Source organism: Sceloporus occidentalis, unplaced genomic scaffold, assembly GCF_023333645.1.
Source record: "Sceloporus occidentalis isolate IW3139 unplaced genomic scaffold, rSceOcc1.0.p SCAF_1, whole genome shotgun sequence".
Classification (NCBI taxonomy): Eukaryota; Metazoa; Chordata; class Lepidosauria; order Squamata; family Phrynosomatidae; genus Sceloporus; species Sceloporus occidentalis.
Genome location: NW_028316981.1, coordinates 73,386,423 through 73,517,514, shown reverse-complemented (window position 1 = coordinate 73,517,514; position 131,092 = coordinate 73,386,423). Strand labels below are relative to the sequence as shown.

At 40.7% G+C, this 131,092-nt stretch overlaps 1 protein-coding gene across 3 annotated transcripts; it reads left to right on the top strand.

Annotated features, from left to right (window-relative positions):
• The first annotated feature begins 19,530 nt into the window (after positions 1–19,530).
• On the top strand, positions 19,531–129,330 carry MAPKAPK3 (MAPK activated protein kinase 3). Of its 3 annotated transcripts, none has more exons than XM_089525223.1 (11): positions 19,531–19,590; positions 23,309–23,692; positions 99,644–99,783; positions 112,069–112,133; positions 113,780–113,859; positions 114,274–114,400; positions 115,402–115,471; positions 115,753–115,877; positions 118,306–118,391; positions 125,639–125,719; positions 127,000–129,330. In XM_089525223.1, exons 2-11 carry the CDS (start codon positions 23,468–23,470, stop codon positions 127,156–127,158), a joined length of 1,158 nt encoding a protein of 385 aa, XP_089381349.1. In that variant the 5' UTR covers positions 19,531–19,590; positions 23,309–23,467; the 3' UTR covers positions 127,159–129,330. The 3 variants fall into 3 exon arrangements, with proteins under 3 accessions (XP_089381349.1, XP_089381330.1, XP_089381340.1); XM_089525204.1 differs by having other exon boundaries at positions 115,396–115,471; XM_089525214.1 differs by having other exon boundaries at positions 19,549–19,590; positions 23,313–23,692; positions 115,396–115,471.
• Positions 129,331–131,092: the final 1,762 nt, after the last annotated feature.

The window sequence follows — 131,092 nt, the reverse complement described above, 5'->3', positions numbered from 1 at the left end:
AGCCAAGGGATAGTATGGGCAAAATTTGTTTGGGAAGCCCAATGCTACCATTGGCTGTGTGGGGTGCTGGACCTCATCCCTGAAAGAGCTGCATCATTTCCCACCAATGAAGCTTATCCAAGAACAGTAACATATGTCAGTGTTCAGCACCAAAAGGACCCTTGGAGAGGTCTGAAACCATACACAGTTCTGGAGCTAGACAGACACTATGATCAAGTCCAGTTTATATAGCACCTAAAAAGTCTTCCTTGAATATGGCTGATTGATGACATCAAAGTGCCCAGTAAACAATCCAACAGTGTACAAGAGACAAATGTCATTAGAAGGAATTCTATTGCAAACATTCTGAGAACGCTCAGAATAGTATTACTGGAAAGTTTAAAAAGAGACCTAAAAATAACTTCTCTGAAACAGTCTATTTGGGCTTTCAGCAAGACAATGCTACCACCTGCTGGTTAAAGTATCTCTGTGTGAAAACAAAGGGTGCCTATGTACTGAGAACCAAAAAGCAGCATGTGCTACAAAGTGCAGGTGGATTTGCTAAGCAATTTGTATTTACAATGCTCATGTGTACAAACCCTTTAGTGTATAATTCTGTTTCAACTGAGGTCACTCAAATACTTCCTACTGTTTTTTAGTGAATCAATGGTGGAGTCACTGAGCATATTGCAAACATAAGCTAAGACCAGGGTCTGCAATTGCACTGTTGTGATACAGATGGCCAGTGAGGCAGGAAGTCTAGCCAGGAACCTGAGATACCGTATTTTCTGGCGTATAAGATGACTGGGCATATAAGACGACCCCCAACTTTTCCAGTTAAAATATAGAGTTTGGGATATACTCACTGCATAAGACTACCCCTCTTCCAACGCACACCAAATAAAAAATTTTTAAAATCAGATTTGATTTCAATATGGTAATTTTAATTCAAATGACATGCAGGTACTTAGCAGGAAACCTTGTTGTATACAAAGCCTGCTTGGATTGGTCAGCTCTCCCTGCTTGCCCAGCCCTCCCTGTCTCCAAGACTATCAGAGCGGTAGCTGCTTTCATACGATGATCGCATACGGTGAGGATGTGGCCGCGGCCGTTTTTGAGCTCCCCCCACCATATGCGGAGGCCACAGATTCTTCAGTCTGGCTCAGAAGTTTCAGCACCTGCCCTATAAGATGACACTCGGCATATAAGACGACTCCCGACTTTTGAGAAGATTTTCCTAGGTTAAAAAGTAGTCTTATACGCCAGAAAATACAGTAATCCCAAAAGTGGAGTTCTATCCACACTGCATAAATAATCCAGTTTGACATCACTTTAACTGCCATGGCTCAATGCTATGAAATTTTGGGAATCATAGTTTTGTGAGACAATTAGTCTTCTGTCTCAGAGGGCTCTAGTGCCACAAAAAATTACAAATCCCAGAATTCCATAGCATTGAGCCATGGCAGTTAAAGTGGTGTAAAACTGGATTATTTATGTAGTGCAGATGCAGGATCCTTAAACTATAGCCTTGGCTATACAACTATTTCAGAAAGTCTCAACACTCTTGGACTGGTGGGAGGAAAGAGACAAAGGTTATGGTTTTTTGTGGGTTTCTGGATGGATGCCGGCCATGAAAGCCTTCGACTTCACACAGACAAAGTTTAGTTTATACAATAAAATCCAAAATCCACAAAAGGGTGAGACCTTTATTGACCAACTGAAATAGAAAAAAAAATGCATCATGCAAACTTTTGAAGCTCCACTGGCTTCTTCATCAAACAAAAGATGTTAAGAAAACATACAGGAGGAGAAAGGTGACAATGGCAGAGTCATGGGGCTACATTTCACATCAGATGTTGCTTCTGTTGTAGTTCAGTTGTTCTGGAGGAATCTCTATGCAGGCAAAGGCCACTCCCCTTCTTGGCCATGTTGGTACCAGAGACAAAGGCATTAAAAGATAGATAACAAAGGCCCTTTCCAGACGGTGTTAATGAATAAAGTTATAGCAAATGTTCAAAATCAAATAGGAAAACGGTTTCATAGATAAAACTTACTAATTCAAAAATGATATTGTTATTCTGCCCAGCATGTTCCCTACCAGTAGGGAATCGTTAACCCTGTTAAGGCAACAAAAAACTGATTTGCTTCTATTTTCACTCTATTTGAACATTTTCAATAATAAAATTCATCTCAAGGCAGTTTATAATAAAAATATAGATCACAATAATATTAAAAACAAATACATTACAGCAGTGTACCCCAACTGCTGTACCCTTCACCCTTCAGACATATTAGAATATAATCCCCTTCAGCCCAAGAGAGTTGGCTGGGGATTGTGGGAGTTGTAATTCAACACACCTGGAGGGCAACAGTTTTGGAAAAAATCTACTTCAGAATAATCTATAAAAATATATGCTAAAAGGACCATGAAACAGCTAAAAAGAAATGACATGAGCTTCTCACAGAACAGTGTAGATTTTACATGAGTATTATCTTGGCCATATGAACCCACTGGGTGACATTTGGCAAGACATAATCTCTCAGCCTCAGAAAATGGCAACAGCAAAGCCCCTCTGAAGAAAGTTGCGAAGAAAACCCTATGACAAGTTTGCCTTAGGGTTGCCATAAGTCAGAAATGACTTGAAGACATGCAACAACAACAATGGCAGGAATTGGTAATGTCCTAAATGACTTCATATAGCAAAAGAGAATCTCAGAAAATTAGAAGATACAATAGTATTGATCTAGAAATGTGGGGAAAATGCAACCCCTCCCACTAAAGATTATATAAGACCAATTTCTCTCCTGAATATAGTTTATGACATCATGGCCACTGTGCTGAATAATATATTAAGTATGATGATATGGTTAGCCAGCATAGGAGTTTATTGCATTGTAAAAAAACGCGACTTACTTCCTCCAAATTGAAGTCTCTTCTGGGATGCAGCTGGGTTCTATCACACACATTTTTGCCACCTATGCCGCCTCCCAGGTGCATCCTGTCTAAAACCTGGCCAGAATCTGTACTCAGATGGCCCTCAGATGGCTGACAAAGCCAAGAGCTTCATGACTTTGCAAATTGGCCAGCTGAGGGTGGATTCTAGCCATATGGGATGCAGCTGGGAGGTGGCATTGGCAGCAAAGTGCATGTGATAGAACTTGGCTGCATCCTGGAAGAGACTTGGAATAGATAAATCACTCTTTTTACAATGTGATAAACTCCACAGTACAGTGGTTTAAATGTTGGACTAAGACTCCAAGAGACCAGAGTTCAAATCCCCCCTCTGCAATGGAAACCTACAGGGTGACCTTAGGCAGGTCACATTATCTCAGCCTCAGATAAAAACAATGCCAAACTCCTTCTGAACAAACACTGTTATTAGTTTTCCTTGGGGTCATCATAAATCAGAAACAGCTTGAAGACACACAACACCAATGGTTATATGATATATATTTTATACAATCAGGTTGTTTCTGTAAAAGGAAGTTAGCAGGCAATAGCCTGTGTTAGTCCTGACTAGAGCAGGTGTCTCAAATCAATGAGATTTACTTACATGTTGACTCAGGCCAAAAAACAGACGGCCCTAAAGGAGTGGCGTCACACCGTCCCTTTGTGAGCCGGATTGGGGCTGTGGCAACTGCACGCCACAGCCCCGATCTGTCCTTTTCCCGGCACAAAAAAGGAGTGACAAAATGTTTCTCCTTTTTGTGGTGGAAAAAGGCATTCCTTTTACCACCACAGCAGCTCTTCTCTACTCCTGCAGCTTGCGACATGTAATTCCTGCGCTGAAGAAGTATACCCACGCTGCCTGCTGTCTGGTTGGGTGGGCAGTGTGACACCAGTTGGGGGCAGAGTTGAGGAGGGTGATGGGCGGTCACCACGCCCCCACCTCACCCTGAAGCTGGCTCTTTATGTCAGTCTGTTCAGCTCCTTTGTCTCTCAAAACTGTCTCTCTAGTTCGAAGTATCCAACCTCTGTTTAAAAATCCAAAGAGATCATAGTCATTCCCATCTAAGGATCATACTATTTCCACCCCTTTAACCAGCTTATTTCTATTGGTTAGGCTTGAAACCAAAATAGCTGATCCCCTTGTTGCTTCCTCCATCTTTCATACAATGAAATAGTTTGCAAGACTAGTGAGAAATTTGTTTGACCTTGCACCCTTGGCAGTGTGACTTCCAACAAATATCAAGGTTGTTGAAGTATCCTATTACATGTTGAGTCTTCCTTATCCGAAATACTTGGGATCATAAGTGTTTTCAGAGTTTTTCAGATTTTGGAATATTTGCATATATATAATGAGATATTTTGGAGATGGGACCCAAGTCTAAACATGAAATTCATTCATGTTTCATATACACCTTATACACATAGCCTGAAAGTAATTTTATACACATTAAATTTGTATGTGCAGCAAAGTTTGTGTATCTTGAACTGTCAGAAAGTAAAGGTGTCACTGTCTCAACCACCCACGTGGACAATTTTGGATTTTGGAATAGTTTGGATTTCAGAACCCCAGGTAAGGGAGACACAGTATATACTAGTCTCTCGCTTTGAATATTTGATCATTCATTTTAGGAAGGCATGATCAAAATTTTACTATGCCTGAGGAATCTGCCCATGCATATTATACTTTGAACAAATCATAATCTTGAGAACAGTCATGGCATCAGAACAGAAGTTCTCCATGTTATAGACTCAACATGCAATGTAAAAAATTGGGAAGGAAAGGTCTGCCTGTGTTATTGTGTTACTGTAGCAATGGAAAGAGGGGAGGCTGCTGCACCATGCAAATTAAGCATCTCCCTTACAGCTGTCTCTTGTGGTGGAAATAAAACCTGTGGGTTTTTGCAAAACTAAGAAATCACAAACTATATATATTCATTTTCATCCACAATACCATGTTAAAGCTGTGTAGCGAGAATGTTATATTTCAGAAATTTAAACACACAGGATTCGTTTCTTGTGGGTACATCTTGAAAGGAAGTTTGGTGGTGGGGGTGCTGGCTGCTGTTGCTTTTGTAATTTTAAGTACACAGTTACCCAACTTTAATTACTTTGTTTACTTTCAATTGGCAGTTATGAATCCACTTATAAGGCTGATGCTCAAATTAGTTTCCTTTAGCAGGGAACTACCAGCCAATTAATATTTTTCCGTAGGTAACCCTGAAGGTTAATTAAAATGATTCACGAAACATCTGTTGCCATCTTGAACCATTTAAAAGGACTAAAATAGCTATTGCAATGAAGAAAAACTACTTTCTGACTAAAGACTTTGGGAACACACTGATGAATGGCTAAGACATATGTGTTCTTCCATTGGGATTCCTTGTCAGCTCTTACTAAAACAAATACATTTTTGCAGTCTATATACAGCTATGTAATAGAATTATGAATCCAGAGGTTCTGGCAGAATCTCTTCAGGAACCAGTATTGTGGATATGGTGGGTTGTAATGTACTACGAATAGTCATCCTGAGTTATTTTTTGCTGTGTTGCCTCAGATTCCTACATCTGTGTTCAAATATTCCCAAGCACTTCTGTGTTGATCTTCTCCTTCTGTTCCACCTTTCTACTCCCTTCCTTTATATTCTGTTCATGCTATCAGTGACACAAGGTGGAGTATTGATGACAAATAGCCCATGCAATGGAAGATTGATGTTTTTCAGCTCCACAATTCTGCAGCTACACTGGAAAAACCAGCATGGAATATTGTGTCACTAGGGAAATGCAGCTCTGTTTTACATCCATTTTCAATGTCAGGAGAGATATAAATCACTCCATAATGTAATTAAGTCCTTCCACACTGAGAGATTATAGTGAGATTGTGTGTATGTGTGTGTCTATTTGAAACACAATAATCTCTTTGAAGTTCTATAACTTACTTGAACTTTGGTCCTGATTTCAAAGAAGTGGAAGAGATAAGTTGAAAACAATATGATATTCAAAGCAAAGCCTTTCCAATATTCTGGTTGACCAATGCTATGCATTTCACCAACTGCAATGCCTGGCTATTTCTTTGATCCTTTTCAAGTGTGTCATCAGTGTTCAAATTAGTCCTTATAAAGCTGTGCCAAAGCACACAGCTTTCCTTAAACAGACAGACACCAACAGACTTAATTCTCCACCGAGATAGCTTATTAATTATATGACCTTATCACATAATATGGCATAGACTTGCAACCAGGGCCTCATTCCCACTACCATTTAAACCGGATTGTGATTCAACATGATCCAGTTTAAATGAGCATGGTTTCCACTCAATCTGAATCTCTGAAGCAAAGCTGAAGTGATTCAGAAGGGGGGGGGGGCATGGTTTTAACCCATTTAACCTACATCAAAAAGACACTGGGTTTTTGCAGTTCTTTTGGATGGAATCAATTTCTTTTAAAATAAATTGATTTAAAAAAAATAAAAAAATAAATTGATTTAAAATAAATTGATTCATTCCAAAGTGAATTATGCAGATTCAAATCTGCTGCCAGTGATGGGGGGCAGCTGCAATGGCCTCGGCCTTTTCCCATCACTGGCCTTTGCCTCTCCATCCCTGCCTGTCCACAGCCGTCCCTTGCCCCCTTACCTTCTGTGGCCAGCACCGCATGAGGAATGACAGGCACCAGGCAGGTGAGTAAGAATGGCCCCGGCCTTCTCTCTTCACCAGGCTCTGCCTCTCCATCCCTGGGCAAGAAGGTAAGAAGGTCCGGCATGCTCTCCATGCCACCGTGGAGCCTTCCTGCCCTGTTTCCAGCCTACTCATTCCCGCCTTCCCCTTCGTGCAGCTTCCATTTGCCTTGGCTCCTGGCGGCACGGAGAGTGTGCCAGGCCTTCCTGCCCAGTGCCTGCTCGTTCCGTCACAAAAGGCCTTCCTGCCCAATGCTGGGCATGGTGGAATGAGCAGGCACCGGGCAGGAAGGCCTGGCACACTCTCTGCACCGCCGGGGAGCCAAGACAAACCAGGAAGCTGTGCAAGGAGGAAGGTGGGAACGGGCAGATCGGAAACGGGGCAGGAAGGCTCCCCCGTGGCACAGATAGCATACCAGGCCTTCTTACCTTCCTGCCCAGGGATGGAGAGGCAGAGGCCAGTAAGGGGAGAAGGCCAGGGCCATTCTTACCCACCTGCCCAGTGTCTGTTGTTCCTCCTGGGGCACTGGCCACTGATCTGAATTGATGAATCAGCGCAGAGTGGTGTGAACGAGGTTGCAAATTGAACTGATTCACCAATTTGGATCAGAACCCAGTTTATAAGGTAAGTGGGAATGGCCCCCAGGACTTGCAAGATTATGTCAGAAAAAAGTCACCATTGTGGTTATAAGGGAACTGATTTGAAGTTTGGAAATTGTAAAAAAAAAACAACCCAAAAAAACCAAACACCAAGGCCTTTAGCAAAATAATTTGTAAATTAATAATTAATATCTGGACATAAATTAAAGAAGAAAGGAAATTTTGCCTCCTGGGGACTTCTACTTCCCCAAAACTTTTTTTTAAAAGGCAAACATCAATAAATATAATTTAAATGAGCAAAAAGATCCTGTGGCATTCACAGTCCTCTGGGCTCATCAGCATATCCTACTTCTGAGTCTCGCAGGAATCCTCAACTATTTGAACCACCACAAGCACAAACAAAATGATAGAGTACATTTTTTTAAAAAAAAAACATACATTTTTAAAGCTCTGAGATATGGATCCGAGGCCACAGAGCTATATGAAGAATGCAAACAAATACAGCCTAAGTAACTGGGACAAGCGTATTGTTCCCAGGTGGCAGCAGTTAATTGCTACTCAAAGGAATTTCTGACCTTGCACTTTTGTTCTTGCAAGAACTAGCTTGGCAGAGAAGTGGTAAAACTTTAACTGGCTCTGAGGAAATAGTGACTGCATAAAGGGGGAAAAAACTGTATATATTTTAAATTATTTGGCCATGAAGAAAATTGCCATGTTTTTGAGTCCAAATTAACATGGTTTTCTATGACAGTGCAAGGGGTGACTTTACAGATGATGGCCTAAAGCCAAAGTTGTACTCCAACAGGGTTTTCTTCCCTTTGCAGATGACACACACAAAAAAGTTAAATTAAATTTAAAAATTGGAGGGGGGAGGGAAGGGGAGCTAGTGTCCCAAAGGACAATATCACAACACAAAGTGATCATGAAAGCTTGGAGAGCTGGGCCAAAATAATTTCAACATAGAGAAATGCAAGGTACTACATTTAGGCAGGAAAAATTAAATGCACAAATACAGGATGGGTGACATCTGGTTTTAAAGCAGTACATGTCAAAAGGATCTAGGCAACATAGTAGATCACCAACAAAATATATATGTGATGCAATTCTAGACTGCAACAACAGGGGCGTAATGCTTAGATCATGAGCTGTATTAGTGGCACTCTATTCTTTTTTGGTCAGATTTCACCTAGAATGTTGTATCCAGTTCTGGGCACCACTGTTCAAGAAAGATATCAACAAGCTGGAATGTGTTCAGAGTAGGGTGACCAAAATGATCAAAGCTCTAGAAACCAACCCTTATGAGTATGCAAAGGGATCCTGTAGCACATTTAAGACTAACTGAAACAGAAACACATTAGTTTTTTTAAACTTGCACTTACCTCCTCAGATGCATGGGGTAGAGTGTAAAGTCCATCAACAGACCTATATAGCAGTTTATGTGTGGGAATGTTCATAGGAATGCAAAACCTTGTGGTTGTAGAGATGACGTGAGAAGTTCAGTTTTAACAATAGTCGTTGAGGGACAAGGCAGGAGGAAGGGTGTTGCCTATAGCCAAGGTTAGTAAATGATCATATGAATGAGCATTTGGATATAGTGTGGGACCCCCACAAAAAAGATGTGAACTGGCCAAGAAATGCCCCCATGAGGCTGGGGGGCTAGATAGTGTTTGAATATGTATAATGTGCCTGGAAACCCTTGTCTCACCACCTGTTGATGTAGTAAAGTTTGTGCATGTATTCCAATTCTGCTGTTTCTCTTTCTAGTCTTCCTTTGTAGGTCCCCCCCCCCCCCCAAGGACTGCTTTTTCTGAGGCCCAAGATGGAATGCTCAGGAAAACTGAAGTATTTTGAGACCAGTTTTTGTGTATTACCATTCCTAATGTCTGATTTATGTCAATTTATCATCTGGCACAGGCACCACCTTGTTTGTCCAATGTAGAATGCTGAAGGTCATTGCTGCAATAGCATGGCATAAATCACACTGGAAGATGAGCAACGGAAAGTCTGCCTCTGTTTTACAGTAGAAAGAGCTGTCTGACAGTGGAATAGATTACCTTGGTGGGGGACAGAATTGGACAGACATCTTTCAGGAGTGGTTTGGCTATGTATTCTTGTATGGCAGGAGGCTGGACTACATGTTTTTTGCTCTGTTCCCCCCTAAAACTTTCTCCAGAGGGTTCCTCGCCCTTCAGAACATTTACAAGTTTTGCTTTGTTTTTTGGTTTTGTTTTGTGGGAAGGTACACAGGAAGCTACAGTGCAATGAGAACACCTCTCCCAAATAAGTTATTCTGTTATTCACCAGCAAAAATTTAAAATTAGGTATTCTTCTTATGTGCCTTCATATCAACTTTGACTTATGGTGTCTCATAAGATTTTCTTAGCAAGAATTATTCAGAGGAGGTTCACCATCGCCTTCCTTTCAGGCACAGAGATTGCGACGTGTCTAAGGTCTCCATGGCTTAGATATTTTCAGACTTCTAGTCGAACACACAAACATTCACACCATGCAGCTCTCTCAGCATTGGATGCTGTTCTATTTATCTTAGGCGGGATACAGACTACCCAAAATGGGCGGTCTCCCGTCGCCCTGGTTTGCTCCGCGAGGGAGCCGCAGCGGACAAATCGCGCGGCTCCATCACAGAGCAAAAAGAACCCGTAAAAAGCATGTTCTTCTTGTGGTGCCTTTGTTGCACCTTAAGGCGCCAATGGCACATTTGCGGCATCACAAAGGCGCCGCGACGTGCAAACGCTACACATCCGTCATGTCAAAATGGTGGCACCCATATGTACAGGGTGCCATCATTTTAACACCCTCGTCACGTGCGAGGGGCAAGTTGCATCTGGAAGCGCTGCCCCTCGCACGTAACAACGGCACCCCATAGGGCCCGTCTGTACAGCGCCTTAATTGTCCCTAGGATTCAGAGTGACTTACACTTCTGCACACACCGTTAAGAACTGCTTGACAATTTTATGTAGCGACTGTGTCTTAACAGATAAACTCTGATGTCTTTTAGTGCACACCATTACGAGGGGGTATTGTAGTTTTAATTAATTATCACCTTTTTAAAAATTGGACAGAAAGTTTGTTTTGATTCATAGTTGTAACTTTTCTCTACATAGTCACCAGACAGATTTACACATTTTTCCCAACGCTTCTTGACCCTCTGAATACTGTTATTGTAGAAGTCTGCAGATTGTGCCTTAAACCATTCTTTCACTTCATGAATGATGTCATTTGTGTTGTCAAATTGGTGATACCACAATGGATTTTTCATTTCTGGGAACAAGAATCATAGAATAATAGAATCATAGTTGGAAGAGACCATAAGGGCCATCCAGTCCAATCCCCCTGCCATGCAGGAAATCCCAATCAAAGCATACCCGACAGATGGCCATCCAGCCTCTGCTTAAAGACCTCCAAAGAAGGGGACTCCTTTGTTCCACTATCGAACAGCCCTTACTGTCAGGAAGTTCCTCCTAATGTTGAGGGGGAATCTCTTTTCCTGCAGCTTGCATCCATTGCTCCGGGTCCTGTTCTCTAGAGCTACAGAAAACAAGCTTGATCCCTCCTCAATATGACATCCTTTCAAATATTTAAACAGGGCTATCATATCGCCTCTTAACCTTCTTTTTTCCAGGCTAAACATTCCCAGCTCCCTAAGTTGTTCCTCATAGGACATGGTTTCCAGACCCTTCACCATTTTAGTCACCCTCCTTTGGACACGTTCCAGTTTCTCAATGTCCTTTTTGAATTGTGGTGCCCAGAATTGTACACCATATTCCAGGTGGGGCCTGACCAAAGCAGAATATAGTGGCACTATTACTTCTCTTGATCTAGACACTATACTTTTATTGATGCAGCCTAAAATTGCATTGGCCTTTTTAGCTGCTATATCACACTGTTGACTCATGTTCAACTTGTGGTCTACTTGGACTCCTAGATCCTTTTCACATGTAGTCTCGTTCAGCCAGGTGTCACTCATTGTATATCTGTGCATTTCATTTTTCTGCCCTCAGTGCAGTACTTTACATTTCTCTGGTCTGTTACAGACTGCCAACATAAAGCTGCTTCGGGTCTCTTTGGAGGTATGCTGTTTAAATGATGCATGCATCCTAAGAATCCGGAAGCTGCACCAAAGCTGCACTCCAGTGCTTAGGAATGGAGTGTGGCTTTGGCGTGACCTCTGGACTCTTAGGACCCATGCATCATTTAAATAGCATACCTCCAAAGCGACCCGAAGCAGCTTTATTTTGGCAGTCTGTAACAGGCCTCTGTGTTTAATTTCATTTTGTTAGTTTTGGCCCAGCTTTCTAGTCTATTCAGGTCAGAAAAACTCCCTTGATATGAGGTCAGGAGAATAAGGTGGATGCTGCCACATGACCTTGCTTTGTTAACTGCAACTTGAGATGAGTGAGCTGGTGTCTCTGGAGAGCATACTGTGGCCTTTCTTTTTCAGAGCATCTCACAACTTGTCCAAAAGATTGCTGCAGTATGTGCCAGTGATGGTTTGTCCCTTTGCAAGGTAATCTATGAGAAGGACTCCACGACAGTCCCAAAAAACTGAGAACATGACCTTCCCTGCTGACATTTGCACCTTTGCCTTTTGGGGGGAGGGGAATCAGCATGCTTCCACTCCATGCTCATGGTTTTGATCTCTGGATCATACTAATAGATCCAAGATTCATCCATGGTTCCCAGACAACCAAAAAAATCCTCTTCATCCTATTCCAAAAGCGTCAATATCTGACTTGAAAGGTCATGCCATGTGCGTTTCTGGAAAGGGGTTAGCAAACATCGAACCCAGTGTGCAGACACTTTAGGCATGTGCAGTTCATCATGAATAATTTTCCACACACTACCAAAACTGAGACCAGTTTCATTTATGATCATTTGGATGGTTGCTCATCTGTTTTCCAGGATTAAACACTCCACTTTCTTCACTGTGGCTACATTGTCCATCAATGATGGTCTTCCAGGTCTTGGCTTGTCAATGAGGGATGTGTGACCAGTTTGAAAATTCCTTTTCCACCTCACAATAGTGTCATAAGATGGACAATTGTTTCCATAAACTACCTTTATCTCATCATGAATTTTCCGGACACTATTACCCTTCAAATGCAGGTATTTTATCACGCTGTGAGCACCAATCTTCTCCATTATACACCTTAGTCACCTCTGGGACAACCTGTAACAAAAATAAAGGACACAATGAGCTGATTTTCTCAACATCATGCACTTAGGGATCAATGATGACACTGACAAAATGTTATCAACATACCATAATAACGTCCGGGTGATAATTATTACTTTACGATACCTCCTCATAGGTATGATAGGACAGGGTGGGTTTCTAAAGCCAGCATGGCAAGAATGGAGGCAGATGTTGAAGGAATCGGGGATTCTATTGTGACAGCAGTTGAAAACAATGCCCTCCCCCCCACTACCACCAATTCTGATGCACAGACCAAAAAAATCAGCCCAATTTGCAAGTTAGAATTTATCCTGGCAAAGGAAAGAAAATTAATCACCCATTGGGTGACCTTGGGTAACTCACACTCTCTAGGTCTCAGAGGAAGGCAAGGACAAACTCTATCTGAACAAGCTTTGCCAAGAAAAGCTCATGATAAGTTCACCTTAGGTTCATATTAAATTGAAAACAACTTGAAGGCACTCAACTACAAAAAACAGCCATAGTTAAGAACAGGCCAAAATGGTATTTGCAACTGTGATTTATTCATTTAACATTTCTACATGTGCATACAATAGTAAGCAAGGAACAATAGTAAGCAAGGAAATAGGAACAGTGTTAGAAGTCAGATCTTTAACCTAGCAGAGATAAGATAAATATTCAATCGATGGAAAAATTGCTGTTACAACCTACTGTGTTCCATTATGCACTATGCTTCTTGATTGGATTAATTGTTCTGTTGTCCCATTGTGATCCTACTGTCAATATGTTCTAGTGGAATTCTCACTGGCTTGAGTTGCAGATATAGACATTTTCTCTTTAATTGCTGTGCCAGCTGAAATGGCACACATTATAATGCTAGTTAACACCCCAGCCTCATGAGGGCTCTCTTGGCCAGTTCATCACTTCTCCTTTCTGGTTCCCAGCCAGAATCACAATACATTGCAATAAAATAACCCCCAACACCATTCATATGGCTATTTACTCACCTTGGCTTTAGGCAACATCCTTCCCCCTGCCTTCGCAATTTGTCACCTCATCATACTCCCAAGTTTTGCATTTCTATTGCTACTCACACACACACTTACAAAAAGTCTGTTCCTAAGCACTTCACTCCATGTGTCTGAAGTAGAAAACTTATGCTACCAATTTCATTATTTCTCTTAGTTAGGTCCAAACAGCACTGCAGATATAATTGCCTGATACCAATTTAATTGCCTCGGGTCAATGCTAGGGAATTTTGGGAAGTGTAGTTTTGTGAGCTGTTTAGCCTTTTCTGTCAGAGAGCTCTCTGCCACAATAAACTACAATCCCCAGGATTTCCTAGCACTGACCCAAGGCAGTTAAAGTGGTCTCTACTGGATTTTTTCTGCAGTGTATTTTTGGACCACAGTCTCAAATGTGATACAAGATCCCTTTGCACTTTGATGTTGGTATAGTTCACTTCTGCTGATTGGTCTCAAAGATCAGATGTCCTTGTGCCTACAGGCAACAAGTACCAGGAGAGGCAGGCTACCGTGGGGAGGAAGCAGTTACAGGTGAGTCAAGCGAGTTCAGCTAATGCACAGATAGTCATATACAGTTACTAAGGCTGAGGAAATGTACAATAGTGAGAAGTCAGCAGTCATGATAACTGAAGACATGAGGGAAAGACGAAGGAGATGTATACTGTAAACCAGTCTAGATGTCAAGAATCCAAATAAATCCACCAGCAGGAAGTGCCCAAATATCAAGAAAATGAACGGTTGAGAACAAAAACTGCAAGCAGCTGCTGTGGGATTTATAGCCATCTGCCCTTGAGATGAGTGCTTGACTGCTCAGCATTTCTTATTTAAGATGTATTGGCTCCATTACCCCTTTTCCATGTCCAGATGACTTTCCACTAAGGATGGAGATGTCTTCTCAGTGTCCCTCAACTTCAGCTGTGGAGGGGCCTCTCTGCAGAAACCAAAGGCCTTTCTGTATCTGACTTCTCTGCATTCAGGGTGACCAGATGTATAACTGAAGAGGAGGACAAGGCACCACAAAAACTAGGACATTCAAGAAAAATATAGGACATTACAAATTAAAACACAAAGGAACACCTTTTGCTACATCAATATGCAATATGGCTATTCTTTGTCACATGGGCAAATCTGCCATTTGACACAGATTTCAGTGATTATCTGCACAGCAGCTGTTGTTTTGTATACGCACATTGTTTTCCTGCAGTAAAGACAACTTTTTTACTTTGAAAATGATATTCACTTAAATCACAATTTTTATGTCAAATTTTAAACTAGAGCATATTGGTCAAGGTATTTATTGATCCAAGTAATAATAACACATGATCATAAATTGTTTGAGAAAGCTTCTGTACCATAAATCAGATTTAACAGAGGATCTCACCAGATGCAGTTTCTCCCTTTACTACAGCATTATGTCAGGGAACATTGCTCCCTGCCCCCCTACTATGCCTCTTTATGCAAAGCTCACCAAAACAAGAATACTCACAAGACCAGGACACAATAACCTTTGCTTCCTCATTGAAGATTAATTATTTATATACTTATTTATTTTTTACAGCATTAACAGGAAAAATTTTGGTTAAACCCAGGCTAGTGACTCTTGTATTGTAAGGAAAGAGGATTCATTATTATTTTTTAAACTATCTGTCATAACCTATATGATTCCTGATGTGCAGCATGCAAAATCCTACTTGATCCCCAAGGCATTTAATTGAATTCTCAATAGGGTTTTATACTGCTCTCATTATTATAGTGTCTTAGTGCCTCCCACTAGTGCATTAAGCAGCATTAACATCTGTCATATGTAGTTTGCTCATCTTGTGGAATTGTGAGTGGTGGGCAAGTGCCTCCATCCTACACCTACAAATATTTATGTCCTGGAGCTTGCATGTGGTATGTTTGCCTAGTTTATTTTGTGTAGAACTAAGAACATGTCTTGATTAATAAGGGTTAAGGTCTGTTACTATTACTATGGTGAAAGGTCTCTTTCAACTCTATGATCCTATATGTTTGTATGATTCTGATTGAGCCAAGATGATCTGGCTTTTTATGCATTTGGTGACAGCCTGCTGGTGTAGGCAACAGCAGCCCTAGACAAATCAAGAGGACTGTGTGTGCCTTCAAGCTGCCTCTTGATATGGCAACCCAATGAATGTTATGGGGTTTTCTTAGGCAGGGATACTGATGCGGTTTTGCCACTCCCTTTTTACCTACAGGGAAGCATTTACAGACGAGATAGGAAGACCAAGGATTCCAGGAGCCAAATTTGGCCTTTCTAGCATCCAAATCTGACCCTCTTGACTTCCCAAACAACCATGCCCTTCCCAAACCATCATTTGATGGTTTCTCTGATTTTATTTAATTTCCTTCCATTTGAGTTATTGACAGTTAAGAGCATTAACCAAAAATAGGCTGGTATTTAAGGCCCCATGCTTCTGCCTTTGACATTCTGTCCTCAGCCCAACTTATCTAAAATTGAAATATGCCCTCAAGGTAAAAGTGGTCTCCACCTCTGAGTTATGGAAATCTCCTCTCATGGAGTATTGATGTTTTGTAAACAGTGGCTTTTAAGATCAATTACTGGCCCAATCAATTGCTTAACACAGCACAGTTAATTATTTCAAATCTGCCTACCCTTTATCTATTCAAGGAGCACTCCTATCGCTTGGACTGTAGTCACTCCTGGGTGTGTGTGAGTTTTTTGCCTGAATGGCCATGCCAATAAACACTCATTATCATGACCACATGAACAGGGATTAAAATGCTCTTGGCCTTAACATGACTTGATGCCCCAGAACCCGCATTCGTTGCTGCTGCAATCCAACATTTTGGAACGTAAAATGTGACTCTGAACACTGCAAGATATGTTTTCTTTTTAAATTGTCTTTTAAAAACATCACACCTTACTAAATGTTCATTTAAACCACATGAAACAATGTACGAGTTGATACATTTAGGCCGTTTATATTATGTTGTGATTTAAAGGTTTAATTTAAGTTGTTTATGTTGCAACTATATATGGGAAACACTATTCATGAGTAGCATTAGTATAAAAAACATTATTAAGAATTTTGTATGGTGTGGTATGGGAGGAGGTCAATGGGGGGAAGGGGTGTTACTGGTGGATGTGGGGTGAGTGAGCTGCACCTGCAACAGGTGACAACCTAAAGTGACTAGTGGAGTCTCCTTCTTTGGAGGTCTTTAAACAGAGGCTGGATGGCCATCTGTTGGGTATGCTTTGATTGTGAGTTCCTGCATGGCAGGGAGCTGGACTGGATGGCCCTTGTGGTCTCTTCCAACTCTATGATTCTTAGGTGACCCCAGTGCTCCCCAAAGATCTATCTGCCTTTGGGCAGAAATGGACTATGGTATTCATCTGCATCTCTTTAAAATGCTGAAGAGATGGTGCGAGAGGCGCAAGGCTCAGTGGGAGGAGAAAGGAGAGGCTCTGGCCCAGTTTTCTTTCAAAAATTAAATTTAAATTTTTAAATTACATTTTTATTCAGTTTTCTTTAGAAACATGACATCTTACCAAATTTTCATTTTAACCGCATGAAACAACGTGTGTGTAGATACGTTTAGGCTGTGTATATGATATTGTAATTTAAAGGTATCATTTTAGTTGTTTCTGTCACAACTGTTGCCATCATTACTTGCTAATTAGCTTACTTGCTGTTCACCGCTATGATCTTTGGAATAGCGGTATATAAATAAAACAAATTATTATTATTATTATTATTATTATTATTATTATCATATTCAATGACAGATAGGAATTACATTTTAGAGTAACATCAGTAAAATAACCAAGGATGCTGTATGGTGAAGTATGAGAGGAGGTCAATGGGGAGAGTGAAACCATGAGTTACTGCACCTTGGGGTGACCCCAATCCTAGTGATGCATTGCTGCCCCCACCAGTGTGTCACCATTTTGCTCTCACCCCTTAGACTTTGCTTCTTCTTGGCCTGGGCCTCTTTCCCACCAGTAGGTGCTGCCCTGACACCATCTCACAAGGGCACCCCACAGACAAGTGTGAACAGTTGCAACAAGAAGAAGAATGGGTTACCTTCAGGGGACCTGAGACCATGCAAGACAAATGGGGGACATAACCTAATAATACACCTATCCCTCCACATTCACTGGGGTTAGGGTCACAGGATCCCCGTGAATGTGCAAAAACCACAAATAACAAAAACACTGTGTTTTTACCTGAGAGAACACCTCTATAGGAATCTCCAGGTCCTGCAGTGCAACTCTGTGACCAACATCTGCCAGACATTGCGCTGGAGGAGCTACAAATGCCTAGTATGTCTCCATACAGACAGGCCAAAATAAAGCTGCTTCAGGTCACTTGGAGGTATGCTGTTTAAATGATACATGTGTACTAAGAGTCTGGAAGCTGTGCCAAAGCTGCACTCCAGTCCTTAAAACTGGATTGTGGCTTTGGTGCGACTTCTGGACTCTTAGTACACATGCATCATTTAAACAGCATACCTCCAAAGTCACCCGAAGCAGCTTTATTTTGGCCTGTCTGTATGGGGCCTTCAGGTCCTTTAGTGTGGGTTTTGGTTAAAGTTGACCATAGAGTTTCACTGGAGGACCTAGATATGTCTAGAGAGAACACAGTTATAAAATCTGTGAATAATCAAAGCTGCAAAAGTCAAAGCTGCAAATGTGGAGGCAGGAGTGTATTACTATTACTATTATTATTATTAGGTCATGTCCCCCATTTGTCCTTGGTTTTTGTGCTGATGTTACTCATAAAATGTAGTTCCTGTCTGTCATTGAATGTGATGGCAACAGTTGTGTCAGAAACAACTAAAATGATACCTTTAAATTACAAGATTATATGCACAGACTAAATGTATCTACAAATATATTATTATTATTATTATTATTATTATTATTATTTCCCACCTTTCCCCCAAAACTGGAACTCAGAGCAGTTTACAAGATTAAAAACAGTACAATTAAAAACACAGAAAAGTAGATAAACAAAAGAAGCAGCTCAAAACCCTCATTGAAGTATCCATGAATGGTGCTTAAGTCAGCTCAAAATGGAGGATGTGATGGAAATCCTCCTGGACAGGGGGGTTGAAATGGAGGACATGTGCTGGAAAAGGCACATTACCAAACAAAAGTGTAAATCCATGCTCCTGGGCAGAAGGTGGAAATGGAGGATGTGTCGAAATGCACCTCTGTGGAAAGAAAGAGAAAGAAAGAAAGAAAGAAAGAAAGAAAGAAAGAAAGAGGTAGAGCATGATCAGAGTGACCAGAGGTCCTCCCTTTCCCGGACATGTCCTTCATTTCAGCCTTCTGTCCAGGAGTTGTTCCAAAATGTCCTCCATTTGGAGCATGATCAGAGTGACCAGAGGTCCTCCTTTCCCAGGACGTGTCCTCCATTCCCACCCTCTGTCCAGTTGTTCCCACATATCCTCCATTTGGAGCAGGACCATGGTGACCAGAGGTCCTCCTTTTCCACGTCGTGCCCTCCATTCTCGCCTTCTGTCCAGGAGTTGTTCCCAAATATCCTCCATTTGGAGTATGACCAGGGTGGCCACAGGTCCTCCTTTTCCCTGGACATGTCCTCCACCCTATTTTCTGTCCAGGAGGAATCCCAGAGTGTCCTCCCTTTGGGGAATGGCTAAAGAAGCGTCAGTTGACATTTCTGTGAGAGTTTGGAGCTTTTATTTAGTGAGGCCCTCTTCTCTTCTGGAAGAAGGCCCTCCTCCTCCTCCATTTTGTGGCGCCTTGTCCTCCTTTGCAGGGAAGTCCCCTTGCTGGCTGCAAGGAGCCTTTCATTTGACTGGAGCCCTGGAGACGCTGAATAGGACTAGAATCCCATGCTCCTTAGTCCTGCTCCCCATGGAGGCCTGGAGAGGAGGCCGAAAGGGAGCCCCTCTTCCTCCCTCTCTTCCCAGTTGGAGGCCAGGGCTTGCTTGCTTCTGGGCCTGGGCTGGGCAGGGCAGCCGGGGCGGGGGAGTCACATGCGCTTGAGCCGCCTGCTGCTGCTGCTGCTGCCCTGCCCTGCCCTGCGTGGCGGAGGTGGAGGGGGGAGGCGGCGGCCCTGAGCAGGGAGGGAGGGAAGCAGCCGCCTCAGCCCAGGCAGCAGCAGCAGCGGCAGCGGGAACCCAGGGACCACCTGCCAGGACTCAGCAGCAGCTGCAGCAGGGAAGATGCGCCCAAGGCAGGTAACAGCAGCCACCCCTGGAGCCAGAGAGCGAGAGAGCAAGGAAGGAGCTCCAGCCCCCCTCCCTCCCCTCTCCCCCTCCCGCTCAGGGGGACCAGGACACGTCCTCCATTTCCACCCCCTGCCCGGGAGGAATCCCAAAGTGCCCTCCATTTGGAGCAGGACTCAGAAGCACCCCCTTGAAGCTCACTCTGGCAGATAGAAATCCTGGAAAGAAAGACATAAATAACGCACACACACAGATACATAGATATATGATGAGTGCCTCTTGTAGCACCTTTGAGACTCACTGAAAGAAAGGCATTGGCAGCAGGAGCTTTCCTAGATTCCAGTCTACTTCCTCAGATGCATCTGGATTTTGTACAAATCCGTATGATCCAGTCTACATGCTGATTCTGCAGACTAACACGGCTATACTTTTCAATTCTATTTATATCAGTGTTTTTTTAAAGCTTTTATTTTGGTCATGTCCTGCATTTCTCTTTTCCAGGACACGTCCTCCATTTCTGCCTTCTTTCCCAGGAAGAATTGCACAACGTCCTCCATTCTGAGCAGGACCCAGAAGCAGTAATTTATACTTAGATAAATTGGGTTTTTAACTTTTATTTTGGTCATTTCCTACGTTTGGCTTTTCCAGGACGTGTCCTACATTCTGTCCAGGAGGGGTTCCACAATGTCCTCCATTCGGAACATGACTAAGAAACATGGATTTATATCTCTAGAAGTGTTTTGAGTTTCTATTTGGTTGTGTTCTCTATTTTTCTTGTAGGTCCTCCATTTTGTGGTGCCTTGCCCTCCCTCGTGGTTAGGGCACCAGGTCGTCCTGCTGCCACGCCACACGCAAACCCACAGCCATGGGCCACAGAGCGCAACCAGGGGGCTCTTGGTACAGAGAGGTGGAGAACCAGAGGAGATGCTTCTTTGCTTTGCTGTAGTGCTTCCTCTGCTCAGGATAACCAGATGTCCTCACTACAAAGGAGGACAAGGCACCGAACAATGGAAGACTTACAAGAAAAAGGGAGGGCATGGTCAAAGAAAAGTTCAAACACTCAAAATATAAATCCTTGCTTCTTAGCCATGCTCAGAAGGGAGGACATTTTGGAATCCCTCCTGGACAGGAGGTTGAGATGGAGGACATGTCCTGGAAAAAGGGGACATCTGATCACCTCGCTTGGTTTGGCTCCTGCAGAGTGCTGCCAAGTGGAGACTCCTGAGGGAGCTCCTGGCACTACAGAAGTTCTGCCAGGGGAAGCTTTGTTCACCTGAGACAGAGGCAAACCAGGACCGGGAGTAACTCCTTCCTTCTACAGATTTCTCCAAAGAGATTGGTGGTGGTGGTGGTGTTTGCCTTCAACAAGTCACTTCCAGCTTATGGTGACTCTACAGCAGCCCTATCATAGGGTTTTCTTGGCAAGTTTCTTCGGGTGGGGGGGGGATGCCGTTGCCATCCTCTGAGGCAGAGAGACTGTGACTCGGACAAAGTCCGCTGGTGGTTTTCACACCCAAGCAACAGTTTCAACCCTGGTCTCCAGAATCATAGTCCAGTGCTCAAACCACTACACCACACTTGCAGACCAAAGGGATTAAGGGCCCCCACAATCCTCTAAACTAAGCAATAGTAATTAGGCTTGGGAGAGGTCTCCTCCTCGGAGCAGGAGGATAGTCTTAGAAGTCTGATTTGTTAGTTTTTTTTGGGGGGGGGGTTGTACCATGCACTCCCCATCCCCATTCTCCCAAAATGGAGGCCTTAACCCCATCCCCAAACAAAAGTGACACAGGTAGGGCAGGTATAATTAAAGACAAAGGGTTTTATTTTTAATCCTGTACATTGTAGAGGAAGTAAGCAATTTACCAAACAAGTTAAGACACTTGTTCAACCTGCCTAGATAATTAACTTGTTGTTCTTGCTATTATATTTCTAAATTTCCTTGAAGAATATTCCAGTATGTCGGTAGTAGCTCATCTCCTCCAAGAGAGGCATTCTGGTCATGAAATCACATCTCCTCCAACTTCAGAGCCCTGCCACTACCTGGCAGATGGAAATGTTGGAGGAGAGAAAAATCTGTGCACGTGTTTACAAAACCCACCTCCTGTATCTCTGAAATGTACAGGCCTTGCAATATCTTTTACAAAGAACCACCTGTAGCTACATTAAAATAGAAGATGGGGATCAAACTAGTACTATGGGAATGTTTTCATTACACTCACTGTAAGCAGATCTTCTCTTGCCTCCCTCTGCCCAGTTTTTCAGTGCCTGCTGGGATCTTTGAGTGCTCTGAAGCGGCATCACTGCCACAGTTCTTGTAGCATCACTGTAAACGTGAAACCCTTCCAAGAAAATGTGTTTCATGGGGATTAAATGCAATTGCTAGTCCCAAACAGAGTAAATCCATTGAATCAATGGGATTTGTTTAAATCTTGATTTAGCAAGTTCTCATTGCATTAGTTGGTCTGTGCCAGTTGGGATTGTAAATGGATTTAGGCCTGGCATCTTAAATTGATTCTACCAGTTTTGAAGTGATGCTGCTATTCAGCTGTTCATGGTGATCACTCCTTATCTTTATTGGATCAAGAATTATCAGTAAAGGTACTGAAGTGGTCCCTGCATTGTTGCATATAATAAATAAGTAATGGCAGTAATATATACAGCTCACCTTTCAATACTTGCCACTCAAGGCCCCTATCAGTGGTAACGTATCAGAACAATATAACAAGATGCCAGACACAGTTATTGATTCAGCTCATTCAATTCTCATAAACAGGGCTTGCTGTTTGGAAGCAGTTTGGTGTGGGTTTTTGCTTGTTTCTGATCCTTATGGAGATGATTCACCATTCCTCAGTGCAGGCCCACTCAAGTGTCCTAATCAAGTGGCTGAATTTTGCTGAAATGGGTCTTCGTGCAAATTTGAAAATACTGTAGAGCTAATGCTTTTTTGTTTTGAATACTAGCTCTCTTTTTAAATCAGTGCTAGCTGTTTTGGTTTGCCTCTGTCAACACCCTTCCCCCATTACAATGTTTATCATACCTGACTGATGGCTGGAGTGGCTGAAAATAATTGAAGGGCCACCCTGTTGGAAAGGCATGCTACATGGGGCTGATACATGTTGCAGCCCAAAATACGTGGAGAGCATCATATTGAGGGAGGCTGGTTCATGCTAACCTAGGGTTGGCACTTCTTTTATTGTTTATATGTTCAACAAGCACAAACAACCCAAAGATTTTGCAGTTATAATATTTCTTGTATACACTACAGTGATAGGTGATACTTCACCTGTTGACTCCCTGACTCTTAAAGAGACAGATGCCATCTCAGATGTGGTGGTGGTGATGGAAATCTAACAATCCTGGGTCAACCTGACTGCTACACATGGCATTCCTATGACACTGTTTTGTTATCCACTTTCTTCTTGTTGTTGCTGTGTGCCTTCAAGTCGTTTTTGACTTATGGCAACTCTAAAGTGAACCTATTGGGGGGAGGGGCTGGGCCTGTGTGACTTGCCCAAGTTCACTCTGTGAGTTTCCATGGTCAAGTAGGGAATTGAACCCTGATCTCCAGAGTCATTGTCCAATGCTTAAACCATTACACCACACTGGCTCTCTGTTTCTTAGCATTATGTAAACCACTTGACTAATTGTAGAGAACTGAGGGAGGCAGGGGGAATAGCCCATCAGACTATGTGTATATAGTAATGAGAATTTCCGTTAACTTGTTTTAAAGGCAGTCCTTTGGTGAAATCCTAGGAAATGGATCCATTCTGCTTGAAATCTTTGCTTTGAACTACTTCATGTGGTTACTTTACTGAAGACTGTACACTGGAGTGGGCAGGGACAAAGACTGGCAACTTGCTGTTTGTAAAACTTGGAAGTTCTGCCTGCTATGGAAGACAGGGAGAAACAGCAGGGGGTTCCACCAGAGACTCAGGAAGACAGCACCAGCAGCACGAGACCTTTGCCTGGTGGATCCGTGACTGTCAAGGGGGAGATAAAGAAACATGCAGTTACAGATGACTACAAAATCTCCAAGCAGGTCCTTGGTCTTGGCATTAATGGCAAAGTACTGGAGTGTTTCCATAAGGTGACAGGGAGGAAGTGTGCTTTAAAGGTATGTACATGGGGCTTTGGCCCTCTTTGATTTTTTTAAAGCTAAAGTCACCTGTTGTCTTCCCTACTGAGGCCTACATCTTAAGGAAGAGTTAATGGACCCGAACAGATAGGCCAAAATAAAACTGCTTTGGGTCACTTTGGCATATGCTGTTTAAATGATGCGTGTGTCCTAAGAGGTCAGAAACCATGCCAAAGCCATGCTCTAGTCCTAAGGACTGTAGTGTAGCTTTGACACAGCTTCTGGCCTCTTAAGATGCCTGTGTCATTTAAACAACATACCTCCAAAGTGACCTGAAGCAGCTTTATTTTGGCCTGTCTGGGCCCAATATTAAAAATTATAAAGCCCATTGAGGGCAGCCTTATGATGTTAGGAGCCCTACTTGTTCCAGACTTCCAAGGCTTCTTTAAGCAAGTCCCTGAATTCCTGTTTTAAATTACTAATTGTAAAATTGTTATGCTTCTTGGCGTGGGTTAAAGAATGCCTCCCTCTCCTCCTCCACCCCACAAGTGAGTCAGGTAGTGGTTTGAATACTGATGCGCTAGTGAACCAGGAAAACATTGCCTGAGATGCAGCAGGTTTGAGCTGGTAACTCACAAACTGCATTTCCAAAATTTCTATAGAAGGAATTGACAGCTTTGCGTGAGTCCTCAATTGTTCAGGCCCAAAGACTGCTGCCTGTAATTATCCTTTTCTGTTGAATAGCATTGTTTATTTTGTTTTATTAACACTCAAAAAATTGTTGGCACAGTTTAACAAATTCTGCCTCACTGCATACACAAAATAGTCAAAAGAGTGGTTCTTGATATGTGGATATTTCCCCTGGAGGGATGAATGTATGACATTATAGATTCATGTGATTAGTAGCCCATTTGTGTCCTTTAAAACACTTTGCAGTCAGAAAGTTTAGTTAAGGATTCCACCTCTTCCCTCACTTCTAAAAAAGTTTTTTTCAGTGCATAATGATCAGAATAATTAAGTTTGCATTAATTATTGAGAGAGTAAACATCTTGTCAAAAGGTATACTACTACTGTGTGCAGACATGACAGAACAGGGACATGACCAACAGGCTAGGCCAGATCCTTCCAGGTAGCTTCTAAAGATGGAGAGAAGAAAATCAGAGAGAGGATGGCATATTCTGCATTCTTGTCCAGCTTAATTTTGAATAAAACATGTGGCCCAGTTACCATATGAAAATGAGCAAGAGCTATAATAATAGTGGAATGTACTGATTTCCTTATACAGTGCGCCCTTGCCTTCAGGATCCCGATGCGTAAGGCAAGTTCTACATGTGCTTGAGCTCCATTGAAACTAATGGGGCTCACGCACGTGGCACAGCACACACACCATGAGCGTGCGTGCCATTAACTCTTTGTCACATTACGATGAAAGCCGCCTATGGCTCAGGCGCACTGTATCAGCACAAAAAGGTGAGGAGAAATATCACAGAATTGTATAACCCCCAGCAAAAAAACCCAAAACAAAACCCTTAGTCCCATGAACTAAATTTTGGAAAAGTAGAATAGTTGGATCATAAAAGGAAGCAACTTTTTGCCCTTGCTTCAATCCAACAGGAATTGTTGTATTGGCTGGAAGGGAAGGGAGAGAAAGCAAAATCTTTAGAAGTTAACAGTGCATTCCGAATTTACACAATTGTGCAGGCTGTCATGAGTTAAGAAAATGCAGAAGCCTTTTGTGTTAGCTGAACTAGCCCTCTGCTGTCTGAACTGGCTTTATGCCAACATAATCCCCTTCTGTTGTCTGCTCTCAGAGAGCTGCTGGTAGACCACTCTCCTGGCTGAGGTCATCTGTCAGAAGAGACAGAAAACATGTGGAGAAAGGGCAGAGCAAAAGAGGAGCCTAGTTATGCCAGATTCAAACTTCCTTCAGCCCAGGAACATAGCCACAATGCCAACATAAAGTTAGGCCAGGTGGAAGTAATTTCCAGCAGCCTTAAAGGGTTATCCTCAGCCATTTTAGTGAGTTTAGATTGTGCTCTAAAATGCTGGTGGCATTCAACCATAACATGAAAACAATATTTGTCACCAAGAGAGCAAGTGCATTCTCCTCTAGCAGAAATGCCTAATTTGTGGCAAACCATAGTTTGTTGTTGTGTCAGAATGTGGCAAACAATAGTTTGCTAGGATTTATAGATGCAGGAGGGAGCAAGTGAATTTGAGACTACTTTGTTGTTATAGAATCAAAGCATAATCTGGCATGATATCTGAAATGTCATCTAGGGAGGCTGCATGTGTGTAAATTTTTACACCAGTTTCATACTAATCATTGAATGGTGCTTTTTTTAATTTCAGATATCATTTTGAGCAGTTATGATATGTTTAGTACAGTTGTCCCTTGACATTTGCAGCTTTGACACTCGCGATTTCGATTATTTACGAGGTCAAGACTACTGTGCACACACTCCTCCTCATCATCTGTCCTGGGCTTTTCCCCTGGGGAGGGAAAAAGCCCAGGAGGGAGAAGCTGGGAAGGGTGCATGTGCCAATCCCACCCCATTCCAGAATGGAAAGCTGCCTCTTTCCCCAAGCAGCTTTCTACCTTGGGAAGGGGTTTTGGGAAAATAATCCCCCACCCTTTTCCAGGAAAGGGGAAAGACAGCTCTCTTGCTTTGGGAAAGTGTTTGAGGAAAGCCAATGAGCCCTCCTTCCTGCCATTCCAAAGCTTCAGAGAGCTTCATGGAGCTTCCTGAAGCCTTGGAAGGGAAAGGAGGGAACCACAAGTGCGTGCCTCTCTGCCCTTCCAGTGCCTCAGAGAGCTTGCTAGAGCTGTTTGAGGCTTCAGAAGGGAGATGGGGGCATGCATCTTGCCCCCCCCCACTTTATTCACAAATTTTGACTTTAATGGTGGTCTTGTGACCCTAGCCCCTGTGACTTTCAAAGGTTGATTGTACTTATTTTGGATACAGATTTGTTTTCTCAAACGAAATTAACAAAACATGCTCAATTTCATAGGATAGTTGTTTGAAACCAGTTTAAAACTGGATGAAGGGACTTGAGTAAATATTCTTTCATACTAAAGGTCTTCTCTATGGATTCTGGAAATATCCTTGCTCAATTATATAGCATGCATTTTTGATCGCACAAATAGATAGATAGTTCATGTATTCACATTACAAATATATTAATTACTTAGAAGTATGTCCCTGCAGAGTTCAGGGGAATTTAATGAATTTGTTTAAGGCTGCAATTCTGTATACAGTTTCCTGTGAATAAGTTGCACTGAAAATAAGGCCTACTTCTGAGTAATTGTATTATCTGGTTATGCTACAGGTTGTGTAATCTGGTTCTGGTGTGTGCTATAAAAACAAAGGCCAAAAAAATCAGCCCCTAAATAAATTCTTAATTAGTGTACAGTCAGCCCATCTTATACACAGATTTTTTATACACGGATTCAAGCATTCAGTTTGAAAATGTTAAAAAAAGTATAAATTTCAAATATCAAACCTTGATTTTCCATTTTTTATAAAGGACACCATTTTGCTATGTTATTATATTTATATAGTGAATGAAAACAACAAAATACTTGAATGCTAACCAGGACAGCTACCCCTGGGTATTTCAGAACCATTTCACATATTTCCTTCTGCAGGGCCATGGCAGGTAAGCATGGAAAACATCCACAAATCCAGACCGTGGATTATACCCATTTAATGTAGCATAGTCCCATAACAACCATATCCAAGATGGCTTTTCTGAGATCTCTTCCTCCTACTTTCTCATTATAGTGTCAGCTGAATTCACTGCAAGAGGTCTAAGTCTAGAAAGCTACTTTCCTTAAATATTATCCTTATATTTATTCTTAACTGACTTCTCATTGTTCAGATACTGTGGTAAATTGGTAGTCTAGACATTTGTGGTCTGATACTGTTTGCTTTGCTCTTTTCCTTATCAAAACCAAATTTAGGGCTGCTATCTTATTGAAATTTTCTTGGCAGTAAGCCTTGTTGAATGGGGTTTACTTCAAATCAAACAATATGTGTGTGATTAGTCCAAGGGCAGGCAGTCATAGAGGGATTGGGGATCATTTCTCATCCCCTCTTGGACTGTTGCAAGCTGCTTCAAGCGCTTCTGATGAAACTGGAAGTGACCAAAAAGTCACTCTCTGTTTTTAAAAAAGTTTGCAGGATAAAACAATTTATGAAGGGGTTGTTTTAGTCATGAATTGGACCCTGCACAATTTTTTGTTTTTCAAAAAGAAAATGGCAGTGGTGAGCACCCAAGGAACTCTAGATGGGAATTCTTTGAGGGCTACAGGGATGGCTTTGGTGAGCTGCACATGGCCTGCAGTCTGCACAGTTCCTATATCTGGATTAGGCTCTATAGTAGGTTGACCAGGTGCAAAAGAGTACTGGTCTCCTGTGACTACAATAGTTGCACGAGAAACAGAATTTCAGCTGGTGTAATTCATCATGCAAACTACATCTGCTGAAATATCTTTTCCTCAGCTTTCAAAGGTGCTGAAGTCCTATTCTCTTGCTGCCTGCCCCAATCTTAATACCAGAGTTCTGAGGCAAAAAGGCAGTAAAACCAGTGGGGCTTACATCTGAGTAAACATGCATTAGTTTCCACCGCACGAGTGATAGTTCAGCATATCATTTACATTTGAAGGAATATTTAGATTTATTTTTGGGTTCTTTGCAATTCCTGTCAGACATAACTTTATAATTAGAAGTGACATTACATTTGCAAAATTGGGTAGTTTTAACATTTTGGCTGCAGTCCTACCTAGTAACCATCTTCAACCGGGTACTCTCCAGATGTCTTGGACTACAAGCGCAGCAGGGCCATTGGCAAGCAGTGTACATTTATGAAGGATTAAGTCCCAATGAATTCAGTGTGACATACCTCTGAATAGATGTATGTAGGACTGTGCAGTTAAGAGACTAACTGGTGGCATCTCTACAGAGAGGCTGAAGCCAGGTTCTTACAAATAGTACAAGAAGAGAAGAAGTAAATATGGACTATTTCATTTCAGACTAAAGTTGGGAGCTTACACAATGAGCCACTCTTCCGTATGAAACAAATGCTTCTTGAATGCTGGTTTATCAGGAAGATGGGTTCTGGGTTCTAAGCCAGCATGCAACCCAACTCCTTGTCTGGGTAAATACCAATTTGTCTGAGTAAAGGAGAGTTCATCAAATTAATCTGAGCTGCTGAAGTTATCAACTTTATTTAGAGCTCATGTAAGAGAGTTGTATAGTATTAGAATGACACAGATATATGCATTTGTAATGAACTTAAAATGAATGCTTAGGATATTTTCTCATTTGTTTAATTGTTGTGAATATTTATATCTCGTTGATATTCTCTTTATTCTTTGTCCTACTAAAATTCAGATAAGCAGAACCATGTTGATCATTAAGTTTCTTCTAAGCTTATTGCTTGGCCTGATTGCGCACACATTTATTTGGCCCAAGGTTTCTGGTCTTCATTTTTATGTTGGTTTGTTTTTTGCTATCCAGCATAATTGCTTGCACATTCATTCATTTGCTTTCCTAACTAATTCTTACAGATAACATATTCTAATAAGCCAACTAGAATTTTGGCTTAGCATGAAACTTGTTGGTATTGTTTATGCAAAGCAAAAAGTAGAATAATTTCAAAACATATATTCTACTCAGTGCTCACATTTTCATTTTATTTGTGCACAAATCCAAACAGGCACATGATCTATTAAACCTGCCTTGTCATAGCAAGGCTATTGTATTGCTGATCCATTAAACATATTGCCATTCTACTGACACTGTCAGAGAAGAAATGTGCTACTCTGATGGCACTAATTCCCACTCAGTGGGAGTGGAGTGAGAGGTGATGAAAATCCCACTAAATCCTGTTCAGAGTGCTCTATCTGTATGAATCAGGACTGAAATTGACTGGCTTGGGTCAGGAAATGCTTCTGGTTTAGTAAGTCTTACTTTTAAGTGAGGCTGAATACCCAAGAAAGAATTGTTGTGATTATCATAGCATTGCTGTGAGGGCAGGTAGTCTTTGTTCATATTTTCTTTATATGAGGGTAGTGATCATTTACAGCCAGCATGGTATATGGTTTGATGGTTAGACTATGACTGTCGAGACCAGGGTTTGAACCCTTGTTTGGACATGGAAACATTTGGGTGATCTTGGGCAAATAGCGTTCTCAGCCTCAGGAGAAAGCACTGGCAAACCTCTTCAGAACAAATCTTGCCAAGAAAACCCCATATTAGGTTCACCTTAGAGTCACCATAATGACTTGAAGACACACAAGAAGGGAACTTTTTCCCATCCTCTTTTGAGTTAACTATCAGTAGGCTACGCTAGCCATAACCAATGATAAGAGATTTTGGGTGCTGTAGGCCAAAGTACCTGTAGGTTCAAATGTTTCCCCACCTCTGACTTAGACTCTCTTGAAAACACCACCTATGCAGTTATACAGACAGGTGTTGTTGTTTTTTTCCTTTTCTTTTGTCTTTTGTTTTTAAAAATATTTAGTTGCACTAAAATTTGTTGCAGCTGAGCTGGTTACCTTGCAGGAAAAAATAGTTGCCAATTTTCCCTGGTTACATATATTTATGCATTTTTAATTAGGGGATTTGAGAGCCAGCGTGGTGTAATGAAATGGCTCTGGAGACCAGGGCTTGTCCATGGAATCCTGCTGGCTGACGATGGGCAAAGTCACACACTCTCAGCCACAGAGGGACAAGGGCACTCTGAACAAATTTTGTCAAGAAAACCCATGATAGTTTCACCTTAGGGTTATCACAAGTGAGAAACAACTTGAAGACACAGAACAACAACAAAATTAGAGAATTTACAACTTAGACCTACTCAGAAATAACTCTCATTGAGTTCAGTGAAGTTTAGTGCCATATAACTGGGTACAGCAGAGTGAGGGGAAAGTGTGCTCAGATGTTGTTGGATTGCAGTTCTCAGCATTCCTTACCAGGGAATATGCTGCCTATGACTTTGCTCACCCTTATCACACAAAAGGAAAAATCTTCAAGCGCCTCTTCTTCCTTCTTGGGCATAAAAATCAATTAAATTTAATTAAATAAAACAATAAAATAGGTTACTAATAATTTGCTTTGCTTTTATGACATGTCACCTAAGGAAGCTATTTCACTCTGACCCATGACAGGATTGGCCTCAGTGTGCAGTAGTGCCAATTCAAACATGTTGGTACTTGTGGTGGATGGACTAGTGGCACCACTGTACAGTCAGCTAAGTTGTCATGCATATATTACTCAGGCTGACATCCATATATTACTCAAAGTCCAGCCAAATTATTTGGGCACTGGGGACAGAGTAACACATCTTTTCATCACTACTGGGGAAAGAAGAACTGACAAATAAAAGAACATAAGGATTTGTCACTCTTTTGTTATGACCAAAAGCTTCAGCTGCCTGATCCTAAAGTAGTTAACCCTGGTACTTAACAACTTCTCCATCATCAGTTTACCTTTTAATATTTGTGGGATTGGTTTTAGTTTGTTTGTTTTAAAGTTGAACATCCATCCATTACTTTTTAAAAAATACATTTAAAAAGTGAACATAAGCTAGCAATGAAGGCAAATGAGGAAGGAATTTTTAAAAACACACATCAAACTGCAGATCTATTACTTTTACATTCATAAAATAGGGATGGAAAGGATCCGATTATTCCTAAGGGTATATGAGTATACACAAAACAGGATATTCTCCACTCATGTTCTTTTATGAGTTGCGGTTACCACTGGAGGTTTCTTGTTGAGAATGCTGATTTTTAACAGGCATCCAGCATCACAACTCTCCCCACCAAAACTTTTCTGGAACTTAGTAGATGGCTTCTTTTTGCCAACAAGCTTTCTTTTAGTGTGGGAACAAAACTGAAACAGTCTGGATCTGGACAGATTATTCAATGGAAAGAATTTTTACTGAATTACTTTGATGCAAAGGGGCTTCAATGGACTGAAAGGCATCCACAGAGCCTTATGTCATTCAATCACTGCTGAGCTGAGTTTGGGAGGTTTCCTGTATAAATGGAACTACTAAAAGTTTTCACTGATAATTTTTGTCTTGGAATATAAATTCTAATCCTTCTCAAAGACACTGTGGGAGCTTTAATAGTGGCTTTGGTTAGTTTCCTGAAGTGTTAATTAGTTAGATTTTCTCGGCTTGGCTTAGCAATTATCTATGCACTTCTTACAAGCTCCATCAACTTTGTTTCCATTTGATTGAAAAGCCACACAGACTGTTTCCTTTAGAAAATCTAAACTGGTTACTGGCATATATGCCAAATTATTTGAGTGGCAGTACTCCCAGTGGAAGGAATGCGTGGATTTAAAAGGACAGAGGAGGAAACCTGTTAGTGTCCAAAGCAAGAAGATATCCTCAAATCCATGCTCTCTTTGTAATATACTGTAGTTCACTTGCCTTTGAGGATATGATTAGAGGAGGTTGCTTTCATGATAGTAGTACTTTCATGTACAGTACACAGAAATTTCCAGTCTTCCTGATTTCTTGATTTCTTTCTTGCTTGGGGAATAAAATATGGATCTGTTTTATAGACTGTATATGATACCTTGAATGATCTAAAATTTAACTTTTGATCTTTAATGATTGAGGGAAAGATACATCAAAGTGAGAGGTCCATTAAAGTGAGATGTTTTTCATTTCAGGATGCCTCATTTATTGAGTAATAAAGCATTTTATTGTAACAGGTTACCAGAATTGTTAAATTGGGCCAATAGATCTTTTTCCATTGGGACTAAGAAGCAGAATCTTTAGCCTTCATATTGTCCTCAAATCATCATCAAATATTTGCACTTCAGAAAGCAAACAGAATGATGAAATTGGGTTATCTGCATGATAGACAAATTTTGATTATTTTCTCCCCACCTGTCCTGTTTTAAAAAATAATAATCAGGTAATGATATAGAAACCAAGGGGCCACGTTCAGTCATAACTGAAAGTCAGCCTGTAGTACTCTGTCTTTCTGTTACATCTGAACCCTTCCCCCAGGCGTCCACAATTAGAAGTTGTGGTTTGTTTTAGTTTCTGAAATTTGGCTTGTTTAATCCATGGCTTATTGAATATCTGAAACTGTGGTTTTTCCCTGGCTTTTTTCTCCAGCTGTTCATCCTAAAATAGGATAGGCAAAACAGAAACATATCTAAAACAGAGGAACGAAATTGTGGTTTATTTGGTCATCTGTCAGACATTTTGTGAATTAAGGCATGATTAACACAAACCTTGACTTAGTTTAATATGCAAATTTGGCTGTACTTTATCGTTACAGTCAACCCTCCATATCCACGGATTCCATACCCACAGATTCAACCATCCATGGCTTAAAAAATATTAAAAAATATTTAATGGAACTTGAGCATCCATGGATTTTGGTATCCACAGGGAGTCTTGGAACCAAATCCCAGTGGATACCAAGGGACCACTGTACTCGTCCATTTTGCAGAAATCCATGCTGTGTGTATTAGAGGAAATGCTTTGAAAAATTGTTTTTCTGCATGTTCCTTCCAGTATATTTGATGGTTATATGAGAAAAATGCTTGGGATAAGAATACTTTGAAAATATGTGTTTCTCAGCACCAATAGGTAAAGTCATCACCTTGCTAATTAATATTACAGTAGTTTCTCAGAATATCTGAAATCTAAGTGCAAGTGATCAAAAAAAATTCTTTTCTTTTCAGGAAGATAATTTACTGCAAGCTAATTACTTGTTGCAAAACAAGAAATTTTGTTTTGGCTGGTCTCACACTGATTACCATGGGCTAGTCTGCTGATGAATAACAGCCGAAGCTGGAGTGAAGCATGTCAGTTGCTTAACAGTTTAATCTTCCCACAGCTTTCGTATGGGTGTGAACACAGTGCAATCCAATTTAAATAGTGAAGGGGATGTAGTGTGACAAACCTGGATTGACTAGAAACTTGGACAGGGCACAAAAGACTTCAGTCTACTTAAGGCTACCCTTTATGTTAGAATTTTCTTAAATTGAAACAATATCTTTGTAGGAAATTTGATTTTGCAATGGTATGAGAGGAACAGTGCAAAGCTACCCTTACATTTTGCTAAATAGGCTACTCCTAACAAAATGGTTATTTTCATATAGTGAAAATGAATGTGCGAAGGCAGTCAAATACTCCAGAATATTTCAACTGCCTTTTAAAAACCAGTGTTCCTCTATGTTTCTGTCTTTTGTGATAGTTTCCAACAGAGTAAATCCTCGTCTTTTTAAAGGTTTTTAGGGGAGTTCTATACTTTGCTAATATCCTCAGGCCACATGCAGGTACCATACCCTTTAACATTTCACAGATGAAAACCAGATATATGTGGCCATGCAACATCAAAGTCAAAATGGTAGAAGTAATTAATAAAGAAGAACATACAAGCTAGGAGAAACTGTAGCAGCTTGCTTTTGCCTGAGCCTACTGGGAAGTGTAGGATGCCATCCCCTCCTTGCTTCTCTCCCATGCTGAGCTGAGTGCAAATGACTTTTTCACTTTGAACTCAGTTTGCAACAACTGAAGTAAGCTGAGGACAAAGGGAGAAAAAGGGAGGAGAGAGAAACTGACATTTAAAAAGCAGCTGAAAAAGTGGAATAGTGAAGGATTAATCAGGATTGTCTCTGCCAAACTGCGTATGAGGCATGTTAAAAAATGTTACCTTACCAGGATTAGTGTGTTTATTCAAGACAGCATTTTTATTTCACTTTCTCATCATTGTCGAGCATGTGGTTTTCCTTTGGTACATTTTGTTACATTTTGGGTCTGCTGTGGGGACACCATGTTGGTGTGTACATTTATTTGTATGTGGGGGTTAGTATAGATTACATAGATATTTATAACATAGCTTGCTCAAGAGACCATGTTAGTTGGTTAACTGAGTGGTTTCTTTCATTAAATTTTTAAATACATTGGTGCTGTGGGCTGCCTTTTAAAGAAGGATTACATAAGAGATCTCAAGTAAGTGGATGCTAACTCATCAAATTTGCAAAGTGGAAATGCAGGATTTGGAGGAGGTGGGGAGGAGAGCGCTGTATAACCACAAGGTATCTTGTAAAATAAATTATGCTGCTGCTCCCATTTTATTTTGTTTTTCAACCTGCCAGCAAACTGAAACAAGTTTGCCCTGATTTGTGACTTAACAAAGCTTCAGGAAGATCAAGGGATCTTTCTACGGCGACGAACACATTTTAAAATGAGTTGTATTAACTTTTCTTGGTTATTTCTCTCCCTATTTATTTTATAGTGTGTGTGTATCTGTGGTCCAAAACGCTTTGCAAAAATAAGCCAGTTTGAGACTGCTTTAACTGTCCTGGCTCAGTGTTAAGGAATTCTGGGAACTGTAGTTTTCTGAGACATTTAACCTTCTCTGCCAGAGAGCTCTGGTGCACAGTAAAGTACAATTCCTAAGATTGCCTAGCACTGAGGAGTCCTAGGATTCCCTGGCACTTGTTTCTCCTTGTATTTGACATGGTCTGAACTAAGCTCATCCATTCTTTAAGAACATGAAGATGAAGCTGCATGTGTATCAGAATAAAATTTATTATTCCTCTTTCAAATTTTTAAAATATTCAGCTCACCTGTAGAGGAAGGGGCTCCTAATTTTATCAGGGAAATGGTTTGGCAGCTAGGATGTGTAACTTTTATTAACCGCACTACTTCCTTCATCCCACTCTAAATTCCCACCCCCTCACAATATTTGATCCATGGGAAATAGGGAATAGATGTATCTGCATCATATTTTTACTTTCTCATCATTGAGCAAATAGCATTAGGGGAAAATATTAAAACACTACCAATGCCTGTGCTGTTTCTGCAGTCGCAGATGAAAGTTAGCATGGTGTGGTTGGGGTGCTGCATTTGGAGGAGGGGGATGCAGTTTCAAGTCTGCACCCCAGAGTCATGAAACCCAGCTGCTGATCTTGGACCAGTTGCCTTCTCATCCCAAACTATTTCACAGGTTTCTCATGAAAATAAAGTGTGGAGGAAGAGAACTGTGTATACTGCTTTAAGCTCTCTGGAGGGAAAGCCGGAATAGAAAAGTATCTAATAAACAGCGATGGAGAAAGGCTAAAGAATCTAGTTAGCTGTTAATAGCCTAAAAATATCCAATTGCATTTATATTAGAAGGGGGACATTGTAAGTGTCACATGTATGGGTTTGGATTGCCAGTATCTTGTACAGTCGGCCCTCCATAGTCATGCATTCCTTATCCACAGATTCCACTATCTGTGGCTTGAAAATATTTTAATGGATAGATAGATGATAGATAGATAGATAGATAGATAGATAGATAGATAGATAGATAGATTTCTCCCCCAAAACTCCTAATCTTGCAAATTTACATAAGGGACAGCATTTTACTATGCAGTGGGACTTCCACAGATTTTGGTACCCACGGGGGGGGGGGGGGGCTGTCGAGGAACCAAACCCCATCAGATACCAAGGGCCCACTGTAATTATGCTTCTGAGACATACAGTACATCTTCTCCATTAACTCCATGACAGAACCCACTGCTTCAGAGGCATCACATCTAAAAGACATTGAGCAAAGTGCTTCCTTTCTTCTCTCACCCTCCCCCCCCCCCAATATCTTCTTCTTCCAATCTTGATTCCGGTTTTAAACTGGAAGTTATTTCCCCAGATTTGAATACCAGCAAGATGATCCAGTGAGATGCTGCTTAGGGGAGACACAGCCTGTGTAGGAAAGGCATGACGAGCAAAAAAAAAAAGAAAAAAAAAAGGGGGGGGGACAGGTCCTTTGTCACCCTGGAATCTTTGCTGGTTTTGTGCCCCCAGAGGTAGTATTTAGGGGCAGTTCACTGCTAATGAGATCTAGATATACTTTTTAGTGTCCAGTGGTGTGTGGCAGCAAGATGAACCTCAAATGTCTGGCCTCCACCACTTTTCTTTTGATGCAGTAGTGCATGATTGCTGCCCTTTAGTCTTCCAGGCCCCAGATCTGTGCCCAGCAGTTTAGCCCTAGGAGTGTCCTTGTTCTGATGAAAGGTGGCATCCCTTTATTGCAAATAAGTATGAGCAGAGGAACAGGAGTGAGTTCCACTTCCTCTGTAATATGCATAAGCTACTCTAATTTTCTAATCACTTATAATTGTATGCATTGTAATCAACTTCTGAATAACTATGCCATAACTAATAAAATATTAATTGTGCTAGGAGATGCATTCTTCACTGTAATATTTTATGCTTACACTTAATAATAAAAAAGAAGAATCCGATAGAACATTTGAATAATCTGGTGCTCTGGTGGTGCAGTGGTTAAATGCCTGTACTTCAGCCACTCACTCAAACCATAAGGTTGCAAGTTCAAGACCAGCAAAGATTGTATGTACAGCGCTGTGTAAATTTACAGCGCTTTATAAATAAAGGTTAATAATAATAATAATAATAATAATAATAAGCAAAAGGGCTCAAGCTTGACTCAGGCTTGCATCCTTCCAAGGTCCCTAAAATGACTACCCAGATTGTTGGAGGCAAATTAGCTTACAGTTGTAAACCACTTTGACACTGCTTAGGCGGTATGAAGTGGTATATAAATGAAGTTTGTTTGTTTGTTTAATCCTTGTTATCATTGATATAATGTGGGGAGAAACTTAATTTCTGGATGCACTCAGTTTCTGGTGGTGATATGACCAAACACTCAAAAGCAAAAAATAAATAAATAAAAATAAAATCAAAACAGTTGGTTACATGCAGTAGTATCAGTTTTAAACACTTACTGAGTTCAAATCCCACTCAGCCATGGAAACCCACTGGATGATCTTGAGCATGTCATACTCTCTCAACCTCAGAGGAATGCAAAAACAAAACCCTTCTTAACAAATCTTGCCAAGAAATCCCTGAGATCGGGTCACTGTAAGTAAAAAAAAAACTACTTGAAGACACAGCGACAACAAAATAAGTGAGAGCTAGGTAAAGGATTGGGGGCATAACATCGATCCTTTGGAGGGCTGTACCCCATAATGCTTTCCTACCCCCATTTTAAAATTATTATTATTATTATTATTATTATTATTATTATTTGCCCTATACATGATTCACCGCATCTTCTGGGGATGATTTTGACATGTTTTTGCAATTCTCTCATACAGTGTTAGGCCCTGGAAAGTAACTTTTTTGGTAGCTAGAAGCAACCAGAAATCAGAAGTGGCTTCACAGTGACCTTGGGAGCTTAATGTGGCCGACTAGAAACATCTTGTTCATACCTAACTTAAGGGAACTGTTGGTGATTTGCATCTATACAGTAACCTTAGACCAGGGGTCGGCAACCTCCGGCCCACGGGCCGGATGCGGCCCGCGGGCGCCTTTCTGCCGGCCCCCGCTCCCTCCTGCCGCCGAAATCGCCGCCGATTTCGGCCGCTCCGGCCGCCATTTTGCCTTTCAAAATGGCGGCAAAGTCTCGCGCGACCATAAAGGCCGTGTGAGACTTCGCCGCCATTTTGAAGGGCAAAATGGCGGCGCCCATTGGGAGGCCTGATGCGGCCTCTGGAGCCCTGAAACGGGGCTCCAGGAGCCGCACCGGGCCTCTGGGAGGCCCGATGCGGCAGCCGAAGCCCTGAAATGGGGCTTCAGAAGCCTCACTGGGCCCCTGGGAGGCTCGATGCGGCCTCTGGAGCCCTGAATCGGGGCTCCAGGAGCCGCACCGGGCCTTCAAATGGGCCCCGCCCACCTCCCTCCTGGCCCCGCCCTCCTCCCTCCTATAAATGGAGGGGCGGGGGGGAAGGAGGAGGAGGCAGAGAGAGAGGGAGGGAGGGAGGGGAGGAGGAGAGAGAGAGAGAGTGGGAGGGAGAGAAGAGAGAGGGAGGGAGGGGAGGAGAGAGAGAGAGAGAGAAAGGGTGGGAGGGAGAGGAAAGAGAGGGAGGGAGGGGAGGAGAGAGAGAGAGAAAGGGTGGGTGGGAGGGAGAGGAGAAGAGAGAGAGAAAAGGTGAGAGGGAGAGGAGAGGGAGGGAGGGAGAGGAGAAGAGAGAGAGAGAGAAAAGATGAGAAGGTGGGAGTGATAGGGAGGGAGGAAGGGAGAGAAAGAAAGTGGGTTGAGACAGTGGCATGCATTTTTTGCTGTTTTGTGGCCTTGCCTAGTTGCTTCCATTCTTGCAAATATTGCTCTTATTATTGTTGTTGTTCTCCTTTGGTATTCTCTTTGTAAAATCCCCCCACATGGACTTGCTTGCTCTTTTGTGGGTTGAGACAGTGGCGTGCATTTTTTGCTGTTTTGTGGCCTTGCCTAGTCGCTTCCATTCTTGCAAATATTGCTCTTATTATTGTTGTTGTTCTCCTTTGGTATTCTTTTTGCAAAATCCCTCCACATGGACTTGCTTGCTCTTTTGTGGGTTGAGACAGTGGCATGCATTTTTTGCTGTTTTGTGGCCTTGCCTAGTCGCTTCCATTCTTGCAAATATTGCTCTTATTATTGTTGTTGTTCTCCTTTGGTATTCTTTTTGCAAAATCCCTCCACATGGACTTGCTTGCTCTTTTGTGGGTTGAGACAGTGGCATGCATTTTTTGCTGTTTTGTGGCCTTGCCTAGTTGCTTCCATTCTTGCAAATATTGCTCTTATTATTGTTGTTGTTCTCCTTTGGTATTCTCTTTGTAAAATCCCCCCACATGGACTTGCTTGCCCTTTTGTGGGTTGAGACAGTGTGCATGCGTTTTTCCTGTGTTATGGCATTGCCGGCCCTAGTAGCTTCATGCAAATATTATGCGGCTCCGCCCCTGGAGGGTGGAAACTCCGCCCCTGACATGTGGCTCCGCCCCCGGATAGTGGAAGCTCCGCCCTGGCATGTGGCTCCGCCCCAGAGGGTGGAAGCTCCACCCCCATGTGTGGCTCCACCCCTGGAGGGTGGAGGCTCCGCCCCCGGAGGGTGGAAGCTCCACCCTCCGGCTTCGGCCCCCCAGTTGTCTGAGGGACAGCAACCCGGCCCCCGACTCAAAAAGGTTGCCTACCCCTGCCTTAGACCAAGAGGTACATCACAAATGGCAGTGCAAATAGCAACTTTCAAATTGTTGGAACAATGGGGCTATACAGATAGGTGGCTAAAAGCTGCCCATCTTTGCCCTTGGTCGGTGATGCAGCAACTGCATGCTGCAACACAGACCCACTCTCTAAAAAGAAGCCGCTCTAGGCAGCTGGTGCACCATGATTTCACAGTTTGGGCGCTCGGACGCCTGTGAGTCGTCATGGCACTTCTCGTATGGACGGGCGCATGCCAAGATGGCGCACAGCTGACAAAAGTACAGCTGGGCGTGTGTAACTGCTCAGCCCTATCTAGCCCTACTTTTGGGCTGTTTCATTCTTTGCAAGGCTGTTCAGTTTTCATTGCCTTGAGTGCCATAATAAGAGTTTATTTATCACTTGGGCAGACATAGTATATAAAAGGCTTATCATCTCCAGACTGGCCAAGTTCACACATAAAGATTTTAGTTTTCTGAATTCTGGATTGTGGTATCTCAAGTCATCCAACGAACACCATGGTTTTGTGAGACATTCCCACGCCACAGCTTAAAGCTGTGGCTTTTGTTGGCTTAGGAACTATGGCTGTTGCACAACCTTGTTGTGTACTGCCACAGGCCTTTGTACATATACAAAATATGAAGGGACAGTGTGCTTCACAAAAATATAAAAGTAGAATTTAAGCCATCCATTAAAAGACTGACATCATGGCTTCATATCAGGAAATAAAATTAAGTAAGATTTTAAGATCAAATAAGGTCTTAAATAAGATAAAAACTTCATTCCATTTTTTAACAGCTCTAGCAAACATTGCTACTCTTAATAAGGTTGAAAAGTTGATTGATTGTATATCCTGATTGATTGATTGATTGATTGTATATCCTGTATTTCTACTTATACAGTACAAGAACCAAGGTAGCTTCCAAAGATTTAAAAAACAGTACACTTTTAGAAATTATTAATACAGAAGTTTAAAACAAATATCAGTTTACCAGTAATGAAAAACACTATCGTAGGTTACATCAATGATATTATATATATTATATTATATATATTATATTATATAATATACACCAGTGATATTCAAATTGTTTACACTTTGGACTCCTCTTTATGTTTACATTCAAACATCACCCCTCAACATAGTATATGAATAAAAATATTTTCTTTATTTAGTGTGCATATTTTAATTCCCACAGCCATGTATATTCATAATTTAAAATTTTATAAGGAAATAACTTTGTTCAAATTAGAACAGCTTTATTTAAGTAAATGCAGTATTTAACTCAACACATGTGTAAATTCTACACATAAAAAAGTTTAGGAAGAGGAAGAGAAGGAGGAGGGATCAGGGCCTCCAAGTCTTGTGCCCCCACCCCCTTGAGCAATTTTCATGCCTTCCCAGTGGTCCTGCCCCACCATTTGAGAACCACTGTAATACACAATCAAAACATAATTTAAAAATAAAATAAAACAGATTTAAAAACCATCAGAGCAATAAAATCTCTTTGTCAAATAAATTATAAGCCAAAGGTCTAAGTAAATAGGACTTTGTACGCTGGCAAAAGGCAAGACGAGGGGGAGACAACCAATCTCTCACTGGAGAAAGTTCCATAACCTGGGAGCAGTTACTGAAACGTCTGTCTCCCATGTCCTCACCAAACATTGTTATTTACTGATAATTTTATTGAAGTGCCCTTTGATGTTTTGTCTACCTATTGCAAGAAAATGTATGACAGATATCATACTGACGAACATACCTGGTAACTGGGCAACGAGCTACTCTTGGTGTAATGTCTATCCCATTCGTCAACTGTCTTCTCATCTGAGCTGGCAGAGGTTGTCTTGGAGATGGAGTTGATCTCCCCCAGACATACTGTTTTGGGGGAATTTAATGTGATTGGGACCAGCTCAGAACTTCATGGCTCCCATGGCAACTGTGGGCCAGTCTCAATTACTATCTGACTTATATGTGTAATAGGCCACACTTTTGTTCTATTTTTTGCTGGCCAGAATGAGGTTGATCTGTGGGTTGCAAGGTTTGAAATAACGCTGTCTCAGACAGATCACTACCAAAAGTGTTCAAAAACTAGCACAAGATTCAGTAGTCTGACTGCTGTGAAGTTTACATTATGGAGGCCACAAAACACCAATTTTAATAGAATTATGCTGGCTTCTAGTTTGTTTCTGAATTGGACATGCTGGTTTTGACTTACAAAGTGCTAAACAGTTCAGGACCAGGAAATATCACTTCCTCCTATATGTAAAGGTATAGGTAAAGGTTTTCCTTTGGCACGAATGTCTAGTCGTAACTGACTGTAAGGGGTGGTGCTCATCTCTGTTACTAAGCCAAAGAGCCAGCGTTGTTCGAGGACTACTTCAGTGGTCATGTGGCCAGCATGACTATATGTAACATTGGCGCATTGTAAAATGGCAGCACCCTATACACATGGGCACCGCCATTGGTACGTCACGACCGTGCCGCCTCCAAACGGAGTGGTGCAGATGTGATGTACTGGTGTCATGCGAGGGCGCCTGGGGTGCCCTTTCTGTGGTGCCAGAAGGAACTCTGTTTCAGAGCTCCTTCCAGCTTTGCGTCGTTGGGCGCAGCCTTTAGACGGCTGCGCCAGCGACACAAAGCAGATAGGAGCTGAGCGGCCCCTTTCTGTTTGTCCCTGCCGCCGTCGGGTGTCCTTAGGGTTTGAAGCCCCAAGGACACCCCTTTCCAGGCTGCGGGGAAGTGGCCTTTTGCCGCTTCCCCGCGGCCTGGAAAGCGGCGTATCGGGGCCTCAGAGGCTGCTGCTGTGGCAGCTGAGGCCCCGATACAGCGGGGAAAGGGGCAGGTACAGGCCGCCCCAAAAGGGCGGTCTGTAAACTGCCATTGTTACCTTCCCACCAAAGTGGTACCTATTTATCTACTTGCACCTTTACATGATTTCCATCTGCTAGGTTGGCAGAAGCTGGGACTAGTGATGGGAGCTCACTCCATCATGCAGCACCTGGGCCTCAAACTGCCAACCTACCAATTTTACAATTGTCAGAATTGGTATCTTAACCACTAAGCCATCGCATCCTTCTATGTGAGTCCACCCCAAATTTGAGATTCTCAGCAGAAGTGTTGCTGCATGTCCCATCAACTTGTAAGGTATGGAGATACGCATGACATTTCTGGGCTTTCTTTGTAGCAGAAACTCAGCTTTCAAACTCCCTCCCAATTGAAGTCTGGGTTGCTCCATCTCTTTTTATTTTCTGGCAAACAGCAAAGATTGTGTTGCTTTTACATGGCCTTTGGGTCTTTTTTTTATCAGGATTCAGATTCTCTGGCTGTTTTTACAGTCTACGGGTTTAAATTATTTTTGAGAATTGTTTTTAATCTATTTCTATTCAGGTACAGTGGGCCCTCAGTTAACCCTAGAGTTTGGTTCCAAGACACTCCAAGGATACCAAAATCTGTGGATGCGCAAGTCTCATTATATAGAGTGGTATAGTAAAATGGCACAGTTTATTTGAAGAAGACAGTGCTAGATGATCTCCATAAAGGAAGGCTGATTCTCCCAATTAGAAGTAGATATCACTACTGTCTTACATTCATGCAACATCTGAAAAGGGGAGCAGGTCTATCACATAGTAATATAGTATGCTGGTGATCACATTCTGCATCCATACAAAGAATGGATATGTGGGATGTGATACTTTTAAACATTATGCCTGCTATTTAGAGTAGTTATGATAAATACTGTAATGCTTTATCGTGTTGTTAGTAGGTAGTAATGTTTCTGTCGGGCTTGGTAGCCACTGGCATGGATATATTTAGATGGAGTATGGTAGATGACCTCCTTACTGAGTAGGAAAATTATAGTACCAGCTTTCCTTCCTTCCTTCCTTCCTTCCTTCCTTCCTTCCTTCCTTCCTTCCTGTGAGAACTGGAAGGATTATGGTTGTTGTTTGTCTCCATGGGAGAATGTATATTATCTGTTTGGTGGTATTTACACAAACTTACTAAGTGTTTAAGATCATTCAAAGCTTTCTCAACGAGATTAAGTTATAACTCTCTTGCATTTTAATACATTGTACATGCAGAGTGACTATAGTTCAGCATGTAAATCAGCCCTGCACTTTCTATAATCTGACTTTTTACAATGTGACAGCTCACGCAGAGATGTTAAACAAATTACTCTCAGAGAGAGGTAGCAAGAAGTGGCAAATATATATGTAACATTTGTTTTCAGTAAAATTCAGGTGAATGCTCCCAAACCAATTTGAAAGTGTTAGATTTCAAACATCATTGAACAGCAATGAGCAAGCTAGCCAAATAGCCAAGTTTCCTCTAATGTGTTTGCTTTCAGAGCTTCGTTCTATAATCATGGTGCACCTGAAATGGTCAATTATACAGAATTAAAAACCCTTGTTTTAAAAGGATATGGAGTCCTAGAGTGTAGTTAATAAGGCATGCTTCCTACCTCTATCACTTTCAAGATGTTGTTTCCTTGTTTTTAACCTCTGCATATTCAGAATGACACCAATGTTGTAATTTACACAGCCTTCCCGGAATGGAATAGAAACAAGGCAAATGTATCTCATTAAATAGGGCCTTTCTTATTTATTCTCTGGCTAACACTCTGAATATATCTATATACCAGTAAGTCAAGTTAAGGGTCATCAATTTATCTAGTTGATAGCTTCAAGTTTTCCCCCTCAGGATTATGATTTCTTCTGACAAATCTCAAGATAAAAAAAGAAACTAGGGCTTGAGTCATTTTGGACTCTTTGGATTCACTAGTTCATTCTAAGAGTGGAAATGATCATTACAATATGCTCTTAAAATATGGAGGGGAAAAACAGAATATAATCTTTGGAGGAACTGAGAATGCTCCATCCTGGTATGTTCTGTACTCCTCATTGAATGGTAAAGGCTTGTTTTGGACATTATCATGCATAGTACTTCTGTATGTGTAACGCTTTGCTAAAGAGTGGGGGAACTTTGGAAGTGCAATCTTGAGCGTTTCTCTGGACTATCAGTAGAATTCAGGGATTAATTTTAATGTGAGTAGGGGTGGCATAAAATGATGTCCGTAGCCCTACATCTCAGGGTGGGAGGAGGTTAAAAAGGCATGCAGATATGCAGAACAGACAAGTGGACTGAGATTGCTTAATGGGAAACAAATAGAGAGCAAGATGATGTAGACAACAGCACTCAAAATCATCCTTGGGCATTCCATCTCAGTAATCATATCCAGACTTAAAAGAAAGGTACACTTTTCCCCTCTCTCTTTTTCTGGGCATTTTTAATATTTTGCCTGTTTCACAGTGCAGTCTTATGCATTTATATTTAGACTGTTTTTAACGGGACCTTCCCTGAAATTAGCATATATAGGATTGCAGTTTTAGACTGGAAACTTGTTTGTGAACTCAGCTTGGTCCACTGTTTCCTGGGTTACACAGCAGTGGTGAGAGAAGGTGGGCAAAATCTGACAGCTTCAAGTAGCTTATTTTACCAGTGCCTTACTTCAAGGTTGTGCCAATGGTCTTTTCCCCTCCTGTTGCTACCTCCTGTGCTGGCATAATTATGTCAGTGTAATGTACCAACAGGATTCTAGTCCTAAACTCATTTCTTTATCTTTCTTCATTTTTAAGGTAAATAAAATATCTTTTTGTAATTGTTTGTGGTGTGTCTTTTGAATGGTATCAGAAATACATCTATGCATCCTCCTGAGTAATAAACTTTTTCTAACTTGTGAGTAGGTCTGTATAAACTGGAGTTTTATACTTTTACTTTAGGGGTGCCCATGTAAAACAAGATTTATTTTGGATTCTCAGAATTTGTTTCCAGTGCTCAGTAAACCTGTTCCTCTTATTTGAAAGTAGGCCCATGTGGAATAGACTTTGTCTTGTGTTGCTTCTCACTGTTAATCCAGATTAGATATGGAGTGGCATGGTTTGCAGTGAGAATGCATTCTTCACAAATACACGTAAAGGAGTGCATTTTAGATGGTGTTAAAATTTGCTGCCTATTCATATTGGCTCTCCAAAGAAGTGATTTCATGTCTGTATATAGATCATGGTTGTATTACATGATGCTCAGAAACTGCTGTCCATGGGTCCTTTAGGCCCTATCCAGACGGGCCATTTGTACGTACTCCATACGTACTAGGGTTGCCTAGGGGGGAACTCTTTTAGAGTTCACATGGGTGCCGCCATTTTGACATAACGGATGCCTAGCATCCGCATGTCGCGGTGCCCAGGTGACATCGCGAGTGCGCCAATGGCGCACTGCAGCGTCACTTACACACTGCAAAAAGAAGCCACTTTTGCGGCTTCTTTTTCCACCGCTGGGAAGCCTTGGCATTTGGAGGTTGAGGCTTCCCACCGGCAGAAATGGAGGCGGCGGCAGACCGCCCTTTTTGGGTGGTCTGTATCCCGCCTTAGTATGGTGTTGGGTTCAGAGACAAACTCTTCCTTGTCTCAATCAAGAATGTTATCTGTCTTCCAGCTGCCTTTTCCTTGACCATTTGGTTTATTTCCATTTTTAGCAATTGGAAAATTCTTGTTTGTTGTAGAGTGCACCACTGGAAGAACAGAGTAGCTGTAATAGGTGATGGAGAATATCTAAACATAGATAGAGACATGGATATGTGGCCCCAGCACAGAGCTGAGCATGATAACTCCCAGCCCTGTAGACACCATTCTAGACACTATTCTTTTGTTTAATTAATTATAATATGTTGCTTTCAATGTTCTTAAACCTTGAAAGAGAGAAGGTAAGGTAGCAAGCTAGCTGTTGTTATGATGACCCCTTAGGTCTGCCTCTGATGACCCCACTGTCTGCTGCAGCAGCGTAAGTAGGCATCAGCCATCACTGTGAATCATATCTTCCTTGTTTGCAATAAGGATATTAAATATTGGGGTAATCTGTAATTAAGAGCCAGCCGCTCCTATTGTATCACCCTAGCAGTTCCATGATATATTCCTGTAGGCTTATGCATTGCAGGAACAGAATAAAAGACACAGCAGTCTATTGGAAAACAGTGGGATGATGATTGCTGGCAAGAGGAGAGTTGATTCCAGCACACTAGTTTGCAGTTAGGCCAGCATAATGCAATTTTCCCCACACAGTAAACAGCTAGCAACTCGAACACCTGTGCTTTACAAGCCTTCAGAGAACCTGAGAGATGCAAGAGTTCAGTTTTGTACTGGCACTGTGGGGGTTGTTCTGAATCCATTGGCAACATCACCAGCATCGATTCCGTCACGTGTGATGGTACAGGAGTATTAGGAGCCCTCTTCCCCTTGCGTACTCGATATTTTGTTTATGTGTTTTAGCTGCTCTAAAATTTCACTCCTAATTTTTTGTTCCAGCATCCATTTCTCACAGGGCTTTAGAGATTCCAGTTTCTCACATGTTGCTTTCAGTCAATGTGGCTTTTGTCAAAAGCAGTCTGGTTGCCACAGCAACAGAACTGTTAACACTAAAGATGTCATTGCTTGAATGTAGGGAGAAGAGGGGGATGGTTTCTCTGCCTCAGCTGTGTGTCTGTGCTGCAGAAGCCCCCGTTGCAGCCATGTTACAGTGAAAGGTGTCCATGGTCTCTGATGAATAAAACCCCCAAATATATGTTACAGTCACACTTGGACACTTGGGGAGGACAAACATTAGCACTTGCCTTATATGCTGAATCTTCTGTTCTTTTAAGCTTCTGTTCTCTGGGTGCTGCTGCTTCCTTCTGACCAAATGGAGCCTCTGTGTAAAGCAGTGATTCTCAAAATGGGTAGTACGCCCCCCTGGGGGCAGTGGAAAGATCCAGGAGGGCAGTGAGGGAAGAGGGGGCAGTAGAGGCCCTTCAGTCAAAGGATTGGTGCGCAAGAAATACAAGGGGAACCAGTGGCCTTTAGGACTGTGGTGAAGATGAGGGTTTCATGAAATGTCTTTTTTCAGGGTCCCTCAAAACCACTGTGCACCCCTGCTGGTTGCTTCGTGTCGTATCCCACTCTTAGTCTGCTTGCATGAGCTCATTCACTTAGCCACATCTTTTGCTAGTAGTGGCCGCGAAGGTTGGAAAACTCCTGAGGCTTTGACACAGGGAATCACTTCTGTGGCTCTTAGTGGTGCCATTTTGGGATGGACTGACTCACTGGAGCAAGGAGGTAGAGCATGTGGTGGGGGGGAAGCACTGGCAAAAAGGAGTGTACAGATTTGGAGCTCTGCTTAAGCCTTGTGAGCTTTGCTGGGACTTGATTGGCAGGTTGGAGCTGTGCTGATGCTCCTGCTTTCTTTGGTTGGACAGACACTAGGACACAGAGCAATGGATGCTAACTACAAGAAAAGAAATCCCACCTAAACATTAGGAGGGACTTCCTGACAATAAGAACTGCAACAGTGGAACACACTCCCTTGGAGAGTGGTAGAGTCTCCTTCTTTGGAGCTCTTTAAACAGAGGCTGAGTTGCCATCTGTCTGGAGTCCTTTGGTCAGTGGCATTACTAGGGGGTTGCAAGGAGGTGTGGACTGCACCAGGTGACACCCTAAGGTCGGGTGACACTACTGCTCCTCAAACACCTATCTTTTGGCAGAAAAGGGCTGTGGAATTCAACTGCCTCCATTTAAAATGCTTGAAGATATGGTGGAAGTGGGGTGAAGCTCAGTGGGACAAGAAAGGAGAGGCGCCCAATTTTTTAAAAAATTAAAATTTCAAATTTCAAAATTTTAATTTTTTAAAAAATTAAAAAATTGAAATTAAAAACATTCATTTTAATTTTTCTTTAAAACATCACATTTCAAATAAATCTTAACTATGTATTTGTAAATACATTTAGGTTGTGTGTATAATATTGTAATTTGAAGGTATAATTTTAATTTGCTAGTTGTTTATGTCACAACTATTAGCATTACATTCAGTGATATATGGGAATTATGATTTACAGGTAACATTAGTGCAAAAAGACATTACTAAGGATTTTGTATGGTGTGAAATGGGAGGAGGTCAATGACGAGGTGACACCATGAGTTACTGCACTGGGTGACACCAAGCCTAGTGACACCACTGGCTTTAATTGTTATTCCTGCATGGCAGGGGATTGGACTGGATGGCCCTAGAGATCTCTTCCAGTTCTATGATTCTATGATTCTGTTCTATGATTCTAGGCTGAGAGAAGAGGCAGCAGAAGAAACAATGGCCTGTTACAGCCAGCCAAAATAAAGCTGCTTCGAGTCACAGTGGAGGTATGGTGTTTCAATGATGCATGCGTCCTAAGAGTCCAGAAATCGCACCAAAGCCACGCTCCAGCCCTAAGGACTGGAGCGTGGCTTTGGTGTGGCTTCTGGACTCTTGCATCATTGAAACACCATACCTCCACTGTGACTCGAAGCAGCTTTATTTTGGCTGTCTGTAACAGTTTGTGGAGGGGTGACCTGAAGCTATATAGGGAAGGCACGTCTCTGAGGAAGGAGGGAAAGGAGTATCCAGGGTTGATTCTTGGAAAGAGTCCTTCTTGGAGGAGCTTCTGTAATTAAAATTTCTCCTTTTTCACTCTACATTGGTCTCCAGTCCAGAGCATGTGTCCTTTTTAAACCCTTACACACAGACCAGCTTCTCACCGGGGAGAAGCTTCTCCCTTTGCGCCCGGTCACCTTGAGAGCAACAACTAGGCAGCAGGCTGAGCAGTGACTGAGAAGCCTCTTACCCACATTGGTCTTTGCCGCAAGGCCAGCACATTTGAGAGGCTTCTTGGTCTCTGTTCAGCCAGTTGTTCAGCTGCTACTTGTAAGGTGACAGGGTGCAAAAGGAGCAGCAACCAAGACTGGTTGTTTTGAATTTGCAATAGAACAGTAGACCTAGTATCAAACAATAGGTGTTGGGAGCACTAAGACTGCTGCCTAAGAGGAAAAGGAGCGGTAAGCCAAAAAGGTTTGGGGACCATAGGTGTAAACCATCACAGCTGAAATGTCTGAAACATGCAGCCACTGGTTTGTTTTAAACAGGGTCACAGATGTGCATGGTTATCATTCTTTCCTACATAAGAAGAGTGATTAAGACAATGACCTGTTTGAGAATGTAGGCATTGGTAAGTGGAGAAAACTAAGTACTTCTTCAGAGATGCCTTCAAACTCTATTAATATCAGACTCTCACTATGGCTTTTTTGTGGATTTTTCGGGCTATGTGTCCGTGTTCTAGAAGAGTTTCTTCCTGAGGTTTCGCCAACATCTGTGGCTGGTGTTTTCAGAGAATGCTTGCCTGGAAAGGAGTGGGTATATATATTGTGTGACCTGGGAAGGCAGGAGTGATTTGCATGTGGATTGTTCTGTTGCTAATGGCAGGCCTCAGGCTGGGAGGCTATGCAAAAAAAGGATTAGTGTCTGCTTGATTCATGCTCATTGTCTGCTGGGAAACCCCTGACCCTGGGAGATTTCCCATTTGCATTTGCTGAATCTCCATCTTGGTATTTTTCAGGACTGGTAGCCAAACCTTGTTTACTTTAAGGGTTTCCTCTTTCCTGTTGAATTGTCCCAGTGTTTGTGGATTTCAATGGCTTCCCTGTGCATCCTGACATGGTTGTTGTTGGCATGGTCCAGAATTTCAGTGTTTTCAAAGAGCATTTTATGCCCAGGATAGTTTGTGGCATGTTCAGTAGTAGCATGCCTGAATGGGGGATTTGAACGCTGATCTCCAGCATCGTTTGTTGTTTATTTATTTATTATTTACTGTATTTATACCCCACCCTTCAGCCCTAAAGTCTCTCAGAGAGGCTTACAATTATTATGTTAATTAGATGGTTCCCTGCCTTCAGGCTTACAATCTAAAAAGACACGATACAAAAGGAGAAGGAAATGGTGATGGGGAAGGGGCCCAGGTCCAGCAGTTCTTCTCTCCCTCTGAGGCTTGGACCAAGGCAGACAATAGGATGGACTGGAGGGAGGACTCTTCTTCTTAATCTAGGCTGGGCCTGATGGCATTGGCCCTATCCTTTCACTCCCTCCAGGCCAGAAGATGACAGTTGGCAAGGAGGGAGGGCCTTCTTCCTCAGGCCCAATAGCGTTGGGCCTGTCCTTTCACTCCCTCCCAGACCAGAAGATGACAGTAGTAGTAGTTGTTGTTGCTGCTGCTGTTGCATGCCTTCAAGTCGTTTCCAATTTATGATGGCCCTAAGGCAAACCTTGACAAGATTTAGAGGAGGTTTGCCATTGCCTTCCCCTGAATCTGAGACCATGTGACATGACCAAGGTCACCCAGTGAGTTTCATGGTCGAGCTGGGAACCCTGGTGTCCAGAGTTGTAGCCACAATCACAAAACACTATGCCACTCTGGCTGTTCTTTCTGAATATATTCCTGAAGATATTAGATGATAACACACAGGTCAGAAGACTCATTTAAAGGTTAATATATTGTTGTTCATTATTTGCCTTATGCTATACAAGCCAACAATCATAAAATATCAGAGACTGGAAAATGTTATTTTGGGGACCAAGAGCCATGCTGGAGGGGAATTCTGAGAGATCCAGTCCCCAAAACTAACCTTCCTAAGCTCTACAAAATACAGTTTTTGAAACTATTTTAAGCTGATAAAGTTGCAGTCAGAGTCTATTGCAGATTGATACAATAGAAGAAATTTGTAATATTAAAAACAAAAACAAAAACATTTTAATTATAAACATACTAACTAGACAGATAATTTCACTATAGATAGAGTGCGATGCATTTCTTGGTAAATCTGCATAGAACTGCATTGTGATTTAGGGTGAAATAATCCAAATAATAACAATGTTCTCAGTTTTTAAAACTTTGTTTAAAATTAAAATAAAGAAACTTACTGAAGTATGATAAAGAGGGAAGACATTAGAAAGAAATGAGATTATTGAAAGAAAGAGTAGTTCTAATTTCTTACCCAAATGTTCAATTGGGAAAAAAACAACTGAGAAGATAAAATTTGAAGTATTGGTAACTACTACAGATAACACTTTTTAGTTAAAAAAAAGTATATGTTAAGAGAAAGTCAAATGTAACATGCACACAAAAGTTTTTTCCAAGTTTGAAGGCTGGAACTTAAAAATAATTCTTATAGGGAAAAGTATTTGTCATGCATTCCACTATAGCCACTACTCATTGCCCAATTGTAATTCATATACGAAACTTCATAAATCCAAGTGGTGTCACAATCAGGCAAACAAAAACAATCCTTTTCTAAACTCTCAAAATACCAGACAAATGGTTGCATAAATTCCATAGAGAAACAGTTGAGTCATAAAAGTAAGATGTGAGGCTATAAAACTAATTTATAGAAAACCTGTAGAATTCACTCCCCATGAAAATTGGGAAGATAAGCACAATGAATTTTTACATTGCAAGGATTGTTTCATGCAGAGTACTAAATCTGCACCTCTGGCATTGTATTAAATTATACTTAGTTTGATATTTTAAATCACTAAAATACATGTTTTCATTTTGTTTGAACTTGTCATAATAATGCCAGTATTGAGAGTGAGTTAGTTGAGAGGAATTAGTTTTTGTTTGTTCCTTGCATATCAGAGAAAGAACTGGAGATTTTGTATATATCTCATGTAAAATCAAAAATATCCAGATGTGCATATATTCTAGACTCAAATTCGCTTGTTTAAGTGGGAAACTTGGAGCCTTTCATATAGCACCCTGCTGTCATGTGGCTTCAAATGGTGTTTTGGAAACTCCTACAATGCATACAAATGATTGCAAAGGAATCACTGTAGAATCTTGTGAAACTGCGTAAATATTCATCCCCCTAAAAAGATGTTACAAACAATTAGAAAATATTCTACAAGTACATCAAAAGTGCAAGGGGAAACTAAACTGGTTTAATTTACATTTTCTGTAGCACATTGTCCTTAACTGAATGTAGGTGTGGGAGATTAGTGGAATGAAAAACCCATCAAAGAAGTTCAACAAGGAGAATGCTAGATGCTTCTTTATTCCAGCTAACTATTTCTTCCACATGTAGGTTTTTAAAATCTATGTCACTAACTCAAAGATATTTTCCCTATATTTATTGGATGGCAGATCTGTACTGTCCATTGCTGCATACTTCTGTTTCACTGTAGACCTATCTTCCTATACTTAAGGTAGGTACTGCTCCTGCTTCATCTTTATCCCACCACAAAGATGTTAGGTGGGTTGAAATCCTACAAATCCTATGCTGACTGTAACCTGATAGCAGAGCCCAGTGTGCTTTCCCCTCTTGTTTCTGCTTTCCAGGCTGAGGTTTATGGTTTTAATTTTTCTATGTTGTGCAAATCCTCTAAGCTGCTAGAGTCAACACTAATGGAAATATTTTTAAAAATCCAAAGTGGATAGGGTTGCATAACATAAATTATACATCTGAATAGTAGAAAATGAGCTGGGTCTGAAAATGTGTGGAAGTTAATGGAAAAATATAAAGAATGGGAATATTTAAGGAAATAGGACATAACAGTAGGTTACTCACACTCATGCTCTAGGATTCATCCACTGGTGCAAAGGAACATTCTTCTCCTCTCTTCCATCCTGCAACACCCAACAACGCCTGAAACTCTCCTCTGGGTGGTTTCATTACCTTCCAGAACGGATTCTGAACATTTTGTTAGGTGATAGAACTAGAAATTTCAAAATCCAGGGGACCTTTTTCCTGGTTTTTTTCCCTCAGTAATTAAATAAAAAAGGAAAGATTTTGGAAAATGTTTTATTAGTACTTTTTACACCTTAAGAGCCACTTTGTTGCTTTAGGAACATAAAATATATTATATAAAATTGTGTTTTGCATAAAACTATCATTTGTCATATTAAAAGCACAGGGTATTCAGACAATAATTACAAATTGGATTTCTTTTTTATAATATTTATTTATTTATTTCAAGTGGAACTGTAAGATGCTGAACTTTAAGGAACACATAAAATGTAAGAAACTTTTTTGGTTTTGCCAATTTATGTGGGCTAGACAAAATCAAACAAATAAATGCAAACACTAAACATGGAAGAAATCACGAATAGGAAACAAAGAGAAGGAAACTGAAAAAGTCATTTTGTCTGTTTTATTTCTCCATAATGTCAAGCATACATAAGGCATTCATTCCCATAAAAAGAATGGAGAAAAGAAGATCAAGTCCAGGAACTGCAATCATATGATACTGTACATAGTCTTTACATACAATATCCCTCTTGCATAGTTTTTTAGAAATGAGTTTGGGTCAGTAAACATGCAGACACTTTGTCTTAATTTATTCATTATTCTAAAAGAAAATACTTTATAATACTTTTTTTTAAAAATCTGGGTGGGGGAGACTTAAAGAGCTTTTCCATTTTTTCATTAGGTTTTAACATCTATAGGGAAAACTCCGGGATGCTGGTTAATATTAACAGTCTATATTAATGGACTCAGTTTTTAACTTCATTCAAAGAGGTTTTCAGATTCATTTCACTTTGCTTAATATTTATGCACAGAAAGCTTAAATATATTGGACAAAGCAGTAAGGAATCATGAAAAGAGAAATGGGAAATTGAGATTAAGAAAATAAAAGAAAAACGGGATATGAAGAAGTAAAAAAATATATGATATTTTCTGTATCTCCAAGAATTATTGTTAATTTAAATTGAATGTATACCTTCTCTGTGTCCATTTCTGGGAGGTGGGAAAGGGAGAAAAAACAAAGTACTGTCTCTCATAAATTATAAATAATATAATTTGTACAATGTACTATGTAAATAATGATTGTTTAAAAAAAAACCCTTAATATTTATACACATTAGTAGGGTTTCCTTTACTACTAAGTACAACAGCCTGGAGGAGTGCCTTTTAGGTGTACGTTTAAATCTAGATGTTCATGATGTTTGTTTAACATTTTTATTTATTTGACATACTTATTTATGGTTTTTCTGCCCACTGTGGCTTCCAAAGCCATTTAAAAGAAAGTGGATCATTTTTTAAAAAATTAAATGGCACAAATTTTGTAAAACCAGTTTTAAAAGATCAAAGGTCTTGTGGAACAATATAGTCTTGGGGTGCATCTGCACTGAACAAATAATCCAGTTTGACACCACTTTAACTGCTATGGAATCTTGGGATTTGTAGTTTGTTGTTGTACCAGAGCTCTCTGGCAGGGAAGGCTAAATGTGTCACAAAACTACAAATCCCAAAATTTTGAGCCATGGCAGTTAAAAGTGGTGTCAAGATGGATTATTTAGGTAGTACAGATTCAGCCTTGGCCACAAACTACAAAAACTCACTAGGGATGGAGCCAGTTTCTCTTTGCTTGGAAAGAAGTGCTGCTGCAGAGAAAGCTCTAATTTAATCACCAGTTCAACCTCTCAGGGTAGTTGACATTCAGCTGTGCCTCCATTGAAAATACGAAATTCAGAGCAGGTTCACATGGGAAGAAGCTGTCTTTTAGATAATTCTTGTTCCAAGCTTTTAAAGCAGGTGAAAGCAAGTGGGATAGCAAAAATGTGAATTTAAGAGAACGAGGATTTTAAAAATGTGAAATTACATAAGGGTTAAAAACGGGCACTGGTAGACATGATGTAGAAATACAATGTTTAAGCAGCCTTCAAACAACTGATTCTAAAGATAATATTGTAACAACAGACACATCCTTCACACTACTGGTTATAATAATATCCTTGAAGTATCGTGCACAGCATCCATGTAAGCATCAAAACAGTACAGCATTTTGACCTTGAAGTCTTCCTTCGCTGGTTCTGTTGTGGCTGCAAAATATCCTGCAGCTTTAGGTCGCATGTGTCTCAGTTCACCTTCATCCATTACTTTTCAATGAACCAAGTTTTCATCAGTAATTTCTGATAAATAATATCGGAGCAAAAGTATTAGATATATTACTAAAATATTACGGACATTACTAACAAAACAACCACGACATATGTGACATATATCACACGTACGATCGGAACAAAAGTATTATTCACATATTTTCTTAATCAAAGTGCTGTATGGTAGAGTTCCTCTAACCTTGTACCCTGTTGTTGTCTGAGCTAATTTCCAAACCTTCTGCTTTTTGAAATGATTAATGTGTTATCTGTGGGTGCTGCTTGCTATTTCTTAACGTTAAAACCAGCACCTTAGAATGAGCTCAGAAACAAATTGGAAATCAGTGCTGTTGCTTCAAGACTGGCCACTTAATCTTTTTTAAAAATTTAATGCCACTTAATCTTTAAAAAAGAAACAAACAAAAAAAGCAATGTCTGGTGCAAAGCTATGATAATCACAACACAATCAAATTTAAATTTAAAAACAGTGCAGTAGGAGGAATCCATCTTGAGATGAGCAACACATTCAGATCAACAAAATTAATCTGGGAAAGCCTGGCTGGAAAGAAGCATTTTTACCATGCACCAAAAACTCTGTTGTTGTCACATCTCAATCACTGGTTAGAATATACCAGTGGGTAGGGGCAGCTGTGCTTAATCCTTTTTTTTTAGTGAACCCCCCAAAAATCCAAGAAGCATGTGGAAACTCCAAAACGGCCTCCTTCATGATGGAATGAAGCAAGCAGGAGTGTAAGAGACAAGGTAGTCTCAGATAACAGATGTCTTAAAGTTCTTCAGAGCCTTGTACGCTAAAACTAACAACATAAAGCCTGTTATATGCTTATTCATGCCTACTAGCACAAAGGCAGCCAATGGGTTACTTTCAGTAGAGGTTTTACATATAGAAAATAGAGACCACCATTTTTTTAAAGGAAAGGTCTTTCTAGTTATAGTATATGACTTAATATTTAATTGTTAATGTGTGTGTGTGTTGTGTGTTGTGTGCTTTCAAGTAATTTTTGACTCATGGCGACCCTAAGGTAACTTATCATGGGGTTTTCTTGGCAAGATTTGTTCAGAGGAGGTTTACCATTGCCTCCTCTGGCACGTTACATTAAGGTTAAGAGTATGTGACTTGCCCAAGTGGGTTTCGTGACTGAACGGAAATTGAACCCTGGTCTCCAGAGTTGTTGTCCAACACTCAAACCACTATGCCAGACTGACTCTATATACTTGCTTTTATTTTCAGTCCGCTCTGTAGTTTTATATATGTTGACCGAGACTTGAGAGGAAAGTGACTGTTACTCTCCCTTTATAAATGAAGAATAGAGACTGAATGATAGTGACTCTCCCAAGACCATGCCATGCAAGTGATAAGACTAGTATTTAGAGTTAGTAGTATTAGTGCATAAAGTGTGTTTCCCCCAATGTGGCTCAACTACAACTCCCATCAGCCCAAGCCAGCAAAGTCACTGGTGAGGAATGCTTTGAGGTTCAACACATCTGATGGGCTACATTCCTGATTTGGACAGAAGTGTCCCCAGTTACACAACATTTAGTCCAGTGGTGGACAAAATGCAGCCTATGCGTTGTGTGTGCTCTGTTAGGGTTCCAGAAGAAGAAGAAGAAGAATTCAAATAAAAACTTTATTTTTTTTTTCAATAAAATCCCCCCCCCCCTTATAATGCCCACAAATGTCCTTTATGGGGCATTGTGGACAGCTTCACCATCCTCCAGTTGGAGGATGGCCTTCTAAGCCACCTGGGAGACTTCAGTGCAGCCTCCTAACCCCCAACAGTAGCCCACTCTAATTTAGGTCCTTGATCTTACAGGTTAACAATGATAACATGTGCCCTTGAAGCAAAGATTCTGCTTTGTAAGAGTTGGCTGAATTGGTACACTCCAGTTCTAGCAACTGATCTATAGGCTTGTGCTATGTACTACTGTAATTGGTATGATTTTCTAACCTGTTCTAGTTTTAAAATTCTGAAAACTGAATTTGTTTATCATTTTTTTTCCAGACATATAATCTATCTTCATAGGTACAGATACTTAGATAATGTCATTTTAGGTTTTTAATACTGTTGCAAAGAGCTGTGAGAGCACAGTTCCTTGAGACACTGAAAACACTTCCTTTTCTGAAGTCGGATTTATTTCTATATGTGTTAATCATTTTAGACAGGCACCTTACATTCTGTCAGCACCCTCCAGTTATTTACAGTACACAAATAATTGGCGAAGCACAAAGGGACAAGAACTGTTGGCTGCTTGCACTTCTGAAATTTATTATACCAGGTAGGCTTGTTGAAAGATTAACTGGGTTGGGTTTCAGTGGAGACTTGCTAAATTTGGAAAGTGACAAAATGTCATCCCACAGGACTTCCAAAAACAGTCTGAGGAAAGACAGATAGATAGGAGGGGATTGATGAGAAGGTCAATTCATTTAGAAACTGCTGCAATTATGATGGATTGTTATGTAGTGGAAATTTTCTCCACTCTCTTGATGCTGTATTATCACCCCCACCCCCTTGTTGCTAAGGTGCTTGGTTGCTTTCTGAGTGTGAAAGAAGTGGGAAGACCAAGGACATTATTTTGAAGTGTATGAAAGACCAGAGTGTTTCAGAATTTGACAGATGGATCTGAAGATACAGGGCTCTTTACTGCTAAAAGGCTGGGATTTGTTTTTAAATATTTGAGAAGTATAACTTCTTGTCACACAAGATTTCTTTTTAAAAATTGATTATAAATTGGCCGTATGTATTGGCTTTCTTGAATTCTTCACAACTCATATGTACCCTAATCCTTGCGTGTACATAGCGTGTGTTCTAAGTGAAGGAGGTGGAATTAAGTATTCAAAGTTTGAAGCATTTACAAGCAGAAGAGGTGGGATGGTACAGTTGTTCCCCACTGAACTAAAAAGCGGGAGCAAATCATCCCCACCCACGCAACTGTCTCAAGGTGTTGCTGCTTCTTCTCAGAGCATAGGAGCAAGAAATCGGAAGAAACAATTGGATAGGAAGTGTGCATATGGCAGAAATTGTGCACATACTGCAGCTTAGTTGACATGAACACATGTATGGCTGCTACCTAATTCCTCCTTCCCATCACTTGCCCTCAAAGAGATTTCGGGATTGGACGCTTTCTGAATAGCAACAAAACCTACACTTACTTGATTGTTTTTAACATGTATAGATGTTAAAAAACAGAGTATACAAATTCTACAGATGACTGAAATCAGGTGAGGGAGGAGGAAGGGGCAGAAGCCAGTAGATCAACAGATGTGTTGATTGAAGAGGATATTTTTCATGTTGGAATGATGTTTATATATCACTCTGGACAAATGCAAACTATATACTGACTGCAGATTCCTGCAGCATGGAAAATGCACATTTGGAAAAATACATCTCATAAAGGGGCACCTTGTACCCAGGAAATGTATTATCTTTGGCTTTTTTTGTAGGATTTGATTCACACCTGAAATCAACAGTTCATGGATTTGGCTATACAAGGTTTGCTCTTGTATTACACCATATAAGTTCTTTATGCTAGATCAGTTATCCATGAACTAGTTCTTTGCCTTTGGAGATTATCGCATGAGGATGGGGACAGGACGGGACGGCAACGGGTCACTCTCCTGTCCTTATTCTGTCTGTGACTGTGATCGTGCAAAAGAAATTCACATATATGCTGATTGAGCCAATGTCCCGTCAGTGAAGTGGAGTTGTATTAATGGGTTCTTTCAGTAATACAAAATGAGGGGCAATGAGGGAACTATTCCACTTCACTCATGGGACAGTGTGACATCGATGTTTATCACACTATACTCTTAAAGTGCTACTATTCCACTTTGACTCCTCTAGCTGCCTCCTGTTGCATTGTGGGATTTGCAGTTTTAAGGAGGGGTATTTAGAATTCTCAGGCAGAGAAGTTCTCTGCTTGAGAATTCTAAATACCCCTCCTTAAAACTGCCAATACCAGAATGCAACAGGAGGCAGCTAGAGGAGTCAAAGTGGAATAGTAGCACTTTAAGAGTATAGTGTGATAAACATCATCATATGACCGATCACTGTCATTTGCACTTCCTGAAAAGGATAATGACAGGATCGGTGCAATGTCATGTGAAAGTCCTTCCTGTGATTGCATGGGAAGGACAGGACAAGGACAAGGAAAGGACGAGACAGGGACATCTTTTTTCCCATCTGATAATCTCCATAGGTCCAAAACATACTGCAGGAAATATCCAGTTCGAAACCACTTTTAACTGCCCTGGCTCAGTGTTAGGGAATTTTGGGTACTGTACATTTGTTGCCATACTTTGCTCTGGGGTATAGTGTCCATATCAAGGAAGTAATAGTGCTTTTGAACAGAGGTTGGTTGACCATCTCTCAGGAGTGCTTTAGTTATGTATTCCTGTATAGTAGGAAGTTGAACTAGATGGCTCTTGTGGTCCTTTCCAGCTCTGTAATTTTACTCTAATTTGTTCTTCATTCCTGCAGAATTACTTTGCAGATCTGGCATAATCCATGCTCTCTCAGCAAAAGCCCTGCACAATATGGGTAAAGTAGTGGTGACTGATGGGATATTTTTTAATGGTGACAAATGCAAGATAAACCACATTTTTATATGAAATTGAATCTCAGATAGATTGTGAATGATCTGTGCTGTGTAACGCCTGTCCCTAAGTGTGCATTGAAACATAGAATATAGCATCATTACCTGCAGTTCTAATACTTTTCTAGGTGGTACTTCCTTAATGTAAGTACTATATTTGAGTTTGAAATTTCATATATATACCTATATGCAGGAAAAATCAATCAAATCACTCCCAACAGGTGGCCATCCAGCCTCTGTTAAAAAACCTGCAAGGAAGGAGACTCCACCACACTCTGAGGGAGTGTGTTGGACTATCAAACAGTTCTTATTGTCAGGAAGTTCTTCCTAATGTTGAGATGGAATCCCTTTTCCTTTAGTTTGAATTTGTTGCTCTGGGTCCTGTTCTCTGTGATGCAGAAAACAAACTTGCTCCATCTTCAGTATGACATCCTTTCAAATATTTAAACAGAGCTATCATGTCATCTCTTAACCTTCTCTTCTCCAGGATAAATATACCCAGTTCCCTAAGCCTTTCCTCACAGGGCATGGTTTTCAGACCTTTCACCATTTTAGTCACCCTGCTCTGGATGCTTCAGCTTGTCCTTTTTCAATTGTGGTGTCCAGAATTGGACACAGTATTCCAGGTGGGGCCTGACCAAAGCAGAACAGAGTGGCACTATTACTTCCCTTGATCTAGATTCTATACTTCTATTGATGCAGCCTAGAACTGCTTTGGCTTTTTAGCTGCAACATCAACTGTTGACTCATGTTCAACTTGTAGTCTATTAAGACTCCTAGATCCCTTTTACTTGCACTGTTGTCAAGCCAAGTGTCCCCCATCTATATCTGCGCATTTCATTTTTGCCTAAGTGTAGCACCTTGTATTTCAACCTGCTGGAATTCATTTTGTTAGTTTTGTCCCAGCTTTCTAATCTATTCAAGTCATTTTGGTTTATTAACTACCTCTTCTAATTGGGTATTATCTGCAAATTTGATAAGCATGCCCTCTATTCCGTCATTCAAGTCACTGATAAAGATATTGAATAGCACTGGGCCCAGCAAAGAACCTTATGTTACCCCACTAATTGCTTCTCTCAAGGATGAGGATGAGCCATTGGTGAGCCCCCTTTGGGTTTGGTTGGTCAACCAATTACAAATCTACCTAACTAGTATTGGCTAGCCCACATTTTATTAGCTTGTTTGCGAAAATATCATGGGGGACCTCGATGAGGGCCTTACTGAAAGTGAGATATGCTACATCAATGGCATTCCCTTCATTGACCAAGATGGTAATTTTATCAAAAAGAAAAAATCATTTTTTCTTGCATAACTTGTCAAACCCATGTTGACTATAAAGGATTATGGCATTCCTTTCTAAATGATTACAGATTCTCTGTTTAATGATCTACTCTAGAATCTTTGATGTTAGGCTGACCTGCCAGTAATAATTTGCATTCTCTTTTCTTCCCTTTTTGAAAATGGGGACAGCATTAGTCCTCCTCCAATCTGCTGGGATCTCTCCTGTTTTCTAGGACTTATCCATGTGCTGAATCTACCAAAGTCTTTTGCCTGTTCCCTGAGGACTAGCACTGCTGCTTTTCCTTGTTATCTGTGATAAAGGAGAGAACTTCAGATCGATTCTGTAGCTTCAGGCTTGCAGAACTAATCCTGTTCCCTCAACTTCTCTGTTCTTCAAGTGTCTACCTCCTGTGTATAGGATGCGACCTCCTCCCCAGTAACTTTCCCTTTGGGTTCCCCATCCAGGACAGTCTTCTCTGCTCTGTCCAAGAAATCTCTCGCTCCCTAATTTGCGGAAGTGAAGACACTATCTTCAGATTTCTGGACCTTCTCTTCCAACATGGCCACCAGCTTGCATTTGTTGCAGGTACAGCTGCCCACATCCACTGGCAGGTGACCACAGCAGGTCCCTCACCATCCATATTCAGCAGTCTTAGAGAAGAAACTAAAAACTCTGGTTCTCTCCTTCAGATTTCTCCCACAAAATGTCCACACAAATGCCTGTTAGCAAAGCTTCCGTTCAATCAAAAGCCCCCAACAAGCCATTTTAAAAAAACAGTGAAAATGTGAAGGATGACCCACTCAAGCACAGCTCACTATTCACCTTCTGCTCTCTATGAGGCATTCAGCAGTAACATATGAATATTTTCTGTAATTCCGTTTTTGCTTGAAATCTGTTTGGTGTGAACTTTCTTGTTTTTCTAATGAGTTTCATGGTAATATCACTTAGTTTGTCAATTATTTGTGACCACTGACCTTCACTATTCTTGGAAGTCCTTACCCACAGTATGAATCCTGTTCTCACTGTCAGAAAATAAGCAATATTTGCACGTTTGACCCTCACTTCCACTCTTTGGGTAATTGATACAGAGGATAAGATGTTAACGAATGCAAATACAAGTTTTTAATAGGAAAATCATAAATGAAAATTTGGACATCAGTGGAGGGAGAATTAAGGTGTTAATTCATCTTAAGTTCCTTTGCTGTCAACCCCATTGATGAGAGAAAAAATACTGTGAAATTTACGTATGCCTCTCATTTTCCATGTTCAGTGTTTGTTTCTTTATTGCCATTGCTAATGTTTCATGTGTGTAAAATTTCAAACTTCTGTGCCTGAGACAAATTATTAGCAGAATAATTGAGTGTGCGCAAATAGATTTCTCAAAGGTTAAATTATTATGTTGCCTGTTACTGTTCTCACTGCACTTATGAAGACATATTACTGCTTCCTACAAGCCTTTTAAAAAACCCTCTTTATGTATTAAGAGTGAGAGTAAAAGTGAACTCTAACAGTTTGACAGCCTTGTTATTAAATAACAACTAAATTAGTCTGTACCAGCCTAGATTCAAAAACAGTGTTGATTCTACTTCAGTATTCCACAGTGAAGGTTAGGATCTTGCCTCCTCCTGATGAACTAAATAAGAAAGCTACCTGTTTGAGGAAGGGCCCTAGCTTTTTCAAACTAGCATTAGAGTTTCATGCTTTGTATGCTGGTTTCCATGTAGGGCTGGGAAAGACTCCAGTCTAAAGTCCTAGACTCAGTGTAGACCAGGACTTGGAAGCACCTAATTCAAAAGCAGCTAGTCTAATTTAATTTAATTTCTGTAATTCCTTTCCCTAGTAATCGACCCTACAATTACAGTTGGCCATCCTTATCCATGGATTTTTTTTTATCCACAGCTTGAAAATATTCAAAAAAAAAGTATGAATTCCAAATAGCAAACCTTGATTTTGCAATTTTATATAGGGGGCACCATTTAGCTCTACCATTGTATTTAAAGGGACTTGAGGATCCAGGGAATCAAACCCCAGCGGATAACAAGTGTTACAATTGTAATTTTTCTCCTTTTATTATGTAATGGTAGCTTTTCAGTTATCTTCATAATTAGAGGGATATGGCCACACTAAATGGTGAAAGAAGAGTGTCACTTGGTTTAAGTGCTGGGTTGTGCTGTCCTTTGATCATGCTGCCTCATGCTCTGTTGTGGAGATTGAGGTGATAATGTGAACAGGCACAGAGTATGTTTGGAGGAAAGCTTATTAGAGAAAAAGGAAAAACATGGCTTCTGCTAATTCTGGATTTTAAAAGAGGAAATCGTGTCACCTCTGATACACAGCAGGCTGGATCCTAAACATTAATACAGAACAGACAAGTTGAAAGAATTCTGTACATTTAAGTAGTTGCACAAAACAAGACTGTATTTTTGTAAACAGAAAGGAGAAATTTATTTCTGTTGCAAAGTAATGTCACCAAATGGTTGTGGTTTGTTGTGTCAAATCATTTCCAGCTTATGGCAACCCTCAGGCTCAGACTGTCATGGTGGGACAGAGTTCTACTTTTAATCCCTTCTCTAAGACTGCTTCTGGGGCTGAGAGTATGTGACTCGCCCAAGGTAAATTCCTAGCGAGGAATTGAGCCCTGGTCTCCATAGTCCAGTGCTCAAACCGCTACACCACATAGGCTCTCCCTGTCACCAAGACAGATGTATAATAATTCATCATCCTTATTATTATTATTTATATCTCACCTTTCCCCCAGAGCTGGGACTCAGGACGACTTACAACATTAAAAAACACCATACAGTTAAAAACATACAAAAATAGTATATTAAAATAGCATTAAATTACTGCAATAATTAAAACAAATTCAGTGCTAAAATCAAGTACTTTAAAAAGATTAAAATGCTTAAAATACATTAAAACAATGCAGCAACACCCCATTACATGCCTTAAAAACTTTCTGTTTTAAAAGCCTGTCTAAACAAGTAGGTCTTCACCTGCCGGAAGAAGGATAGCAAGGAAGGGGCTAGCGGTATATAAATTAAACATATTATTATTATTATTATTATTATTATTATTATTATTATTATTATCCTGGCCTCCCTGGGCAGGGAATTCCAGAGTCTAGGGGCAGCCATGGAAAAGGGCATCTTCTGTATCCCCACCAACTGTGTTTGTGATGGTGGTGGGATGGACAGAAGGGCCTCCATATCAATCCTGCACTTCCAGCCACTCCCAACTTTGTCTAGTAAATGTACTATATATGTCATGAGTGTTCCATTAAGATTAAATTGAACTATCTTGAGCATACATTGGTATATTTGCCCGGGGCAATAAATCCCACAGAATTCACTGTGGCTTTCCTCTGAGTCTATTTGCTTAGGACCGTTCAGTAAGCCACTGATGAAATGGGATAACCTTTCTGAAAGTAGTGTTTGTATATTGTAACATTTCGAATTAGTGACCTGAAAAGTAAGCTAGTCCAACCCCTTGCCAGTCCACAGCTAAAAACATCCCTATCAGTTAGTCCTCTAACCTCTGTCTAACTACTTCGGATGAAAGACTCCGCCATATTCTGAGGTACAGTATTCTACTATCGAACAGGATCAGGAGGTTCTTAAGCTGTATTCCTTTCTTGTAATTTGAATCTTTTGGTTTGGATTCTGACCTCTGGAGCAGCAAAAGACAACTTTACTCCAGCTTCCACATGATACTCCTTTGGATAGTTGACAGTGGGTCTAAGGCTGCATCTGCATTGCAGGATTAATGCAGGGTTAATGCAGTTTGACAACACTTTAACTGCAGTGGCTGCAAATTCTGGAATTTGTAGTTTTGCAAGGTATTTACTCTTCTCTGTCAGAGAACTCTGATGCCACGGCAAACTACAAATCCCAGGATTTCATAGGATGGAGCCAGGACAGTTACAGTAGTGTCAAACTGCATTAATTATGTAGTGTGGCAGCAGCCTAAGTCTTCTCTATGCTAAACACACTCAGATCATTCAGCTGCTCTTTGTAAGACTTGATTTCCAGACTTTTTACCATATTGGCTGCCTTCGAAGGTTAGTGTATTTATTAAAAAGTAATAGCACATATTATTCAGTGGCAGCAGTGGATTAACAGTTAGGATTGCCAGAGATAAAACATTAAACAAGTAAATTGGCCTAGTAAACTCTGTAAAACTGTTGAACGTATCTGAAATCTTTAATTAGTGCTAATCTTCCCAAGGATAATTATTCTTAAATTTTAGTTCACATTGTAGTAACCATTCTATTTAATATAAAAAGAAAACATAGAGGGACAAGCATTATATTCTGAGATGGCCTTTTGAAAAGAAATGTGACCCAGGACTAATGGATATTTTGAAAAAGTATCAACCAAGCAAGATAAAGGAAGGGGTAGAGGAAAGAATTGCTACTATAAATCCATATAACTGAAAATATAGTTCTTTAGTTCTACCAGTTCCGAGTAACCTTTAATGAGAAATAATATATGCCTTTTATTCCGTGTTGTGCTTTTGTGCTAAGTAGCTGAGGAGATAGAAGATAAATCACTATTTAAATTCTTAACTCTTGAGAACATATCAGTCCTATTAAGGTGTTACTATCTTGAACACACAGAGGAAGAGCAAGGTCACAATTGCCAAATCCATCTTCATTGTTGCCCTGTGCACTGGAAAGATTGAGGGTGGGTTCTTTCATTTGATAATCATGGAGAAAATCTGAGGTGTATTCATCCAAATTCTTAAGAACTCCAGTTCACTTCACTTCAGTGCAAGTTGTGTGATGCCATGGCACACACAAGACATTGAGGCAGGACTAATGTGGATGGTTCCACTCAACCCTCCATGGGTTCAGGCAGTAATACCAGAACAGGGCTACTAATACACTTATTAGAATATCAGTAGTGGTAGGCCATTATTATTAATTATTATTAATTATTTATTATTAGTAATAAAACACAACACAATGGAGCCATCCCGCCAGAAGTCCATATGTTTTATTGTTTTTGTATAGCTTTTTTTTTTTTTTTTTTTTACTTCACAGATAGAAGAATACTGATTATTGCTTACACAGTTTGGGTTTGCACTCTGTCCACACTTGAGAACTACAATACCTGAAATCATATTCCCAGCTTGGTTTGATTGTAGCTCAGAACATGGAGGTGGAGTGCTTTCAAATTCAAATTGACCATCATTCTTTCAAAATGGTACTCAACTCAAGATTGCATAGTTTTGGTTTGCACAGATTGGAGTTTATGTACAATATTCTAACATTCACATTCACATTTTGGGTGTCCAAAGATGTTTCCGATTGAACAAGCATGCCACGTGGGAAACTGATCATGCCCACCCCCAATAAGGGACAGGAGCATGCAGCGTTTGAAGAAATGTGTTTTTAAACTTTGGTGTTAAGAGGAAAAGACAAGGGAAGAGATTTCTGTTTTCTGCCATGATTTATGATTAAGTCCATTCATGATTTTGTACTTTATTAAATCCCAAAATATGAAAAAATACAGAAATCATGAATGGACTAATCTTTCATCTCTTACTTTATTACTAAAAGTGTAACCCAAGAAGATAAGAGAAAGTTTAAAATCTGATTTAAAACATGAAAGAACTTTACCAACATGAACACATTATTTGAAATAAGTAGATTAATAAGAGCACTAAGTTTTGTAGGGTTCTAAATTGTCCCCTTTTTCTTCTTCGCAAATCTGAATCAAGATGTTTTAGTAGACATGAGATAATGGGAAGCAGATAGAGTCATAGAGTCATGATGACACCATCAAGTGACCAAAGATAATTGAGTTTATCTATCTTATTATTTATGAAAGTCTATAAGCAGACATACAGGAGCATAAACTCAACTTTAAAAATGCAAAGGTTGGAAGAGAACATAGAAACATGCAGCACTCCACGGTCAGGAAGGAAAGCAAACATCAGTTGCAAGTTTTAGATACAGCTGTCATGGTTACATGATATGATACCATGGCTGTATCTGCATCTGTACCAGAGAAATAAGGCAGTTTGACACCACTTTCACTACCATGACTTAATGCTATGGAATCCTGGGATTTGTAGTTTGTTGTGGCTCCAGAGCTCTCTTGACAAAGAAGTCTAAACATCTTACAAAACTACAGACCCCAGAATTCTATAGCATTGGGCCATGGCAGTAAAAGAGGTGTCAAATTGCATTATTTCTCCAGTGCAGATGCAGCCTATGTCATATCCACACTGCATAAAGATAGGTAACATACCTCTTAAGGACATGGCACCTTAGCAGCTGCAGTTTTCTGACATTTGAAATTTGTGAAAATGGAAAGTCTTTAACACAACATGTAAAAACTGAAAATGGATGGGCTTTTTTTTTTCTTTGTTTATTTAATGTAATATGTGGTAAACTTACTAAATAGGTGTATTCTGTTTTGGATTTTTGTACCTGAATTTTAATGAACCTTGCTGTGACATTTAAAATCCTGGATTTGTGATGCTTTTCACTGTGTATCTCATGTTTCTGTTTTCCTTCACTTCTTACTGAAATGCTGCTTGAATCCTGATTGAGAATTGCAGCTGCATAGCTAGGACAAGCTTCCCTTTGTGCATATACGACAGAGGCATGTTTACCAGTTCCATAGTTCATCATGTTCTGGACAACAAAACCAAGTGGCATGACATGCCATCCTATTGCAATGGACATCTGTACATTCAGAATGTTATTAACTACCAACATGTAAGGATAAATGCACTATGTATTCCAAAACAATGTGCTGAAAGATGATGTTCCTTCCCTAAAAAACATCAGCTCCTTAGGTTCCTTAAGCAGCATCAAAGTTCTCCACCTCATTATTGATTAGTTCTTCCTATTCAGTTTTGTCTCATTGGAGCAACAGCTTTTGTTGAATGTTAAGCCTGAGTACAAACTACTTTCAATTTTTATTTAATTATCTTAACTGTAATCAATTGGCACAATCTGAATTTCAGTAGGATGTCAGGGGTTGGCTGACATCTGTCCTTATCGTGTGGAGGATCTCCACACTTATGGAAAAATAACAGAAACTCATCAGTTGAACATCCCAGTCTGCTGGTGTAACTGAAAGCTCTTTTATCTATAGTTTCTAAAACGGGCAGGAGCAGGGGTGGGAGTAATCAGGCTTTTAGTGACAGAAGATGCTTAGAAATAATGCTTGCTGAAAGATTATACTCTATGTTCCCATTTCCTTCTGCGAGAGGCAATAATACATTTATTTGCTGAATCATAGTAGAAGTTCATTAGCCCAGGATACTGTTCCTGGTAATCTCATGTTCAAATTCTGTGACCTGTAGATGAAATGGAGAACAGCCTGGAGCTGTTCCTTTTCATGCAGCCAGAAAGAGCCATAATGTTGGTTGGGAGACCAGGGTTCAAATCTCTGCTTGGCCATGGAAACCCACTGGGTGACCCTGGGCAGTCACTCTCTCTCAGCCTTAGAGGAAGGGCATGGCAAACCTCTTGAACAGATCATGCCAAGAAAACCCTAGGAAAAGGTCACCATAAATGCAAGTCAGCTTGAGGTTACATAACAACAACAACAAAGCTTTTAGGAGCCTAAAGTGTGGGAACCTCTTCAGTCAAAGGAAGTGTTCTGAGATGATTTTACATCAGAAATGGAAATCATAGAGCCCTTCAGACTACAGCTCACAGCCATTGGCTATGCTGGCTGGGGATACTGGGAGTTGTAGTCCAATAACATCTGGATGGCTCCGTGATTCCCACTCCTCTTCCACAAGTTGTGTGTGTGTTGTTTGAACATCTGTTTTTGTTTAAGAAAAACTGTAATTTTATCCTATGCTTCCTTTCTAACATTTTTTCTGCTTTTAGAAAAATATAAGATCTAGATTTCATACTTCTAATAAGATTTCAGTAATCTCAAAACATCTGCTTTGGTGACTACTATCAAGCCAAGTGTTGCTTTCTCCTGTAGTATTGAAGCAAGAATATGCCTCTCTTGTGCATGTGTATCCATAAAAATAAATATTTATTCTGAACAAAAGATACTGAGAAAATTCTGACTATTAAGGAAGCATTTGATTATAATATGTTTGGTTCTTCAGGACAGTGAGCATTCTACCTGCACATATTTGTTCATCCTTTCCTCCCACATGATTTGCCTGCCCTTCTGTACCCTTGTAATCCAATCGGCATGAAAAAGGAAGCAGATTGCTTCACCTCTAATGCTTGGGAAATTGGATCAACCATGACTCTTGGAAGAAGTGGAAATAGTTTTTGTCTTTTCCCTCCTCTGCATAATATAAAAGCTTCAGTGGAGTGAGGGACATACATTTTAGCAAGGTCATAAAGATGGTAGGCATCCATTCTTAAGCAGAATAAGAGAAAAGCTCAGAACACATAGAAAAATTTTGGTGTATGCAGTTGTCCATGGTAGATTCTTCTGCTTAATGGACAGTGGCAAGTGGGACTTCTTGGAAGATGGGAAGATGGAATATTAAACACATTTATAAACTGTAGCAATCTCTAAGATCATCAGTAAAAGTCTTCTAAATATATAATTCATACATGAAGTTTGAAAATGAAGATCATGCACTTAGTGAAACATTCTCAGTGGATGTTTCCTATTTCTGAAGTACTCAGTCTTTTGAACTTTTCCCGTGTTCTAGCTATGAATGTTCCAGAGGTGATGCAGATCTTTTCAATCTGAGACAAGAATGAGTCGGGGTTAAGCAGCAAGGGGGGAAATAACTGTTTTATGTCAGGAAAACTGCACTTCCACATGAAACACCTATTTGCATCTTCATAATGGTGGGTGAGCAATAGAATTCTGTAACTAGAATAGTACAGATTCCTAGTCCCTTCTCTTTCATCCCAGAAGATCCTTATGAGAACATAGGGCCCTAACAGTCAGACCAAAATAAAGCTGCTTCAGGTCACTTTGGAAGTATGCTCTTCAAATGATGCATGTGTCCTAAGGCTGGAAGCCACACTAAAGCCATGCTCCAGTCCTAAGAGAAGGGACTAGGAAGCAGCTTTATTTTGGCCTGTCTGTTTGGGCCCATAGTTTCCAGATAAATTAATTGATCTGAATACTTTTCACACCTAGAACACTAGAACTAACTTTTAAACCTGATTTTTTTAAAAAAAAACACTTTATTTTGTCCTGATCTTAAGAGTTTTTGATCTTAAAAGGGTTTTTCTGTTTTTCACGCTACATGAAAGGTTGCAGGGAGAGTGCTAGCATGTTACAGAATAGCTTCCTCTCAGTACCAAATAATCACCATTAGCGTACTGTTCATTTAGATAGGTCTGAAAGAATATTGCATGGCAGCACTATTCAGAGGTAGCACCAGAGCTGGCCAAAGATACTTTGCTGCCTGACACAGCCTAGAAAATAGCACCTCTCAACTCAAGGTTCATAGTATCTGAATCCAGTTAGGCTATGTTGTATATGGTGAAACATCCTCTGATCCTTGGGAAAACAGGGAAATCCTAATCTTACACACTGCCCTGTAGCAACCAGCTTTCAAATGTGTGCTGAAGCTTCTGTGTTAATCCTCCAGGAAAACCTAAGCAAACCTTCCATATTTGTTTTAACAGTTTTTCTTTTCCAAGGTATTATCACCTGTTGTTTGTACCTGTCTGCCTGCCACATGAAAACACAAATACTCAACCTCTGGAACTACCTGGGTCATGGGGAGGTGGGCAGTTGGCACAAATATTGATGTTTTGTCCTGGAGAAGATTCAGGATTTATAATATAGCAGATAAGTAAAAGTACAGATTTCCCTTGACATGAACATCTAGTTGTAACTGACTATAGGGAGCAGTGCTAATCTCCATTACTAAGTTGAAGAGTCAGCATTGCCTAAAGATAACTCTGTGGTCCTCTGGCCATATGACTGCACAGAACGCTTTTACCTTTCCACCAAAGTGGTACCTATTTATCTACCTGCAGTTTAACATGCCTTCGGACTGTTAGGTTGCAGAAGCTGGGACTAGTGACAGGAGCTCACTCTGTCACATGGCACTTGGGCCTCAAACTGCCAACCTATCATTCTTGTCATCAACAGAATTGGTGTCTTAACCACTAAGCCACTGTGTCCCACCGAATATAGCAGATACCATCTAGTCTGACTCTCTACCATCTAGTATCATCATGCAGCCCTAGGAGCTGCATATGGCCTGCAGAATGCACTTTGCTTGCCCTTTTACTAGATGGTAATATAGCAGACACCATATAGTAAAAGGGCAGGCAAAATGCAGCTTGCAGGCCATATGCAGTTCCTAGGGCTGTTTTTGTATCCCCCAGAAGTAAACAGAAAGTGATTTCTGGTCACTTCCTGTTGTAAAATAAAAGCATTTTGGGGTGATACATTCCTAGAGAGAGTTTGGGGGCACTTGGCAGGGGTGCAGTGGGGATAGCCATCTTAGGTCTCCTGGGGACTAATGCAGTTCCACAGCCTCCCACATTTGCCTATCCTGATCTAGTAGTCAAACCTCTAGAGATATGACTGAGTATATGCTCACTAACTTCCAATATTTACACATACTATACTCACAGAAAAAGGAAGGTAATAAAATTATAGTGAGGAATTTTAATTTTTGAGATCATTGGCACCTGCTTGTGCTCCTTTTTTAAAGTGTGGGCTTTGCTGTCTGCTTCGGAGCTGAGTAGGAATTTTTGGTCTTCATTCATTTGGTTGGGGTTCTCTCCCTATACTATACTGAATGTGGTAGGAATCACTGGTTTATTGTGTGATTGATGGTTCTCTTTATTAGGCTAATTTTATTTGCTCCGTGGTTCAGTGCTAATATTAGCTATGTTAATTTGATCTTATCTGATATATTTCATGATCACTTCTAATGCTAGTTAGATAATTCATTTGGCAGCTGTGTGCAGGGATTTACAAAGTTTAGGGTTAGTGGGTGCATCATGGCCAATTGTCTTACCATGTGACCCTCTGCGAGCTTACATACTGCCATAAAGAAATGGCCCACATATACTTCTAGTTCTGAAAAGTTATAATAGCAGAGTGGAGGTATGTAGCCTGTTTAAAATGTGAATTGTCATTCCCGTGAGCTTTCAAAGGAGACAGTCTGCCTTTGGCAGGCAGAAAAGGGCAGATTTGGTGAGTCTTGAGTCATTGGGGGGTTCCCCCCACAAGAACAGACTTGGGGTCTGCATATGGCCCCAGGGCCACACATTTCCCACCCCTGATCAAGTACTCTTCAGAGTGCTTGGGCTACTGCTTTCACCACTGCTGCCCTTATGGTCATACTGGCTGGGGATAAATCTGGTTTTAGTCCAAAGCATCTGAATGGAAAAGCTTCCAGCAGTTGCAAGTGGTACAATTGCGGCATTCCACACTAGTGTATCTCAAGCATTGGGCTTTGATTTGTGAATCAGATTTGTCCTTTGCCTGCATATGGGATATCCAGTTGGGTTAATATGAATCTGGTTTGCCAGCTAATTTTATTTACATTTTAATTATTTTATATGCTGCCTTCCTCCCAGAGTGGGACCCAAGGTGGCACACAAATCCACCACTATACCGTAAAAGCAATTAAAATAGTCACAAGTAAAACAATATAAAATTATTTAAAAACATACAAACTTTTTTTAAAAAAACAAAACTTATACACACCAGTTCCAGAGGGTGGGAGCAGCCACTAAGAAGGCTCTCTCTTGTGTCTTCACCAAGAGTGCTTGTGATCTTGGTGGGAATGACAAGGAGGAAAAGGGATTCAGAGAGTTTTGGGCCTAAGGTAAGAGAGGCAATGCTTGAATAATACCTTTTAAAAAAACAACCATAATGCTATAGAATCTCACAGACACCATTCAAGATGCAATTAAACCTCTTTGAATTACTGCTTCACAAAGTACCACAGAATTGGTTCGTGTTCTTTTCTTTGTGGTAATGTAGAAAGGCTTATTGCTTTGCAGTCATAAAAAGCAGTACCATTTTTGATAAGGGTTCTAGTTTCTTCACAAATATTATTTTAGACTATAAATGTATAATCTGTATACTATACCTGTGCCAATTTATCATGTGAATATATTAGGGAAAGTCTTCCACTTGATCCTGTCTTTGACATTGACTGGTTGCTAGTAAAGTTTTAATAGTATATTATGCATTTGTGAAGTGTTCATATGTAATTTGTTTCTAACTTGTTACAACACAGATAAAACCAGGGGAGCAGGTTGAACAAGGTTATTCTAAACAAACAGTGGTAGATAGCTGCCTTCTCTCTGACTTGACAGGAAATAGAAAAATTGGTTTGGCATGACTAGTTTTTGAGAAACCCATACTGACTCTTAGTAATCACAGCATTCCTTTCTAAGGGATCATTCAGATGTTGTTTTTATAGCAGAACAGTGCAGATGACTTCACTCACATATTCTGAGTTTGTTACTCATGCTATGGAACCACATCTATGCACATCTCTGGGAGTTCACTTGCTTACATGTGCCAGCACTTGAATAAACATGGAGTTGATGATGCCAATGTATTCGAAACGCATTCAAAGCATGCAGAGTTTATTTCCAAATTACCTTGGGTCTATTCGCATTGGTTATTTACACTGTGGATGATACAAATCTTTTTTTTAAAACTCAGGAAAAAACGGTATTGATTATCCTGGGTTGAGTGGGTTTTTTGACAGCCCCCCCCACCCCCATTTTAATCAGGTGCATTCGGGATGCATGTGAACAACAGAGATTCAATCCAGATTCATCCTGGATTATTTTTGCCATCTGAATGGGGCCTAAGTGTGCACAGACTGACTGTTTAAGTATCTGTTCTAGAACCTTTCCTGGTATTGATATCACTCTAACTGGGCAGTAACAGATTGGGTTCTTATTTCCCACCGTTTGAAGATGGGGACAAAATATTGGCCCTCTTCCAGTTTACCGGGACCTCTACTGTTCTCCAAAAAATTCTCAGATGATGAAAAGTGGCTCTTACATTACATCTGCAAGTTCCTTTAGTACTCCTGAAAGCAGTTCATCTGAATTTGGAGACCTGAATTCATTTAGAGTAGCTAGATATTCTAACAATCCTGAGAAGAATCTATACTCAGGACAAGAGGCAACAGTTAGAACAGAACACGGAGAAAGAGGCGGTTTACAGACCGCTCCTTTAGGGCGGCCTGTGCCCAACCCTTTCCCCGACGGATAGGGGCCTCAGCTGCCACAGCGGCAGCCCTGAGGCCCCGATCCGCTGCTTTTCCAGGCCGTGGAGAAGCGGCAAAAGGCCGCTTCCCCGCGGCCTGGAAAAGGGTGTCCTTGGGGCTTCAAGCCCCAAGGACATCCCAAAAGCGACGGGGAAAGGGAGAAAGAGGCCACTCAGCTCCTTTCTCCTTTGTGTCGCTGGTGCAGCCGTGCAAAGGCTGCTCCAGCAACACAAACCCAGGAAGGAGCTCCAAAATGGAGCTCCTTCCAGTACCGCGGAAAGGGCGCCACAAGCACCCTGCAGTGGCGCAAGGGCATCACATGCGCGCCGTTCCATTTGGAGGTGGCGCACGTGTGACTTAATCATGGTGGCACCTGTGTGTACAGGGCGCCGCCATGATTACGCCCCCATCACGTGCTAGGGGTGAGGCTGGCATGGACGCTGCGTCCTCGGCCAACCCCAAGCATGTGATGGGGGCGCCGTATCCAGCGGTCTGTAAGCCGCCAGAGAATGGTTCCCAGTTTACAAAGGGGTCAGACAAGGATGCATCATGTCACCCTATCTTTTCAACTAATATGCAGAACATATTATACGAAAGAGCAGGCTTGGACACAGAAGAAGGAGGAGTGAAAATAGGAGGCAGGAACATCAACAATCTAAGATATGCAGACAACATCATACTATTAGCAGAAAACATTGGAGACCTAGAACGACTACTCAGAAAGGTCAAGGAAGAAAGTGCAAAGGCAGGCTTACTGTTGAACATAAAGAAATCAAAAGCTATGGTCATAGAAGATCTTCACAAATTCCATCTCAACAATGAGGAAATAGAAATAGTAAAAGAGTTCCTATACCTGGAATCAAACATAGATCAGAAAAGGGACTGCAGTCAAGAAATCAGAAGAAGACTAAGAATGGGGAGGGTAGCTATGAAAGAACTAGAAAAAGTCCTAAAGAGCAAAGATATACAACTAAGCAAGAAAGTCAGAATCGTACAAGCAATTGTATTCCCCATTAGCATGTATGGATACGAGAGCTGGACAATTAAGAAAATGGACAAAAAGAAAAGAAATTCATTTGATTTGTGGTGCTGGAGAAGAGTACTGAGGATACCATGGACAGCAAAAAGAACAAATAGGTGGGTCCTAGAGCAGATCAAGCCTGAAATTTCCCTGGAGACAAAGATGACTACATTGAGGCTGTGGTACTTTGGCCACATCATGAGAAGACACAAGTTGTTAGACAGGACAATAATGTTGGGAAAAACGGAAGGAATTAGGAAGAGCGAAACACCACATGTTAGAGGAATGGACTCAGTTAAAGAGGTCATGGTTCTGAATCTGCAGAAACTGAGAAGAGTAGTAGAGGATAGGGGGTCTTGGAGATGTCTCATCCACAGGGTCACCATGAGTCAAGATCGACTCGAGGGTGGTTAACAACAACAACATATTCCTTTACTCTTTCTTTACCTATTCGGGACTACAGTTCCTTTATTACATCTTTTATTCTATTATGATCAGTTAGAGCATTGTTTTACTTTTGAGAGAAGACTGAGGTAAAGAAGATATTGAACAGTTTGGCCTTCCTTCTGTCCCCTCCTAGCATTTTGCTATCTTTACATAGTGGCCCTACAGTTTTCTGCTGCCGCAAACAAGCCCAATAAAGAAGAAAAGTGGGAGGTGTCTAAAGACAGTGGATGTACTTCTTCTTGCTCTGGACATAGCCCGAAAATCCCTTTTTATTATTTTTAACCTTTCTAGCAAGCGGGGGTTTATTTTGAGCTTTTGTGTTTGTGGCTTTCTCCACATCAGTACTGTTTATTTGTATTCCTGTTTAGTAAATTCCCCCTCTTCGCATGTTTAAATCTCAGTTCATCTGAAATTTTTTTATAAATCCACTGTAGTTTCTTTAGACACCTCTCACTTTTCTTCCTTACTGGGCTTGTTTGCAATTATGCTTCCAATATTTCACCCTTATGAAACTCCCATGTATCATGAACTTCCTTCCCCTTGATCATTTCTGAGGATCTCATCCAGGATTTTCCAGAGCTTGCTACCATCAGCTTTCTTGAAGTCTAGAGTCTATGACTACATTTGGCTTCCCTCTGCATAAAAAACAAACAAAGAAACAAAAAACACTAGAAGACATTGTTACTCCCACCCAAGGATCCCAGTACAGTGCGCCCTTGGCTTATGCAGGGGATCTGTTTTGGACCCTCCCCCGTGTAAGCCAAATACCGTGCATGCTCAACTACCATTCAAGTGGATGGGGCTTATGCATGTGGTGGTGCGGCACTGCACACATGCCATACACATACATTCCATTCATCTGAATGGGATGCGGAGCCCCTTGCGCCCATGCATTCTCATGCGGCTTTGCACATATGCTCAAAGCTGTGTATAGCGCTGTACTTCCACCTTGTTGACCACTTAATCTCTGGTGGTTCAAATCCATTCCAAAATGGTTGATCCCCTTGTTTCCTTGTCCAGCTTCTGGAAATGAAATTGTTTACAAGGCAAAGGAGGAATTGTTGGACCTTGCCCTTTTAGCAGAGTTTGACTTCCAACAAATACTGGGGCGGATGAAGTTTCCCATTGTTACTGTATTTCTCTTTTTTTAATGTTTGGTCATTTGTTCTTGGAAGGCATCATGCAAATCCTCAGTCTAGCTGGGGAGGGGATTGTAGTAGCCCCCACAGTGATGCCACTGTTGTTTCTCTCTCCTATCGTTTTTACCCAAATGTTCTCAGTCTGTTTTCCATTTTCTAATTCGTGGATCTCCTCACAAATGCATTCATATACATTAGTTTTAGTTATGACTGAATGTTAGTTTAGGCTATGTGCTAACACTAATTAAGTCTGAAAAAATTATAAGAAATGTAGTGGGTTGACTACTTAGAAAGTTATGCTTAAATGTTAAGTATAATGCTACCATCCTCATTGTCTTTAGTATATGTAGACTAGCCTTCCCCAACTTGATGCTCTCTTGATGTGCTGGACTACAACTCTCATCAACCCCTAGCCAGTGTATCATATCATTTCATAACGCAATTCTGCATTTCTAGTTGTGTGAATGTGCAAGAAAGCACATTTTGTGAGAGCATTCCTTTCTTTTTAACAAATCTGAGAGGAAGGATGATAGACAAATCCTGCCCACACACCTGGACCAGCAGGCTGGTACATATTTAATATAGGAAAACAGGACTGAGCAGATGACGCAAAAATAAAACAAGCCAAATTACACAAGATGCAGTAGGAGGAATATTTTGCAAAGATAATTTTCTCCTTAATATCTGTTGCATACCAACGTATTTGAGAAAAGGATGGATTCTGGAGCAAGTCCAAAAGGCATGCAAACTATTATTTACATAAATGTATCATAATGCCCTCATTATTCTTTAAAACTTGAGACTTTTTCTTGTTCTAGGCTAGACAAAAGATCAACCTCAGTTGGTTACCGGTGAAGATTGTATTTTGTCCACTGGCCAAAGGAGGGGGAAAGGTGTTTAGAAAATGACAAGATGCTTTAAGTATAGCTAACATACATAGTATGAAAAGTTTTTTCCCCAAAAGTAATTTGTTTCATTTCCTACAATGTTAAACAAATAACTGGTTGCCATTACTTATTAAAACCTCATAAAAGTAACTCATTCAGTTACTCATTGTGTGACTTGTTGCATTGCTCATTCCTTTTTGTTGGTTTTTTAAAAGTCCTCTTTTAAATTGTTAATGTACATGTATCGTGTCCCTCCATTCACCTACACATTTTAAAGAGTCATACAAATATTTCTAAGCTGAAGTACATTGGGCAATTCCTTGTCCCTTTTCATTAATTTTTTTTAATATACTGAGACCCCATTTCTCTTTCACATCAGGTTTCATTGGATATTGCCAGTTTCTTTTGCTTATTTCCTTTTCTTTTCCTCCGTGGCCAGGCAGCGTACTGTGGTGCATTTACACTACGAAATGACCTGGTGTGGAAATCAGGTTATTTCAGGGTTGTTCACACTGGCATCCAGTAGACTCAGTGCAATTTGCATGGGTGTGTGTGGGGGGGGGGGGGGGGGGCTGGCAACAAATCCCATTTAACCCGGTTCTTTTGGAACCGGGGTTTTTACTGCATCTTTTCAAAAGAACTGATCTTTCTTTACCAGCCACAAACAGTAACATGCTGTCAATTCATTTTGGAGAACTGGAAGGGAGGGGTTAATGTGCAGGGGGCGAGCCATGCCCACCCCTTTGCTCTCTCCCTGCCAGTCAAGTGCCATTGTTTTTCCCTCTTGACACTCAGTTGCGGGAGTGAAAAAAGCAGCTCCAGAAGAAATGGATTCAAACTTCCTGCCCGTTGGAAAGTAGTCTCTTTTAATGTGCTTCCTGGCTTTTTTCTCTTCTGCTGATATCCCGTGATCTGCATCGATGGCTGATTCCCAGAGCTCACCAAAGCCTAGGTGGGGGTTCTCCTGGGAACATCATTAGAGAGTGTACTTTAAAAAAAATTGACAGCTTATGCACATCTTTGCTATTGAATGGCTGCAGTATATAGTAATTTAAATACTGGTGTCATCAGAATAATAATAATAATAATAATAATAATAATAGGATTTATTTATATGCTGCCCAATCACTGGGAATCCCAGCAGCTTGCAGCAGAGGGGATAATAGATGGTTCCCTGCCCTCAGGCTTACAATCTAAAAGACACGACACAAAAGGAGAAGGGAATGATGAGGGGGGGGATCAGGTCCAGCATTCTTCTTTCCCTCTGAGGCCTGGACCAAGGCAGATGGCTCTGATGGAGCTGGGCCAACCTATTCTCTCCCTCACAGGCTGAAAGGTGACAGTTAAGGAGGGAGGGCGCTCTTGCTTCAGGCTAGCCCTGATGGAGCTGAGCCAGCGTATTCTCTCCCTCACAGGCCGAAAGATGACAGTTAAGGAGGGAGGGTGCTCTTGCTTCAGGCTAGCCCTGATGGAGCTGGGCCAGCGTATTCTCTCCCTCACAGGCCGAAAGATGACAGTTAAGGAGGGGGGAGCCTTAAAGGTGCACATGATATGACTGACTTTTTTTAGAAAAAACTATCAGTGGGGCGGAGGGAGCTCTAGGGGTCATTGTTTCAAGGCGAACCTATCTCAGGGGTTACTTTGCACGGGTTGTTCAGAGGGGCTTGCCATCGCCATCCTCCAAGGCTGACAGCAGGAGGGGATTTCCTCCAAACACTGTGACAAAGATGCACATCATTTGATTGGCAGTTTTTTCTTTAAAATAAAACAAGAATGATCAAAATGTTGGCTCCATTTTAAGTCAATACAAATGGTAATATGAACATCAACAGGGTTAAATTGCCACAGGCAGCTTTGATCGTGGCAAACATATTGTGAACTTCAATTTGGTATCATGCAATCAATCATGCAATTTGGGTCTATTCAGCTCAAAAATGTAAGTGTGAATGACCCTGTGAGAAACCCAGAAGCAGCACATGAAAGGAGTAGGCTACTCCCACTGTTGTTCTCTGTCAAATGATATTCAGAGGCACAATACTGCCTCAAATCCCAGAAAGGGCGTATGTAGCAATGGAGGGAAGTGGTCACTGATGGCCCTTTGTTGTTGTATTTATTGACATGTGCCTTCAAGTAGCTTCTGGTGACCATAAAGCAAAACTATCACAGGGTTTTCTTGGCAGAGTGTGTTCAGAGGGGGGCGGTGGTTGCTCTCGCTTTTCCCATGGGAGGATGAGAGAGTGTGACTTACTTAAAGTCACCCAGTAGGTTTCCATGGGTGAGCTGAACCCTGGTCTCCCAGTTTCCTAGTCCAATACTCAAGCCAATACATCATGCTGGCTCTTATTCTCTATTAATTTGTATAATCTTTCTTTAAGGCTGTCAAGCTGAGAGCTGTCACCACAACTTGTGACAGCAAATTCCACAGCTTAACTATGCATTGTAGGAAGAATTACTGCCATGTCCCAGGCAATTTGGTCATACTTTCTGCTAGGATGCCTTGTTAAGATTGCTTCCCTTCCATGAGGTGGCTCCAGCATGGATGTTTTTCCTTTCTCTGATCAGTTGGATTGCTCATTGTTCAGCTTCTTTTCTCATTGTTCAGCTTCTTTGCATTGCATCTGCTATTAAGTGTAGATAGGAGAGGCATGGCCCAGCTCTGCATATCTGCTCTTGTTTCCTTTGGCTTAAACAAGCAGCTGAAGGAAGCAAGGTCTTTCATTCCAGGCTCAGACCTGAACAATCAGTGCCATCTAAGAGACCTCTCCTGAATTCTTTGGAACTCACACCGAATTGGAGAAGGCAATCTTTGTGCTGCTGGGCATGTTCTTTGTCAGAGTGCCAGGGCACTTGCTTCTGGCAAGCATGTTTATGGAGGTGCATTCTTTATTTTCATACCACAGTGATAATTAAGATTATAATGCTGGCAACTGATAGGAGAATTGCTTGCTCCATTTTATATGTCACTGCCTTTTGATTTTGTAAATTGCTTCACCCTTATTACTGAGCTAATTCTGCACCTTACTCAAGTAAATGTCTAAATGGTTTGTAATATATTATTGTCGTATCAAAGATCAAAGTGTGAATGAGCAAATAAACATATTAACAGTTTCTGTGGTCAGTATGTAGTACTTGAGTGTCTAGTGGCTGCCTTTGGGTTATAACATTACTTTTTATATTTAAAGGAGATTTATCTTTGTTAGAAGTAATAAGTGGAATGATAGGCCTGCACAATACTGGAGGTGAGCAAGCTTTTTGTTTTCTGGTAAACAAGTTTAGGATGTTAATAGGAGAGCACACATCTTATATTGCTCTGGCCTGCCAGGAAACAGTATGAATTTAATTTTCCTCTTCCAGTGAAATGAAGCCTGCACTTTTTAAAGGCACTGTTGTCATCATGGGAAGCAGAGCTCTCTTCTTAATAGTACTGAATAGGCAGATATAGGGCAAAGGTGGCTGGAATGCTTCATTACTTTGTCCTTTTGATTTCTTTGCAGGTTATGCTGATGGCTTTGGTACAAAGGATGTCCCTAGTAGAGGACTAAAACCCCAGTTCCTTTTCTTTCAACATACTCCAGAAATTCTGAGGTGCAAATATCCCTTCATTAAATACAAATTAGAAACCTGGGAGCAAAGACTCTGTGTCTTTCATCCAGGCCTACTTTATTCATAATTATTTTCCTTTAATCATTCTGGTTTTGGCAAAGACTTGTGTAATGTGAACTTTTTTCCTATCATGTCATTGCTGTGGTTGACTTTCTGCCTGAAGAAGTACTCCCTTAATCTTGAAAGCTTGCATATTAACCAATGGGAGCTTGTCTTTATTAACTTTATGTAGTGTGATTAACTAATGGACTTCTCTTAAAGAATTACTCTGCCTCCTGCTGCCATGGTGTGCATTAGCCTTGCCAATCAGCAGTGTTGTTGAAGTTGGAGTTCTAAGTATGGGATGTCCAATTGAAATCAGTGGAACTTACTTGCAAGTAAACACTATTAGAACCTGTCAGCTGAAGATTCTTTTGGAATATTTTCACTGATTACTCATCCGTGTGGGAGTGTATTCATCAGCATCAGGAGATATTTTAGAAATTGGGAGCATGCATATCTAGCAACTGTGGATTTTTTTGCCAACCGTATTGATGTATTTTCTTAAGGTAAGAGCTCTATCGTAATCTCAGTATTTTTCTGTAACTTCGCAAAAGAGGCATAAGCGAAACAAGATCTTATGTCCAACAGTAAGTGTTCTTCTCTTTTCTTCTTCCACTTGAGAAGGATCCTGCAAACAGAACAACTAAAATATAATGTGTCTGATACTTGAGCTTCCCAGTAGACATCCTATTTTCAAGGTCAAATGATTTATAATGTTTCAAGCAAGCAGATATGCTAAAGAAGATCCCCCTTTTGGGAACTAACTGCAGCACTTAGTGAATCAATCAATGAGCTTTTCTTCCATCCTCAAAGTTTGTGCTGCTAAAGTCACCAGATTTTATTTCACAATCTTTCTGCATCCTATAGAGGAATCAAAGTCTTCTGGAGAAAGAAAAATGCAATGCAGTTGAGTTTATTGATAGAAACACATCAGGATGTGATTGTTGCTGTAAGAGTTGCTCCACCTGCTCAACATAGGCCTGGTGTCATTTGTGTATGTAGTGAACAGATTGTTTTTACCAGTGGAGAGCCAGCATGATGTAGTGAAGTTCAGGGTTCAAATCCCCATTCAGCCACAGAAACCACAGAAACGCACTGGATCACCTTGGGCAAATCACACTCTCTCGGCCTCAGAGAAAGGCAAAAGGAAACCCCCTCTGAACAAACCTTGCCAAGGAAACCCCATGATAGGCTCACCTTAGGGTTGCTGTAAGTCAGAAATGGCTTGAAGACACATGGCAGCAATAGTGCCTAATACTAGCGGTGTCTTCAAAAGGAATTGCACCTTTCAGAGGTAGCTTGGAATTTAAAGGGCAAACAGAAAATGTAGTTTGCATTCTATAGAGGTGTTTTTAAAGCCTTCATTTGTGGTAGCAGGTAGAAGATAAAAGGCATTTTTAAAGACCCACATATGTCTGCTTGTGACAATGGCAGTGTTGAACAGAGACTAGAGATGTGTCTTTTCAGCGATTACTAAATCAAATGTCTGTATATGATGGTGGAGCAGCACCAGCACATTCATGGCTGCATTGGAGTCAATGCCAACTGCTTCTTGTGGCAAGCACATGGTGGTTTCTAGGCAACCACTGATCTTGTTCTTGAAATGTACATGATAGGTGCCTAACACCAACAAAGCATCCCTACTTTCTGTTCCTAGATGAAAGGCCCTCCATATCAGAACTCTGGGAAAGGAAGTTAACCAAGAGAGATGAGTTATCGTTACCAGCAGGCAGCATGTGTGTTTACTTTGCTGGGAATCTGGGGATATTTAGGATGCATTATTAAAACCTATCACTAAGGTGTACTGTAACTGGAGAATTTAAATTAAGATATGCCACCTCTAGGACATAACACTGCAGGGACCTTATGGCACCGAGATTCTAAGGATAAAAGTCACTTAGAATCATAGGCCCAAAATACACAGGCTAAATGAAGTGGTTTCCAGATGCTTTGAGGGCATGGAGATTACATGATGCATACCCCTAAAGCAGCTGGAAGCCCTCTGACAATGCTCTTTGATCCAAAGGACCAGATTAAAAAGGAGCCATTTTAATTTGGCTCCTAGGCAGAGCAGTTTGGGACTGGGCACTCACCACAGTCCAGCCCAAGCATGGACCAATTGTGGGTGGAGTAACCAAAGGCCACTTCTTCCTGCCTGTCTGATTCGCTCCATAGAGTTGTGAAAGATTCCCCAGGGCCATCCAGTCCAGGTGCTGCCATGCAGGAAGACGCAATCAAGCTGGAATGTGCAATCAAACAAGACTGCCTAAGGCTCTCTTGCTGGAGGCAACCATTAACTCTAATGCTTGACAATATGTAGACCTAAGAAGCCCTGGTGGCACAGTGGACAAATGCCGGTACTGCAGTCACAACATTGTGAGTTCGATTCCAGAGGGCTCCAGAGTCTTCCATCCTTTCATAGGTCAGTAAAATGAATACTCAGCTTGTTGGGGGCAATTAGTTTACAGATTGTAAACCACTTAGGGAGTGCTGAGTTCACTATGAGGTGGTATAGAATTGTAAATGCTATTGCTATAGGAGAAATAGATTCTGCAGTTATACCCAAAGCCTATGAAGACAATAGAACTTGCCTCATTTATCGGGCTATGCTGTGACAGCTTTCTTTTGTTTATCACCATGGACCAAAATATGAGATATTTTGAACTTGGACATGAGTACTAAAGCACCATTTCAAAGAGTACAGGTGTGTTTCAAATACTGCTTTTCCCTCATAAAGATATTTTGTGAAAAAGGCTTCAGCTCAGCATAATGCTACTTGTGATCTATCCTACTCATTGTGTCTGACTTTCTAAAGGCCCATAGATTTTTCATGGGGTGTGGAGAAGGATCAGAGGAATTCCATTTTTCTTCAGAGCCTGATCATCCTCATTCACTTCCCTATCCCAGAAGCCAACTCCTGATTTTTAGAGCTGAAGGAAGTTGAAGGAATCTTTGGATGTATAATAGATCTATTCAATGCTTGCCTGGTTGCATATAGAGGAAGCACAAGCAGGAACTGGTGAAGAGCCAGTGTGCAGGAACAGACACTGTATTGTACTCTTCTCAATCTGAATTCACTCTGAACAGCCTCATCACTTCCTTTCCTGCAATTTATGGAAATTTCTTCAACAGAGAATTGTTGCCCCTTACAGAGTACCTTCTAGATAGTACAGTTATCCAGTTTCAGTGGTGTAAGCTGCTTTTCTTCCAGCAACAGAAATTGGCATCATGCAGCCCTCTAAATGTTGTTGGACTACAAAACCCAGCAGTTCCCACCTTTGGCTGTGCTGTGCTGATTACAGCTGCTGTGAGCTGCTTTACAACATCAACTGGAGAACCTCATGATTCCCACCCTTGCTGCACACTGACTTCATCTCACAGTGCAGTACCTTTACTTTTCATCATAGGAATTAATGGAAGCCATTCTTATATAAGAGGAAGTAAAAGTGTTCTCATGGAGGGGTAGCTGTGTTAGCTATTTAGCAAATTCAAACAAAAATTTACCAAATAGAGTTCTCAGAAATGTTGTTAGAGATTTGGTTGTTTGGGGGTAACTGTGTTTCCCCAAAAATAAGACATGCCCTAAAGTAAGTCATAGCAGGATTTCTAAGCATTTGCGCAATATAAGCCATACCCCGAAAATAAGACATAATGATAGACATGGCTATGCAGCATACTGAGGCAGAGTGGTAAAGAAGATAGGCAGCCCTTCTAATCAGCCCCGTCATGACAGCTGCTATCCCATAGGTGACCAGAGAGGTGCGTGCAGCCCCATCAACAAGGTCAGCTCCCCCTCTTGGGTCCCGGTTGTTCTGTGCGTGCTGCAAGCTGTGGCATAGAGCGAGACATAGGAGCTTATCGCATGGGCCCTGGGGAACGGGAATACCGCCGATGTCACCAGAGGTCCCTGTTCCATTCCCCATTCAGTTCTTGAAAATCAGCCTCTGTGGGGCGGATGGGGAATGGAATGGGGACTTCCGGCGGCATTCTCCCGTGCATTAAAATGGATGATATCCCTGTTCCCTTCCCACCCCCTTCCATTCCACGCTGGGCCCATTCCCCAGGGCCTATGTGAAAGTGAAAGTAAAAGTCTCTTCAGTGAAGCAAGGAGCAGGACGTTCTGCTTTAGGTATTGTGTTTCCTCAAGGGGACGAAGTAAAGCTGTGGCTGCCGTTTTACTCAGCACTTTGGATGGAATTCCAGGTTTAGAGAGTTATGGCGATGTTCCAGAGGAAGACGACTTAACTATATTTGAATAAATGTAGATTGTTGTACCATACTTAATGAAAATAAGACATCCCCTGAAAATAAGCCATAATGTGTCTTCTTGAGGAAAAATAAATATAAGACATTATCTTATTTTTGGGGAAACATGATACTTTCTTTTTTTGCTGGTTCTGTTTGTTAAGCAAGCCTCTCTTATTTGTATTGTTTTTCTTGGTCACACTAGAGTGCTAAGGGACAAGAGACATATATAGATCCTCAAAAGGAGCATCTTAGAACAAAACTGAACTTGTGAGTTGTATCAATTTACTTAAGCATTGGCCAGAAAAGTACACTTCTTACCCTTCAACCATGATAACTATTCCTCTTATAAATTAGCCACTAAAATGAAAAAGGAAATGGGTCAGAGGCACTTGTATCTGGTCTCCAGGATTATTGCTGTAACGATTTGACATGGTCATTAAGAGGATTTTTTTCCATACATCACTAATTCCATTAGATGACTGATTTAACTCCTTGGTTGTATACCTAAGTTGGCACATGGGTCATAGAAATAAGCATAAAACGAAAGTCTGATTTCTATAACAGTCTTTCTTTTATGGTCTGTGTATGTATGTAATGATATCCATTTTGCAATGATAATTTCATTCTTGAGAATTCATATTCAGCATGAAAATTATCTGGTTCTTTGCCTTTGTCAGCTTTCAGCTTTATGAAAGTTATACAGCAATATACTATTACAATACATGGTAACAGTATATATTCAATAATGAATTTGATACCAGCAAAATAATTTGATTTAAATCAAATGCTCCCTGGAAAATCTATAGACTTTTGTGCCAGGATTGCTCCTTTTCTTTAGATAGCTGTCACCACCACATGACAATAGACAATTGTTGTCACTTGAAAAAACAACAACACCTGGGCTTCAGGCCAGGGGATGAGGCAGGCAGTGGTATGCAGGAATCAGTGTTTTTAAAAACAACAAAGTCTTGTATTTTTGGAAATAGCCTCTGTAAGAGGGAGAAACAATGATTTAGGTAATGATCAAAACAACCACCACATGTAGGAGGAAGTATTGGGAATCCTGTGCCGCTAAACATCATTCTAATCAATTCTTTTTTCTCAGCTAAAAACAGAGATCAAAAGGATATGCAGGAAAAAAATAACATCTTTGAACTTTCCGAAAAAACAAACAAAAGATACAGATACCTCCTCTAGTTTGTACTGGTCATAAAAAAGGTACACACTGATACCAAATTATCCTGATTATAATTTGCTCATCTTCATATGTTCAAGCTGTTCCTCTGCCATAAAAGCAAAATGCACCACTTCCCCCACATTCCTGTTGGAGAATTAAAACATGACTGCCTAAAGGTGCTGGGAGAAAGCACTCTTGATTCCTGTTCTTGGTTAGCAAGTAGAGTGAGCACTTCAGATGACACCACAGTAGGTAAATCTCTCTGTTTCGCAGATGCCTTAGCTTGGTTAGCAGTTAGTCTAAGCCGTGCTGATAGTAGAGATTAATAACAGCATTTGAAAGCAGGAAAAGGAGTTGAACAGTTTTCTGCTCTTCTCTACACTTCTCTTCTACAGCCCGTGTTGTATTTAGATTTACATAGGTGATAGAGAGAGGTTCTCCATAACTATTGCTAAGGGCAAAAGAAACCAGTTGCCAGACCTCCCTGGATGTTATTATCTCTATAACAGAGCATGCAAAAACTGTGCAGCTAAGATCTAGTATATATCTCCTTTCCCCAGCTTACATCTGAGCTAAGGGCGATGTAAGTAATACAGTAACTCAGATGTGAGTTACTGTGTTACTTACAATCACTGGTGCCCACCAGCAGCTCATTCAGTGAACGAATGAGGGAATCTGTAATGGAGAATGCAGTTGCTTGGACAATTCTAACTAAAAATATTCAGTCGTACATCTTTACACTATAGGATCTTGTCTAATTCTTTCATATGTACAAGTTGAACAAGTAGGGTAATAAAACACAGCCTTACCTGACCCCCTTGCCAACTGGGAACCATTCTGTTTCTCTGTATTCTGTTCTGAAAGTGGTCTGTTGTCCTAAGTACAGATTTCTCATCAGGACTATCAAATGTAGTGGAACTCCCATTTCTTTAAGAGGATTCCATACCTTTTTATAGTCTATGCAGTCAAAGGCACCGGAGGACTCAGATGGAGGCTGATTGTTTTGAATGTTTGACTAATTGGTTTTAATTATTAATTTTTTGTTTTGTCATTGTTATATTTGGAATTTTTGTTGTATATGTGAAGCGGGGAGGGGAATTATGTGTATTGTGTTGTATTAGAGTTGTATTATATTGTATTCTATTGCATTATTATATAATGTTTGTGGGAGTAAAGGGACCATGTTCTTGTTATTGTTTTATTGATTTATTGCATTATTGTATTGTCTTTCTGTTATTTTGCTGCCAGGGGAATGTCGGGAATTGCCATCTAGATGTCATGCCTTAATTATTACCATGTTGTGTATTTTCGATTTTGGATTTTGTATCTTTACTAGGCATTATGCTATGTTATATACTTTGGATTATGTTTGTTGTTTTCTTTATTATGTATTTCTGCTTTTTGTATAATTTATTGTTATTATGTATGTTATGCTACAATTGGTGGGGAGGCTGTAATTTTTGTATTCGATACCTTTCTTTTGTAGCTTTATATAATCTATAAAGCTACATAGAACCTAAGCGAGCCTCTCTGGGAGAGCATTCATTCAGAGGTGGAACACTGCAGAAGAAAGCTTAAAAGAATTAAAGCGTGGGACATGTTCTGTATCTCTCTTGTACAGTATATGATGTATTGTCTTTTTCCTGTCTGTTTCTATGTTTGCATGTTCTACACATAAAGGAAGGCTTTGTGAATGTCAGGGCACTGATAACATGTGTCCATTAGAGCCCCATTGGTAATATTAGCTGCAGTGTGCTTGTCCTCTGCCACATCAGAGTGGTGAGCCAGTGGCCCTCTAGATGTGGGTGTATCCCATCTGCCATCAGTGCCAAACAGCTTGGACAATAGTCAGATTATGGGGATTGGAGTGCAACAATATCTTGACAGCCAAAGGTTGCTGTCCTGATGTACCTTATGTAGGGTAACTAAAAAAAGAAAGCTAGTTGTTTTGCAAAACGTGGGATCCAAAACACAGTAATTTAAACAAAACCTCAAAACAGCTAACTAAAACAATTCATTTATTTATAACATCAGAGATCTGTTAATGCCACTGATAATTTATATCACACTTCATTTGCTGCCAATTCCTATTAAATATTAATGACAACTGTCTTGCCTGTTGTCCAGTCTGATACTGTATTTTATGTGTTTTGTTCCCCTCATTTCACCCCACTATGCAAAACTTTATATCCTTGCTTATGGAGTTTCATTTTTATTTAGGTAAATACATTGTCATATTTCATCTAACTTTGTGTTTTCTGTCCTATGCACTTTTGCTTATCTCAGATTATTAATGGGAAAGTAGAAAGCAGGCATGAAAGCCAGCAGTGATGGAAGCAAGTTTATTTCTGCTAGTAGGTGCTTTTTTCAACCTAATATTTCTTCTGAATGGTACTTCGTTCTTGTTATAAGGCTAAACCATGGTTATTGGATACCATAGATATCTGGTTCACAAAAACTGGGATATCAGAAATAGTGCTTGTAGAGACTATAAGTATATATTATCCATTTAATTAATTACCTTATATCCCAACCTGCTCCTGACATGAAACTCAATGCAACTTAGAAAACAAGATAAGGCTAAAACAAGGTAAAGCTAAAAACCCTATGATTAAAAATTAAAACAAAATATATTAAAACACCATTAATTTTAAAAAGTACAAAATCATTTAAAAATATAACATAAGAGGTTTTTTTTAAAAAAAATACAGTGCCTAGACACCCATTGATAAGACTCTCCATGACCAATTAACCATAAGATGACTGTTTAAATAAAAAGGTCTTTGACTGTCAGTGAAGGGAAAACAGCAAAAGGACCAGCCTAGCCTCCTATGGAAGAGGATTCCACAGCTTGGAAGCACCAACCTTCAAAACAACAAAGTACCATGACATCTCTGCAAGCCTTGTGGTTGGTTTTTAGGTGTCATTGTTAGACGTGTCCCTCAAAGAGCACTTTTAATTAGACCATTAAGAGAAATGCTATAAAAGGTAGGGAAAACCCACACTGATAGAACTTTAGAACAGGCTAGTCTGTCAGAATCCACCTGTGTGGACTAATATCCTTGAACAGAATACAGGCTTTGGGTCAGTCAAAAATCTGACTAGAATCGTGTATTTATATCCAAAAGTGACTATGGGATAGTCTGCTTTGGGCAAATTAAGTGTTTTCTAACTACTTTGAAGTCTGGCTGTTTAGACAATGCGTGGGTGGAAGATGAAACAAAGTAAAAAGAAGCTGGGATAGACTTAGGGTGGAAAATGCACTTCTTCGCTCTGACATATAAACATCCCGGTACTAGTACAGGGCTGCAGCAAACCAAACATGTGATCCCCATTAATGCAATGGATATTATTATTATTATTATTATCATCATCATCATCATCATCATCCTGCCTTTCCCTATATTGGATTGAGACAGGTAACAACAAACAAAAACAATAAAATCAAACATGATTATCAATAGATAAAAGCATAACAGGACATATTAGATCCTAGTTCCCCAATCTCCCTCCCACCCTAAAATACCATTAAAAACAATTCCCAATAAAAATGGTTAATAAAATACATTGAGATCAAAGTCCAGTGGGTACAGCTAAACAAATGGAGAGTGAAAATTCTGAGGAGATCGGTTTGGGAAGGCCTGCCAGAAGAGATCCATTTTTATTGCCTTCTTAAAGGCCTCCAAAGATGTTAGATGGCGGATCTCATCCGGCAGGTCATTTTTGGAGCAGCAACAGAGAACTTCCTCTGGGAAGTCGTCTTCAGTCTAGTTCTCTCTAACTGCTGTAGGTTCTTCCCAGAGGATCTGAGAGTGTGGGAAGGATTGTATGGGAGGAGGCATTCCCTCAGGTAAGCTGGGCCCAAGCCATGCAGGGCTTTATAGGTAATAACCAAGACCTGATACTGTACCTGGAAGCTAATGAGCAGCCAGTGTCGGGATTTTAAGATAGGTGTAATAGAATCAAATTTGGAACTCCCTGTCACCAATCTGGCTGCCATATTTTGGACCAATTGCAGCTTCCGAACGTGGCATGAGGGTTGCCCCATGTAGAGCGCATTGCAGAAATCAAGATGAGAGGTTACCAGTGAATGTACAACCGTTTCTAGGTTTCCTCGTTCCAGGAAGGCTCGTAGCTGGTGAATCAGCTGAATCTGATGATGGGTGCTCCTGGCTGTTGCATCCACCTGCGACATACAACATACGCAACAAGACAGTCCAACAAGTGGACAAGGGATGAAGAGGGCATGTATGGGGGGGGGGGGGCTCCATGGTTGTGTTCTGCCAATGTATCACTGGGCACACTGATGCACCAATGTACCATTCAACAGTACATGCAACTGTGTGGCTGGTCATATGGGCAGGCAGAATATGGAATAGCATCTCGGGAGGAAGGGGGAGTTAACTGGAGGTTGCAAGTGGTGTGTTTGTGTGATGGTGTGCAGGCATGGTGGGAGGCAACAAAAAAATAATAATGGCACAGAGCATCTTGACACCACATGGTTCAGACAGCCCGTGAGTGTTTGGCCACCTTGGGAGTGAGTGGTGTGGAGTGATGATCAGCTTTCAGAAAACCCAGGATCAAGCCATTTTTTCCTGCCTGTCTGCTCCAACCCTGTATTTTAAAAAACAGGGCCCTGCTCCTTGTTGCCCAAGGGAAAGTGATGTTATACTGTAGATGTCTGTTCATGCAATAACATAGTGTCTATTAAAATAAAAATTTAAAGAATAAGAAGACAAAAACAAGCATTTGGGAAGGATGAGAAGTAGTAAATAAATCTTTGAGTTTTTAAAATATGCCAGAACATTTTGTATTCATCTTGCTGCTTTATTGAAAAAAGAAGAATGTCCCAACTGCTTCATGCTTATTAAAAATAGATTTAATATTTGCTTGTACCAAACATCAAACTTGCATGCTGCTATTCACGTATCACAAGCTATGGTTTCTTTCACTAGACTAAGGCTGTATTCCTATACCCACTTAAATGAGAGCAAATCCCACTGAGCTCAAGTGAATAACATGTATATATTTGTGCCATAAAATTTATTTTGCTGTCAGAAAATGTATTGTCTGAAATAGTCCATAGTAAGTCTGTTTTTCTTACACTACAGCAGATCTAACTTGATCTGTTTTCTTGAGAGTAGACCATTATCTTACACAGATAATTTTTACATATAGCAAAAAGTATATGTGGTCACAGTATTGGTAAGAGTTTTGTTTGTTTGTTTGTTTGTACTCCAAGGATTTTTCTGATGCTTTCTAAGTAAATAATAAATAAAAATTTTATTTATATCCCACCCTTCTGTCTGAGACAACCAGGGCAACTTACAAGTTAAAACAGTACAGCCCCAAATCCCTGTATCCCTCCCACCCCTAAAAAAGCCAGGCATTCATAGCATAATAGCATAGCAATAGCATTTACATTTCTATACTGCTTTGTAGTGGATTCAGCACTCTCTAAGTCTGTAAGCCAATTTCCCCCAACAAGCTGGGTACTCATTCTATCGACCTACAAAAGGATTGAAGGCTAAGTCATCCTGGAGCCTTCTGGGATTGAACTCACAATCCTGTGGCTGCAGTATCGGCATTTGACCACTGCACCACCAGGTCTCCCTATAAGCTTAATAAATGGTTCCTTCTTATTGCTGTATAGCTGTTTATGAATTGTTAAAGCGTTGAATTCATTTCATTATCTAAAGCTTACAAACACTTGCATTATGAGTTTGAAAACATAAGAAAAAAATATGTGCCTTGTAAAGTCGAAGGCTTTCATGGCCGGCATCCATAGTTTTTTGTGGGTTTTTCAGGCTAGCAGAGTTTCTTTCTGATGTTTCACCAGCATGTGTGGTAGGCATCTTCTCTGAAGATGCCAGCCACAGATGCTGGCAAAACGTCAGAAAAAACTCTGATAAAACATGGCCACATAGCCCGAAAAACCCACAAAAAACTATAATATGTGCCTTCTTTTTCTCAAAAACTAATAAAAACTATTCATAGCAAAGTAAACGTGTGTGATATATTGAAAAGGTGACTGTGTGTGTGTGTGTGTGTGTGTGTGTGTGTTTAGCTAGATGGTATGAAAAATTCCTTGAATTCTGATTAGGCAGATGCATGTACTTAGGGGGTTCAGTGAATTGCAGAGTCAACTAATTGAAATCCCTGAAGAGTTAAATTAATCTTAGCTAACCTATGTCCCTTTGACTGTAATGGGTGGTGGAATGCTGGGGACACTCCACCCTGGGTGCTGAAAAATAAGGTGGTGTGGTGGTGGCTCCTCACACACATAGTTGCCAGAACAGGGAAGATGAGATCAGGTGCAAGGAATATGAGCTGGCCAGGAGACATTTGCAACCTGCCTCAAAGCAAGCCTCTCCCTCTCTCTCCTCTCCATCCCTTGGGATTTCCTTGAGTAATGCAGAAAAGAAGTAGAATAATAGAATGATAGAGTTGGAAGAGACCCCAAGGGCCATACAGTTCCTATTCAGGAACACAGAATCAAAGCACCCCTGACAGATGGCCATCCAGACTTTGCTTAAAGACCTCCAAAGATAAAGACTCCACCACTCTCTGGGGGAGGGTGTTCTACTGCCAAACAGCGCTTAATATCCAGAAGTTCCTCCTAATCTTGAGGTGCAATCTGTTTTCCTGTAGCTTGTATCCATTGCTCCGGATCCTATTCTCTGGAGCGGCAGAAAACAAACTTGCTCCCTCCTCAATATGACATCTCTTCAAATACTTAAACTGGGCTATCATATCACCTCTTAACCTTCTCCTCAGGCTAAACATACCCAGCCCTAAGTCTCTCCTCATAAGGCATGGTTTCCAGACCCCTAGAGGATGGTGCAATGGTGAGTGCCACTTCCTTTCAGAAATAAAGTCATTTCCTACTGCAGTGTATTTCATAGCAGGGAAACAATTTAGCAGCTGTGAAATCAATAGAAGTGTAGGACTGGAAGAATTTATTTTAAAAAGTGGAAATAAACTATGGAAGCATGGTGTTAATGGGGAAACAGGTGTGGTACACTGGATTATTACTTATTTTAGTGTGTGTGTGTGTGTGTGTGTGTGTGTGTGTGTATCCTTGTGAAAAGAAACACAAGCTTCTCAGAGACTTAGCTGTGTTAGTCTCAGGTGAAAAAATTAATTATTAAAATTAAAGATTAACAATTTAAAATTAAAGATTAACAAGTTTTATTTGACATTAACTTTCATTGATGGCAGTGTCCCAAGATAGCCTGCTGCTTAAAGTGGGAGTAGGCCCACCAGATTCACCAACCACACAAGACTAGGAAGGAGAGATAAGCTATAAAAAATTCCACAGAAGCTACATTTTTCTACTCATTCTAAGCAAAACATCAAGGAAATGACCAGGAATGCCAATTTCTCCAGGAAGCTAAGGACATCAAATTCAACAGACACACACAACTACATGGAGATGATGTCACAAGTCATAGAAATTGCTCAAGAATCACTTTCTACTACCCATCCCAGGCAAAACATCTGTGTTCAGGAAAATAACCCACCATAGCAACTTTGCAGATAACTGTTCTTACCAGATTTACCAGTTGCAGAAGAATAAGTTAGACTGATGAAACAAGGGGGGGGGGGGGGTCATAGGAATCAGGTCCAAACATCTGTATTCTAGAACATGGTGCAAAATGCCAACTTTCCAGGAAACTATGACCAGATAGATGGGTACAAGAAGGTGGTTCCTGTGAAGTTTTTGTGATTTTGGCATCACACATATCTAAGATGGTGTGTGTGTGTGTGTGTGTGTGTGTGATGAATTAGTAGGTGTTGTGTACAAATTAAGGTAAGGTAAAAAAAAATGCAAAGTTGCAAATATTACAAATAAACTAGATAACGAGAAGGTGAAGCCAGAGAAGCTCCATTCTGTCTGCAAAAACAAAACCAGAAACAAAATGTGGCAGACCATGAACTGTTAATATGAAGAATCAGAATAAAGCTAAAAAACAAAAAACAAAACTAAGATTAAATCAGTCACTGTGCCAAAATGTAACCTGAAGAATTTAAAGACCACGTGCAAACAGTTAAGGACAGACAAGAAGTAAAAGAACAAGGTGACAGAAATACAGTCAAAATCTTGAATACAACTGTTTAGCAACTTCTGTGCAAGGACAAAGAAAACCACTATAATAACCAGTGCAGCAAAATAGAAAATTGCATTTAAAAAAGTAGAAGAGACCTCATCTGCAAAATCTGAGAAAATCAAAGGGAAATCCTGCTAATGACCAGTAGGAAAACACACTGCATGATCCGGAAAAAATAAAACAGATAATGGAACAATAATGAAAATAATTATATGCAACAATTGAAAGGATAACAGTTTCATTAAAGGAAGAACCATTTGAAATGAACCCACAGTTTTAGAAAGTGAAGTACCGTATATACTCAACTATAAGTCAACCTCGTGTATAAGTCGAGATCAACTTTTGGGGCCAAAATTTAGGGTTTTTATATGACCCATGGATAAGTCAAGAGTCAGACATAAGGAGGGAGTCCAGCTGGGGAGAGGCTGTGGGCATTTGGTCACTCTTCCCAGTCTCTCCCCAGCTGGGCTGTCCCTTGCGGAGGCAGTCTGGCTGGGGAGAGGCTCGGATCATACTGTATTGACACATGTATAAGTCAACCCAGGTTTTTTGGATCAATTTTTTGACCTAAATTTCTCATGTTATGCATGAGTGTATACAGTAAGCTTCATTTAAAGCACTTGGGAGAAGTAAGTCAGCAGGAACAAATGGCAAACCAACAGATTTATTTCAAACTACAGAGGTAGAATGCACTTGGTTTCTAACGTCTGCCAACAAATATGGAAAACAAAATAATGGCTTACGAATTGGAAATGTTCAATATACACCCCACTCCCCAGGAAACAGGACACTAGGAATTTCAATCACTATTAGACCATTGAATGAATTTTGCAGGCAAGCAAATTGATACTCAGCATTTTATAACAAAGACTTTCACCATATATGGAGCAAGAAATGCCAGATATACAAATTGGGTTCAAATCCAGTACTAAGAGAAACAATTGCAGAGTTCTGTTTCATGTTCATTGTTGTGTGTATGTGCTTTCAAGTCATATGTTGACTTATGGTAACTCCATGAAGTTGGTAGGGTTTTCTTACACAAAGAATGTGATTTTGCCAGTTCCTTCCTCTTATATATAGTTTACAGCACCTGGTGTACCTTGGCAGTCTCCCATCCAAGTACTAAGTGGGACTGACCCTACTTAGCTACTAAGATCATATGGGATCTGGTATCTTTGGGGTATTTAGGCCCTCTTTCATTATTGCAACGTACAGAATTCAACTATTCTTGGCACAGAATTTGAGTTTCTTTGAAACCAGATTCTGAGGGATGGGTTTTTCTCTCTCTTTCAGGATGAAGGACAGGTAAGTCAAAGAGTCAGGTTAGATAGTTCTGCTTTTGGTAATATTTCCCAAGACAATTTTTTGGGAAACCTGTACCTCATATCTTGTGACAGATGCGTTTACTTTATGCCCTGAAGTATCATGAGAAATGTTAGTGGATGCTCCAAAATGAAATTGTTGCAGCATGTGGTGGGGACTGAAACATTAGAATGCAGGCAGTGACCCTTGGAATGCATTCGGTTAGTTCAACATTCAAGAAGCATATTCATACAGTCACTGACTATTTAACAACCCTTGGCTGCTTGAAGGCCCTAGAGTACACTTCACAGTTGCCAGTTTTTATGCTGACTAGAATAGAGAGGAAAAGAAGCAAGACTTGCTTTTATGCTCTGAAGAGCTGAGACCTGTGACTCCATTCCATCAAGGGTTTTTTGCTGTCCCGAAGTTTTTGCCACTGTCTGTGCTCTTTGCTCTACCTTAGATCTTGGGGGTCCAATATGTACTCTAGGGGGAAATGGTTATTTCGTGCCTGCCAAGATGGACAGGAAGAGAGTAAAACCTTTGCTTCTTTTGTCATTCATAGAGATGTGAAGGCCCAGAACAAAATGGGAGAAAAAACCAATTTTTTACTAAAGCCCCCTTCTTCCAGAAAAATGGGGAAAAATGGGTCAGGGAATATTCACTTTTAGAATGGAGAATAAATTATTTGAAACAAGGTGTTCATGCATTTGCACCTCCTACTTTATTTCTAAAAAATATGTAACAGGAAACGTCTATGTTACACAGCTCATCTCATTGCAATTCTTTATATTGGTTTCTTTTTCTTATTTCTTTTTATGGGAATGAATGCTTTATGTTTGCCTAGAACAATGAAAAACTATTTATTTATTTGATTTATATCCCACTTTTAAATAAATTTTTAAAATGTAAATTCAATTTGTAATTTTTTTAAAAAAAGTAAGCTATACTTTTACTATATTGACCATGATCCTTTCAACGGAGGACGCTGCCGTTGCCCTCTTTCACCTGGGCAGGGGTGGCCCAGAGGACTTTGCCCGCCGCCGCCGTGGCGTTTCTCCAGGGGGCGGGGCCGGTGGGAGCGGCCCCTACAAAAGCCGGCCCGCCGGCTCCCCCCGAAGAGGATGCTGCCGTTGCCCTCTTCCACCTGGGCAGGGGCAGCCCAGAGGACTTTGCCCGCCGCCGCCGTGGCGTTTCTCCAGGGGGCGGGGCTGGTGGGAGCGGCCCCTACAAAAGCTGGCCCGTCGGCTCCCCCCGAAGAGGACGCTGCCGTTGCCCTCTTCCACCTGGGCAGGGGCGGCCCAGAGGACTTTGCCCGCCGCTTATACCATCAGGGCGGAGTGCCAGGGACTGTTACTTGGTCCTGCTGTTGGGGACTCTTTAGAGGGAGGGAGATAGAGAGGGGCTTAGTTATTTTTTCTCATTAGGGATTGATTGGGACACGTCCTGTCCTTTTCTCGTTGCTGTATACTATCTAATGTATTTTTAGATTGCTTTATTATTGATTGTATAGGATGGATTTATTGCTGTATTGTAGTACATGTTTTTTATGCTGCGTGTATATTGTATTGTATTGTATTTTAGCTGTTGTAAACCGCCATGATCATAGGAACGGCGGTATATAAATAAAATTTCATTCATTCATTCATTCATGCCAAGCCAAATTATACATAATACATTTTATGTTCCTAAAGTAACATCATAAAAAGGAGAAAGGGATGGAAGGCAGGGAGAGAAATCTAGCAGCACTTTTAAGACAAACTGATTTTTATTTTATCATGAGCTTTTGTGGATATCATTCCACTTCTTCAGATGTTGTACAGAGTGATAGTGAAGCATCAGGTTATTAAGCATATTTATATAGTTGTGGGAGTGGGATAAAATTTAATATGAACCAAAAATGAAAATTATGACCCTTACTCTAAATCTTCAAAGCTCTGTGTGAGGTCTTTCAGATCTTTAGAGGTGAGTTAGTATTGATGTGTGAATGCAGTAAATGGCTTACCAAAAGTCAGTTTCCTTGGGATCTAAACCTTCTCTGAGGATATTCTTTTTGTTATATGTGCAGCAGCAAAATCTCAATATATGTAGTTTGCCTCTGCTAATGGATTGGGATTTGTGAATATAATTAAATTTAGCTATTTCTCTTTATAGTCTTCCTTTATAATTTCTTTGTTCAGACCTGTAAATCCCATACTGTACATCCATGAAGGCTGAAATTATTTTCAATTTGTTTTTGTCGGCTAATGTCAGATTTGTGTCCATTCATCCTCCTGTGTAGAGTCTGTCCTACTTGTTCAGTGTAGAGATAGAGGGGCATTACTGACAGGAGGACATGATTCACATTGGAGGAAGAACAAATGTAGGGACAGAGTTGGCATCTGAGTTTATGGCAGGGTCTTGTCTCTGTATCAGCATCCATGTCTTGTTTTCTGTTGTGAATAGTTGCATAAGATTTGGAGACTTTCTGTAGGCCAGTAAAAGCCTGCCTAACAGCCTTAGCAGAAGGCTGTTATCCTCCAGAATTAGTAAGGTTGTAACTTTCACTCTGTAAAGGGAGGTAATATTGCATTTTCCCTATGTTTTTGAAATTTTGTTTCTTTCCTTAAAAAAAAACCTACATTAAAAAATTTCCCTAGCTTCAAAATGTCTAGAAACTTTACACCTTTAGTTATTGGTTGGGATATTTTTGTCCACATATCTGCTCTTACTTCAAATGAAGAATCAGAGTGTTACATTCAAGTCCCTAATCTACTTTTCTATCCAAGGTGTTGGCCTCTCTACACAAGGCTTTAGGCGCAACACTGGGTGGTTTGGTGGCTTGAAGGGCAGCAGAATATATGCTGTCCCACATAAGCTGCAGGTGAAGACTGAGAGTCTCAGAAAGATTTTCTTGCTTTCACTTAGACAGCCTGTAGAAACATTGGGCAAACACCTTAAGATCATTCCAGCCTGACACGCTGGATGCTCTTTCGGGAAACGGCTTGTTCCCAAACACAGCAACAACCCAGCCAAATGACTACAGTAGCTCTGCATCAAGAATCAAGAATGGCTGCCCCTCCCCTCTCTTGTCTAGCTGAGTGAGGTACTATATTTGCTAAATTTCATGATCATTCAAATCCTGAGGACAGTGAGCTAAAATGCATATAAAAAAATAAAATTTGATTATACTACCTGTTTCTTGTCTTTCCCCAGCTCTTATATGACAGCCCAAAAGCACGACAAGAGGTGGACCATCACTGGCGGGCTTCTGGCTGTCCCCACATTGTCCACATCCTGGATGTTTATGAAAATATACATCATGGGAAGAGATGCCTACTGATCATCATGGAATGGTAAGAGTCAATTAAGTTTATTCTTACCTGATTCATGCTTGGGAATCCCAGGAGAAAGATATAAGATCTCCATAGTGCAAGATAACAACATGCAGCTCTGTAGAAAACAGCGATCCTCTGCAGTTTCCCAAAGACATGAAAGATTTTATAAAGTAAAGAGATTCTTGTGGAAAGCCTTGGAAGCACTTTCCCCTGTGCATCACCCCCTGCATGCCTTTCCTTTCATCAGTCTGGTATTTGTGAGTACCTGCTGGTCCACACAGAGAAAATGTCTCATCCAACCTAAAGTACCCAAAATTTTGCCCCCCCCCCCCCCGTGATATTGCTCCTCACTTGTCTGAATCCATTCTGACCTTCTGACAGCAACAGCTCTTGGTGTGAACCCACTCTGTATTAAGAGCTTTCTTTGCTGCTTCAGAAGCCTGCATTTCTGTGAACACATCCATGTTTGCCTATTAGAAGAACATCAGTGGAGCCCTGCTGGATCAGGCTAAGGCTCCAGCTGGTCCAGGATCCTGTGTCCTACAGTGGCCAGCTGCATGATTGTGAGAAGGTCACCAGCAGGGTGTGCCTGACATTTGCCTGCCTACCGAGCCTTGCTATGGATGCATCATCGGATCTATTTGTTTGAGCTGTTTACTTATTTAGATTATGCACCACTTTTCAATTAATAAATTTCCAGGGCGTTTAATCAGTTTCATCCACATAGCAAGAAGTCAAAGTTGAGCATAGGCAAGGCGCTGTTTCCCTATTGCCCTTGGCCTATGAGAGTGACAAAAATTATTACACAGCTGGCTGAGCAAATAGGAGCTGAATAGCCCTTAGCTTGGCCAGAGACACCAAACAGAATATGGTGTGGTTCAAGATGGGTAGTGTATTCATTTTGCACAGTCAAGATGTACCCAAAAGGCACACTGCACATGTTCACAGCCAATATGAATCTTTCTGCTATGTATATTTAAAATGGAGTGAGTTGTGTGATACAAATTAATAGATGACCAATATAACTGCCCACAGCAAACACAGACATGGACACATAATATATAAACATAATGTCTTGTACTTAAGCCACATAAGATGGGCTGTACAGAAATAAAAAAGCTGCAGACACTAGGAATGTTTTGTTCAAGTAGGTGCTTTCTCTGTTCAAAACAGAGAGAACTCTGTTATTTGGGGATAGAATCTGTATCATCCTTGTATCACCAAGTTTGTCTGTTGTAAGAAATGAATGGTATCTTCCCACAGACTAGCTTGTTAAATCAACATTCTTCTGCCATAATGAGAATGTTAATAGAGATTCTGTCCTAACATAGAGCTGTTTGAAAAATACAGGGCATCAACATAAAAATTGTTTTTAAAAGGCTGTTCTGGATAAATCCAAAAGCTCATCTAGTCCAGCATTGTTTCCCATACTTGCCAACCCAATGCTTTTTAGGAAGCATACAAACAAATCTTGAGTTAAATTAAATCACACCCACTCCCAACCATGTTCTCCAGCAACTGATGTTGAGGGGTGTTATTGCTTCTGATGCTGGAATTGGCCCATAGCCATCATGATTAGTAGCCACTGATAGCTTTTCCTCCATGAATATGTCTAATTCTCTTAAGGCATTCAAACTGGTGAACTTTACTACACATTGTGGGAGCAAATGTCATAGATTAACTTTGAACTGTACTTTCTTTTATCCTGAACATCCCACATTAGCTTTATTGTATGACCCCCAACCTCTAGTATAAGAAAGGAAGAAGAGTTTCTCTATATCCATCCCCTCCACACCTTGTATAATTACATACTTCTCTCTCATGTTCCCTCTTGCTCACCCAAGCTTGAGTAAATCATATCATTCCTCTCTTGATATCCCTTGCATGCTGTAAGGCCAGCCCCTTCAGGGTCTGTTATGAAAGCTCCTGTACAGACATGATCTGAAATGATGAATGAATGAGTTGGTGCCATTTATCTGTTGCCCTGGCAAGCTTCCAGAAAACTGGGAGGAGATGTAGGAGTTGGAGACAGTACTAGTGTGTTGAACACAGGCCTTAGAACGTTAGGCTTGAAAATTAATATGATAATGTTTAATGCTAGAAATTAGGGAACTAATACATTATCACCACCACTATTAACTGAAAAATTTATACAGCAGGCCCTTTGTGTTGATGGGCTGGCGATCTGCAGATTTGACCCCTGTGGATTGACACACCTCATATTATTCAGTGGTGGCATGTGCATGGCTGATGCATCTGTGCACACATCACTGCCACTGAATAAAATGGGTGCAAAGGCCTGCGTTTTTTGCTATCCATGTGAGGCAGGAATCAAAGCCATTCATAGAATCATAGAATCGTAGAGTTGGAAGAGACCACAAGGGCCATCCAGTCCAACCCCCACCATGCAGGAACTCCCAATCAAAGCATCCCTGACAGATGGCCATAAAGCCTCTGTTTAAAGACCTCTAAGGAAGGTGACTCCACCACTCCCTGAGGGAGTTTGTTCCACTGTTGAACAGCCTTTACTATCAAGAAGTTGCTCCTAATGTTGAGGTGTAATCTCTTATCCTGTAGCTTGCATCCATTGTTCGGGTCTTCTTCTCTGGAGCAGCAGAAAACAAGCTTGCTCCCTCCTCAATATGACATCTCTTCAAGTATTTAATAACCTTCTCTTCTCCAGGCTAAACATCCCCAGCTCCCTAAGTTGTTCCTCATAGGGCATGGTTTCCAGACCCTTCACCATTTTAGTTGCCCTCCTCTGGACACGCTCCAGCTTCTCAACATCCTTTTTGAATTGTGGTGCCGAGAACTGGACACAATATTCCAGGTGGGGCCTGACCAAAGCAGAATACAGTGGCACTGTTACTTCCCTTGATCTAGACACTATACTTTTATTCATGTGGCCTAAAATTGCATTGGCCTTTTTAGCTCCTGCGTTGCACTGTTGACTCATATTCAACTTGTAGTCTACTTGGACTCCCAGATCCCTTTCACACGTAGTTTCATTTAGCCAAGTGTCCCCCATCCTATATCTGTGCATTTAACTTTTCCATGCTAAGTGCAGTACCTTACATTTCTCTGTGTTAAATTTAATTTTGTTAGCTTTGGCCCAGCTTTCTAGTCTATTCAGGTCATTTTGAATTTTGATCCTGTCCTCTGGAGTATTAGCTATTCCTCCTAATTTGGTGTCGTCTGCAAATTTGATAACTGTGCCCCCAGTTCTGTCATCCAAGTCATTGATAAAGATGTTGAATAGCACTGGACCTAGGACAGAACCCTATGGGACCCTCATCTGCTCATTGTTCATAACATAGTCAAGTTATTGATTAGCTTATTATTTAAAACACTAGTTTTGGCACAGTCTGTCAGATTTACAGTAATCCCTCCCCACTTATCCACCGGAAACACATTCCAAGACTAGTGGATGTTTGAAGCTATGAACAGTGCCAAACCCTATACCAGTTATATTTTAGGCCCACAATTGACCACATGTAACTAAAACCATGGTGAGCAAAACTGCATATAAACGGGGACTATGTAATACTTTCAGACCATGGCTGACTGCAAGTAACTGAAACTACATAGAGTAAAACCACAAATAAGGGTGGACCACTGTACAGAGAATGGCAGGGAGGTTGTCATAATTTACCCAACAGCCACATTTTCTTATTGGTCCCTTCAAAAATTTTAGAGTTGCTTTTCCCCATCTGCTTTTCCCCCCAGTGGCACTACAAATCTCATACAACAATTTCTGCATGGGGATAGTGGAAGTTCAACATGACTGGAAATTGTCAGGCTTGGAAAAGCTATCCTAAAAGATGGAATCTTATTTTATAATTTGTTGAGTTAGATTTTGTCACTGAACTATATCTTTCCTCTTTTTTTCTGTCCCATCCCACCCTCCCCAGGATGTACACTTGTCTCTGACCCTTCAAACACCTCATTTATTAAATGTCCACAAGGAATAATATTAAAAATTATTAAGGAATTATATAGTTTATTTGTGGTAGGGGGCACTGAGCCACTGGAAATGCAGCATTAAAAGCCTATCTACCAAGGTCGGTGAGTGAATCAAGGATGAAGAATTCTTGAAACAGATTTTTCAGTGCCTCTGAACATATGCAGAAAATTTTGCTTCACAACTCAATCACTGCTTGCATTCTGGCTCCCTTCGCTCTTATCAAAAAGTGCAATCTGTAAAGATCAGTGGTAGAGCACATGTTTTGCTGATTTAACTTAAAAGAACTTACTTCTGAGTCAGATTTTTAAAAGAAAGAAAGGAAGGGAAGCATAGGCACGGATGGGGAAATGTGAATTTACCTAGCTATATCTTTTGGCTGGAAGCTTGAACCTTAAACCTTTCCATGAGGGCAATCCACTGAAGAAGAGGGTGGGTTAAAAAGCTGAATGGATGGGGTGGGGGTTGGAGGAGGCAAGATATAGTAAAAAAGAAATGGAGCGGGGACTTGCCATTTATTTGTCCACTTGTCCAACAAAAATAAGCACAGGATTACAAACAGGTTGCATGAGTTTAACTAAATCAGTCATTTGTCTCTGAATAAATAGCTCCAACCTCACCAAGCCTCTCCAAGCATATGAGCCAATGAATTAAGGGATGGGTGGAAAGTAAAGCAGAATAGGGGGTAAGTGACTGGAGAAGTTAATATTGGAGGAAGGGGGTGGGGTTGAAGAAAACTTCATTTAATTATCTACTTGCCTAGTACTGGATGACTGCAATAAACACACTTTAAAATTACTTTTTATTGTTGCTCCCATCAAATAATAATATGCAATATATATTTAATACAATATGGATACGGATAATTATCTGAATGTTCCTTGCCTAAGAAATTTATGTGAAATTCAGGGGGTCACTATAGGTCGACAGGCAACATGAAGGCACATACACACATGCGATGTACAGTAATGTGTATTATAGAGTAATATACAATTATTTGTTTTTGTTTGCCACCAAGCTGGCTTCAACTTATGACAATCCTATGAGCTCCAGTCATCAATACAACTCTGCACTGCCCTGTTGTGAGGAAGGACTGAGGGAGATAAATCTGTTTATTATGGCGAAGACTGAGAGATGATATCGCTGTTGTTGTTGTTGTTGTTGTTGTTGTTGTTGTTGTGTCTTCAAGTCATTTCTGACTTATGGTGACCCTAAGGCAAACTTATCAAATCTAAAAGGAAGATCATGTAGAAGAAAGAATGAGCATGTTTTCTGCTGCTGCACATTAAGAAGAACCTTTTTTTTTTAACTGTAAGAATTGTTCAGCCATGAAATAAATTGCCTTGGAAAGTGGTAGACTCTCCATCTTTGCCAGTCTTTAAACAAAGGTTGGATGGGCATCCCTTAAGTGTGCTTTAATCTTAGAGTTGAAAGTGACCACATGGTCCATCCAGTGCAAAACTCTGCCATGAAAGAACATACAACTTTCAACTCTTAACATTCTTTGATTCTATGAAGTCTTGTAAATTCAGAGTCATGGCTACCTTTGTTGAATCAATTCATCTTTAATACAGTCTTCTTCTGTTAGTGCTTATTTTCATTTAGTGTATATTATGCAATAGAAAGCAGAATAAAATCAACAGAAGAATATTCATAATAAATACCCAACCCACAGAATGACACATAGGCCAGTAAGGGGACTACTTGCCATTCTGGCCTTAAGGGCCTGGCATTATAATTGCGTTTCAGGGTAAAATGGAAAGAGAAAGAGTACAGAATTTGAGACTGACTGATTTATTTTAGCATAAGCTTCTTTAATGCATCTGAAGAAACAGATTGATATCCATAAAGGTTCATACTAAAATAAGTCAATTAGTGTTGAAGTTATTGCTTAATTCCTTCATTTCTTCCACACATCTTTCCATTTTATGTAAATTTCATGGCTAAGCAAATGACTCCCCTCCATTCCATACTATAAATAATTTTTCCTTCCTTCTAAAGTTCTGCTAGGATTACTCACAAAATCAAGTGAGCTAAGATGCACTGTTTAAAAAAGAACCCATATGAATTAATTCCTGGAATCATTAAATATTCATACATTCATTCCTTTACAGTCTTGAGACCAAATATAAAAATAAAATAAATAAAAGTACACACACATACAGCTAAAATTAATAAAATCTGCACTAAATACAAGTCTCTAACAGTTTGTTGTTGTTGTTGTTGTTGTTGCTGTTGTGTGCCTTCAAGTTGTTTCTGACATGGCGACCCTAAGGCAAATCTATCATAGGCTTTTCTTGGGAAGATTTTTTCAGAGGAGGTTTGCTATTGCCTTCCCCTGAGGCTGAGAGCATGTCACTTGCCTGCAGTCATCCAGTGGGTTTCATGGCTAAGCTGCCCAAAAATTACCAGTATCCCTATTCTGCCCGTGACTCTTTTGATGTATGGTAAAAAATACCTTCCCTTTGGGTGGTTGCATGTCTTCACTCCTCTGGGATTTTCGGGGTCGGCAGCCCTTCTGATGTCTGAGCTGGAGTAACCATTAGCCTGTAGAGCCCAGTCTAGATGTTTCAACTCATCTTCCAAGAAGTAGGGTTCACAGATCCTTTTGGCCTGGTCTACCAGTGTTTTTATTGTGCTTCTTTTTTGTCTTAGGTGATGGTTGGAATTCTTGTGTAGGTATCAGTCCACTTAAGTGCACTGATAAGTGGTATAGAATGTACTTGCTATTGCTATAGGGAAATTGATGAGGAAACACAATCTCCAAAAGATCTACAGACCAACCAAGAAAATCCAGCAAATGCTGCACTCAGCAAAGGACAAGAGAGATCCTCTCATAGCTGCAGGCGTTTATCAGATACCATGCAGCTGTGGACAAGTCTACATAGGGACCACCAAATGCAGTGTATGATAACACTGAAATTCTGGACTATGCCAACAACTATCAGGTCAGAATGCACAGGGAAGCCATTGAAATCCATAAACATCTGGATAATTTCAACTGGAAAGAAGAAACTCTTAAAGTGAACAAAGTTTGGCTACCAGTCCTGAAGATAGCAAAATGAGGACTCAGCAAATGCAAATGAGAAACCACCCAGGGTTAGGGGCTTTCCCAGCAGATAATGACCACCAATTAGCAGACACTATTCCTCTTTGCATATCCTCCCACCCTGAGGCCCTGCCATCAACAACAGAACAATACGCAGATTAATATGGAATATCCTCCAGATCCAGGGTCACACAGCATATTTATATCCAGTTCTCTTCTAGGCCAGCATTCTCTGAAGATGCCAGCCACTTATTATTATTATTATTATTATTATTATTAACCTTTATTTATAAAGCGCTGTAAATTTACACAGCGCTGTACATACAATCTTTTTAATTGGACGGTTCCCTGCCCTCAGGCTTACCACATAAGGTATTGGCTCTCAAATGGTGGGGTGAGACCCCTGAGGCCACAAGACTTGGAGGCTTTGATTTGTCCTCCTCCTCTTAACAAACTTTTTATGTATGTGTTAAGTATTGAATTTACTTGAACAAAACTGTTCTAATTTGAATGATGTTATTTCTTTATAAAATGTTAAAATATGAATATATATGAGTGCAAATGAAAATATGCACACTAAAAAACCAAAATATTTGTATTCATATACTACGTTGAGTGGGGTGCACATGATGTCTACATGTAGATGTAAAGGGGAGGTCCTAAGTGTAAAAAGTTTGAGTACAACTAATTAAACTACTCCTTTAAGTATACTTTGTTGGGGGTGGGGAAGAGTGTTCAACAAGAACTTAGAAATAAATAGTTAATGCAACAAGCTGTCCTTAAGTTAAATTTCAAATTATGGAGACGGATGCTAGGTTCTGTGCTTGTGCTATTACTACTCATAGACAAATATTAGGGGGGAAATTATAATATGGAAATCTTAGTTTCTTGCCAGTAACCCCAGCTGTTAGTAGAGTTGGTTGGAAAATATCTGACCCTAAACCAGGGAAGGTAGAAGTAGTGTATCAATTTAGCCAGCATGTCATCTTTTTTTCTAAGTTTCCCTTTAATGTCCCAACTTTCCATATGCTTGCTTTCATCACATGGTCTCGCTATTCTTTTAGTGGTTTCTTATGCAAAGCCCTAAAGAATCATTTTTACATTTCTCTTCAATAGAGTCTTCCTTTCCTTTTGCTCCTTCTGTTATTTCCCCCCTCTTACTGATTCTAGAAAGCAATGGCAGGAGAACTCCAGGGATTACTGGTTGCATTCCTGCAGTACTGTCTGTTGTGCTCATTTTCAGTTGGGTCAGCAAACAAGAGTGATTCAGCTTTTTCTGTCGAGTCTGCCTATATATTAAATCATAGGCTTTAAAACTTACTGTGCTTTTGTGGCTTTTTCCTTATCTCTGCTTTCATAAATATTATAGTTTGAAGTGCCTCTCTGTACAATCCACGTGCTTGATTACAGAGTCACTAGACCTGACATGCTTTCTGATGGGACCAAAACAAAGACAGGAATAATATTTTGGACCTGATTCATCAAATTTCTTTTGAGTACCTGTTAAACAGTCAGAATTCTGTATTTTTGCTCTAGGATGCACATTTCTGAACTAATTTTTACAAATGGTATTTAGACTTGGGTTGCCATTCCAAACTTCTCTGTGCAAGTTTGCACCAATGACTAAGCTTTGGCTTTCTTTTTTAAATTGCTGGATTGGGGTCCATTTTGCATGGAACTTGGTATTATTTATTTATTTATTTTACAGATGGTAGATGCTAGCAATCAAATATCTGTTTGTTCAAATCAAAAGCAAAATCATTAGCATCAATCTGGGCAAAGTCAAATATATTTCCAGATGTATACATAAAATTTGTGCAGGACAGTAGTCTGCAGATATCCAGTCCCAAGCAAGTCACTTACCAAGGCTATAGTCCTATCTGCTGTTAAGCCACTTAGGTCCTGTTGAAGTTCATTATATTTAGGCAGCATGTGTTCAAAGTGCAATCTGATGAGGATAAGTCACATGTAGAAATGGCTATAGCTGAACATAGCTGTTAGTTAGCCAATGGTGGATTTAGACAACTCCAGACCAGGTTTCTTGAAAGTCTGTCCTTCATAGGCTTGCTATAAGTCAAAACTTACTTGGCAGCAATTAACACCAAAGTTTGGGCAAGACTCTTGGGAGTGTGGTGGTCTCCAAGCTCCAGGGATTTTGAGATCCATTTCAGTCTGGTTACAGGCCTGAGTATGGAACAGAGACAGCTTTGGTCACATTGGTGGGGTGATCCTAGACAAGGAACTGGGCAGTGGGAGTGTACCCCTATTGATTCTACTGGCCCTTTCAGCAGCATTTGATACCATTGACCATGAGAGCTGTGGCTTTCAGATGGAACATGGTTTTAGTGTTTTACAGTGGTTCCTGTATTCCTTGGAAGGGTCCCTTGGGGCTCAGTTTTGTCCCCCATGCTATTCAGCATCTACATGAAACTACTGGGAGAAGCTGTCTGGGGTTTAGGAATCAGACACCATTTGTATGCTGATGACACTCAACTCTCCCTCTCTCTCTCCGTTCCATATAATTCTAAGGTAGCTGTCTTGGTACTATACAAGTGTCTGCTGTGAGCAGTGCACAAGATTTGGGTAAATACATTAAAGCTTAATCCAGAAAAGAGAGAGGTGCTCCTAGTCAGATAGAAGGCAGATCAAGGAATAGAGATACATCCTGTGCTGGATGGTGTTACACTCCCCTTGAAATCTCAGGATCATAGCTTGTGTGTACTCCTGGACTCAGCCTTGAACCTGGAAGCCCAGGACTCAGCAGTGACCAGGAGTAGGTTTGCAAAATTGAAGGTAGTGCACCAGCTGTGCCTGTTCTTTGAGATGTCAGATCTGGCCACAGTGACATATACCTTTGTTACATGCAGTTTGGTTACTATAATGCATCTAAATACAGCTGTCTTTGGAAACTTTTCAGAAATTGTCACATGTCCAAAATGGTGCAACCAGACTGCTGACTGGGGCCAATTACAGAAAGCATATAACTTCCCCGTTGAAACAGCTACACTGCCTACTGGGCCATTTTCAGCTACAATTCAAAGTGCTGGTTATGACCAGTAAAGCTGATGTCCAAAGTGTCTGAAAGACTGTAGCTTCCAGTATGAACTTACGTGAATTTTAAGATCCCTGAGAAGGGGCTTTCACTCAATCTCATCACTGTCATAGGCATCTTTAGTGAGGACAAGAAGAGCGTTCTTGGTGGCCGATCCCAGACTCTCATGAGATGATGGTCTGGCTCCTTCTCTGCTTCCTTTCCACTGAGAGGCAAGAGCTTTCTGTTTATCAGTCTGTCTGTTGCAGAATGTCTTTTATTTTGAGTATAGTATATATGCAATGGTACTTTTATGGTTATTATATTTTAACCGTTTTTTAAAAAAACTTTTTAAATTAATGTTTTTAATGTGAATGTTTAATTGTTTTAACTTTTGTATTATCTATAATTTTAACTGCATTTTCAAAACTCAAATTTGTGAGCCACTTTGGGTCCCATATTGGCCAAAAGGCATGGTATACAGTAAACAAACAAACAAATAAACAACAACAACAAGGCAAGGTTTTCAAATCTCAGCCCAGTGCTCCCTCTGGCTGCTTTAAAATTTCTGAAAGGAATGCAATCACAGTTTCTCCACTGCCCTCTGTGAACACTTCTTTCCTCCTCTTCTTCCATTTCTTGCTACAGTCAGCTGGGTTTCCATTTTGCTTCACTTTAGATAGTGAGGGAGGGAGTTATGTAGGAGAGAAGTAGGGCAGGAAGCGCAGCGGCGTTATTCTCTCTCCTGTGACATGGACATATTTAATGGAAAGGAAGAGGCAGCATCTCCAGCATGTGCTTTAGCAAAATTAGCTCAAAGAATAAAGGCCTTCACTACATTCTCCATGTATTGTGCTGACAGTATTGATGCAGCTACTTTCAACACATCTCTTCATGTTTTTCCTATTTTAACATCAGGCACAGAGCCGATCAAGAGGAAAGCCTTTATACAATTTGTAATTCTTATAGCAAGGCTGTAGTAGGAATGGAGAACATATGGCCCTGCACTTTTGGGATTGCAGTTCCCATAAGCCTTAGCCAGTTTAGCCACGTGATATGGAGTGGTGGGAACAACAATCCAGTATCCCTGGAAAACTACTTCTCACCTGGTCCTGGCTATAGAATATGTACAATCCAAGCTGTCATGGGGATTTATAGATCCAAAGCACATTAAACTGTTTCAGAGAGCCACCAGAAGTATATACCATGAAATACCAGAATGAGATCCTTTTGCAAGCCCAGCTGTGTCACAAGATAGGCTTCTGTTTTGCTGCTTCAGATGCAGAATCTCAGCAATCAACAGGAGCAACCCTGCCCTCCAGGTTGCATTATATTTTTCAGTCACTGATGCTTGTATTACAACTAGGCCTGTATATGAGGTATGGGTGAGGAAAGGTAGCTGCTTTGTCACAGGATCATTTAAAACAAAAAACACTCAGACACATCCTTTCAAACTCATTTTTCAGGCATCTGAAAAGTTCCAGAAATGCCCTGGATTCTAAAGCAGGAGGAAAATTTGGACTAGTTGTCCCACAGTTTTTTGTGGGTTTTTCGGGCTATGTGGCCATGCTCTAAGTGTTTCTTCCTGATGTTTCAGAGAATGCTTGCCTGGAAAGGACTTGGGTACAGTGTGTGTGTATGTATATATGTGTGTGTCTTTCTGTGTGTATATATACACACACACACACACACACACACACTGTGTGACCTGAGAAGGCAGGAGTGATTTGCATGTTTATTATTCTGTTGCTAATGGCAGGCAACAGAACAATACACATGCAAATCACTCCTGTCTTCCCAGGTCATACAGTATACCCAACTCCTTTCCAGGCAAACATTCTCTGAAGATGCCAGCCACAAATGCTGGCGAAACATCAGGAAGAAACTCTTCTAGAACATGGCCACATAGCACCACAAAAAACTATGGATGAAGGCCATGAAAGACTTAGTCTTCACAGTTGTCCCGCATTTATAAAGTAAGCAAGGTACTTTCTTCAAGGACTGTTTTCAACATCCAAACAACTTGGGCAAAATTATTATTTTTGTGGGATTGATAGTGTTTCTGTTACATACCTGCTGCATGCTTGTAATATTACAGTAATAACTTTCAGGCATCCTTTAAGAATAATGAAACTAACATTAGAAGCGCATAGCCAACATGAAATGGAAACATATCAATCCCAGAAAAATAAGCTACTGAAATGGGATCCCCTCGTTTGCCTACATTTGAATCATCTCTGTGTGTGCATGCTTTGTTCACAGCATGGAGGGAGGGGAGCTGTTCAGCAGGATCCAGGAGCGAGGAGACCAAGCATTTACAGAAAAAGGTAAAATGCCATTTTTAAAAAACTTTTTTTGGGGGGGGGGGGAATGGGTGTGTGTGGTGCAGATTTTTGTTTGAAAGAAAAGTAAAGTCTGAGCATGTGTGCTAAAACTTTAAAAAGTGTTGGTAGAATTTTTTTTCTCCAGTTATAAACTTCTAAAATGATATTTTACTTTTGTTTCTTGTTTTTCTAACTATAAACAACTGTGGGCACTCAGTCTGGGGTTTATCATCCCATGGACACAAAGACTATGGCAGAACAGTGCATCCTGTCAGACATGTGAAACCCTCACCTCCCCTTTCAACCTGTCATTACTATAATAAATGTGATCCAGCACAACCAAGCCCCTCATCAAAGGGGTCCCCTCCTGTGCCTTGCCTTAGGAGCACTCACAGTTGTGTTCTCCTCCAGCTACCTTCAGGAGATGAGAGAGAGGAGAGGTTAACCAGAGCTCTTTGTTGGAGGTTGCACAACTAGAGACCAAAATTGTGTTCAGCACTACAGTCTGTTTTTTTAAAAGACATGTACTGCATTGTTAGTGTACATGTAGGCCGTAGATCAGGGGTAGGCAACCTTTTTGAGCCGGGGGCCGGGTTGCTGCCCCTCAGGCGACTGGGGGGCCGAAGGCGGGGGTGGAGCTTCCTCCCTCCGGGGGCGCAGCCGCATGCTGGGGGTGGAGCTTCCACCCTCTGGGGGTGGAGCCGCATGCCGGGGGCGGAGCTTCCACCCTCCGGGGCCAGGCCTCCTCCTCTTTGCGGGCCCCTGACGGGGCCCCAGGCCCCATCAGAGACTGGCAAAAAAGCCGGCGGGGGCCGCCAGCGCTGGAAGCCTCCCCCTCCTTGTGGGCCCCTGATGGGGCCCCAGGCCCTGTCAGAGGCTGGCAAAAAAGCCGGCAGGGGACGACAGCGCTGGAGGCCTCCCCCTCTTTGCCGGCCCCTGACAGGGCCCCAGGCCCTGTCAGAGGCCAGCAAAAAAGCCGGCAGGGGACGACAGCGCTCGAGGCCTCCCCCTCTTTGCCCCATCAGAGGCCGACAAAAAAGCCGGCAGGGGACACCAGCGCTGGAGGCCTCCTCCTCTTTGCCGGCCCTTTTGCCGTCGCTGGGGCCCTCTTGGAGGGTGCGAGCGATGGCATCGGGCCTCACAGAGGCCCCCTGCCACCGTTGGAGCCCTCCTGGAGGGAGCCAGCGACAGCATCAGGCCTCGCAGAGGCCTCCTGCCGCCGTTGGGGCCCTCTTGGAGGGCGTCTGCGACGGCATCGGGCCTCACAGAGGCCCGATGCTGCTGCCGGAGCCAGCCCGCGGACCGGAGGTTGCCGACCCCTGCCGTAGATTAAACACAACACAAAAGCTAACAATTAGTCTACTTTGTTGAACACAGGCAATATACATGAATTCAATAAACCTGTGTTTCTATCATTTTTATTGTTGCCTTCTGAGCAAGGGACCAGTGAGTAGCAGAGTTTAAAGGTGAGGGCACTGTCATTTGCAAAATGAAAACCCAGCTGTTGGGGCTAATTTTAGTTTTTCCCTTCTTGACACTAGCCTTGGAAACAAATAAGCTAGCTGCTAGTCAGAAACACTGCCTAGTTGCATATCTCTGAGGTATGGTGAGAATGTTAATGTGACCTTTCTATAAAATTATGTTTCCAGAGGCCTCTGAAATAATGAGAGACATTGGAACAGCCATCCAGTATCTACATGGGATGAATATAGCCCATAGAGATGTCAAGGTGAGGCTTGAAAGTGTCTTGGCAGAATGGAGAAAAAACTGAACAATAGAAGCTACTGGCAAGACCTGACTTAATGCAGGCCATGTTACTACACGGAGATGAAGTAGCTTCTTCCCATTTTCAATTGTGCAAAGAAGCATCAGGCAGGAACTCAAATATCTTCTGTATATGCAATTATTTGAGAGCCCAGAGCATTTAAATATATATATAAAAGAAGATGTAATGTTGATTTAAAATCAGCACCACCAGCTTGTATTCTACTGAAACAAAGATACAAACTTGGCTCTGGATACTTTACCTGTGACCCTCCTTCTCAACCTAGAGGAAAAGAACAGACTTACTATTAAACAGATCTTATTCCCAGGAATTGTTCCTGTAGTTTCATTTTATCTATCTTTCTTGATACTATTACAGCCAGAAAATCTGCTTTATACATCTAAAGAGAAGGATGCAGTGCTCAAGCTCACTGATTTTGGATTTGCTAAAGAGACAACCATACAGAATGCACTGCAAACCCCATGTTACACTCCATACTATGTAGGTGAGTCTGTGTTTTTCATACCAATCCACATAATTATTTTGAAAATTGTGTTTTGGGAGGGAAAAGTCTGTGCTTTAGAAAATATAGGTCCAAAATACACTGCAGAAATAATCCATTTTGAGACTGTTTTAATTGCCCTAGCTCACTACTAGGTAATTCTGGGAATTGTATTTTATTGTGGCATCAGAGCTCTCTGACAGAGAAGGCTAAATGTCTCACAAAATTAGTTCCAAGAATGCCCTAACATTGAGCAAAGGCAGTTAAAGCAGTCTCAAACTAGAATATTTCTGCAATGTGTTTTGATCCATAGTTATCTGACATTGTCAAGCCTCAGCAAAGGTCTGGCTTCAAACAACTGGATTCCAGGTCTAAGAACAATAGTTCAGCTGAGCCAGATGAAAATACATGGTCAAAAACAGAGTACATGTAACAAGGCAGCAATCCAGGGTCTGAAGAGAGGAAGCAAGTACATCGTCAAAACTAGTCAGAGACCCAGTTTCCAAGGCTGAAATTGAGGACAGGAGGCAGGAACCTAGGAAGGTAATATCCTTGGCCAAAGTACAAGATGATTGACTTGAGGGCAAGCTCTGGGGCTCTACAGGGCCTGTAGGACAGACACTGAATGGCATGTCAGCTAACCCTTCAATCAGACAGATTGCTGCTGTCCTCAGATCGCTTTCTTTGAGACTTCAAATAGAAAACAATGAAGGCCCTGGAGGTGAAGAAAGTATGGTACCAAAGCTCATCAGCACAGAACAGTGGCTCAAGACACACACAGATCACTGCCACTTTACACCCACACACAATATGTAAAATAATGGTAAATGTTTATCAGGCATCACTGGTCCCCAGAGGGTTTAAATATGAAGAATTAATTTTTCAAGTAGCAACCACTTATTTAAAAACAGTGAACAAACATTTGTTGTTCTGTGAATAAAATGAGAAAAGCTGACACTCACTGTGCATTTGGTTCTCTTTCCCATCCTGCTGCTTAGCCCCAGAAGTTCTTGGTCCTGAGAAGTATGACAAATCCTGTGATATGTGGTCTCTCGGTGTCATCATGTATATTCTGTAAGTGTGAAGTGGGGAGAAAAAAAATGTTTAAAAAGCAAAGCTCTTGATATGTCAGGTATGAGCAGTTGCTTTGTGTCCCAACCCACACCCATTCCTAATGCCAATGGTACCTTAACAGTATTTTTCATTTAAGATGCACTAAGAGAAATTAGTCACGGGGTTATTACTCACTACATCATAATAATGAGCGACCATCTGTGACTCTACATGGGACCAGGGAGGAGGGAAGGTGTAGTGACTTCCTGCAAGCCTTTCTTTATATGTCATGCTGTTGACAGCTTGTGTGGATTCCCCCCATTCTACTCCAACACTGGCCAAGCCATTTCTCCAGGAATGAAGAGGAGAATTCGGATGGGACAGTATGGATTTCCAAACCCTGAATGGTCAGAAGTATCCGATGAAGGTAAATTGACTGCTGCTCTCCTTTCATACATGTGCAGTGATGAGTGAAAGAAGTTTGGTGTATTGCGTCTCCTGTGGTGTTATTGGACTACATATGTGCTGTTTGAAATCTATGAGAATATGAGGTTTTTAAACTGTGTTTAAAACTGTACAAACTGCAAAGAAATGAATACTCAGCATTGTAAAAAGACTATTCACGAACCCAGAAGACAAATGATAAAATCATAAATTAATTATGTTTCCAAACACCACTACATCAGCTCCCATACTGGTATTAGAGTGAGCTTGACGGAAATGCTAGGGCAGTAAAGAGATAGGGAACAGTGGGTTCCACTTAACAAGTCCTGTACCTAGACATCATCACTATCTGTCTGGCACTTTCTTCATTCCTGTAGTTGGTTCAGTGTATGTCAGTTTAGTGCCTGGTTGACATACTCTGCAACGTCAACGGTAGCTACTGTTTGTAAATGTGATGTTCCCTAAAGCAGATTATGTCGCACAGGGATGAGGCAGCATGTGCACAGCATTGTGAGTAGCTCATTGATGCACCATGTTAAAGATGTTGTGCCACTTTGGGCTAGCTTTGTTGGCACTGTCATATGCATCTGATTGTTACAATTGACGTACATACAAGGTGAGACAGACCTTATTTATCTCCCAGAGAAACTGCAGCATCTACCTTGATGGAAGTCACATTGTACTGTTACAGCAGTGTATATCCATAATGGAAGGCCCTGTCAGCCATCAAACACCAGAAATGTCACTCTCACAAACTCTTATACAGGCAAGAAATCTCTGCTTCTTTAGGGACAGAATTTCTTAGCTGTCTCCTTTAACCACAGGCAGGGATACTGGTGGCCTATCACAAGTATTCAATAAAAAGGAAAACTATTTTGTTCTTTACCTCAGGCAGCAAAATGTTTGAGTTGACCCTGCTAATATGCACCTATATTTAATAAACTTGGAAATGCATAATATTTAGAGAGGGGGGAACAGTTGGAGAGATTCCTCCCCCCCCCCCCCAATCCTGTAACATCTGTGCTTTGTTTAGTCACCAACTCAGTTGTTAATCACTACAGTCATTCTTAGGGATGAGTTGTCTTTCCCCAATGTTGCTGAGATGCATTGCTTCGGATACAGATTAGCAGAGCTGCAAATGCAGTACATCCCCACGTGCTCCAAGAGTCTATTTTAAGGATGTGGATCAATATTTCAAATATTGTTTTCCTTGTACAAATACAGAAGCATAAGCAATTCTTGAATTTTCAGTTTCTGCTAATCTGTGATATCCAAATTAGACATAATTTGGTTCCACCGAAGACTCACAAAATGTCAGAAATTTGAACATTCTTCTTGATACTGCTGCCATCTAGATTAAACATTTTCACTCACCTGTACAATTAAAACTGAAAATGTAAAGGATTGGGATCACACACTCACTGACATGGCCTCCTCCACTAGTGCCACAAATGAGCCTAGGAATAACATGTATGCATCTAGGTTTAGTTCATAGATTTGAATAAATGGGAGTGGGGAGATGCCAGCCCACTCCCCATTCACATATTCACTTTTATGTGGATGAACACAGAAAGTCATCACATATGAGCAGTTTGTTGTTGTTTTGTACCTTCAAGTCTATCACAGGGTTTTATTGGCAAATTTGTTCAAATGAGGTTTGCCATTTCCTTCTTCTGAGGCTGAGAGAGTATGCCTTGCCCAAGGTCACCCAGTGGGTTTAAGTGGGTGAGTGGGGATTCAAACCCTGGTCTCCAGAGATGCAGTCCAACACTCAAACCACTACACCACTTGGGCTCCACTTGCTTATATATTATGAGACTAGACACCAGATAATTTTTTAAAAGGTAATATGAACTGTTTTGGGCCAATCCTACTTACATGGAAGCAGCAAATCATATTTAATGGAACCCTCTTTTGTGATTGAGATTGCTGTGTCAAGTGTGAATCTTGAACAGGCAGGAGAATTACATGACCCTTCAGATGTTGTTGAACTGCAACTCCCAGCATTCCTCACAATGAGCTATGCTGTCTCGGGCTGCTGGGAGTTGCAGTTCAGCATCTGGGGGCCCCCACAATGTCCATCTTTCATGTGTGGTAGATTCTTTGAGAGAGGTACCAGCTGAAAAGGTTATGTTCCCCCACTTAGTTTTATGGTTCTCTTGAACTCTGTATAATCTTCTCTTCTTTCCCCATATTTTTGCTCTCTCTGCAGATTGTCATTAAATAAGATTATGTATATGTTCCAGAGTCATGTGTAGGTATAAAACTATTTTCTAATTTGACAGCAGAAGCAAAGTAGGCAGGGTTCAAGAATTCATGTCAGTTTTTCAGTATCTTGCTGTTGTTTTTCTCAGTTTTCTGGGCTTTTGTCATCTGTGTTGATATTTTGTTTTTGTTCTGTTTTGTGTCAGTAAAGCAGCTAATTCGCCAGTTGCTTAAGACGGACCCAACAGAGAGGATGACAATTTCTCAATTTATGAATCACCCTTGGATTAATGTAAGTCCTGCACAGTCACTGCCATGTGTGTGAGAGGGGTACTACATGCCTTGCTGTGATGAGGGGGGAACAGAGGTAATTTAACCAGGACTCAGCACTGTATTAAAAGGATATAATTTCTCCATCACACTGTGAGGGAGCACTTGGAGATAAAAAAAAATTCTCCCCGTGAATGACAGTCAAGTACATTACACCCCCATCCCAACTGCTCTCAGCTGGCATTTGCTGTTCATTGCACTGAGCACACACCCCCTTTCCTTCTCTTATAAAAAGCCATGTTACCTCATCAGTGTAGGATTTATAGAGGACTATTATTAGACATGCAAGGCACCATTGCGCTGAACTGCATTGATATGAAAAGAGAACCTACTGCTTTGAGGGCATTCTCAGTCTTTGGCACAGATCTGCTGGAAATGTTAGGGACAGTGAGTGTGGCAGTGGCAGAGGTTTCTGTACAGCACTCAGCGAGAACAACACCAGAGGCTGCTTTTATTGGAGATTCTAACTAAAAGGCTATGGCAGTCTTCAGCTAGAGCTTCATTGTGCAGCAAAATTCTTTGCCTCAAGCAGAAAACAAGCCACTGCTAAGGCTACAAGTCTAAAAGGTTTCAGGAGATCTCTTCTATGTCTTGCTATGCAGAAGTCACCAAAGGCTCCTGTGTTTACTTTTGTCTATTAGATTTCTGTCCCCTTTTGTTATTAAGGCTCTGGCTGGCTTAAAATAAATTTCATTTGTATTTGTACTTTATTATTTTTCAAAGAAGGATAAATAACTAAAATGTATTAAAAGCCTCTAAATAATCCATGAACAGCAGCTATTGATAGTAGCTTGCAGACAGTGTGGTGAGGCATATTCTCTCTAGAAGGAAAAGAATGCAGCCTCCTGCAGCTGTTGGCCCTTTGGACAGTAACTCAGGCGAGAGAGTCTTCCTCCTTCCTAACTATTCCCTGATTAAACTAAAGTAATCTGTTCCATCCCCCTTCTCACTTTCCTCCTTTGCCCCCACTTCCATGTTCAATATACACTTGGTACTTCTGTTGTACGGATTGAAAAAAATTACGCTTTGTATTGTTTTAATAATATCAGGAAAACTAGTTAACAGCTACTTCCATTCATAGATCTTTAAGCTTACTGAATGCAACAGATTTGCTCCATACAAAACCGTTTTAATTGATATTAGGCCAACGTGAAATGTAAATACCTTGCTTGGGTCACAGCAGAGTTTGATGTGATGCATAACAGCAGATGCAAACCGAAATTAAAAGTGAGAAGTTTACCGAAAGCAAGAAATAACTGCTTCTCATGTCGAGATTTACCATAAACAAAAATGTGAAGCGAGGAATGCCTTGAAATCTAGCAGGACCATGTGATACACAGAGAAAATTATGAAATTCCTCTCCCTGTGAACACAAAAAGCCCTGGCTGCCAAATTCCAAAATCTATGGTCAATCAATGTATTTGTGAGGGCCAACCAAATATGCACAAAATTTTGGACAATCTTTCAACACCTTTAAATCTCTTCATCTGAAAAAGATATCACACAGCCAAAAAAATCACAGGGGTTGAGAGGAGGCTGACTTGATGTTGAAGTCATGTTGTCTACATCTTCAGAGTTTCAAAATAAAGTAGATAAAGAACACAGATTTTGATTAGTTTTAATAAGTATCACACAGATTTCAGGTTACACATAGGACTGTAGGGACAGATAAACACTTAATAGCTGATTTTCCTCATTTATGAAAACATAAAGTTGCTTGTTAATTTGGAGCTTATTGCACTGCTTCTGTTGCCCGACTTCCACTTCTGATTTGGAAAAAAATGGCTGCCAAAGCAATTTACGGACCCAAATTCAGCACTGGAGACAACAGTTTGAGAGAAAAGTCCATGCGATAAAATCAGCCTAACTTCCGGTTGGGCAACAGAGGTAGTGCGATAAGCTCTTTTCTTTTACTCCAACCTTAGTGGAAACAAACCGATTCCTTGGTAATCTGGGAGCAAATGTATAGAGAAAGTGGAAATTTTTATATTAGCAAAGCTGGAAATTAATTTTATGTGGTGCAGTGTATAATAAAAATCAGTATAAGCCAAAATGGGTGGTGGCATCTAGTGCCCAGAAGAGGTCAAGCAGCATGCTCAGGTCAACAAGCTGCCTGGCTATCATGAGTCTACATCTGAGTAAAGCTAAGTACCTGCCATATTAAGATGTCCAATCTTGACATGGCAAGTACTTCACTGAAAGGTAAAATCCTGCTGGATCAGCGAACTATATGCCTGGCCATGCTGAAAGTAAATTCAACCCGTTTATTTAATTTATTAATAACCAGCTGAAACTAACAAGGAAACTGCTGGGTCTGTGTATGCCGGATGCTAAATCCCAGAGAATTAACCCAGCAGGAATTCAATTGTTTCATCTTTGTTCAAGGATCAAGGAGACTCATCAAACCTCATTCAGAATCCTAGATAGAACTAAGAGTAGCCAGTAGCATCTATGTTAGTGCTTTGATAAATCTGCTCTAGGTTTTAGTCTAGACTTCAAAGAAGTTTTTTTAAAATACTGAACCTGTTAGAATCATAGAATCATAAAGTTGGAAGAGACCACAAGGGCCATCCAGTCCAACCCCCAACCCACGTACCCCGGCCATGAAGGAAGACACAATCAGAGCACTTCCGGCAGATGACCATCAGCCTCATTTTTAAAGCCTCCAAAGAAGGGGACTCTGCCACACTCCAAGACACTCCGAGGCAGTATATTCCACTATCGAACAGCTATTGCCATATGGAAGTTCTTCCTAACATTTAGGTGGAATCTTTTCCTGTAGCTTGATTCCATTGCTCTGGAGATAGGGTTCAGTACCTTGGACAACAGCTTTAAAATTCAAGCTAAAAGTCAAATTAGATTCCAACATGGAAGTCGCGAGCCACTACTGGATTTAAAAATGAAATGTTGGTAGCACAATAAAAAAAACCCAATTACAATAAAAATTAAAATGGGAGGGAGGCATAAGTAACCAAGGTGGATAAACTCTCAGCTGAGCTGAGATTTAAAAGAAATGAAAGAAGGGGCAAATCACCAAGTACAGACAAATTGTCAATATTTGTAGGCAGAAGGCCAGGAAGGCTAAAGCCCAGAAGAAGCTCAAGCTTGCAAAAGAAGTTAACAGTCATTTTAAAAAGAGGTCCGCTTATTATGTTCAGAGCTAGAGGAAGAAAAATGAAATAGAAGGTACACTCCATGGAGAAGATGGCAAATGTGACAGAGAAGAATCCCTCAAAAAGTCTAGGTAGGAAGAAAAGCAGCACATTAAATGTTTCCACAAATTGCAGGAACTTGTTGTTGCTGCTGCTGCTGCTGTTGTTCCCAGCACCAAATAAACTGTGCAATGTTTGAATGAATGAATTTATTACGGCACATGGCCAGCACCAAAATATGGCAAACATACAAAACATGTAACATCAGGTGTACTGCCATAGCACAAATGCAATGTTTGAGAAGCTATGTGCTTGAGAAAATATGCAACTTTGCAATAAAAACCTGTAATCACTATATTTTACCATGTACAGAAAACTACACAGCTTCCCAAGGGGGGGGGGGGGGACTCACCTGCTTATATTGCTTTTCACTATATCCTTGAGGAAAGTGCAGAAAATGCAACGCTAAAAAGCACACGACACCAACAGTACAGTGCCACCGCGGCTGCACCTTTTAACAGTTTGAAAGATGAGCAAGCCAAATGTCACCCAGTAGGAAAAGAAACTTAGACCAACTGAAGCATATTGCACAACAAATAGCTGCATGGTTTTGTTCTGCAGCCTTGCTGTTTACTACATAAAAAAGCAATCTTGCACAAAACACACACTTGGCTGCCTAAAAGCAGTCTTATCTAGATCAAAAGCTGCACAGTTTTCAGAGAAGACTGCACAGTTCAATTATGGAAAACTAGTTTTCTGGGGAAGCTGCACAGCTTTCATGGAAAAGCTGCAGTTTCCCGTCACTGTAGGGAGAAAAATTCCCAGCTGTCTCAAAGCTACAGGACAAAAAACTACATCATTGTTCTCAACTCCTATCAGGACCTAGAGAAATCAAGATTTACTATCCCTATTAAGAATTAGTATGGATTTCTCAAGGAAAAGGTCAAACTAATCTTATCTCTTTTTTGAGAGAGAGTTACAAGTGTCAACAATGGAATACTTTGAATGTAGTGTATGTTGATTTCAGTAAGGTTCTGACAGGTTCTTTCAAGATATCCTTGCAGATAAACTAGTATAATGTTAACTAAATAATACTACAGTTAGGTGGATTTGCTGTTTTGTAGCTGGTTGAAGGACAGAACCAAAAAGTACCCAGGTTTATCCTGGAGAAAAGTAACTTGTGAGTGCTTCAGAGTTCTGCCTTGGATCCTGTGTTGTTCAACATAATGTGAGATTTAGCTAATATCCCAGATGACAGTATCAAGATACAGTATGACCTTAACAAAATGAGAAACTGGGTCAGTCCTAACAAAATGAAATTCATCAGGGATTAATGTAAAATACTATGTTTGGACAGAAAAAATTAGATCCACAAATATAGAATGGATGACTACCAAATTGACAGCAAAATGTGTGAAAGCATGTAGGAGTTTTAGTAGATGACGTGCAAAAACATATGTACTGCACTGACAAAGGAGGAATTGTTGTTGTTCTAGGCTGCATCAACAGAATGAACATGTCCAGATCCCAGGCAGTAATAGTGCCACTGTATTCTGCTTTGGTCAGGCCTTACCAGGAGTACTACTGTATATCAAAGCCTGGGCACTGCATTTAGTCAAAAGGATATTGACAAGCTGGAATGTGTCCAAAGGAAGGTCACCATAGATTATAAAAGGTCTGCAATTAAGGCTTATGAGGAAATATTGAGGGACACAAGTATGTTTATCCTGGGGAAGAGAAGAGGAACAAACTTGTTTTCTGCTGTTTCAGAGATTATGACCCAAACCAATGGATTGGAATTACAGGAAACAGTATTTTAACCAATACTGGGAGGAATTTTCTGATACTAAAAAACTCCAGCAGAAGGTGGTTAGCTTTCCTTTGTTGGAGGTTTTCAAGCAGAGGCTGGACAGCCACCTCTTTGGGATGCTATAGCAGTGGATGGGCTACATGTTCTTTCCAACTCTATGAATACATAGACAAAATGTAATTTGGAAAGGGAGTAAAAACTATAGTTCTACATTTATAAAGGCCACAGTGCTGATCCATATACTTAATAAGGTGAAAAAATCAACTCATATTGGAGAGGTGCAATTATAATTTGCACACATCAGTTGTATTTTTATTGTCTTGATTGCACACACCATAATAATAAGGAAATATGGAATAGCAGAAGGACCTAAGGCAAACCTGTTGTGTAGTTTCCTTGGCAAGATTTGTTCAGAGGCTGTTTGCCTCTGCCTTCCTCTGAGGCTGAAAGAGTGTGGCTTGCCTGGGGTCAGCAAGTAGGTTTCCATGGCCAAGCAGGGATTCAAACTCTGATCTCCAGTGTCATAGTCCAATGCTCAGACCACTACACCAGAGTTATTAGAATTCATCAAATTAAAATTCATCAAATAAAAATGTTTCAGCAAATAAAAACACATTTATTTCCCTATTCTCTCATTATTCTCTGTGCTGGCACATCACAAGTACAATAGTTGTTTCATGTAACATGTACCTGCTAGTATTTTCTCATGCAAGAATTCTTGTCTCATATGTCTATGAAGACATGTTCCCCAAGAATGCACAATCATAGATTCCCATAAAGGATCCATGAACACAGTACCAGGAGTGTAACGCTGCTTTGATATGGCAAACAGCATATGAACTGAAGGAATGTATAAATAAATAAATAAATAAATATTGCAGCAAATATGTCTTAATCACTTAACTAATAAAGTTACCCCTTCATCCAAAGAGGCCTTGGGACTGCAGATATTGTGAGAGACAATAACTGAAGTTATTGTGAGGATCACTGCTCACATTATCATGACAGCCAACTATAATTGCCAATGGCTGTGGCAGTTCAGTCACGTTTGCAATCACTTTGTGGGTGGAAAACCATACCATCAGAATAGAAAAAAGACAGTAATAGCCTTTATTTCTTCAATGGTTTGGGTTAAACAATTTTTTTAATTTATTCCCATCTGTCTTCTCCTTTCAGACAAATTTGAGCAGGTCTGGTGTTATTTTTTTTAACTTTCAGCATTGACATTTTTAGATCATGGCTGTTGAAAGGTCAACAAGACCTCACTCTCTTACTCATTTGCAAAGACAGGATACTATGTTTATCCACATGCATATTCATTGTAGCTTTTCTGATCCCCTCCCTCCCCCCACCCCAATTTTTGCTTGCCAGCCCTATTTCTGTGTATTTCTGGGCCCAATGCTATTAGATCTAGCCTAAACCAACCTGGTAACAGGGGAACTCAGCCAGAAGAATCTTACAGTAAATGGCAGAAGTGAGAAAATAGCATTCAGTGCACAGAATACTTAGCACATGTAAAAGTTAATTATTAAAAATCACCCAAAAGAAAATGCTGTGTGGAGTAAAATGGATTGGGAGGGAGAGAAATAAAGTTTATTTTATTTTATTTTTAGATATCAAATTGTTGTAGACTACAAAGAATGCTCAAATGTACATGAGCCCCAATCAGTGAGACCCATGTTTAGGGATAATGGGGATTGTAGTTGAAAACATCTGAAAGGTGTCAGGCTTCTTATCCCGCATATATGTCTGTTCTCGAGCTGGGAGTTGGAGGATCTAGATCTTTTTTTCAGAGCAAAGGCTGACTGTATGGTTATACAGAAACACATTGCTAGGCTGGAATATTTTCAAGAGAATTTTTTTCATTTGAAAGCAGAGAAGCAGTGAGAGGAGGAAGGCAGGGGACATTTCACCGGTTCTCTTTCTAGTCTTGTCCTGCTTCAGATCTTCACTCCCCTTTTCCCTCTGTTGGGTTCCAAATACGCATCTTGCCAGTCTTTTGGAATGACTGTATTTACAGATCTTTGCAAAGTGTGTATATTTCTGTGACATTAAAAACACAACCATGTTTAAGAATGCAGACAAGTACATCTTCCCTCTCATGTTGCTTAGGAGACATATTTGTACAGGTTTTCTTTTTAAAAAAAAAGACTTAAAATCAACTTATCAGAAACAATTAGTGATTATGTGCAGGTGTTCTGTTGTCAAAATACTGTTTTTACCTTGCTGCTTCTTTGCTTTTCTTAGCAATCCATGGTGGTGCCACCAACCCCTCTTCACACTGCCCGTGTCCTACAGGAAGATAAAGATCACTGGGATGAAGTAAAGGTAATGGTGACCTAAGTTTGGCATAGTGCTTGGAAGTAACTAGCTACAAATAATGAGTTGCCTATAATTAATTTCCTTCCCCAGTAACTGCATTTTGTTGCAGTTGTAACTCAATATGGGATAAGTTTGTTTCAACTGAAACCCTTTGTGTAACTTCTTGATTACTTTTATAGTTAGCTGATGTACAGCCTCACTAGGTGGTGGAAGAAAAATATGATCTGGTTCAAGTGCTGGCTTTTGCTGGTTCCTTTTGCTCTGCTGCAACTATTAACACAGCAATGAAGTGGACAGGAGGGCCATTTGTTTCGTATCACTGGCCATCAGCATATGTAGCATTCGGATATTTCTTTTTAAAATAACTAAAAGATATCAACTTGAGTTATTTCTGAGGAAGGAGAAAGTGTGTTACCTTTTTTAATAACTGCAGATAGCTAGCTGGTTTTTGTGTCTTAGAACTAAAACTAATTACTTTTCAAATAACTTCCCAAATTCTGATGGCCATTTGCAAATCAATTCAGAGATGTGCAAAAAGGGTTTCTTGCTTGGTTATACAGTATTTTGAAAACATTTTATTGGTAAATTTATGTCTAAATAGCAGAAATGTAATTTTAGTTTATTGTTATTATTTGCATAAAAGAGGCTTAAATGGAAAGGGAAAACATATTAATAGCAATAGCAAGTACATTTCTATTCCGCTTATCAGTGCACTTAAGCACTTCCTAAGCAGTTTACAATGTGTAAGGTAATTGCCCCCCAACAAGCTGGGTACTCATTTTAGCCTTCTCAGAAGGATGCCAGGCTGAGTTGATTCTGAGCCTCAGCTGGCATTGAGCTCACAACCTTGTGGTTTGTGAGTGAGTGGCTGGAGTACTGGCATTTAACCACTGCGCCACTAGGGCTTTTCATGTATTTGCTGTATTCATTTAAAACTGGCCTATATAACAGGAGTGGGTAATGTGGGCTGGTTGACAGCAGTTCCCATCACCCTTAGCCAGCATATAACAATGGGATGGTCACTTTGTGCTGGGGCATCACAGTGGTCAATTTACTCCAATTGTCAGTATGTAGAATTTTAATTCGGCGATTGATTTCCTTCCTCCTGGTCCTTTGTCCACAGAATCTGCCTGGGAATGGTGTGTAATGTAACCTAGTTGGAAAGGAGGGCAGATTTCTTAGTCTTGGCTCAGGGTAGTAACTAGAGGAGTCTGTTTTTGTCAGGGCACAGTGGGAATTGGCCTGACCTTCTTACAATTTCACCGTTTCCTTCCTGTGTCTGACAGGAGGAAATGACGAGTGCCTTGGCAACCATGAGGGTGGACTACGACCAAGTAAAAATTAAAGATTTGAAAACCTCTAACAATCGTCTCCTCAACAAACGGCGCAAGAAGCAAAAACAAGGAGGCACCTCTTCAGCATCTGCCGGTTGTAACAACCAATAAATAAAAGAGGAAGAATAAACATAAAAAGAACAGTTACTCCAACAGGGTTCAGCTCACCTTTGCACCAAAAACAAATGGTACCTCTCTGAAATATTGATGAGTGTGATCTGCAGCAAAGATGCAATGAGGCATCTAACATATGATGTTCTGAGACTTTTTATTTTTGCATTCAGTTTTGTCTAAGGGGGATTTATTTGTTTCTACTTTTCTTTTACATTGTAATAGACATTGCCTAATGTGTTCCTGAAAACTATAGAATTCCAGTGAAGCTTTATTTGAGTAGGTGGTTCTTGAGGCAATGCAGGTTCAAAATCTAGCTATGCTTAAGCATATTTAAATCTCCTGGTTTTAAAGTGAAGAGATTTAAGTGTGGGCTAACAGAATTCAGTGGGATGTGAAACTGCTTAACCTTGGCTGGATTATGTCCAGTGTGTTTAGGAGAAATGAACCCTACTATGGTATAGGCCTCAAGAGCAGAAAGCTCAGAGTATTATGTGAAGACTGTTCACATGTTCCTTCTTAGTCTTCATTTTCCTCTCCTTTATTTTAGTTCTAGTGATAACTCTGCTAACTAGCAGAATTTCTGTCTGAACAGGGAAGCATTGCTTTTGATTTTCCAAGAAAATATTTACAGGGAAGCCTTAAGGGATTATTAAGCCATGGTTCCATATTCACACATTTCTTCGACTGAAAGCAATTCATATAGGAATGTACATGAAAGGAAGATGTGGATTGTCATGTGTGGTGATAGCAGACATTTCTGTTTCACTGTTGTGCCATGCACAGGGAAAGTACAATTGGTCATGTCTTCCTGGTGAGCATACATGTAGCAAACTAGCTGTGAGTGCAGTCATTACTTGTTAGGATTCAGCTGATCCATTTCCTTACTCTACACATAAACCAACATTATTCTTAGCAGATAATTTTCTCAGGCAGTGGCCAGCATCCAGTGGTGTAGTTTACTAGATCCCTCTTCTGCCAAAATCTGTGGTGCTCCTTCACACCTCAGTTCCCACCACCTTATCCCCAAACACGAAATGCCTGATCTAGAGGATTGAGAAACCACCTGGAACTGGTTTTTGTCACCGCAGAGAGTTTCAGGAGGAGGAGATGAATAGGGAGATACACCATAAGCTTTGAAGTAAACCACTGAATCATGGAAATTGCACCATTAAATCTTGGCCAGAATTTAATAAGACTGTTTTGTTTTTAAATTAAATTATTTAATTTGTTTTGTTTTGTTTTGTTTTTAAGCATAGATTAAACTGCAGCCATTATAATTTAATCATTGGTTGTGTTAAATCCCCAAAACACCAATTTGTACAAAAAAACTTCAAGATATCAGTTGAAAGAGCATCCTGTGTGGGCCAGAAGAAAGCCAGTATGTTTGGTTCCCTTTTGAAACTAGAGTATCACCTTCCATTTCCTCCAGCAGTTTTGATTTCTGATATGCCATTCTATTCACTGGGCTTGTAACAGTCACATGTCAGATTGTGCACCCTGTGTTGTTCTGGTGAAAGCCATGAAAAAAATGTGAACATGCCAAGAATGCTCCTAATCCAAGGAACCAATCACACACAGGAGGATGCCTACATAGAAGTACAACCTGCCCTATTTTTCCACATATGTGAGTTTTACTTGAGCCTAGTAAGAAGAACACTCTGCAAAATACCTCCCTGGATTCCCAGTTGTGCTGTTGCTTTGAAAAGATGTGAGATAGAAGGAGTCTTCTCTGATCTCCAACCTCAGTGCAGGTTAGAAAAATTGCAGGAAGCATCTGAATTTCTGAGGGGGCTTTAAGTAAAAGTGGTATTCCCCCACCCCCATACATCCACTGTGATTTAGAGCAGAGAAAAACAGATGACTGTTCCTGCTCCTTATGCCTTCAAAGTGCTGCATGATTAAAAACTATCTCTCAGGGCCTCCATGCTTGCCTGACAACCTGAGACGTGTGACTAGTAAGCCAAATCTAGCCAGTATTTGTGGAGCCTTGCATCAAAAACTCATGTCAGAATTACAGATGGTGGATTATAATGGTAATGTGAGGCTGCAGTGCCTGAGAGCTCTGCTCATCACTAGGTGCCTCCCTTTGACCTGCAAGTAGATGTTGCATACAAACCAAAATGCACTGGATACATTTACTGTTTCTTGATTGTTTATGATATATTAACATTTTGCATAAATTAATAAATTGTTCTTTACTATTTTTTTTCTTAAGTGAGGCCTGCTTTCTTTATTGTGATGAACATGTATTTTTAATGGGACCCAGTATTAACTTCAGTTAAATGGTGGTGCTCTTTCTCCCCACCCCATTGCCACCCAGTGCAAAAGAAGTTGTATTTAAGAAGAGAACAGAAACTTTAATTTGAAAGAATTCCCACCACCACAAGATTAAGGGGGCTAATTCTATCTTCTAATTCACTCACTTTTAGAAGAATTATAAATAAGTAACAGTTTCTGAGTAATGATGAACCAAATCAGAAGGTTTAAAAGAACCAGTTCCCCATATGTTTCTGTGTCAGACTAAGGACTCATTCCCACTTGCAGTTTAAATCGATTCCTGATTCGCCCTTGCTCCATTTTGGAAATTGATTCCAAAAGGTCCCTTGTTCCCACTATGAGATAGGATCTTTTCCTTATCCCAGTGTAATCGTCTTTACTACTATCGCTGCTTCAAAATCCCCCATCAATCATCTGTGACGTAAGCGGCACCCCAGGCAGCCCGGCTTGGAAATTTGGGGGGGGGGTGAAGGCTGAGAGAGTGTGACCTGAGGCTGAGGGAGTTTGAGAATGAGAGAGTATGACAAGGAGGAATCAGAGCAGTGCGAGGGGGACAAAGAGGAAGGAGGAGACAGGAGAAGGAGGATGACAATCAGGAAGGGTCAGAGCTGGGGGAAACGGAGGCAACGGAGCAGGCTGGGGGCGGATGGAGCAGGCGGGGACAGAGCAGATCAGGGAACAAGGATGAAGGGAAGAACAATGATTTTGTATTTTTTAAAAAAAATAAAATTGATAGAATATTCAGTTGATTGATTTTGCAACTACTTGCCTTTGCATGTAGTTGCAAAATCAATCGATTGAATATTCTATAATTTTTTATTTTTAAAAAACCACAAGTACAAAAGGCAGCACTGAGAGGGGGGAAATGGTGGATCTGTCAAAAATGGAGGAATGGTGGTAAACACCCCTCAGCCATTTGTCCCTCCCCTCCAGAATGAATCGATTATGATCTGTCGTTCCCACTTACTGAACTCGCTTCAGAATCGATTCTTCTGAAAAGAACTCCATAGAAACTACTCTCTGGAAAAAACGGGGGGGGGGGGGGGGTTGCCTTTGCGTCGCTTCATCACAACAGGATTTGATCACACTGAGAACCGGTTTCAAATGGGAATGACAGTCATTTACACCGATTGGCAATTTGCTCTATTTCATAGTAAGAATGCACCCCCCAAGTCTACAGACATGCAAGCATAAATCTGTACAACATTTATGGTAGGACCATTGCCTACTTGGTAGAGTGCTATAGGCCCCAGGTTCAATGCCTGACCTCTCCAGGCAGAACTGGAAATGAACCCTGTCAGAAACCTTGACAAAGGCACTGTGAGTCAGCATAGGTAATATTGAATTAGATGGGCCTGTGATTTAACTGTATACAAAGTATTTTTTCTATTTTATCATCAACCCTTCATGCTGGTTTCATATATTCCAAATGCTTACTTTCCACTGGCTGCTTCCCCAGACCATTTTCCTACATTTTGCAGCATTTCTGGTTGGAAAAGTACAAATCATTGATTGTAATGTGTACAATAAACACATGTATCTGTATTACAGTGGTGTAATGTACATGGAATAGGAACATAGAATCATAAAGTTAGAAGAGACCCCAAGGGTCATCCGGTCCAATCCCATTCTGCCATGTAGGAATACACAAAGT

What these genes read in the sequence shown, in the direction of transcription:
- MAPKAPK3 (XM_089525204.1), top strand. Translation starts at nt 23,468, where the DNA reads ATGGAAGACAGGGAGAAACAGCAGGGGGTTCCACCAGAGACTCAGGAA. An exon ending in CTACTGATCATCATGGAATG is followed by an intron (nt 99,784 to 112,068) that starts GTAAGAGTCAAT and finishes CTTTGTTCACAG; the next exon opens with CATGGAGGGAGGGGAGCTGT. An exon ending in ATCACTGGGATGAAGTAAAG is followed by an intron (nt 125,720 to 126,999) that starts GTAATGGTGACC and finishes TGTGTCTGACAG; the next exon opens with GAGGAAATGACGAGTGCCTT.